The 130,338-nt window shown below is 39.1% G+C and overlaps 2 protein-coding genes, 1 long non-coding RNA gene and 1 pseudogene across 5 annotated transcripts; 2 read left to right on the forward strand and 2 right to left on the reverse strand.

Moving 5' to 3' along the window:
* Positions 1-418: 418 nt before the first annotated feature.
* PPP3R1 (protein phosphatase 3 regulatory subunit B, alpha) lies at positions 419-69,490 on the reverse strand. 2 transcript variants are annotated; one of them, XM_045788135.2, is made up of 6 exons: positions 69,041-69,490; positions 36,690-36,729; positions 15,729-15,905; positions 13,898-13,957; positions 12,836-13,020; positions 419-2,541 (listed from the first exon to the last, which is right to left on the reverse strand). In XM_045788135.2, the coding sequence occupies exons 1-6, from the start codon at positions 69,041-69,043 to the stop codon at positions 2,494-2,496; spliced, it is 513 nt and encodes a 170-aa protein (XP_045644091.1). In that variant the 5' UTR covers positions 69,044-69,490; the 3' UTR covers positions 419-2,493. The 2 variants fall into 2 exon arrangements, with proteins under 2 accessions (XP_045644091.1, XP_045644090.1); XM_045788134.2 differs by lacking the exon at positions 69,041-69,490 and adding an exon at positions 50,181-50,257.
* On the forward strand, positions 62,973-63,580 carry LOC148109666 (small ribosomal subunit protein eS12-like; annotated as a pseudogene).
* A 32,179-nt stretch (positions 69,491-101,669) lies between the features above and the next one.
* On the reverse strand, positions 101,670-117,932 carry CNRIP1 (cannabinoid receptor interacting protein 1). The gene is made up of 3 exons (XM_045788137.2): positions 117,360-117,932; positions 115,193-115,343; positions 101,670-102,685 (listed from the first exon to the last, which is right to left on the reverse strand). Exons 1-3 carry the CDS (start codon positions 117,536-117,538, stop codon positions 102,521-102,523), a joined length of 495 nt encoding a protein of 164 aa, XP_045644093.1. The 5' UTR covers positions 117,539-117,932; the 3' UTR covers positions 101,670-102,520.
* On the forward strand, positions 103,779-110,762 carry LOC148109667 (uncharacterized). 2 transcript variants are annotated; one of them, XR_015725210.1, is made up of 3 exons: positions 103,779-103,914; positions 106,330-106,554; positions 110,258-110,762. It is a non-coding gene; the product is annotated as an uncharacterized LOC148109667 (long non-coding RNA). The 2 variants fall into 2 exon arrangements; XR_015725211.1 differs by having other exon boundaries at positions 103,806-103,914; positions 106,356-106,554.
* Positions 117,933-130,338: the final 12,406 nt, after the last annotated feature.

Raw genomic sequence — 130,338 nt, forward strand, 5'->3', positions numbered from 1 at the left:
AGTAAAGGAGACACAGGTGTAGGAGTATGTTTACATGTGGTGGCCAGGAGCGTCCCTGTGGAGCCAGGACACACCTGAACAGACCTGACGGCATCAACTGTGGGGTCTCTGGTGGGGGCGACAGTACAAAGGCCCACAGCAGAAGCAAGCCCAAAGCTCCAGGAACCACAGGAGGCGAAGGCAGCTGGAAGCAGTAAAGGGTGAGTAGTAAAGCAATGAAGGGAGGGCTTTGTAGGCTGTTGTAATGATTTGTGGTTTTTAACCAGTGATAAAGCAGATTTATCTTTACTTATGGCTTCTAGCCCCAATATCAAACATAATTTATCAGGTTTTTTTTTTTTTAATCCAAAAGAGCGGAAAGACGACAACCTCATGGGGGAAAAAAAGCCCACCAAAGACCATTGTGAACACACTCAAGCAAGTTTCAAATATTTTATTTTCTTATTCATACAGTATGAAGTTTTCTAAAGATCCCACAACATGACATTTCATGCAGAAGAAAACTAAACAGTCAACATAAACCCCTCCCCCACCCACACTAAAAAAAGAAAAAAAGAAAAAAGAAAAAAAAAACCCTCATTCCCCAGTAAGGAAATAACATTTGCACTATTTTTCTGTAACGCCAGCCAAGATATGCACAAGCAAGAGAAATAGAAAGCATTTGCTAAAATATTTGTAACAAATACTTATGTACAAAAAATTCACAAAAGACTAGTTCCCCCTTGAAGCAGAGCACATGGCAGCTGACACTGGAACAGATCAAACCACTGGCTGGGCTTATAAGCCACGGACTGATCCAGAGGAAGAAAGTTACATGTAGTGGAGATTTTCAGTTTGAACATTAACATTTCCAAAGTTTGGCAACGTTATCTTTTAAAATTATGCAAATTATGTAAACAAGAGGTACATTTTAAATTGATCTACATGCAAAACTCCATGTCATGCAAGGACACCAAGCACCGGGATTTTTCTCTCACAGACAGAGCCCATGATGTGCAGCACTCAGTTGAAGGAACAGCGATGGCAGGCAGGTGTGCCCAATTTAAGATTCATTCACCTTGATTCAACCTGCCCTTTTCCACTTACAATCATAAAACCATTCTTCTAGAAAAACCTATACAGGGGAAGACTACTTTCCTAGAAAGCTAACCATAAAATGTTTTCCTCCAGCCAATAGTACCTTTGCAGAAAAGGGAAGGGATAATATCAAGTGGTGGAACATGATACGCTACTTTTATATCACACATTTAGTAAGTTAGCATCCATTACAAATATGGGCAAATCAAGAAAGAAAACCATCATGCACTCTCTATGCCTTGTGGTAAAGAATTCAGGAGGTATAAATTTGGATAAAATTTTGCTCCTCTGTGGCATACCGATCAGTAAGACTTCTTCCATTTAAATCACAAATATATGTGGGCGTTCAGATACATACATGCACATTATCACCAGTTTTTTAGATGAGCTGCAAGTCTTCTGAAACAGAAGGGAAATTTATGGTTCAAAGGTAAGTTTAATGACAAACTTTGTTTACCCACATACTGAAACGAATGAATGGATTTCCTAAGTAGTTCTGTGATTCCTTCCGGTATTACTAAGAAACATCTAAGGAAACTCGTGATTGCCTCAGATGGCTTCTGGCCTTTCCACAACTGATAACTTACACCGACTCAGGGACATTTACTAAATGTAATGGCTCCTGGTTAAAAAATAACCTCGAAGCAGCCACAAGCTCTGTGCAGTTACTATATGAACACAAGAATGAGCTCTTGGCAGGAGCACTGACTACACTTTCTCTTCAAGCAGAGATGTAGTGAAAGCTGCTCAGCAATGAGACATAGTCCCTGGAAATATATTCATAGGTATAAATAAAATTACAAACTCCTTTGTTACAAAAATGTAATTAAGGTAAATAATAGGACGTTAACAAATGCTTTGTCAATCTCTCAAAGGAGAAAGCACAGGAAAAGGAAAATAGCTGGCCTAACACCCGGCTCAAATTGTACAATTTTCTATCTATATATAAAACTGTGTGAAATAAAAGTAAGGATGTTTTATGTTCTGCTTGGCACTTTTGTACTCTATCATTTTGTTTCTGAATCAAGTAGATTAAATTAAAGCCAACCTACTACACATATAGAAAGCTACATATATCTATATATAAATATTTACATATGTATATATAGATACTTTCTTGTTATAAAAGATGAAGAAAAATAAATTAAAAAGCCAACCCCTTCCCTTTCTTCACCACATTGATATGCTCTTTTCATATTGCTGTCCTTCAGACTTTAAAGTGCTACACTGAGTTATTGAGAGAATAAGAGTTCAATAACACTTAGTTGGCTTCATGAGGCTCGTGTTGGAAAATGTGGCTTCACAGAGAAAAATACTTCCATTTAAATACACAGAGAGCATTGCTGGACGTCTTGAGCAGATCTTCAGAGATGGAGAAGAAAGCAAAAGTGTTGGGTGGTACTCTTTAAAAAAGAGTCACACATCTACCACCATCTTTTTGTGGATATCTAGGCCACCTACAACCTGCAACAGATCAGAACAAATCAAGTTGACCACATTTGAAAACTCCTTAACCAAAACTACAATTTAAAAAATACACTGTTTTCAGAAGTTGGCCTTTTTGGGGATTTTGTTTGTTTTTGAACTTTACTGCCTCCAAGTTAGAATTTTCATGGCTTCTTTCTCCCAGGATAACAGGCATTTTCTGGTGTTCTAGGACAACAGCTGGCAAACTTGAATCGCCAGAGCGTATTTTAGGCTTTTGTCGGCCACAGGTAATTTCTCTTACGTTTCCTTCTCCCACTTTTTTTTTTTTTTTTAAGATTTTATTTGAGAACATGAGTGGGGGGAGGGGCTGAGGGAGAAGGAGAAGCCGACTTCCCGCTGAGCAGGGAGCCCAATGCAGGGCTCAATCCTGGGACCTCACGAGATCATGACCTGAGCCAAAGACAGATGTTTAACTGACTCAGCCACTCAGGTGCCCCTTTCCCCCACTTGCTTAACAACACTTTAAAAATGTAAAAGACTGTTCTAAGCTCCAAGACACACAGAACAGGCCATGGGAAGGATCTGACCTACTCACAGTTTGCCAACCCCTCTTTTGTAGTTTAATATTAACAGGAGGTTAGCGTAAAAATTTATCCTCAAAATCCAAATATGGGCTTAACTGTCAGTCTATTCTAGAAGGTATTAAAAAGTACCAAATGAATAAGATTTTCTGCACATTATTCTCCCATGGGCTTGTAGACATGGAGAATTGTTACAGACACCTCAGTGAAAAATGACATGATAATCTGCAAGTATAATTACCTATATTATATTATTATTTGGAGGATAGATTTATGTACATCCTACGTAAAGAAAGTATGTACGTCATAAATGTTCACAGCTTGATGAATTTTCCCAGAGTAAACACCCAAGTAACTAGCACCCAGACCATCACCAGAACTCTTCTGCACCCCTTCCAGTGATCTCCCTCCTGCCCTACCCCCCACCCCACACACACACAGAGCCACTACTGTGACTTCAACAACCTGGATTAGTTTGAGATCTTTTTCATGTCTGACTTGTTTCACCTAATATGTTTTTGATAATCCATGTTGTTGTGTATAACCATCTGTATTATTTTTTAATTTAAACTTATTTTTAAAGTTTATTTGAAAAATAAAGCTGAAACAGCCAATTTGTGTTACAACTTCTGCTATGAAAACATCAGTTTGCTACCCTGTCCTCATTCTCTATGTCTTTTTACATAGAGATGATCATTTGGACTTTTCAGCTAATATGCAGTATTTCCCTGTAGGTCTCCAAATAACATTCCTACATTCCCTTCTCTTGGACTTATAATGCCCACAACACAAGGGAAAGATTTAGCTCTTACACACACACACACACGTCTATCTCCTACCCCATATAAGCCCCCCCTTCCAACAGTTACATCTTCATTTTGATTATGACTAATTCAGCCTTTTAATTATGACATATAAAATACTCTACAGCAAAACAGAATTGCATACTGCACATCTGTTTTGCTACAGTTAATAATTATCTTTTCCTTTACTGGGTATTCTATATATTTCAGTAATTCAGTCTCAAACTTTTGTTCTAAATACGTTCAAATATGTTATGTAATTCTATCAATTTTATTATCTTGAAATCATTCCCAGAGCTTTCCCACCTGCTGCAAGCTAGGCCTGCCATCTCTGGACCTTGCTTTCCTCCTCTCATGTTGGACCCTCTGCTTCCTAGACCCCACATTATCTTTTTTTATTTACAACCTTATAGTGGGAGCACATTTTCCAGTAGTTTCCCAAAAAGGGAAGCCTTGCATTACAGAAAATGTCTTCATTTTTCCATCTAGTTTGAGTTTGTTGAGAATTCTAGTTTGGAAATAACTGTCCCTCAGAATTGCAAAGGCAATGCTGCTCCATTGTCTTCGAGCTTCCTACTTTGCTACTGAGAAGTCAGCTGCCCTGATGATTTCTCAGGCTTTGTATAAAGCCCCTCCCCACCACCCCTCTAACCCTGGTCTTTGGAACTTTGTAGGACTGTATCTTTGTTTCCCATTTTAAAATTTCATGACATTGTGCCTAGGCCCAGAGTATTTTTTTATACTATGCTACTCAGTAATCCTTTCGGTCAGGAAACTACTTTTCGTTCATTACTTTTGTATTCATTTTTAATGACTTCCTTCCCTCCATTTTTCTCTCTGGAAATCCTAGCATTCAGGTGTTAAGACTTCCTAAAATGGATCTCTAAATTTAAATTTCCGGGGCGCCTGGGTAGCACAGCGGTTAAGCATCTGCCTTCGGCTCAGGGCGTGATCCCGGCGTTATGGGATCGAGGCCCACATCAGGCTCCTCTGCTATGAGCCTGCTTCTTTCTCTCCCACTCCCCCTGCTTGTGTTCCCTCTCTCGCTGGCTGTCTCTCTGTCGAATAAATAAATAAAATCTTTAAAAAATAAATAAATAAATAAATTTAAATTTCCAAGAACTGTATTATCCAAGCTTTGTCTTAAGGATTCAGTATATTATATCCCTGAGAATGACAGATTTTTGTTTTACTTTTAGAGGTATCAAAATGGAAATAGGCTCATCTTTATTTAATCTCCCTCCCTTTACCCTACCCTCACTCCCCAATCTATGCCTCCTGTTTCCCAGCCTAGAGACTCTACTTCACCCTCTCCAATCTCCCACCACAGGGCAGGAGAGTCTGAACAGAGTAGGAAAGGAGATCCAGTGTGCTAAATGCTGCTTAAACAGACTAAGCAATTCTGTTTTTAGCCTTGTCTTCATCCCCACTTTCACTTTTGTGCCACCAAGTCCTAAGCCTTTCAGGGATTCTGCATTATAAACCAAGTTGCTTCTCACTGACTTTCCAAGCTGACAGTTTAGAATTAATTTTTTTCTCCTGTTAAGTCAGCTTAGTGTTGAATCTGTTATCTTCCCTACGATCTCTTTGTCCTGTGGGTTCATAAACCTTTACTTTTTAATTTCACTGGAGTTTGGAAAGCAAGCAAAAAAAAAAATACAGTTCACCCTTGAACAGGGCTTGGGTATACCAACCCCCTAACGCAGTAAAAAATCCATGTATAACTTCTGACTCTCCCAAAACTTAACTACTAACAGCCCAGTGTTAACTGAAAGCCTCATCATTAACATAAAACATTCTGTATATGTATTACATACTGTACTACAATAAAGTAAGCTAGAAAAAACATTACTGAAATCATAAGACAAAAAACATGTATAATACTTAAGCGAAAAAAACCTGCACGTAAGTAGGCAAGTGTTCAAGGGTCAACTGTACATGTGTTCAGTTCAACCCCAACTTTAATCCTGTCACCAATCATTTCTATTATCTATGTATGTTAACTATTCTGAAAATTTTAAAGGAGCCAAACAAGCATGTGATCTCTTAAAGTAACTTCCCATCTCCTTTCCCTGCTATAGCTTGAGAAATCAGAATTTTTGTAAAGGACTCCATGAAGCCAGAGTTATGGGCTTGATCCATGTTCAGAAAAATGGGTTTAAACACAATTTAAGTTTCCGACACTCCTGAACTATGCTCCTCACAAACACAAAAGCCATTTATCACAAATGCTGGAAATGAATTCAAAGCGCGCTGTACGTCTTCATTGTAAATAGCATCATTTCTATACCTAAAGATGTATTTTAATTTCCTTCCACCGACAGGTGATTTATATGTAATTTTAATTTACATTTTATAATATACTAAATATAAATGAGTCTTCGTCTCTATACATCTCTTCCACATCACTCTGGGCAAGAGTTTTCCATTTTTATTTTGTTCCCTCAAGGCTTGATTTCTTCTTTCCTTCTTTTAAAAACTGGCTATTACTATCCAGGCTGGTCTTATGTCACACTCAATCTGACGCCAGTCCACAGGAGTCTCTCTGATCTTTGGCTATGAAAAGACAGACAGATGACAAACCCTTGCAGGAGTACCACCAGGCAACAGTTCAAAGTCTCAACTCTCAAGCTTAACTCTCTTCCCTTTTTTCTCTTATTTAAAATCAGTTAATTAACATATAGTGTATTACTTGTTTCAGAGGTACAGGTCAGTGATTCATCAGTCTTTTATAACACCTAGTGCTCATTACATCACGTGCCCTCCTTAATGCCCATCTCCCAGCTGCCCCACCCCCCACCTCTTCCCCTTCAGTAATCCTGTTTGTTTCCTATGATTAAGAGTCTCGTAGGGTTTGTCTCCCTCTCTAATTTTATCTTGTTTTATTTTTCCCTCCCTTCCCCTATCTAAGCTCCTGTTTTGTTTCTTAAATTCCACATATGAGTCAGATCATATGATAATTGTCTTTCTGACTGACTTATTTCACTTAGCATAATACCCTCTAGTTCCATCCACGTCTTTGGAAATGGCAAGACTTCAGGTTTTTTGATGGCTGAGTAGTGTTGCATTGTATATGTAGAACATCTTTATCCATTCATCTGTCAGTGGACATCAGGGCTCTTTCCATAGTTTGGCTATTGTTGACATTGCTGCTATAAACACTGGGGTACCCCCACACTGAAGGTGCCCCTTCATATCACTACATTTGTATCTTTGGGGTAAACACCTAGCAGTGCAATTGCTGAATCGTAGGGTAGCTCTATTTTCAACTTTTTGAGGAGCCTCCATACTGTTTTCCAGAGTGGCTGCACAAGCTTGCATTCCCACCAACAGTGTAGGAGGGTTCTCCTTTCTCAGCATCCTTGCCAGCATCTGTCATTTCCTAACTTGTTAATTTTAGTCATTCTGACCCACGTGAGGTGCATCTCCTTGTGGTTTTGATTCGTATTTCCCTGATGCCCAGTGATGTTGAGCATTTTTTCATGTGTCTTGGCCATTTGTGTGTCTTCTTTGGAGAAATGTCTGTTCATGTCTTCTACCCATTTCTTGATGGGATTATTCTTTGGGTGTTGAGTACAATAAGTTATTTATAGATTCTGGATGCTAGCCCTTTTATCTGATTAAGACATTGGCAACCATCTTCTCCCATTCTGTTGGTTATCTTTTGGTTTTGTCAATGGTTTCCTTTGCTGTGCAAAAGCTTTTTATCTTGATGAAGTCCCAATAATTCATTTTTGCTTTCGTTTCCCTTGCCTTTGGAGACATGTCTAGCAAGAAATTGCTGCGGCTGAGGTCAAAGAGATTGCTGCCTGTGTTCTCCTTCAGGATTTTGTTGTATTCCTGTCTCATATTTAGGTCTTTCATCAGTTTTGAGTCTATTTTTGTGTATGGTGTAAGGAAATGGTCCAGTTTCATTCTTCCGCATGTGGCTGTCCCATTTTCCCAACACCGTTTGTTGAAGAGACTGTCTTTTTTCCATTGGATATTCCTTCCTACTTTGTCAAAGATTAGTTGACCATAGAGTTGAGGGTCCGTTTCTGGGTTCTCTATTCTGATCTGTGTGTCTGTTTTTGTGCCAGTACACTACTGTCTTGATGATTACAGCTTTGTAATAGAGCTTGAAGTCCGGAATTGTGATGCTACTAGCTTTGGTTCTTTTTTTCAATATTCCTTTGCCTTTGCCTATTTGGGGTCTTCTCTGGTTCCATGCAAGTTTTAGGATTATTTATTCCAGCTCTGTGAAAAAAGTTGATGGTATTTTGATAGGGACTGCATAGAATGTATAAATTGCTCTAGGGAGCATAGACATTTTAACAATATTTGTCCTTCTAATCCATGAGCATGGAAAGTTTTTCCAATTCTTTGTGTCTTCCTCAATTTCTTTCATGAGTGTTCTATAGTTTATCCATTCATCCACAGATCCTTTGCCTCTTTAGTTAGATTTATTCCTAGGTATCTTATGGTTTTTGGTGCAATTGTAAATGGAATCAACTCCTTAATTTCTCTTTCTTCTGTCTCATTGTTAGCATATAAAAATGCAACTGAGTTCTGTGCATTGACTTTATATCCTGCCACTTTGCTGAATTCCTGTACGAGTTCTTTCAATTTGGGGGTGGAGTCTTTCAGGTTTTCCATATAGAGTATCACATCATCGGTGAAGAGTGGAGAGTTTGACTTCTTCTTTACCAATTTAGATGCCTTTTATTTCTTTTTGTTGTCTGATTGCTGAGGCTAGGACTTCTAGTACTGTGTTGAACAAGTACTGAGAGTGGGCATCCCTATTGTGTTACTGACCTTAAGGGAAAAGCTCTCATCCCCACTGAGAATGATATTCGCTATGGGCCTCTCATATATGGCTTTTATGATACTGAGGTATGTTCCTTCTATCCCTACACTGTGAAGAGTTTTAATCAAGAAAGGATGCTGTACTTTGTCAAATGCTTTTTCTGCGTCTATTGAGAGGATCATATGGTTCTTCTCCTTTCTTTTATTAATGTGGTGTATCATGTTGATTGATTTGCAGTAGTCGAACCACCCGTGCAGCTCAGGAAAAAATCCCACTTGGTTGTGGTGAATAGTCTTTTTAATGTACTGTTGGATCCTACTGGCTAGTATTTTGGTGAGAATTTTTGCATCCATGTCCATCAGGGATATTTGTAATTCTCCTTTTTGGTGGTGTTTCTGTCTGGTTTGGGGATCAGGGTAATGTTAGCCTCTTAGAGTTTGGAAGTTTTCCATTTCTATTTTTTGAAACAGCTTCAGAGGAACAGTTGTTAATTCTTCTTTAAATATTTGGTAGAATTTCCCTGGGAAGCTGTATGACCCTGGACTCTTGTTTGTTGGGAAGATTTGTGATTACGGCTTCAATTTCCTTGGTGGTTATGGGTCTGTTCAGGTTTTCTATTTCTTCCTGTTTCAGTTTTGTTAGTTTATACATCTCTAGGAATGCATCCATTTCTTTCAGATTGCCTAATTTGTTGGCATATAGGTGCTCTTAATATGTTCTGACAATTGTTTGTATTTCTTTGGTGTTGGCTGTGATCGCTCCTCTTTCATTCGTGATTTTACTTAGCCCTTTCTCTTTTCTTTTTGATAAGTTTGGCCAGGGGTTTATCAATCTTATTAATTCTCTCAAAGGATCAGCTCCTAGTTTTGTAGATCTGTTCTGTTCTTTTCGTTTCTATTTCACGGATTTCTGCTCTAATCTTTATTAATTCTCTTCTCCTGCTGGGTTTAGCCTTTATTTGCTGTTCTTTCTTCAGCTCCTTTAGGTATAAGGTTAGCTCGTGTATTTGAGCCCTTTCTTGTTTCTTGAGAAAGTCTTGTATTTCTATATACTTCCCTCTTAGGACTGCCTTTGCTGCATCCCAAAGGTTTTGAACAGTTATGTTTTTGTTTTCATTTGTTTCCATGAATTTTTTAAATTCTTTAATTTCCTGGTTGACTCATTTATTCTTTAGCAGGATGTGCTTTAGCCTCCACGAATTTGAGTTCCTTCTAAACGTCCTCTTGTGATTGAGTTCAAGTTTCAAAGCACTGTGATCTGAAAACATGCAGGGAATGATCCCAGTCTTCTGGTACTGGTTGAGACCTGATTTGTGACCCAGCATGTGATCTGTTCTGGAGAATGTTCCATGTGCACTAAAGAAGAATGTGTATTGTTACTTAAGGATTGAATGCTCTGAATATATCTGTGAAGTCCATCTGGTTCAGTGTGTCATTCAAAGCCCTTCTTTCCTTGTTGATCTTCTGCTTAGATGACCTGCCCATTGCAGTGAGTGGGGTGTTAAAAGTCCCCTATTATTATTGTATTATTATCAATGTGTTTCTTTAGTTTTGTTATTACTTGATTTATGTAATTGGCTGCTCCCATGTTAGGGCCATAAATATTTACGATTGTTAGATCTTGTTGTTGGATAGACCCTTTAATCATGATACAGTGTCGTTCTTCATCTATTATAGTCTTTGGTTTAAAATCTAACTTCTGATATAAAGATTGCCACCCCAGCTTTCTTTTGATGTCCATTAGCATGATAAATGGTTTTCCACCCCTCACTTTTAATCTGGAGGTGTCTTTGGGTCTAAAATTAGTCTCTTTTGAGAGCATATTGATGGGTCTTGCTTTTTTATCCACTCTTAGATACCCCGTGTCTTTTGATTGTGGCATTTAGCCCATTTACATTCAGAGTAACTACTGAAAGATACGAATTTAGTGCCATTGTAATACCTGTAAAGTCACTGTTTCTGTAGATTGTTTCCATTCCTTTTTGGTCTTTGTTACTTTTGGGCTCTGTCTTTGCTTAAAGGGAATTCTTTAATATTTCCTGTAGGGCTGGTTTAGCAATCACAACTTCTTTTAGTTTCTGTTTGTCCTGGAAGCTTTTTCTTTCTCCTTCTATTTTCAATGACAGCCTAGCTAGATATAGTATTCTTGGATGCATATTTTTCCTGTTTAGTGTCCTGAATATGTATCATGCCAGTCCTTTCTGGCCTGCCAGGTCTCTGTGGATAGGGCTGCTGCCAATCTAATGTTTCTACCATTGTAGGTTACAGACCTCTTGTCCCGAGCTGCTTTCAAGATTTTCTCTTTGTCTCTGAGATTTTTAAGTTTTACTATTAGATGTCAGGGTGTTGATCTATTTTTACTTATTTTGAGGAGGGTTCTCTGTGCCTCCTGGACTTGAATGCCTGTTTCTTTCCCCAAATTAGTTCTCAGCTATAATTTACTCCACTGTACCTTCTGCCCCCACCCACCCCAGCCTCTCTTTTTCCTCTTCTTCTGTGATCCCAAATATTCTAATATTTTTTCACTTTATGGTACCACTTAGCTCTCGAATTCTCCCCTCATGATCCAGTAGTTGTTGATCTCCCTTTATCTCAGCTTCTTTATTCTCCATCATTTGGTCTTCTATATCACTAATTCTCTTTTGCCTCATTTATCCTAGCAGTTAGAGCCTCCATTTCTTCTGGCATCTAATTAATAGCCTTTTTTATTTTGACTTGATTACAGTTTACTTCTTTTATTTCAGAAAGGGATTCTCTAGTGTCTTCTATGCTTTTTTCAAGCCCAGCTAGTATCTTTGTAATTGCTATTCTGAACTCTAGTTCCAATATCTTACTTATATCCATGCTGATTAGGTCCCTGGTAGTCAGTACTGCCTCCTGTTCTCTTTTTTGAGATGAGTTTTTCCGTCCTGTCATTCTTGCAGAAAGTGGTCACTTTTCTACTTGTAGAATTGCAGCAATTCTTTTCTTACATCTTTGGCTGAGTTCACAGGTGTTCAGAATGATTTGATAGCTATCTACCTGAATTCCTGCAACCAGACAAAACTAAGGTCTCCTACTTCTCCACCATCTTAGACTCCTCCCCCTCCTACTCAAGCTTAACTCTTCCAAAAAGACCCAGTCTGTTCTTTAAACTAGAGTACCACTCTAGTTTTTGAAACAACATGCAGACAGCATCCCCTTGAGATGAAGGGAGATACTTAGAGGATAATATGAAATTCTACTTAAATGCCAAAGTAGCAACTTTAGTCCTTACATGACACACAATCACAGTCATTTGTTTGTCCCTGTGTGGTCTAAATAAAAAATGAAAAGGAAGCGAGGAAGGAAATCTTCCTATAGAAGCATCTAGCCATAACTGAAAAATTTCAAAACATTTTTGTTATCTTTGCCTCTCTTTCTGGATTCTCTAGTGTCTCTAGCTTGCAGTTAAAACTCCTTATAATACATCAAAAGCCTAGTATCTTTGCTTTAGGGGCAAAGTAGTGAAAGAAGATGAGTGGTTGTGTTGCTGTTTGGAAACAGTGAGTGGTGACAAAACCCTGGATGTACTGAAGAAAGGCAGTGAACTGGAAGGTAAACTGTGGCCCCAGTTTCCACCTCGAGTTAGTTTCCTTAGGGCTCCCTGTAACCGCAGTCCCTGCACCTGTGGGGCCCTAACCCTACCACACAAAGAGCCAGCCATCAATAGCTTGGGAGAGGGGGAGGGGTGGAATCACCATTTACACTGCCTCACTGATGAGTCTAAGATGCATGCAGACTCCATTTCTGTTGTCCTCACGAAGCCAACCTTCTGGAACCCTGGCTGAAACTCAAGAACACATACCTTCCACAAGGTTTTCAAACATAATTATTTTTAAATAAACCTTAAGAATACACCCTGGTTGTAATTTGGGGGACTACCGACAGTAAGTAAAAGTTATTAGTACCATTCTTGTAGTGTATTATCAGATGATCACTGAGAATATGAATTCCTGAGAATAATAACTGTTAGTTATTAACAATCACAAAGAACATTTAAAAACTTTGAATAGGGGCCAGTAGACAAAATCAAATATATAAATTTCTAGGGCAAAAAATGTATAAGGAATTCTCTAGTAAGTAGTTTTGTAAATGCTTTTAAAACCTAACTGTTGGAAGAACCAGCTCTTTTGTACTTACAGCACAGAATTCTTCAAAGGATATTCTTCCATCTCCATCCTTATCTGCATTTATTATGGTTTTGTCTACAATTTGCTGTAACTGTGTATCTTTCAGATTGTTCCCCACCATCATCTTCAGCACCTGGAAGAGTTCCCCATTGGAAATATAGCCATCTTTATCCATGTCATAGATACGGAAAGCAACTAAAAAAAGAGTAAGGAAAATCAATGACAATTATAAGGCAACCACAAGTCAATACTTGAAATGAGGAAGGAAAAAAGCAACCTATCAAATATCTAGAATTAGAACCATGATGATGGCTCCTTCCCACATTTGATCATGCATCTAGGAGCAGTTAAACACAGCTGGGTAAGAGTGTGGGCTTTGCAGTCAAGAGTGCTTGGCCAAATAGCGTTCTACACATAAAATTGGGACTAGTAACAGTTTCCACCCTCCCAGGTTCTTTAGAGCAGTTTATGATGACACGTAATACATGTGAATTGCTTAGAATAGTGTCTGAAACATGGCAAAAGCTCAATAAATGATAGCAATTGCTATCACTATTATTCTCATTTATATTAAGAGCACTTACAAAGGCTATCTGCATATATCCTGTGCCTCGGAGAACTGTTAACTGAATAAAATGTCTCCAGTTAAGAGCTGAATACCTTAAAAAGGTATCAGATGTTCACTGTCATAGAGGCTGTCTACATAAACCAAAATAGTGGACCTCTGGCTAAATAAGTGTATAAACTAAGTTTACCTAATCACATTTGAACATTTCTTCACACTTTCATCAAAAAATCTTATCCAAGACACATAGTTTACATAGCTGTTTTCAGTAGAAAGAAATTGTTTTGTTTTTATCCAATTAACAAGCAACAGTGACACATTGTTTTTAATAAATACTAGTTGTAATCTCCTAAAAGGATTTTCTCCAGAATATAAAATTGCTGTTACATATATTAAGAATCTAGAATAAAAGACATCTTTTCGAATATGTTAAAAGGAGATTATAATGCAGTATAAGGTAGTAGGGACATAAGAGGGAGAATGAACTCAGTGAAGAAAAATACTTACACCTCAACTTCTGTTCCTTATCTCCTTTGACACTGAACTGAGAGACTCCCTCAATGAATTCTGAATAAGAACAGAAAGTATTTACAAATCAGAAGTTTCTATTTTTTTATGTAGAAAAATACATATCCCCACACACACACACACTCTCATATCCACAAAAGGATGTTTCCTTGCTGCAAAAGAAAATATTACTAAAGCAGTTTTAAACTGGAAATACCAAATTTGAAGCTTCAACAAACAAGGTTCTATATGTATATTTTTAATCTGAACTTGGAAGTTCTCTAAGGTTAAATCAATTTGAACAATATTATAAGGAACTCTGAGCTTACCACTAAGCGACATATTCTTCAGAATGTAACTATAAAAGGGGGGCTTTAAAAAAAAAAAAAAATCAAGCCCCATGTCAGGCTCTCTGCTCAGTGGGGAGTCGGCTTCTCCCTGTCCCTCTGTGCTGTCTCTCGCTCTCTCTCAAGCAAATAAATAAAATCTTTAAAAAATAAAAAGATCATGGGGTACCTGGCTGGCTCAGTAGGTAGCACATGCAACGTTGGTCTCAAGGTTGTAAGTCTGAGCACCCACATTGGGAGTGGAGATTACTTAAAAACAAAATCTTAAAAAAAGAAAGTATTATAAAAAGATTATATATTGTTTTGGGCTTTTTAATTTTTTCAAATTTATTTTAAGTAATCTCTACTTCCAACATGGAAATCAAACTCACAACACCTAGACCATTAGTCTCATGCTCTTCCAACTGAGCCAGCCAAGCTCCCTGATTATACAATGTTTTGCCAGAAAAAAAATAATTTTGAATTTCTGGTTCCAAAATTCAGACCCATTTAATATAAAGCCTTATGAAAATGATCGTTTTTCTACACTGCCTGCTAAACACTCATAAAATCAGCTTTAGATCCCCCTTCGCTTAAAATTCAGTCCCTGGAACACAAAATCTGTTGATGACAAATCACAGAATCAAATATAAAATTTTGTACCATGGCAAAAGCACTATTGTTTTACATAAGAATCTAGATTAACTAGGGGCACCTGGGTGGCACAGCGGTTAAGCGTCTGCCTTCGGCTCAGGGCATGATCCCGGCGTTATGGGATCGAGCCCCACATCGGGCTCCTCCACTAGGAGCCTGCTTCTTCCTCTCCCACTCCCCCTGCTTGTGTTCCCTCTCTCGCTGGCTGTCTCTATCTCTGTCAAATAAATAAATAAAATCTTTAAAAAAAAAATCTAGATTAACTAAAATAACCCTTTGTATAATGCTCACATCCTTACTACTACACTTTAATTTATATTGGTTAGTGATTAAATCTCATTCTTTAAAAAGGGTTTCTAAAAATGCAGTTCTGGGGCACCTACAGTCAGTTAAACATCTGCGTTTGGCTCAGGTCATGATCCAAGAGTCCTGGGATCGAGCCCCATGTTGGGCTCCCTGCTCAGTGGGGAGCCTGCTTCTCCCTCTCCCTCTGCCACTCCCCCTGCTTGTGTTCTCTCACTGTCTTGTTAAATAAATAAAATAAGATAAAATAAAATAATAAATAAAAATGCAGCTCTAATATTGTTTCCCTAGAGGTAAGACTGATTTTTCTAAAAACAAAGGAAAGCCTAAATTTTTTTAAAGCTTACCTTAAAGGACAATTTCATCATTTATGAAACAATAAAAGACCCTAGTTCATTAAGGTTCATATACCACAGATTTTGAGAATTTAACAATTATACAATCACCAATAAACACATTTTTAAAAAACTAAATTTATCAGACATTTTTCATACACAAAAGTGTAAGATTAGTCATAGATTACATAACTTGTTAAACTACTTTCTTACCTTTAAAGTCTACTTCTCCATTCCCATCTGTGTCAAATATATCTATTACTCGCTGTACTAAAGGATTCTGTTGTAACTCAGGCAGAGACATGAACTCTTCCACACTCAAAGATCCCGAATTGTCCAAGTCGAGCTTCTTAAATCTCTTTCCTAGCCTTTTAATTTCATCAGCATCAACTAAAAGCAAACCAAAAAAGACAGCAAGATTTACAAATGATTTTATAAAAATTATAGGGGAAAAAATCCAGCAGTTAATCAATAGTTTAATTTCTAGTTTAATTAAAGGAGTTTCATACACTATTGCTTAATTCCTTATGAGAGAGAAAGTCATAATATTTTTATTTGGTTACCTTTTTGTTTGCCTGCCCCTGCCATAACATACAACCGACTGTATACTGCACCAAGATATTATAGGATTGCAACGCTAAGCTGATCATGGAAGTCAGGTGATTCCTACAAGGCAGGCTAAATCCATCTCTGTTCTGTACCAAAATTATCTTTTCCCTATCTTTTTAAAGTTTAATTTATTTCTAATAGTTCATGGTTTGAACAGGATTCAAAATTCAAGGCCTTCCTCCTGTTCCATCTTGTAGACATCCAATTCCCCTCCTCGGAGGCAATTTCTTGAATACTCTTCCAGAGATATTCTTAGCAAGTGTGAGCAAATAAAACACAGGCCTTTACTTTTTTTAACCAAAAAAACCACAGCTAGCAAAATTCACTTTTCAATGCTTTACAGAAAAACAACTTAAGAAATGTTTGCATTAGTCTGTAATTACTCTATAAAAATTCAGTATCAGGTCTCCTAGCAGCATATATATTCTTGAAAAAGATAATTTTCTTCTAAATTACGTTACTGTTTTCATTTCTTTAAGAAATCAGACTAATTCATACAAATAATTTTAATCACTGAGCAGAATACAAGTATATTAAAAAACATAGCTTCCTAAAAAAAAATTTTTAAAAATCAACAAGTCAAATGTTACGCAGCCCAAGAGTATACACGTATTATAGCCCACAGTATTAAGAGACGGAGACTGCAAACTGTTTTTGAAAATTCAACTATATGGCATCCTCATTATAAGAACTTAAAAGTTAAAGAACAGATTTTTTAAATATAAAAATATTATCTTAAAATGGAATAAAAATTAGAATTATCTGAATGACTGAAGTACAGACTGTACAACTACCACATGCTGCTCTGATACGAAGTAGTTCATATGCAATTGGCAAAGGGAGTCGTGTCACTCAGTACAGCAATGTCACTGGTGGGGCGCCCGGGTCGCTCAGTCGTTAGGCATCTGCCTTTGGCCCAGGGTGTGATCCCAGAGTCCTGGGATCGAGTCCCACATCAGGCTCCTCCGTTGGGAGCCTGCTTCTTCCTCTCCCACTCCCCCTGCTTGTGTTCCTTTTCTCGCTGGCTGCCTCTCTCTCTGTCAAATAAATAAATAAAATCTTTTTAAAAAAATTTTAAAAAAAATGTCACTGGTGTGTAGGGACTTTTCCTAGAATGTTATGAAGGAAGGGAAAAGGACCAAGTTTTCTCAAAGAGCAAGTCTTGATAAAATAAAATCTTAAGAAAAAAGGTGAAAATAACAAATGCCTTACTTTAGAGAGCACAAGAGAAAGTATAGTGGCTTCAAGAACTTCAAGGCTTTCCAACATTGTAACGTGGTGAAAAGTACCAGTAACAAATGAACCAGGTGCAAAGATACTTCCTCATCTTTCCACTCCGCCTCTCCCCACCACCAAACCTCAAAACACAATTAACAAAGGTGACTATACCCTGCCTCATTATTTAATTTTTATAAAATTAGTTTCTGCTGAAGATGATTGTCCTCAAGGACCTTGAGGAAAATCCAAAATAGGAAGCACGAGTCCTAGTTTGAGGCTAATAAATCAATTGCTATGGTGCTTATTAATACAAATGCCAGAGGTTATTTGTGCTAAATTTCAAGATCATAATAGTATTTCTAAGTACTCTGTTACAAAGCTGCATAATGAGTGGTCTATCCAATCCATACTTTTCCCAGACATGTGATTTTTACAACATTTGAGGTGTGCAAAAATACATTTTAATATAACAGAAATGCCTTTCTTAATGATTCATCTAAACACTGCTTCCAACAGCAAAATACACACTTCATAAAAACGTCAACTGCAAAGAGCCTCTATTAAAGAGTATTCCTTCTTTAATGAACAGATGATAAAAGCAAACTGTTCAAATAAACCTTATTTTCTAATGTTCTGTGATGAAACTGGACATCCTTAATCTTGGAGAAAAAACCTTATAAAGTCCCTCAAATGCTTTTCATTTATTTATTTACATGGCTACGTGCCACCTCAGACCAGAGACCACGACTTTTCATTGTTCTTCTGTACACTGTACATAAAAGGTGCTCAATAAGTGTTTTAAATGAGTATTCTAAGAGTTTAAGATTTAAAACTTACTGATCAAAAAATGCCATCAGAATTTAGAGCAAAACTACTTATCTAATCAGATACCAGTAAGCAAATCTTTCAGAACAGTTTCTCCAAGTTCACAGATTTTGCTGAAAGCTACTCTCCTCTCTCTACATACCAAGGATGAGTTAGCTACTTTTTTCTAGTAATCTTTAGTTTTGCCTTAGTTTATAACCACAAACCAGAAAAGGTGATGAGGACGTTGAACATCTGCAAAAGGAAAGACAAGTGTCCACCAGCAGCCTCTCATTTAGCAACAGCTCTAGAGTGTATCATTAACTGCAAAGAGTAAAGGCAGAAATATAGCACCATACTACTTACCCTCAGATTCCGTTTACTAAGGCTGGGACGTAAATATCAGGTTACCGAGTCACAGTATGAAACTGAAACTGAGGTGAAGGATTATTGTTTCAATTACCTGGAAAACCCCACTAATCCAGAAGACAGCATTCCAGTCTTGACAAACGAATAAGAAATTTTAGGAATAATAAAGATAAATCATAAGCCATCAAATAAATCTTTACACTGCCATCAGTGATCTTTCTAAAAGGCACATTCAGCTAAATTGCTAGCTCTTGTGCTTACAGATCTGTAGTGGCTTCCTAATACAATCAGGATAAAAAAATCTAGAGCCCTTGACAATATTTAGCCTCAATTTAAATTTCCCCCCTCTTCCCCCATTATCTTTACCTTTGCTACAATGCTCTCGGCACAGTTGTTCAGAAAGAACGAAATTCATGCCTCCATTTCCTTATATACCCTCTATTGGAATGTCCTGCCCTGAACTCTCCACTGAGGAGACCCCTATCAATTTTTCTCTGATTAAAAAAAGAACTTAAAAGTTAAAAAAAAGGGGGGGGGGATACTAGCTGTATGTCCTGTGGTTACTAAGTATCATTAATTCATTCTCTGGCAAAGCCCTTTAAAGCAACATTTAAAACCATTTTCTGTCTTTTGCTTTAAATATCTTATGAAATACTATAAAACAGTTGATACCTATTCTGGATGAGAAGTTACAACTTTCCTCAAAGGCAAAGCAATGTGCCAGTGATCACACTTCAACAGAACTGGCTTTTTACACAGTCCCTGATGTAAGACCTGGAGGGAATGAGCTCTGTCTAATCTTCTATTCACCACCATTCTCACACATTCCTTGCAGCCAAAACTCACCCTGAGATTCTTTTAGAAACCAGTTTAATTTGAAAGAAGGCATTATCTATTCTCCAACCACCCATTTATTTCCTCCTGTCCCTTCCTTCCTGCTTGCCTAAAAATGGTAAGACACAGGCTACTTACTTAGTACTTACTATCTAGTTGAGACTAGCTGAACTGGAGGACTCTGTACCTAAATAATTACAGTATTCATAAATGGTTAGCCTAGTAGGCAATGCCATAAATATTTTTTAAAGCCAAGATCGAAGAAAGCTAGTCTTCAAAAACAAATGATAAAAATAGTTATTTTAGGTATGGAACAAAGTGATCTATTTGGTCTTTACTGTCACCAGAGAAGCAGTTATTCAGCACTTCCACTTGCCAGCCCTGCAGACCAGATGTGCTGCAGGATTAACCTTACGCTAAATATGAAACAGCATCTCCATTCTTGAAATATGGGCACTTACCAATCGCCTACAAATTAGGCACAGATCTCTGAAATAGATTAAACCCACTGTCGTGGTACCATTATATGTTTCAGATCTGCACTTAGTACAAGTTAAATATTAAAGAACAAATTCCAATTTGGAGTACCAACTTTCATTAAAGATTTTTCCTACCCCTTGGGATCATACTCCCTTAAAACAGATGGACAAGGGGAAAAAAAAACAAACCTCACCCTCTTGACTCATCTTGTGACTCAGAGATACTCGTTTTCATATGTTTTGCCAAGTTAAAACACGTTATTTTTCTACTTTTTGTAAGGATACCTTTGGAAGGACTATCACTTTTAATAGTTGAAAATGCCCACCTATTCAACCTATATTATACAGAGTACTAAAATAAAGAATCTTAGGAAGTCATATACATCACTCTCTAAAATTTAAGCAGGATACTAAAAAGTTGCATCTTTCCATCAGAGTTTATGAAATACAATGTTGTTAATATGGAACTGATGGATTGCTAACACAGAAAACACCAAATTAAACTGCTGAGACCTTACCCACATTAATGCACCCTGACTATACTCAGGGATAAAGGTGAAATCGAGACGGTTACTCATTTTAACAAGTGATTTCAGGGATCTTATTAACACACAAAATAATTAAGAATTTGCTCTAAGAGCTACAGGTAATTTTATTTTTTGCATTGATATGTGTTTTATTTTGGTTTTTCTTTTAGTTTTCAATTCCAGTACAGTTAACATAAAGTGTTTATTAGTTTCAGATGTACAATACAGTGATTCAACAATCCCATACATCACCCAGTACTCATCACAAGTGCCCTCCTTAATCCCCATCACCTATTTCTCCCAGTCCCGTACCCACTTCCCCTCTGGTAACCATCAGTTCTCTAGAGTTAAGTGTCTGTTTCTTGGTTCGGGTCTTTTTTTCCCTTTGCTCGTTTCTTAAATTCCACACGAGTGAAATCGTATGGTATTTGTTTTTCTCCGACTTACTTCTTTTAGCATTATACTCTCTGGCTCCATCCATTTTGCTGCAAATGGAAATTTCATTCTTTTTATATCGGAACAGTATTCCATTGCATATATATACCATCTCTTTATCATCTATTAATGGACACTTGGTCTCCCTTCCATAATTTAGCTATTGCAAATACTGCTGTTATAAACACAGGGGTGCACGTATCCCTTTGGTGTTTTTGTATTTTGGGGGTAGATACCCAGTAGTACGATTACTGGATTGTAGGGTTATCTCTAACCTTCTGAGGAACCTCCATGTTCTCTCACAGCGCCTGTACCAGTTTCCATTCCCCCAATAGTGCAAGAGGGCTCCTTTTTCTCCACATCCTCAATAAGGCTTATTTCTTGGTTGTTGTTGTTTTTTTATTTTAGCCATTCTGACAGATGTGAGGTGATATCTCACTGTAGTTTTGATTTGCATTTCCCTGACAATGAGTGATGTTGAGCATCCTTTCATGTGTCTATTGTCCATTTGTATGTCTTCTTTGGAGAAATGTCTGTTCATGTCTTCTGCCCATTTTTAACTGAATTATTTGTTTTGGGGGCGTTGAGTTCTATCAGTTCTTCATGTATTCTGGATACTAACCCTTTATCCGATATGTCACTTGCAAACATCTTCTCCCATTCCGTAGATTGCCTTTTAGTTTTATTTCCTTTGGTATGCGGAAGCTTTTTATTTTGATGAAGTCCCAAGAGTTTATTTTTGCTTTTGTTTCCCTTGCCTCAGAAGATATATCTAGAAAAATGCTGCTACAGCTCATGTCAGAGAAATTACTGCCTGTGCATTCTCTTCTAGAATGTTTATGGTTTCAGGTCTCACATTTAGGTCTTTAATCCATTTTGAATTTATTCTTATGTATGGTTTAAGAAGGTGGTCTAATTTCATTCTTGCCCATGTAGCTGTCCAGTTTTCCCAACAACATATATTGAAGAGAGCTACAGTAAATTTTAATAAATACTGTCAACTGGACATATTAGTACTAGAGTTAATATACTACTAAGAGAAAGCTGCATATTCATTCATCACTCTCTCAGATAAAGAAACAACCATCTCCCTTCATATTTTTTTCTCATTTAGAAAAAAGGAATAAAAGAGATTCCAAAATAGTATTATATAGAAGGCATGTAGGTGTCTCTAGCTGCTATAGCATTAATATTATTACTACATGCACTCCAAGCTGCTACTCCACTGTTAGGGTTAAAAGAAAAACAACTTTGAAGTCTAAGCTCTTCTAAGTGATTCTGAGATTTCTCAGAATGAAAAGAAATAAGCAGAATGGTAGAAAAATAAACTTTCCATGAACTTCAGGCAATTCCCAATAATTGTGTAGCAGTCAACAGAAACAAGACTATTCCTCCTTAAGGAAACTCTTTCAAATAGCTAATTTATAAATAATTTACTGTTGATCTATTAATCATCTAAGAACAAAAAGTCTTTTCAAATCCTTTTAGCAGTAGTAATATTTTGGAAGAAACAACTAAATGTCATGTGGAATCCTGTTTAGAATCCTGGAAAAGAAAACTTTCAGATGTCACCAGTTTTTTCACTAAAATATGCAGTTTAACAGTATTGTACCAATGCTGATTTCTTGATTTTGGTAACTGTACTATGGTTTAGTAAAACATTAACATTAGAGGAAGCTAGATGAGAGATATCTGGGAACTCTATTATTTTTGAGACTTTTTCATAATTTTTTAAAAATAATTTCTCCTTAGTCTCCTCTAATTTATGACAACTATTATTTTTTCTCTTGTCTTGAAACTTTTAATCCAATATTTTGTAAAATGTCCCTGAGCTTGAGCTTTCATGTTGGTGTTTTCTCACGATTAGAATGAATTTGGACATTTGGGGCAAGAATACCATAGAAATGATGTGTCCTTATCAGCACGCGGTTATCAAAGGATTCACAACGTCAGTGTGTTTTTGCTAGTGATGTTAATATTGATCACTTGACCAAGGTGGTGTCTGTCAGATTTCAACATTATAAATCAACTACCTTTCCCTTGGTATCAAAAAATATCAGGGAAAGGGGGTGGGGGGGCAGTAACTTTGAGACTATGCAAAAATCCTATTCCTCCTAAAACTGTGACCTAATTTTAGCATCCATAGGTGAATCCTGTGTGCAAGACCTTATTACTACGGTATTTTTTCCCCCTCTTCCTACATTGAAATGTTCCTATTTAAGAAAAAATTAAAAACCGTCCCTTCTCCCTATTTATTTCATATAACAGCATGGATTCACAGATATTTATTTTACTCTATAGGTTAAAATCCAATAATGTCATTACTTGTTAATCAAATTTTTCCTGCTTTGTTTAGGTACTTACTATCTCAGGTTGGCTTCTGTGTGACCTATCAACAATCCCCACTTTGAGCACCTCCTTAATTTCTGGCACCATAAAATATTCCAGCCTCATCCACACTATACATGATATTTCCAAGAAGAGATTCCCCTATGTATTTTGTATGGCAGGATATTTAGAACTATATTATAGAATGAAAACTATTAAGAAAGATTACTGTAATAAGGAATCTCAGAATTTCTGTCTTAGACATATTTTGGAAAGAGCCATCAGGCATGACAAAATTTCTTATGAAGAAACATGTACTGAATGACTCTTATAAAGACTATCACAAGAATAAAGCATTACAGTGTTATCAATACAAGGCACTGGGAAGTTTCTCAACATAAAAGTTTGATTTTAAAGTTTTAAAGTCTTCTGTAAAATATATCTCCTACAAAGGTAATGAGTAATGTACTTTCATGTTACCCCAAATAAGATGCAAAAACCACCAGAGGGCGCAGCAGAGATAGTCACAGATAAAACCTCCATAAGCAGTTCCCAAAAAACCCCCAAATTCTGTAATGACCTTGTGTATAGACAGTTTAACATTTATATTCTGCAAGGAACTGTTTGACAACAAATAACCCTACCAATGGGGCGCCTAGGTGGCTCAGTCGTTAAGCATCTGCTTTCGGCTCGGCTCATGATCCCAGCGTCCTGGGATCAAGCCCCCCATCGGGCTCCCTGCTCAGCGGGAAGCCTGCTTCTCCCTCTCCCACTCCCCCTGTTTGTGTTCCCTCTCTCCCTGTGTCTCCCTCTGTCAAATAAATAAAATCTTGGGGGAAAAAAAACCTACCAATATCACAAGAGAAATGAAAAAGTATTTTATGAAATATGAACAACACACAGTCACACAAATTTGTGCTGTCTTTTCTTACAACGAAAAACTTTCATCCATTTAAAAGGTCTAGATTTTAGGGGCATATCACAATTTTCTAATGCAAGACGCAATGTGTACTTTTGGTGTTTCTAGATTGTAATTTTTATATAATTTTAAAACAAAGTAGGGGACGCGTGGTGGCTCAGTTGGTTAAGTAAGCATCTGCCTTCGGCTCAGGTCACGATCCCAGAGTCCTGGAATCAAGTCCCACGTTGGGCACCCTGCTCAGCGGGGAGTCTGCTTCTCCCTCTCCCTCTGACCCTCTCCCCTGCTCACGCTCTCACTCACTCTCTCTCAAATGAATAAAAATCTTTTTAAGAAAATGAATTGTCAAATATGCAAAAAGCTAGACATCAGCACCAAGAATTACCAAGTTGTAAAATACTAATAAGAAATTTTAAGCCAACTTTGAGAAATAACCAATGTTCCAAAAATATATTATTAAAAACATAGTTCTATAGATTTTGACAAATGTAAACAACTCTGTAAGTAAACATCACTACAATCAAGATAAAAGCATATTTCCATCATCCCAAAATGCTCCCCTGAGCCCTTCAGCAATCAATCATGTCCCCACCACCAATTGCAGGTAACCACTGTTTTGCTTTCTATTAACTAATTACGTCTAGAATTTCATATAAATGGGATCATAAAAGATGTACTCTTATATCTACTTTTTCTCATCTAGTTTTTTTACATTAATTCAAGTTGTCTTGTATGTCAATAGTTTGTTCCTTTTTATTGCAGAATAGTACAGTCCACTGTATGGATATACACTTTTTTTAATGCATTCATCAGTTACTAGACATACCTATTGTTTCCTGTTTGGGACTATTAGGAATAAAGCTGCCAAGAACATTCACAAATTCTTTTTGCAAACAAATGTTTTCCCGGACTTGCTATGTCACACGGGGTAAGCATATGTTCAATTTTCAGAAACAGTCAAAAAGTTTTCCAGAGTGGTGTACCATTTTACACTCTCATCACCAGTGCGGGAGAACTACAGGAGCTCCACGTCCTTGTCAACATGCGGCACTGTCAGTCTTTGTAAGTGCGGCCATCCTAGCGGGTGGCAGCAGCGTGCAGTTTGAATCTGCACATCTCTGAGGACTAGTGATCCTGAGCATCTTTTTCATGTGATTACTGTCAAATTCATCTATCTTCGTTTGTGAAGTGACTGTTCAAATCTTTTACCCTTTTAAAAACTGGGTTGTCTCAAAGAGTTGTGAAATTCTGTCTCTATACTGACTGATCCAAGTCCTCTGTCAGGTGCAGGTATTTCAAGTAGTTTCTCCCAGTCTGTAAGCTGCCTTTTCAGAGGTGTCTTTTAAAGACCAAAAATGTGGGGCGCCTGGGTGGCTCAGTTGGTTGAGCATCTGACTCTTGATTTCAGCTCAGATCATGATCCTGGGGTCACGGGACCGGGCCCTGCGTCGGGCTCCACACTCAGCGCAGAGTCTGCTTTAGGATTCTCTCTCTCTCCCTCTCCCGCTGCCCCTCACCCCTGCTTGTGCTCAATAAATAAAATCATACACAGCAAAAATATTCAATTTTGACAAAATCCATTTTTCTTTTATGATTCATGTTTTATGTGTACTAAAAATCTTTGTCTATCCTGGTTGTGAAGATTTTCTCCTATGTTTTCTTCTAGAAGTTCCATAGTTTTAGCTTTTACGTTTAAATCTATGACCCATGTAATTTTTTGTATATGGTATAAGGGTAGAGGCAAATTTTTATTCCATATAAAAATATAGTTATATTTTGTTGAAAAGTATCCCTTACAATGGTATCTTTGACACATTTGTGAAAAATCAACTCTACAGGGGTGCCTGGACGGCTCAGTCAGTTGAGTGTCCAACTCTAGATTTTGGCTCAGGTCATGATCTCAGGGTTCGGAGATAAAGCCTTGGGTCAGGTTCCACGCTCAGCACGGAGTCAGCTTGAGACTCTCTCCCCTCTACCCCTCCCACTTGTGCTCTCTCAAATAAATACACAAATCTTTCAAAAAAATCAGCTATACAAATCAACATATTGTACACCTTAAATTTACATGTTATACTGACACAATGCCAACTATATTTCAATTAAATAAAAATTAGAAACCAAATTACATATTTACCAGTGAAGGTACATATGTGTGTGTGTGTGTGTGTATATGTTTGTATGTATGTATTTATATGGATCTATACCCTCTACTCTGTTACCTTGATTTGTCTATCTTATGCCAATACGTTTTATAGTAAATCTTTAAAACAGGGAGCACTGTCCTCATACTTTGCTCTTTTTCAAAATTGTTCTAAGACTTGTACATTTCCATATGGAACTGACAATTAGTTTGGTAATTTTTACAAAAAGCCTGCTGAGAATCTGCTAACGACTGACTTGAATCTATAAATCAGTCTGAGTAGAAATGATGCCCTAACAGTATCAAGTCTTCCAATCTATGAATGTGGTTATCTCTATTTACTGAGGTCTTTTTAAGTTTCTCTTAGTAATGTTTTATAGTTACGCATACAAATCTTACATATATTAGGCTAAATTTTTACATGAATAGTTCATGTTTTTTATTCTTTATAAATGGTATTTCTGTCAATTTCATTTTAATTATTGTGATTAAACTTCCACTGATTTTTGCATACTGTCCTTGTATCCTACAATATTGCCAAATTCACTTATTTCTAGTAACTCAGGATTTGCTATACACACAATGATATCATCTGAAAATAAAGACTATTTTTTACTCCTTCCTTCCTAATCTGAATGTATTTTATTTCTTTTTCTGGACTTAATGTATTGACCAGGACCTCTACTACAATTTTGACTACATTTGGTCAGAGTGAAAAACTATGCCTTTTTCCCAATCTTAGGTGGGAAGCATTCAGTCTTTCTCATTAAGTATGATGTTCAGTCTTTCATCATTAAGTATGATGAGAGTTTTATAGATGCTTTATCGAAGCTAGGAAGTTCCTTTCTCTTCCTAATTTGCTAAAAGTATTTACCACTGAACTCTGTCAAAGATTTTGCTACCTCTATTGATAAAATCATGGTTTTTTCCTCTTATTCTGTCTGCACAGTAAATTATATTGTTTTTTATTTAAAAATCATACTCTGAGGATAAATTCCATTTGGTCATGTTTTGTTGTCCTTTTTACATATTGCTGGATTTAATTTACAAACATTGAAAGATTTTTGCATTACATTCATGGTGAATGTTGGTCTATAGTTGTCTCTATAATGTCTTTGATACTGCTAATGTGTAATGCTAGCTTCTATTTTCCGAAGTAATCTAGATTTTGATTTTTTTTTCCATTAAATGTTTGCTATAATTTACCAGTAAAGCCATGTGGCTTGGTCTCTTTGTGGAAAGATTTTTAAATAAGAATTCAGTTTCATTAACAAATAAGATTCTATTAAGATTTTCTACTGCTTTTGTGTCAGTTCTTTTGTTTTTGAAGAAATTTTTCCATTTATTTTAAGGTGTAGAATTTACTGGCATAAAATTCTTCGTAATATTCCCTTGTTATCTTTTACATATGGGATCTGTAATGATTTCAGTTCTTTTATTACTGATATTGGTAATTGTGTTTTCTTTCTTCTAGAATGTTCCTTCAAAATGTGAATGCTGTATGTTCCACTGACTTCTTCCTACCTTATATAAAAGGCATGGCCAAAAATGATCCATCACACCGGAACTCATTCATTTTTGGATGTTGTCCAAAAATGTCAAAATAAGCTGCACAGTTGCAGTAATCTTAAAATTCTTTCTTAAAATTGTTTTCAGAGCTAACTGAGCATCAGAAGAAAATTTGTCGTAGAAAAGCCATGTAATGTAAACTGTTCAAAGAAACCTTGGAGATGAGAAAATTAAGATGAGGAAACAGGCCCAGTGAGTTAAGTAAGTTGCTTAATGCTATAAAACTTGATGGCAAAGCTGAATGACAGGACTTCTTGAAATGCTTTCTGATCTAATTTCTCTTCCTGTGTTAGTTCCATGTGAACAGTTAGTATAAAAGCTTAGGCTAAGAGATATTGGACACTGCTGTTCCTCAAACTGCATTTTTGGGCTAAGTGTGGAGAGAAGGGAATAATAAGAATGTTCTCACTCCAGACACAGAAAAATCAAACACCTAATTCTGAGGCGTTCCCCAACTTATACATTACTGGTTTTTCTACTGACGGTGTTTGTATTGATGTTGTTTTTCTCCTTTGGGTTTATCTACATTGTGGTTCTAATCAAAATAGGCAATAAGCTACTGAAAAAGCATATATTTATAAGACATAATATTTATAAGATCATAAAAACACGAGTTTCCTCAATGTTATTAATAACAATGGCTTAAAAGCCACACTTTTTTTTTTAAACCTAAGTGTACACGGTGTAGGTAACATATCTTATTCAAAAGATACAGCTCTTAAAGATTTCCATTGTTTTGTAAGTCAAATCCAACCCCATCCCATTACACATCATATTCTCCAGGTTTTCCTCTTATTTTTATCTGTTGCTATGTTCTGTTGCATTTAAACACTTAGCTGCACTTTTCTTTAGTTCTATACCACTCCCCATCCCAAACTCACCCCCAAGATACGGTATTTTCACAAAAGAACGCATATTTAAGAGCCTTCTTTTACTTTCAACACCAATTATTCAAGACTTACTTGTGGCTATTCCAGAGTTCAATCTGGTTTATCAATAATGTGACACTACATATGCAGGGTTTGTTTGTTTTTTTCTTATTGACTTGCCTTTTACGTTAAGAAATTCTGGAAGGGAGGAAGGGAAGGAAGGAGAGGAAGGTAGGTGCTAGCACACAACTTATATATAATGGCTTTTCTTTCTTCTTGAAGACATTCTTCACAGATAATTCTAGCTTCTTGCTCTAATTTGTACCAATTGTTTTCTAGGCCACTGCCATAGCTGTTAGCCTTTTCTCTAAGACACCTTTTCACTGGTGTCTTAGAGATTTGGTTTCTTGGATCTCACTTCATCTTCTTTAACTTCTATTTCATTTTTCTGGGTACATATTCAAGAACTTAAGAACGGTAAATTTCCCAAGTCCTTAAATTTCTGAAAATGTCTTTAATTTGATCTCATACGTGAATAATCATTTAAACTGGTATCAAATTCTGGGTTTAGGAATTCAGAACTTTGAATAAATTGCTCCACAGCTTTCTAATATCTACTGCTGGAGCTAAGAAATCCAATGCCAACAGACTCTATTCTTTTTAGGCAATTTTTTTCCCTGTCTAGCAGCTTTTAGGACTTTCTTTCTACTCTTGCAATTTTAAAATTACAAAAGAAGTTGAAACTAAATGTTGATCTTTTTTCATCTAAACTTCTTGATTATCAGAATGCTCTTTCAATCAGAAGATTTGATTTTACAGGTGAGGAAAATTATCTACTATTTCACTGATTAGCTTTGCTTCTATTTTATCTATTACATTTCTTGAAATTTACTCTAGGCAGATATTACTTGCTGTATTTGTGCCCCAAATCTCTTTTTTTGTACATTTTTCCTTACCCTTTGCTCTAACATTCTGAAGGAGATCCAAGAATTCATCATACTTTTCCTACCTGGTTGGCTAAGCTTTTTCACCAGCTAAAGTAACTGATTTCTGCATACCAGCTACAAAATTATTCAGATTCTGGTAGACCATCACATTACTACATGTCACGTACCTCACTGTTAAAACCTCAAATTTGTAAGTGCTACCATACCAAAACTGGATAGTCTAGCACCTCACTTTTTCTTCAGACTACCTGCCCCCCCCAAAAAAAAATTTAGAACCTAGAGGACAATCCACAATTTTTTAAAAAAGTTATCTGTAACACAAAACAAGGTAACAACTCAAAACCCAGTTGTTCAAGCCATACACTATACTTTAGAAAACTTTTCATCCTTCTCTCCATTATTCAGCTCTAAAGTTTTACTCAAAGAAAGCAGAATATAAGTAATTCTCAGTGGACTAGGTAAAATAGAGTTCAGGATCACTAAATTACTAAGTAAATGGTAAATCATGGCTGGTAGATTAAGAAACATGAACTATGTGATATATTTACGAATATTTTAATCAAAGTAACAAATGTAAAAGTCAATTTCAAAGTTAATGACAAAAGTTTTTTTAATGCTAAATAGTATTGTAGAAATAAAATGTTTTTTTTTTTTAAAAAAAAAAAAGATTTTATTTGAGAGACAGAGTATGTGTGTGAGAGAGGGGGAGCGCAAGCTTGAGCAGAAGGGGGAGAAGCAGACCACCCGGCACGACGCAGGGCTCAATTCCAGGACCCTGGGATCATGAGCTGAGCCAAAGGCAGACGCTTATCCGACTGAGCCACCCAGGCACCCCTACAGGAATAAAATGTTTTGAAACATTTTGACCTGTACACATTCAAACTACATTTTTGTTGATATTAAAAAGGTTTCCTCTGAAGATTTCTGAGATGATGAATAAAGGTTTGGGAGTCAACCAGAAATCACTCTTTAGAACACAATATTTAAAAATCGAATGGGGGGGAGGCGCCTGGGTGACTCAGTCAGTTAGGCACCCAACTTTTGATTTCAGCTCAGGTCATGATCTCAGGGTCATGAGATTGAACCCTGCGTCAGGCTCTGTGCTTAGCAGGCAGTCTGCTTGAGATTGTCTCTCCCTCCTCTGTCCCTCCCCCCACTCATGGGTACGCTCTCTCTAAAATAAATAAAATCTTCAAAATAAATGAATCCTGAATGGAATTAAGCTAGTCCATATAAGAAAGGGAAAAGAGGAATGCAGAAATAAAAGAGGAAATTAAATTCACCTTAGATTAACTTCTTCTCTGGAAGTTTGTTTTCATAACAAAAAAAACCCTAGATCTAAAGAATATGAATACGTAAACTTCCCTGAGTCTGATTGAGAGCAGAAATTAACAGCACAAAGTAAAGTCTCTACACTTTCAAGTCACCTGTAAATACTCAAACCAGAAACAAATTGCCTGAATACGAGACTGTTTACTCACAATGAGAGCACTGTCCTAAAGGCTAATTAGGTCTTCAGGGTTTCTACAGATAGTTCTTTATGCAAAACGACATGCCTTCAGGGTCTGCCAAGCTCTTCTTAAGTCACCTTCTAGTGAAGCAAAATTGAGAAATAAAGATTTCTTGGGGTGCCTGGGTGGCTCAGTCGGTTGGGCATCTGACTCTTGATTTTGGCTCAGGTCATAATCTTGGGGTTGTGGGATAGAGCCCCACATCAGACTTCGCTCCATGCAGAGTCTGTTTGGGATTCTCTCTCCCTCTCCCTTTGCCCCTCTCCCCTGCTCATGTTCTCTACCTCTAAAATAAATAGGGGCACCTGGGTAGCACAGTCATTAAGCATCTGCCTTCGGCTCAGGGCGTGATCCCAGCATTCTGGGATCAAGTCCCACATCAGGCTCCTCCGCTAGGAGCCTGCTTCTTCCTCTCCCACTCCCCCTGCTTGTGATCCCTCTCTCGCTGGCTGTCTCTCTGTGTCAAATAAATAAATAAAATCTTTTAAAAAATAAATAAATAAATAAAACTTAGGGAAAAAAATAAAATTAATTAATTTAAAAAAAAAAAAAGATCTGTCTTTCATCTACATTCAGTCTACAAAATAAGCCAGACCTAAGTTTACCAATTTTATCAGAAACATTCAGAATTATACTGGTTTTATCAACAGTAAAAATTAGCTGAATCTGAGCTTTCACTCAAACTTCCAACTATTCCCCCATTTAGTCCTCTGCTTAAACTACCTAAAGTAGTATCTTGCACTAGCCACTTTTCCAAGTTATCATGCCAACTTATAACTAAATTCTCAACTTTGAGCAAATCACCCCAACAGAGTATATATACATTTCCTAGTCCAGCCAGGTTAGCCAACAGACAACAAAGTCACAATGGCCTAGAATACTTTAACACAGTAAGAAGTGAACATGGAATTGAGAGACAAAAATGAGGAGGAGGAGGAAGAGTAGGATGGGAAAAGAATACCTATCTATGTATTGGACAAGCCCAGTTTTACCTAAAATCATTCTATAAACATAAATGTAACATTAACCTTGTAAAACCTACGTAAGAAAGGCAATTAAAAACATGACTCTCAAGCATGACTACTTGAGATCAACTCATGGTTTTGTTGCTTTACCTGCTGCTGTGTGGCCTTAAGCCTATGTTACTGAAGGTCCCTCTACCTCCTGTTTTCTCATCTATACAACAGGGAAAGTAAACCTCTTTCATGAGGCTATTGTAAGGATTAAAAAGATTAATGTATGTGAAGTGCTTAGAATGGTGCCTGGCACATGTTAAATGCCATGTAAGTATTTGTTGTGATTATTTATGAAAATAAATGGAGTGACTGGTAACTACTGAGTTTTACCAAAGGTAAAGCCTTTAAAATTATCCAAGTAGTTGTCTATTACTCCAGCTATGAGCTCCTAATAGCTTTTTCAGTCAACAACTATTTATTCAGCATTTGCTTTATGCCAGGCATTGCACTTATGCTTCTACTGTCAATGCCTTAACTCCTTTATTGGTGAAAATGTCCTTAAACAGCCTCTTGTTATTATTAAAGCTTGCTGTGTTGCATACCATACTTAGCTATAAATCAAGTATTTATCCTTGATACTATTCTTAGTTATTTCCCTCTCCTTTTTCCCATTCATTAAAAAAAACCTGTTAGTAATGGAAAATTTCAGACACATACAATAGTTTAATGAATCAAATAGTTTAATGAATTCCATATACCTATCATCCAGCTTCAACCAGCTTCAATTAACACATGAGAAATCTTATTTTATTTACACACCCATTTCAATTATTTTACACCAAATCCCAGACATACCATTTCCTTGTAATTGACCAGTATTTCTCTCTAAAATAATTCTTTTTAAAACATCACAATATTACTTGAAAAAAATATTAATAAATTAATAATTAACTCCTTGATATTAAATAATCGTGCTCCAATTTCCCCAAGCAGCACAAATGACTTTACAGGTTTTCTGAATCCTGCCTGATTTGGCAAAGAGGCAATGTGTCAATAAACTGAAGGTGACCTTAAGAGTAACAGCTTCATTACAGTAGTAAGAGATGAAAGCCAGAATGCTAGCAGACCAAGAGATTAGCAGAAATAAGGAAACAGAGATAACTATATATGCTCTTTTTTTTGAGAAGCTCAAGCATGAGAAAAAGTGAAAGGTACGTGCAGGATCAGAATCACAGCATAGGTGGTTATATGTGTAAACTGAAGAGAGATGAAGAGGCTGAAGACATAGAAGACACAGGACAAAAACAGAGAAACAAAATAAGGTCCTAGAAATGAAGTTAAAAGCACAAGAGGCTGACCCTGAACAGAGAGCTATAACACAAATTCTGACACTGATGGAAGGAGTTCGTGAAGTATGAATGGGACTGGGAAAATCAGCAGGCAGGGGTGGAAGGTGCAAGTGGAGGCATGTGAAGGCTAACACAAAATGTTTCCAGTTTTCTTAAGAATCAGGAGAGAAAGCACTAATTAAAAGCAGAGTACTGGAAGGATTATGTAGGGGATTTGGATAGAATGTTGAAGAACTGGATGGAATTTAAGGAGATTTGGGGGAAAAAAACCCACAACAAATGGACCAGACAGGTAAAGAATTAATTAGCATTCAAATCTTATTCAGTTTTCAAAGCCATTTTCAAGCATCACCCCTTCCACGAAGTTTTGTTTTCTTTTCTTTTTTTTTTGAAAGAGAGAGGGAGAGAGAGAATCTTAAGCAGGTTCCACACCCAGAACGGAGCCAGGCAAAGGGCTTGATCTCACTATCAGGACCCTGAGATCATGACCTGAGTGGAAAGAGTTAGATGCTTAACTGACTGAGTCACCCAGGCGCCCCTCCATGAAGTTTTTCTTAATGTCCTTAACCAAAAGTAATTGTCCCTCCTTAGACCCTTTGTTTTTATTTCTCATAATGGTTTACTTGTACTGTAATAATTTCTCCCCATAGCCAGGCTGTAAGCACTTTGTGGGTGCTTATCTGTTTATCACAGAGCCAAAGACAATACCTTACAGGATATAATTTAGATTCTTCTTACCTTTTTAAAAAGCACGCTTTTAAATACTAAAACAACAAAACAGAAACTACTTGAAGAGTTAAGAAGACCACTCAAGGCAAAGACAATTCCATAAGGCCTCAGTAAGAACATAGAATTGAGGTGCGTCTTGGAGGGAAGAGAAGGCATGACATCATTTTACCTGAACAGGGAAGTATAAATAGTGAAGTGCCTCAAGGATTAGTTGTAACATCTTATCTATAATAGTAGCTATTCACAGACAACAATAAGCTCTTCCAATAGTGAAGAGGTGTCTTAAACGAGCAAAAAAAAGTTTACTGCAACATGTGGGTAGGGGCAAAGTAGTGGTTTTAATGTGGACAGGTTCACTTTGGGGAAATGCATCCAAATCGTGTATAAAATTGATAAAAGCACATTTTATTATAGTGAACCAAAGAGGGAACAGAAAAATCCAGATAAGATTCATAGCTGGTTGAACAATCACTGACAAGTACAGATCTTTAGTGACAAGGCTCAACAGCTTCAAAGAAGCATAAATGAAGTCCTCAGAAAGAAGACTGAGTTCTGATGATAAAACTGAAAGGGGCAGCTTTAAGAGTGTATGAAATCTACTTCAGATACTTACCACCCATTTTTTAAAAACAGAATGGCCTTTGCCATTCTGGATATGCGTACCCTTAGGGACCTCTTTCCTTGGCAAAGAAACAAAAACTAACTTTCTAAGACCTCTTTCCTGTTGTAATCCCAACAGCCAATCCCAACTCTATTTGCAGTCTGAAGCCCAGCTAATTACAGATTTCCAGACCTCCTTTTTGCCCACTAGCAACTGGAGAAATAATTGTGTCACATGTTCAAACTAAACACTAAGTGGCAAGGCACGATTTTGAGCAGAATCCTTTCAATTCTAAAGCAACTGACACAGTAACTGCGCCAGAGACAAGAATTATAGATCTAGATTAACACCCGGGCACCAGTATGGAACTACTCTCATCTTGATCATATTTCAGAGGTAGGTCAGACACTGACAGAAGTGACAGTTCTCCAATCCAGAAGACCACAACAGTCTGTAACAGGGTTCAGTATACTTTTTCTGTAACGGGCTAGGTAGTAAATATTTTAGCTTTGTGTCCCATATGGTCTCTGTTACAACTATTCAATTCTGCCACTGTCACATGAAAACAGCCACAGGCACTATGTAAGCAAATGGGCACAGCTGTATTCCAACAAAAATTTATTAACAGAAACTAACGGCAGGCAGTAGTTTACCAACCCCTATGTTTACCAAAACATAGGGAAATAGGCCAATAAGCCAAATAAGTCATAATTAGGTTTGGCTTTGATCAATATGCTGATGTAACAATTTATCCCCATGTTTAAAATAGAAACATACATACACCTACATATGATCATAATTACACAAGAAATTCATTTTAAAAAGCCTGGGAGGAAAGAGTGAAATAAAATGTAAACAGGAGTTGGGATGGCAGAATTACAGGTAACTGGTCTTAGAGCATGACCATTTAAAAATTTTTTTTAATTACAGAAGTCACAAAATGTAAGATAAAATAATAATTTCAGCTTATTATAACAGCTATAAAGAAAATAAACAGGGTACTTACTATTCATGATAGAGAGAAATCTAAGCAGCAGAGAGAGAGAGAACATCTCCCAACAGGTGATATTTATGCTGACACCCGAATAACAACAAAGTCAGTCAAATAAAGAGCTGACAGAACAGCATTCTACCCAGAGCTCATAAGCAAGCAAAGATGCTGAGGAGAATGAAACGGACACGCGTTTTGGGAAAAGAAAGGAGACCAACGAAACATAAAGAGCAACTGGGAAAATGGTTTTAGCAAGACACAAAGGAAGTGACACTTCATTGCAAGGTAAGATGTCTCCGAACAAGGAAGAACCAGCTGCATCAAACAGGGACAGAAAGGGCAAGGAAGATTCAGAATGGTTTAGGGATTCTGGGATCTCATGATGGCATCTAAATTTATCAAAGGTCCCTATTCCAATTCTAAAGATCTCTCCCTTACCCAATCATAGCCCTTCCACACAAGAGACTTTATGATTTTTATTTAATCTCCCTGGTCCTCTGACTGATCCTTAAATCAAGAATTTCTAAAACTGTCATTTTCTTTCCTTATGTTCTCCAGTACAGTCAGAAATAACCAGACCAACCACACTTTTTACACTCTTCATTCCCCTGAGAAACATATTTTGCAATAGCTACTTGGTCTATGGAAGGTTTGCCTTCAACAAACATTTTTTGTTACCAAAGGATAAATAAATCAGCTGTTTACTTGAAACTCTGTTCATCTGAAAGACTTCTGTTGGGTTGCTCCACTGAGATTCGAGGGTTGATTTGTAACTACAGCATAGTGCAGATAATATAGAGCAGCTCTATTAAAAAAAACTTCCCTACTCTGATAACTTAAAAAGACTTTAAGTCAAATTCATTACCCACTTTAAATAGTTAAGGACTAACTTTGCTATCCACAGAGAGATATATAGAGGGGTACGATTTATATACATACATAGGTATGTGTAAATAAAGAAATTCTTGATAACAAGAATATCTGACTTACAGTGTGAGCACATTTCCAAAGGATAACTTGCCTCATTTCCCTGGAGAAAAGAAATAAATAATAATTAGTCACAAAATTGGCACAAATTTCTTTAAAAGGTTAAATACTTTGAGTCACAAAACATAGGGAAATAAGTAAAAAACCAAAGTAGCTAAATTAGTTTTTTGATATGAAAAAAATTATACAATATGACAGAAAGAGCTCTTGAATCAAACAGGCCTGAGCCATGTGACTTACACAAACATTTGAGTAAAATTTATTTTAAATATTTTTAATGCCCTAAATATGTTGTATACCAGATTGTAACACACTGGAGACTATCAAGGCTCTAACTGAATTCAATTTGGGACAGAGCTCAGAAAAAGCTTCTCCTGCCACCTCTATTTAAATGAACAGTTTCCTGAGACTGTAAAGCTCTTTAAAAAGAAAAAACCAAAAACATTTATAACTGCGCTGATGATGAGGGAAGAGAAGGCAAGCTGAGGACAAAGCAGAAACTGACACCCCGTAACCCCCCCCCAACCATGGGATGTACCTGACATTCCTCAGGCACTCCTGGCTGCCCTAAAGGACAAAGAAATAGTTAACCTATAGATACCACAATCCTGCAAGACTTAAGTCTCCCTCAGTTTACGAAAGTCTTAGCAGTTTACAAGAACAAAGCATTTCTACCAATAACCTAGCTTCCGGAAGGGAATGTAGATACAATTAAATGTCCTTATAATCTGCAGCCTCCATGAAGTTCCCAACTATCTTCATGTTAATGCCTTACTAGAGGGGTAAACAACCTTAACTTGACAATGGCAAGGCCTCCGGTATCCTGTTAAGTCTTCTTTAACATATGAAAGACCTTTCTCAACCTCCCTTTTTCCTTACCTTCCCCCAACCCCATAGTATATAATCAGCCACCCCTCACAACCCGGAGCAGCAGCTCTTTCTGCCCACGGGTCCTGTCCCCGTGTTTTAATAAACCACCAATTTTGCACCAAAGACGCCTCAAGAATTCTCTCCTGGTCGTCGGCTCCGGACTCCACCCCACTGAACCTCACGTATATTCCCCGACCTCATCACTGATAGGCCAATTCAAGTTTTTTTCTTGAGAAGTTTTATTTCATGTATAAACTCCACATTGATATAATTTATCCGAATTCCTGATTTATAAAATATATAAAACAACCCATCTGTTTTCTATACAGGATTCCATTTGAATCTATTTAAGGAAAAAAGAGCTCTAGAAAAACTACAGACCTGGCCCAAAGCCTACATTTAATAATTCTTAATGAACTGAGCCCAGGGAGGTCAAGTACCTGGTGGATGATCACACCATTTGATTAGTAATAAAACCAGGAGTAGTTCTAAATCTAAAACGGTAAAAACTCCAAGTACAACAGACTCACATGAGGTAAAAATCACGAAGATCTTTTAAAAAGTCTACAGAATTTAGGGGCACCTGGGTGGCTCAATCGGTTAAGCATCCAAATCTTGATTTCAGCTCAGGTCATGATCTCAGGGTTGTGGAGTCAAGCCCTGCATCCGGCTCAATGTAGAGTCTCCTTGTCCCTCTCTCCCTGCTACTCCCCACTCCCATCTCTAAAATAAATACATAAAATCTTAAAAAAAAAAAAAAAGTCTACAGAATCTAAAATAATGTAAATTGAGCTTTTAAAATTTAGTGATAAAATCAGAATAGCATGCATCCTATGTTCATTCCATTTACCTAATCTTGACCCCATCTAGCAATGTGTACAATAGGATTAACATATGACTATACTTAAAAGAGCCTAAGAAATTTTTGATTACAGCCTGAAAAAAACATTTTAATCTGGCTCTTTAGCTTTTAAACTCCTAAAAGTATCTTATACTATGTAAATTTGAGGTTTAACAAAGGTTACCAGTAAATTAGCATCGTCAATTCTTATGTCACCAATAATTAGTCTTTCCCTTGAAAATTATAGCAAATAACTGCAATTTTCCAGAACTGGTTAATTCTAGGCTACTTTAAATTTCAAATATATATTAAAATAGAAGAAATAGCAAAAATTAATAAAACTGGATAGTAATGACCAGAGATGGAGTTCTTGCTTATTCCGCCCCTTACTTGAGTCAAGATTCTTACCATGATTATCTTTTACCGCCTCACATATTTCATGCCTAAATTCTTAAAATACGCTTTTTAAAATTATTTTTTATTTTTTAAGATTTTATCTATTTATTTGACAGAGAGCAAGCGAGCAAGCACCAGCAGGGGGAGCGGCAGGCAGAGGGAGAGGGAAAGGGAGAAGCAGACTCCCTGCCACGCAGAGAGCCCAGTGCGGGTCCAATCCCAGGACCCCAGGATCATGACCTGAGCCAAGGTAGACGCTTAAACGACTAAGCCACCCAGGCGCCCCTTAAAATACATTAAAAAAAAAAAATCTCACTCTACCCCAAGAATAAGTATGTTTCTTGAGAGGCTCTCAAAAGAATACAATAATACTTTGGATTGTCATTCTGAGTTGGGTTGGGTGTTTCTGTTTGGTTTGTTTTGGTTTGGGTTTTTTTGACAATAATGATTATAATTGTCTTAAAAATGAGGGCACAGGGCACCCGGCTGGTTCAATCAGTAAAACATGTGACTCTTGATCTCAGGGTCCTGAGTTCAAGCCCTACAATGGGTGTAGAGATTACTTAAGTAAATAAATAAAACTTGAGGGCAAAAAGGTTATACAGTATTTCAGGGAGAACTCTGAAACTAGGTCCTTGTTTCTTCAACCCACTGACCTTTATAATGTTATCAATTCTTCATAAATGATACCATCCATCCTCTATCTATATCATTCCCAGCTAGCCAGCATCCACAAAACCCAAGGACCAGGCCAGCTGGAGCCCTTCGGTGCTTATCCACTAACAATGAATGCCTCATCTGTCTTCCTTACAACCCATATATCCAAAAGATTACTTCAACCTCAACCTGTCTAATCTTGTGCCCAGCAAAAATATCTTTCAAATATTAAGGCAAAATGCTTTCCCCAGATAACCAAAAACTAAAAGAATTAAGCTCCAATACACATGCACTATAAGAAATGTCACAAGAAAATTCTTTGGGCAAAAGAAAAATTATAATAAATGGAAATTTGGATCTAGACCAAGATATGAAGATCACCAGAAATGGTAAACATGTTATGTAAATAGAAAACACTTTTTTCTCATTTTTAATTGTCTTTAAAATATAACTAACACAAACATAATAAAAATGTATTCTGGGGTGTGTAACGTGTACTACAGAAGTAAAATGTATGACAAGAGCAGCACAAATGTAAGACAGAAAAATGATGTATGTTGTCAAGATCATACACTATGAGGGAAACATTATAATGTTACTTGAAAGTAGAGCATAATGTCAAAAATGTATATTATAAACCCTAGAGCAATCACTTTCTAATAAAAAGATAAATAAAATGGTATCATAAAGAATACTCAATCCAAAAGGAGGCAGATAAATAGGAAAAAAAGAAACAAATACCAAATGTGGAAAAAATTTGAAGTAAAATAGCAGGATGGCGGATTTAAATCCAAACATTCTGAGAAGGATACAATGTTAAGTTTATCACTTTAACAACTACAGTTAAAAAGATGCAACTGTAGGGGCGCCTGGATGGCTCAACTGGTTGAGCATCCAACTCTTGATTTTGGCTCAGGTCACAATCTCGGGGTCCTGGGACTGAGCCCCACGTCAGGATCCCCGCTCAGCAGGAAGTCTGCTTCTCTCTCCCGCTCCCTCTGCCCCTGCCCCTTGCTCACACACGCACGCAGGAGGTCTCTCTCTCTAAAATAAATATTGAAAAAAAGAAGATGCAACCGTATGCTATCTACAAGAAGCCTACTTTAAAAAGAGGTTAGAGCTAGGTGAGCCCTTCACCCTTCACTGGAATCTGATGCTATCTCTAGGTAGATGGTGTCAGAATTGAGCTGAATTATAGGATGTCCAGCTGATGTCCAGAAATTGGTGGATATGTGAGGAACTACCACCACCACACTATAATTAGGTCTACAAACACACACACAGGAACACAGTTTCAAGATAAATGAAATCAAACACTTAAAGAAGGGAAAGGCAAACAATCATTTTGGAGATTTTAATATTTCCTTCACAGTAAGTAATAGAAAACAAGAACAACAACAAAAAATCAACAACATGCTATCAACCAACATGTCCTAAACCAGCAGAATATTCTTTTCCAATGCACGTGGAACAATCACAGAGACATTATTCTGAGCCTTAAAAAGTCTCAATAAACTCGAAAGGTCTAAAATCATACGGAATATATCCTCTCATTAGGATGTAATTAAACTAGAAAGGTATTTGGGAATATTCAAATCTGGAAACAAAGCACAATTCTAAATAATAACCCATGAGTCACAGAGGAAATGACAAGAGAAATCAGAAAATATTTGAATAAAATGAAAACAGAACCTATCAGAATTGACGGGATACAGGTTAAGCAGTGTTTTTGAGGAAAATGCTGTTACAAGAGAAGGTCCAAAACACAATGATCTGTTCCCCAAGTAAAAAGCTAGAAAAAGAGTAAGTTAAACCTAAAGCAAGAAAAAACAAGAAAAAAACTGAGAAATTAATAAAATAGAAGTGGATAAACAGAAGAAAAATAAATAAAGACAAAAACCCATTTTTTGAAAAGGTCAATAAGTAAAACCCCAGGCAAATCAACACAAATTCTATGGACATCAAAAGAAAAATAAAGGAATTTTCTAAACAAAGTTATAAAAACAAATTTTATAATTCAGATGAACGGACAAGTTTCTTGTAAGACAGTATATGACAAGACAGACTCAAGATAAAAGAGAAAAGCTGAACACCTCTACAGCTGTTACAATACACTGAATTTGAGTTTAAAACTTTCCTAGAAAGAAAACTACAGACCTGGATGGCTTCACTGGTTGATTTGATCATATATTCGAAGTAAAAAACATACCAACCCTACACAAATTCTTTCAGAAAGCAGAGGGGAAAGGAATATAGTTCTTAACTCAGTCAATGAGGCCAATACTACCCTCATACCAAAATCAGGCAGTAACTTTATAAAAAAGAAAACTGTATGCCCATACTTCATGACAATGGATGCAAAAAGCTGTAACATTTGAGCAAATCCAGAATCAAATTTTAAAAAAATAAAATTTCATGACCAACTGAGGACCTATCCCAGCAATGTAAGGTTGGCTTAATATTCCAAATCAATGTGATTCACTACACTAACTGACTAAAAAAGAAAAAACATACGATCATCTCAAAAAATACAATAAAAGCATCTGACAAATTTCAACACCTACTCACGAAAATAAGAACCACAATCCAGCAAGCAAAGGTTCTTCCTCAATCTATAAAGGCTATCTACAAAAAACCTAGAGCTAACGTCATACTTAACCTGGTGAAAGACTAAATGCCTTCTCCCTCAGATCAGGAACAAGATAAGATATCTGCACCAGCGCAATCAGGCAAGAGAGAAGAAATAAAAGGCATAGCATACAGATTGGAAAGAGGAAGTTAAACTGCCTTTACTTGCAGATAACATGACTATGTATGAACATAAATGCTAAACAAACTACAAGACTATCAGAACTAATAAATTAATGAAGCAAAGTCCCCCAATACCAGGTGTATACAAAAACCAAATGCATTTCCACATAGCTCTAACTCAGCAGCCACACAATCTGAAAAAGAAGGAACAATGTTGAAGGAGTTACACTACCTGACTTAAAGAATTATTATAAAGCTAGAGTTGTTAACAGAGTGATCCTGGTGTAAGACTAGACATAAAGATCAATGCAGCAGATAAAATGTAAAGCACACATACACAAAGTTCAGTGTTTTTGACAAAGGTGTCCAGGTAGTTCAATAGGGGAAAAAAAACAACAAATGATGCTAAAACAAATGAGTATCAACATTAAAAAAAGGAAAAGACAAAACACTTGAGTAGATATTTTATAACAAAAGATACAGACACAGCAAATAAGATGAAAAGATACTTCACATCATTAGACATCAGCAAAATGCAAATTAAAACTACAATTAGATACCACAATACTTGCAACTAGTATATATATGCCTACAATTTAAAAACTGACATACCAAATGTTGCTGAAAATGTAGAACAAATCGTTATGTGCTGGGCAGATTCTAAGACGGCCCCCTCTGAAACTCCCAGTCCTAGGTACACAAACGTCCGTTACCAGTTATTCAAATACGGTTCTAGGTACCGGCTCAACAGGATTTTGCACCGTAATTAAGGTTCCACATCAGCTGACCTCAGGATAACATTATTAGGGTGGGTCTGTTCTAATCATAAGCGCCTTTTAAAAGCAAAGAGGGGAAGTCAGAGATTCAACCCATGAGAAGAATTCAAGATTAGGGAGCGCACCACATGCCACTGAGTGCAGGCAGCTTCTAAGGGCTGAGTGTAGGCTCCAGCTGGCAGTGAACAAGGAAACAGAGATCTCAAGCCTACAACAGCAAGAAACTGAATTTGGCCAACAACCTAAATGAGCCTGGGAACAGATTCTCCCCCAAAACCTCCAGACAAGAGCTCACTCTGGCCAACACCTGGATTTCAGTCTTTTGATTCCCTCAAGAGAGACCCCATTTGAACTTCTGACTTACAGAAATAACTATGTGCTGTTTTAAGCCACTAAGTTAGAGGTAATTTGTAACACAGCAACAGAAATTAACACGCAGACATATAGTATATGTGGCTAAAAGTAAAAATGTTGACATAATGTGTTGGTGAAGATATGGAGCAAATGAAATTTTTATACGTTGCTGGTGTGAACCCCAAATGACACAGCCATTCTGGAAGAGTTTGACGGATTCTTAATATAAGTTTAATAGAACATCCAGAAATGAAAACATGTCCATGCAAAGATTTGTACACATGTCCACAGAAACTCTGTTAACAGCCCAAATAAGAAACAATCTAAATGTCCATCAACTGTCAAATGGATAAACTGTGGTATATATCCAGACAATGGAGTACTACTCAAGGAAAAGACAACTGATACACCCAACAACAGAAATGAATCTCAAAAGCAGTAAGTGAAAGAGGCCAGATACAAAAGGTTACACGCTGCATGATTCCACTTATAAGTACTAGAAGAGGCAAACTAGAGTTACCAAAAGATCAGGGGTTGCCAAGGGTTAAGAGGGTCAATGAAAAGGGGTACCAGTAACATTTTAGGGTGACAGAAATGTTCTACACATCTTGATTGCGGTGGTGCTTACAAAACTATACATTTGTCAAGACACATTAACTATACACTTAAAATTGGTTAATTTTATTATATGTAAGTTACACCTCAATAAAGCTGATTTTTTTTTCAATTTGTGTGAGAGCATGCGTGCATGCATGCACAATCAGGTGGGGGGGGAGGGAGCGAGAGGGAGAGAGAGAGAGACAGAGAGACAGAGACAGAGAGACAGAGAGAGAGAGAATCTCAAGCAGATTCCCCACTGAGTGTGGAGCCCCACACAGGGCTTAATCTCACAGCTCATGAGATCACAACCTGAGCCGAAACCAAGAGTTGGACGCCCAACTAACTGTGCAACCCAGGTGCCCCTAAAGCTTATTTTCATTTTTTTTTTTTAAGATTTTATTTACTTATTTGACAGAGATAGAGACAGCCAGCGAGAGAGGGAACACAAGCAGGGGGAGTGGGAGAGGAAGAAGCAGGCTTCCAACGGAGGAGCCTGATGTGGGGGCTTGATCCCAGAACTCTGGGATCACGCCCCGAGCCGAAGGCAGACGCTTAACGACTGAGCCACCCAGGCGCCCCTAAAGCTTATTTTTTTAAAAAACTCAGCAGGAGTCTCAAATAAAATGGAACTGCTTCATAAATCCCCTTTTTTTATTTGAAATATCTCATCAATTTCTTTAAAATAATAAATTTCCTGTCATACTATTATTCACAGTTCAAGTATATGGACTTTTGTTTTTATAACCCACATACTCATTTCAAGGTAGCAAATTACGTATTTTTTAGATTAATTTTACAATATCCTGAGAAACCAGAAACTTACAGTAATCTTGATCCTTATAATTTTTTCATTCTTTACTTAATCCACTCCTCAGATCTTAAATTCCATGAAGGCAGTAACTGTTTTATTATCTTTTGATATCTCTCGCCAGATTTAACATTGTCCTAAATTTATGCAAGGAAGTATTTTATAGGTGCATGTAAAAATCCAGATAGCCTTAAGGAACTTGGTTTAAGTGGCATGTTAAGCATCAATGTATTACACAATATACTGAGATTAAGGACATATTAAGAGATTCGATAAAGGGGGCGCCTGGGTGGCACAGCGGTTGAGCGTCTGCCTTCGGCTCAGGGCGTGATCCCGGTGTTATGGGATCGAGCCCCACATCAGGCTCCTCCGCTATGAGCCTGCTTCTTCCTCTCCCACTCCCCCTGCTTGTGTTCCCTCTCTCGCTGGCTGTCTCTCTCTCTCTCTGTTGAATAAATAAATTTAAAAAAAAAAAGATTCGATAAAGAACTTTAGATTTCTGCTTTCCTTAATGCTCACTTTTCATGAGTATCTATTAAGCATCTGGATCTCTATACACTTTAAATAAGCAAGCAGTACTCTAATACGTAAGTAACATTTATAGTTCCCAAGAAGAGCCTATAACCAAATAAGACAATGTTGTCACCTCTTAATGTCTCCTAAAGATAAATGTCTACATATTCTGACAGCAGGCCCTTTGAAAATAGCCTAAACTTTATAGTATGCATTTATAAAATTTATTTTTATTCTCTCACATCCAGACCTTTCAAGATCAAAGTAACTCTAAACAAAACGAGATAAAAGAGCTCCAAAAATACTTTCATTTCTTTGCCAGAAAATTTCTTTAGAAAGTATATTCCTGTTCCTCCTGATTTAATGTATAGTATATCAAAATTGATAATCATAAAAGGTAACCTTTAAAAATACCAAATAATATGGATTTGAAAAAAAAGTTAGAATCCAAATGTCTTCATCTGCTGAAAGACAAAGTTTGCCAACTTCCCACAGTTAATGTTAATTTTCATAAGGAAATCAATTTCTACAGTGAAATCACTGACCATCTTAATAACTGTTCTAGGACAGAAATCCCTACTCTCGGAAGTATAAAACAAGATGTGAAACTGTGGATGGGTAAATCTGGGTGAAAGGAAGTGAAAAGATCAAAGGACAGAAGTAGACTTTGGAGGACAAGTCTCTGTATAAAGCTGAGTTCACAAGTACCCCTACCTCTAGACACTGACTTCTCCATACAGGAAATAAGAAAGGTTGACTAGATGATTTCAAGGGGTCCTTCCAGCTGTATTGTTTGTTTGTTTGTTTTACTACTAATGAAGATGCTAGACATATTTAAACATAGAAGGGGAGGGAGGGAGAAAGGGAAAGAGAACACAGGGATGGAATGTCAAGAAACTCCTTAAAGCAAAGCATACTGTTGGTCCCGGAGACAAAAGTTTCCCAAATAGAGTACACTTAACTTTGTATTTTGTTTTTTTGTAGGCCAGCACAACAATCAGTATGAGAAAAGAAAAGGCAAAGGCACCTGGGTGGCTCAGTTAAGCATCTGCCTTTGGCTCAGGTCATGCATGATCCCAGGGTCCTGGTTCAAGCCCCCCACAACAGGTTCCCTGCTCAGAGGGGAGCCTGCTTCTCCCTCTCCCTCCGGATCCCCTGCAAATAGGGAGGGTTTTTTTTCTCGCCTTATTCCAGGGGGTAGAACTTCCATCACTATGTTGAAAGAGTGGTGAGAGCAGATCATTACCTTAATGATCTTATAGGAAAAGCATTCAGTCTTTGCCATTAAGTATAATGTCACCTATCAGTTTTTATAGATATTCCTTACCCAACTGAGTTAGTTCCTCCTATATATTTTTATTTTTTTAAAGAAACTACCAATGGGTCCTGAATTTTAATTAAATGCCTTTTTCCATCAATTTATGTGATAATGTGATTTTTCTTTAGCTGTTAATACAGTGGATTGTTTATATTGAATTTCAAAGAGTGAACCAGCTGTGAATCCCTGCAGTGAGACATATTTGGTAATGGTATTCAATTTTTTTTCCCATACTGCTTAACTCTTTTTACTATTTTCTTAAAATTTTTGCATTACACTGACATGAGAAATTTGATAGTTTTTGTACTGTTTTTGGGGGTGTATCAAGGTAATGGGGCCTATTCAAATTATCTATTTCAGATTGGGTGAAGGGTGGTAGTATGTATTTTTCAAGGAACTGGTCCATTACATCAAAGTTGTCAAAATTATGTATGAGCTGTTCATTGTATCTCCATATTATCTTTTCCATGTTTGATGGGTCTATGGTGATTCTCTACACATCATTCCTGATAATTTGTTTCTTCTTGTAATCCTCCCAGTTTTGCCAGAGGTTTGTCAATCTATGGATCTTTCTGAAGAACCAGCTCTTTATTTCATTGACTTTCTGGTTTTTGTCTTCAATTCCACTGATTTCTGCTTTTATCTTTATTTCCTTCTTCTTTGCTTTGGGTAGATTTTGCTTCTTTTTTTTTTTTTAAAGATTTTATTTACTTACTTGAGAGGGAGCAAGAGTCATAGTGAGAGACCACAGAGGGAGAGGGAGAAGCAGACTCCCTGCTGAGCTGTAAGCCCAACGTGGGGCTAGATCCCAGGACCCCAGGATCATGACCTGAGCCGAAGGCAGACGCTAAACCAACTGAGCCACCCAGGCACCCCTTGATTTTGCTTTTTTTCTTCTTCAGGTTCTTAAGATGGGAGCTCAAGATTATTTACACTTTTTTTTTCTCTTTTCTAATATGTGCACTTAGTGCTATAAGTTTCCTTCTCAGCACTGCTTTACCTACATCCCAATGGGTTGTATTCTTTTTTTTTTTTTTTAAGATTTATTTATTTGAGAGAGAGAGAGACAGCACAAGCAGGGGCAGGTGCGGAGGGAGAAATAGGCTCCCCACTGACGAAGGAGCCCAATGTGGGACTCAATACCAGGACCCCAAGATCATGACCTGAGCCGAAGGCAGATAACTTAACCAACTGAGCCACCCAGACGCCCTCAATGGATTGTATTCTTAATGTTTTTTCTCTACAGTTAATTCTCCAGTGTGTGAAACAGATAAAATACTTATTAATAAATATTTTTGAATTATCACTGAAATATATATGCTTTTATTATTTATAAAATCCCTTTTTGTAATTTCTTTGAAAAAATGTACTAAGTTCCAAACAACTGTTATATGAACTTTAAACACAGCCCATTTGCCAATTCATCTTCCTCTTTATGCCAACCCAAAATTCTTCCAGGACTGAAACTGAGTACATGTCCAAAAAGTTAAGAATGGTATCTTACAAAGTGTTTGACACACTGTAAGCAATTAATGAAAAGAAGGATTTAAGAATAAGATTTCAGGGGCGCCTGGGTAGCGCAGTCGTTAAAGCGTCTGCCTTCAGCTCAGGGCGTGATCCCAGCGTTATGGGATCGAGTCCCACATCAGGCTCCTCCGCTGTGAGCCTGCTTCTTCCTCTCCCACTCCCCCTGCTGTGTTCCCTCTCTCGCTGCCTGTCTGTCACATAAATAAATAAAAAAATCTTAAAAAAAAAAATAAAAGAATAAGATTTCATTCCCAAAGGTGTAAGACACCTCTCAAGAAACAGATATGCGAAAAAAGCTTTATTAAAGCAGAGATCTTTCTCAAAGTATAGGTTTGCAAAAACAAAAACCTGCTGGCTCTTTTCATCTGGTTTTCCTTCTAACAAAGACATTTTCATCAAATTAAGGCAATTCTTTACATAAAGGCCCAATATCCTCAGACACTTCAGATGCACCAACTTAAATTTCAATAACTACCTTAGTTCAAACTAGACATGCAATACACTAAGTGTTACTGTCTAGTTCTTACGGATTTTTTTAAAGGCAAAAGCTGAGAAAGAAATCTTTAATGAAAGTTTTGTAAATATAGACATGTATGGAAAAAAGGAACGTTCACTGAATACAAAAAAAAAAAATGATTCAGATTTATGTGCTGAGCACTCTTTTAGAGACTTTACATACATTATCTCTCACCTTCCAAACAATCTTCTGGGTAAATAGGGGTGTCAAGGTTAAGCAACTTGCACAAGGTCACACAGCTGGTAGTGGCAGAGACAAATTTGAACTCACGCTAATATAATTCCCATAATATTCTCACCAATATATGACAAGGCTACATCCTTTCTGTATTATAAGAAAAGTGGTAAATTACCGAAACGATTTTCCTCTCATCTTGGAACACATTAGTTTAAGTGACTTGTCACTGCCAACTTACACTGGCACAGTGTTGTTCATGTATCTAACATTGCAGTCTCAATCATAAAATTATGACAACAGCGTGTGAGATAGGTGGGGACAACTGAGAAGAGGAGTAAAGGGATGGAAAATATAAAACACTATTACATGGAAATTGTCCAAAAACCTGGAAGGAACAATATTAATTTGGTACTGTATTTTAATTTAAAAACATGTATTATCCCTAACAAAAGAGAAAACTCTAAAAGCATAGCATTTTCAGTAATTAAGAAAATAATCTCAGAACAGAGGTAATAAAATCCTAGTAGCGGCACACTCCTGAATGATGTCTTTGAGACCACCCTGACTATGGCCAAAGTAAATAGCTGAAATATAAAGTACAGGTTAGTCAAATGAAAGGTCAAGAAACACTAAAGCAAAGATGTACATAAACACCTGAAGTGATGGGAGACCCTAGAGGGAAAATCTGACATAGGTACTAAATTTTAAACAAAAAACTGGAGTACCCAGAGAGATGTTAGGTGATAACAATTCAAAGATATAAAGGAAGATAGTCAGAAGAAAATGAGTTTGCATGAGAATTAAGAACGATCAGGGGTCAGCAAACTATGGTCCCAGGCCATATCAGGCCTACCATCTCTTGGGGTTTGGTTTTTGGTTTTTTTAGTGACATCTTTTTTTTTAATTGAGACATCACTGACATGTATTAGTTTCAGCTGTATGTGATTCAATATTTGTATATATTGTGAAATGGTCACCACAGTAAGTCTAGTTCACATCAGTAACCATAACACAATCACAAAATTTGTGTGTGATGACAACTTCTAACATCTACTCTTACCAACCTTCAAATAGGCAAAACAACTATAGTCACCATGCTGTATTATCTCATGACTTACTTTATAACTAAAGTTTGTACCTTTTGACCACCTTCACCCATTTCACCCACCCATCATCTCTCGCCTCTGGCAACTACCAATCTATTCTCTGTATCTATGAATTCAGTTTTTAGTTTTGTTTTTAAGATTCCAGAAGTGAGACCATATAGTATTTGTCTTTCTCTTAATTTCACTTAGCATAATGCCCTCAAGACCTAACCCCATTGTTGCAGATGGCAATATTTCCTTCTTTTTTTATGACTGAATAATATTCCATTGTATATATACATACCATATTTTCTTCATTCATTCACTCATCCATTGATGGACATTTAGGCTGCTTCCATGTCTTGGCTACTGTAAATAAGGCTACAATGAACATAAGAGTGCATACATCTTTTAGTGTTTTAATTTCCTTCAGATAAATACCCAGAAGTAGAAATTGCTGGATTATATAGTTCTATTTCTAATTTTCTGAAGAAACTTCATGCTGTTTTCTACAATGGCTGCACCAATTTATATTCCCACCAACAGTGCGCAAGGGTTCCCTTTTCTCCACATCCTTGCCAACCCTTGTTATCTGACTTTTTGATAACAGCCATTCTAACAGGAATGAGGTGACAGCTATGGTTTTAATTTGCATTTCCCTGATCATTAGTGATATTACAGATCTTTTCATATACATGTTTGGCTACCTGTATGTCTTCTTTGGAAAAATAACTATACAGATCCTCTATTTTTTAAAACTGGATTGTCGTTTTGCTATTGAGCTGTAGGGCTCTTTATATATTGTAGGTAATAATCCCTTATCAGATATATGATTTATAAATATTTTTCCCATTCAGTAGGTTTCTTTTTCATTTTGTTGATGGTTTCCTCTGCTTTGCAGGCGCTTTTTAGTTTGATGTAGTCCTACTTGTTTATTTTTGCTTTTGTTGCCTTTGCTTTTGGTGTTAAATCCAAAAAATCATCACCGAGACAGATGTTAAGGATCTTACTGCCTAAATTTTCTTCCATTTTATGATTTTAGGTCTTACGTTCAAGTCTTCAATCCATTTTGAGTTGATTTTCTGTATGGTATAAGACAGTGGTCCAGTTTCCCAAACATCATTTATTGAAGAGACCATCCTCACCTCACTATACTTTGTTCCTTTGTCATAAATTAATTGCCCACATATATGTGTGGGTTTATTTCTGGGCTCTCTATTCTATTCCACTGATCTATGTGTTTGCTGTTATGCCAATGCCATACTGTTTTGATTACTATAGCTTTGTAAGGGTTTGGTTTTTTAAAATAGTTAGCTTTATATTGAAATATAATTCACATCCCATACAATTAATCCATCAGAAGTGGATGGTTTTTAGTACATTCAGAGTTTGGCCGCTATTACCACAATCAAATTCCTCACAGCCACTCCCCATCTCCCTGGCTCACCCACCGTTCTACCTTCTATTTCTACTATTTGTTTATTCTGGATGTCACATATAAATGCAATCAGACAGTATGTGTTCCTCTGTAACTGGTTTCTTTTACTTAAAATATTTTCAAGGTTCATCCACACAGTATAGCAAGAATCAGTAATTTTTTAATTGCCAAATGATATTTTGTTGTATGGATATACCACATTTTATTTAATCTGTGCACATTTGGACTGTTTCCTCTTTTTCTGGCTATTATAAATAATGCCATATAAACATTCATTGTCAAGTTCTTCATTTCATTTCTTATAAGTATATAGTTAGGAATGGGTATATAGATTAGGTTATATAACTTAAATTATATAGCAACTCTGTGTTTAACATGCTGAAGAACTGTTTCCTAAAGCAGCTACAACATTTACATACCCACCAGCAATGTTACAAGGATTCTGATCTCTCCTTATCTTCAACAACACTCATCTGGTCTTTCTGGTTATAGCTATGCTAGTGAGTATGAAGTGGTAGCTCTCTGTGGTTTTGATTTGCATTTCCCTAATGATATTGAGCCTCTTTTCATGTGCTTATTGGATATTTGTTTATCTTCTCTGGAGAAATGTCTGCTCATATCTTTTGCTCATTTTTCACTGGATTGTTTTTTATTGCTGAATTTTAAGAATTCTTTATATACTCTAGAAAGAAGTCTCTAATCTATGATTTGTACAAATTTTATCCCATTCTGTGGGCTGTCTTTTCATTTCCTTGGTATGCTTTGAAGCATAAAAGTTAATTTGTATGATGTTCAATTTATCTTTTTCTTTTGATGTTTGTGCTTTCAGAAATAATTCATCACCTGCACTTATACACTAAGGTTTTTCTGCAACACGACCATGCTCATCTGTTTGTGTATTATCTATAGCTGCTTCAAGCGACAACGAAAGAGTTTAGTAGTTGCAAAAGACAGTAGGTCCACAAAGCTTAAAATATTTACTGCCTGGCCTTTTACAGAAATAGTTTTCCAACTCCTTCCTTCACCTGAAGGGATTGCAAGGCAAATGATATCCTTTGGAAGGAAGCAGAGACTTTTGGTTATGGTAAACTAGGTACAGAAAACATTTCTGTGAAAAGGCTGACAACACAGGGTTATAGCTACATACTGGTGAGGCAAGAAATACAGTGTAACATCAAAAACCAGATATAATTTTCACTGCCTACAATCCCATCAGTAATCACTGACTTCTGTTCAGAATACCAAATAAATTACTGAAGTGGTTTTTACTACATAAGGCCTAGCCTCTGGTCACAGAAGGTAAGCTAGGGACAGTTTATAAAAACTGCCTTAAGGGAAGGTGGTCAAAAGGTACAAACTTCCAGTAATAAGAGAAATAAGTATTAGGGATGTAATGTACAACACTGAGGACTAGAGCGAACACTGCTATTTGATACACAGGAAAATTATTAAGAGTTCCCATCACAAGGAGAAAAAAATGTTTCTTCTCCTCTTTTTATTGTATTTCTATGAGACGATGGATGTTAAATAAACCTATTATTGTGTCAGTCATTTCACAATATACGTGAATCAAACCATTATGTTGTATGGCTTAAACTTATACTGATATATGTCAATTCTTTCTCAATAAAAAGGGGGGCTTGTGCAGGGGTAGGATGCACTTAACTGCCAGAGTAAGAAATTTGGTCTTTCTCTGGTATGCAAGAAACATGGAAAGACAATGGACCTTAAGAAATAACCTGTAATGAGACTTGCAATCTAATAAAAAGAGACACTTGAGTTGGTGCTCCCCACTTTTCTTCAGGTAGGTGCTGGTGTCTGAAATTGTGGCGGCCCTCTTCAGACAAGTGCAGCTTTAATATAAACTGGACCTATGTCCCTGAGGAAACCAGATGAACTGTGAACCACTCTGTGACTCTCTGATTCTAGGCTTCTCATTTTATGAACTAATTTCCTTATTATTTAGGCCACGTTTAGTTGGGTGGGTATTCTGTAACTTAAAGCCCAACACTCAGATACATTTTCCACTTTGTTAATGAGTTTATTACTGCACAGAGAGCTACACAGAAATCAGAATGAAATGATTATGAAACCCAGATCTGCCAAAAAAAAAAATGGCACACTAGTTTTTCATACACTGATTTTTAAAAATTTAAACAGCGGGGCAGCTGGGTGGCTCAGTTAAGCATCCAACTCTTGGTTTCAGTTCAGGTCATGATCTCAGAGTCCAAATTCAGCCCCGAGCTGGGTTGTGCACTGGGCGTGGAGCCTGCTTACAATTCTCTCTCTCTCCCTCTCCCCCTCCACCACTCCCCTGCATTCTCTAAAATTAAATTAAATTAAATTAAATTAAAAAATAAAAATTTAAACAGCATTTTGCATTTTATCAAGCATCTTCGGTAATTACCTTACTCAATACCCAGAAGAACTCTGAATCAGTCAGTCTGGTGGCCATTTTACAAATACGTATTTGTGTGGGTGTGTGTATACATTCAGCAAACTCCATTATAGGTCTTCCAATTCTCTAACCCATGCATGTTCCCACCACATCATATTCTATCTCACAGCATCAAGCAAAATTCACTGAAAGCAACATAACAAAATGATTACAGTATTCTCTCAGCACTTAACTGTTTGACATTATCTAATAGTAACGTGACCCAAATGAATAATAAAATGTCCAAATAGCTGCTACATGTCAAGTTCAAACTGGGCAAGCAGAGTGATCAGAAGAAATCTAGCACCTCATAATAGCTCTATTGAAACATATATTAGTGTGTATATATGTACATGTACATATATATTATATATGCTTTATTGTATTTTAATTTTATATATATATACATATGCATACACATACACACCCACACTATATTATAATTTTTTCTTCCATATGCCTAATTCAGTCTATTCTGTGAAGTCTCTGGGAGTCTTTTTTTCTTTCATCTTTGTACCTAAGTTTGACATGTGTAGTAGGCAAACATAAATGTTTGTTAAATTAAGAAATCAAAGATTTAGAATAACAGTCTCACTTTATCAGCTGTTCTAGAATATAGTACAAAAATATTATGATAAATCAGCTTAAGTAAATAAAAATGTTATTTACAATTTCTGAGTTCCCTTTATTTATGAAAAAGTCTACTTAACCACTTAACAAATGAAATAACATTCTCACATGCAACTGACAACTTACTCAGATATGTTTAAAAAAATCCTGAAGCATAAAAGAAGTCCTATGACTTTTAGAATCAATAGTTTCCTTTCCAGTAGCTTTCCCATTGTGCTAATGCACTTGAGCTTTCTAATTGCTTATTCATAGGACTTTCAGACACCTCCCTAGCCCTAGAAGATAAATATAACCCAGCTGCACCTTTGCTGACTTCCCAAGCCAGCAGGAAAGTATCTACTTATACCTATCCATCATTTACATTTATATTCCATGAGAGATACGATGGGAACTGGCTTTACAAAGATGAATGAAAATGCATCCCCTGCTTTAGAGGGGCCCACAAGTTAGGGAGGAAATTAAACACAATGAAATATGGTATGTATATTATGAAAGTTATTTCCAGGGGCGCCTGGGTGGCACAGCGGTTAAGCATCTGCCTTCGGCTCAGGGCATGATCCCGGCGATCTGGGATCAAGTCCCACATCAGGCTCTTCTGCTATGAGCCTGCTTCTTCCTCTCCCACTCCCCTTGCTTGTGTTCCCTCTCTCGCTGGCTGTCTCCATCTCTGTCAAATAAATAAAATCTTAAAAAAAAAAAAAAAGAAAGTTATTTCCAAATAGCCATTAATTGGGAGGGAGTTGGGAAAGTTTTCACAGAATGCCACCGGAACAGGATCTTGATGTTTGCCAGACAAAGGAGAAGCACAGTGCAGATGGAAGAAAAACTAAAAACAAAAGCACCAATAAGTTAAAAAAAAGAAAAAGAATGAGGCACTTGAGAACCAAGTAGTCTGACTTGGTTACAGCATAAAGATAGCTAGAAATAAGGATCAGAACATGAGAGTCATGCGAAGGAATTTAAATTTTTTTAAGTTTTTTTTTTAAGATTTTATTTATTTATTTGACACAGAGGGAGAGAGTACAAGCAGGGGAAGCGGCAGGGAAAGGGAGAAGCAGGCTCCCCGCTGAGCAGGGAGCTTGATGTGAGGCTTGATCCCAGGACCCTGAGATCATGACCTGAGCCAAAGGCAGATGCTTAACTGACTGAGCCACCCAGGCGCCCCAGCGATGTAAATTTTTAATATAAGATGTAGCACTGACTTTCAAGTAAGGCAGTGACATGGGTTTCCTGTTCAGAAGAAAAACTCTAGCAGCAATATGAAAGACAGAAGGAAGAAACGGGAGGCAAAAAGAGCAAAGCATTAAGGAGGCTATGGAAATGGTCCGCAGGAGATCTAAATGAAACTTTAACAATGCCAGGGGCAATACGGATAAAGCAGCAAGAGGTACTAGGGGATCTAAAAGGGAAGACCGTTTGCTATAACATGGTATTTATGTTCCTGAAAAAACTTCATGCTCTTAAAACTACACATTAAAAATAACATGGCTTGGGGCGCCTGGCTGGCTGTTGGTTGAGCATGATACTCTTGATCTCCTTATCTCGGAGTCCTGAGTTCAAGCCCCACACTGGGCATAAACCTTACTTTAAAAATAAATAAATAAATAACATGACTTAGGGAAAACAGAGTTGGAAGCAGACACTATAAACCTATGCAGAGTACTAACACCACCAACAAAAATCCTATTAAGTATAGTTAAAGATGTGCTAACTAATAAGTATGGGACTTTTTAAAGGTACAGATGAAAGTAACAGAAAAAAGGGATATTTGGAACTAAAGCTATAGAAACAAAAGAAATGTGCACAAAAATCTGAGGGAATTATGCAATAAATTCCTGAGTCAAGAGGAAGAATGGGTTATAGGGATAGTACACAGTACTGCTGTTCCTCAGTAGCTCCCCACTTTGAGCTGCTAGTGGTTTTGGATTCAGCTGCCACCACTTAACAGCAAGCAGCATTAATATGCTGGGAACATTGTAAATACATTATCCTCTTTACCAGTAGTACATGAACCAAAATGGAATTCCTCAAAAGCCCCTCTATTAGTGAGCCTCCCACCCCCACACCAGGTCAGGCCACGTATTCCTACGCTACACTCTTTCAGTACAGGATGCAACTGATGACTGCTTAAGATGTACACAGTAGTAAAGGGGAGAAAAAGGCATACCTGGTTTCCAGATAGGAGTGAATGAATAGACACTTTCTAGGAAGAAAAATTAGGGAATAATGGAAGCATGAATAGGAAGACAATAATGAAGGTGGTTTTAGTTATGATGAGTTGAGGTGACTGACAGACACCCTCATTTAGACAAATATCCTGTAAGCGGTCAGATCCATGGACTGGAGCAGAAAAGAATGATGCCAGCTGGAAGTATGAATCATCAGAACATAGGAGATGATGAAACTCGGGGAATAAACAAAGAATTTATGCATTCACTCAATTCACTCATTCAACAAATGTTTATTAAATTCCTGGATTATGGAGGGGTCTATGCTGGCAGCTGGCATAACACAGGAACACTGTCTGACCTGGCATGGGGGTGGGAGGCTCAGTTACTTCCTTGAGGGACTTTTGAACCATTCCCAACATAGCCTATGCAAAAGGCTCTAATGGTAGCATAAACAGATGGCAGAATAAACCTAGCATACAATACTGAATAAAACGCTAACAAGACCAAGTTGCTAGAGTATAGAGAAAAAGCAGGAAGATGGTGAAAGAAGCTAAAGTAAACAACGAGAAGAACCTACAGAGTCCATGCATTATGTTAAGGTGATGTTAATCCTGTAACATATAGGATTTTAAATGGGAAAGTGATACAATCAATATTTAAGAGGGCCTTGGACCAAACCCAGATGAGAAGCTAGCAACAAAGATTAAAAATGGTCAGCGATGCGGAACAGCGACTAGCAGAAAATGTCACAGAAGCCAAAAAAGGAAAGAACTCTAAGGGTTTCCAACAAGTTCCAACATTACAAAGAAGTCAAGTAAGAAGAATGAAGAACCAAATACATTTAATGAGTACCAACTGGATTTCTGGACACTCTCTACCGTCACCACAATCTGAGGTGTTCTTATTCCCACTTTACACTACTAAATATGGTCAAGAGTTTATTGTATTTGTTCAAGGTCACATAGCTAATGAATGGCAGAACCAAAATCTAAATTCAAATCTTTACGACTCCAAAGCTCCTGCTGGTATCAAGATTACTGCCAACACAATAACTTTCAGTGAATTGCAGATACAATAATCATTCTGGACCAGTGCTATCTAATAACAATGTCTGCTCTGTACTGACAGAAATGTTCTGTATTTGCACGAATGCAGGAACCACTAAACACGAGGAGCCACGAAGCACTTGTAATGTAGCTACTGTGGCTGAAAAACTGAATTTATAATTTTATTTAATTTTAATTCATTTTAATTAAAATTTAAACAATCACATGTGGCTACTGAATTGTACACCACAGATCTAGACTGTAGTGGACTGAAAACAAGAAAATGAGTAAATAAAGAGTCAAGAAGTTTGATGGTAGGGGCGCCTGGGTGGCTCAGTCGTTAAGCGTCTGCCTTCGGCTCAGGGCGTGATCCCAGGGTCCTGGGATCAAGCCCCGCATCAGGCTCCCTGCTCTGCTGGGAGCCTGCTTCTTCCTCTCCCACTCCCCCTGCTTGTGTTCCCTCTCTCACTGGCTCTCTCTGTCAAATAAATAAATAAAATCTTCAAAAAAAAAAAAAAAAAGAAGTTTGATGGGAAAGATAGAATGACAGCCAGACAAGAAGGCAGAGTTTAAGCAATCTGCTTGTTCATAAATTCATTTTTTACTTGAAAAAGATTACTATGAGTTAGTTTGTAATTCATAAAGTTATATTTGTTAGGAAAACAGCTGCAACACAAATAGATATAAAATCACGACTTCCCTTATTACCTCCTAGCACTTGTTTTTCCTGATATTCCAATTTCTATTAAAGATTGCCTTACAAGTAAATAATACGACAGGATGCCAGCTTACTGCACGCCTATAATAGAAGATTCCTTCTGGCATCACACTCAGGCAAATATGATAAAAAAATGAGCCCTGAAACTAGACAGATTAAGGATTAATAAAACTGCTAACAGCTCCATTAAGGCCAAGAGTAAAGATTTGATCTTTTCTGTAAATTGCTATGCTTCACTGTCTTGTACTTAGGTTTTAAATTGCGTATCTAATTCTCACACACAAATAAAAATGAAAATACTCTGTATTATTTACAAAGGACAAAAGAGAACTGGTTAAGAGTACGGGTAAGTTTAATAATGCTACCAAGCAAGTCAAAGTGTCATCTCACTTACAGAAATGTTTTTTGGGATAGCAACAGATTATTACATGGCCCTCCCTATGATACCCCTAATAAAGGGCTTTAACTAACAAAACAAAATTCTGAGGAAGGAACTAATCTGTAAGAACCTACGAACTTTTGAATTTTCAGTGCTAAATTTTAAAAGATTTCCTATAGAAATCTTCAAATGTCTAAAAAATTTTTATAATACAAGATTTAAAAAATCAAAGACAAACACAGAAACATATCTTAGTCTTAGCTCATTTCAAAATTTATTCCTGTGCCAGATCTATGCATTAGCTGTCAACTCATGACCACAAAAAAGGATATGGGAATTCAAGGAGAAAATTCAGAAAAGGAGAGTAGATGTGAGCTGTTGAATAAAAGGTTTATTTGGAAGTATAAAAGTGAGGAAGTAATTTTAATCTGACAACCCTGAAACAGAATAGATGCTTTATAGACCACACTTTGGAGATCATTTTCTCTTTTTAAGAAATTGTTATCCACTTAGTTAATGCTTAATAAGGTGATAAAAGGAAAAAATAAGTACAAAAAAATGCTGTAATAAAATATTTTCTTGGGGGCCCGGCTGGCTCAGTCAGTAAAGCATGAGGCTCTTGATCTCAGGGTTATGAACTCAAGCCCCACACTGGATGGAGAAATTACTTAAAAAATTTTTTTTCTCTTAAAAGTAACTTTGTAAAATACTGTCATAGTTAGAACCTTGTTAAAATACCAAACTCAATCATTACAAAATCGCTACCTGATTAAAAAATTATGCTGAACTGTTGAGTCATGCTTATAATGAAATACAGTTAAAAACCTTGGAATAAAACTAATTGTAATGAGTCAACTAGAGCATGGTATTGTTAAAATCTCTTTAAATTTGACCTTTGTAATCTTTCAAATAAATTACTTAAAGAATAAATCCATACACTGCCACACGTTTTTAAAAAAGGAAAAAAAAGGAAGAAAAAATACACGAACACCAAAAAAACCTCCCTTTTGTTAAAAGTACACAAGAGACTCAACAGTGATCAACACAAGAAAAAGGGGTGCCCTGAAAAGGCTCACTTGCCATTTTATACCTTTTGGTACAATCTGAATTTTTAAGCAAATGTATCAATAGTGTCTTCAGAACTTTAAAAAAAAATTAAGAATATCAATCTACAACTAGATGTTCCCCTTACATAAAACCCGAACTCAGAAAATGGGTTTTTTTAGACCTATGTAACTTCATCAGAAGTTATTAAAACAAAGACTGACAAAGTATTAACCTCTTTTCTTGTTAATACTCCTGTTTCTTAGGATTCATTCCCTAGGTCACTGACCCACTGGTGCTCTCTCCTGGGTCCACTTACTATTTAATAACATTTACCTAATACCCTATTAACTGCAATATCAAATACCCCAAAATCAGTATTATAATTCTTTTCCATACTCCTCACCCTCAATCTCACCCCATTTGCCTCAGCCTTTAATCTCAACTTCAGATGATCTTGCCTCAAGCTATCTCGAATTACTGAGAGAATTTAGGCCACCTTGCAAGAACTCCATTAAAACGTATCTGTTGCCATGGCCTACTCACCTCAGTGATTTTTTCCCCTCTCTTTGGATGTCCCTTCTTTCCCTTTATCCATCTTCTTTCTGCCACTTCTAGGACTCATTCCATTAATTATCCTTTCTTACAGCTCCCTCGCCTGGCTTCTCTTCTAATTCTAAATAATACCAATATCTAGGTGCCTGAGAGGCTTGTTTGGTTAGGTGTCTGCCTTTGGCTCGGGTCGTGGTCCTGTGATTGAGCCCCGGGTCTCAGGCTCCCTGCTCAGCAGGGAGTCTGCTTCTCCCTGTCTCTCCTTTCGGGCTTGTGCTCTCTCACTCACTCACTCTCTGAAATAAATGAAATGAAAAGAATACCAACATTTGCCATCCTAAATAGAACTCATCCCAACTGTAAACCACTGAAGTTAACTTTTCTCTGTGCTTTTCTTCATAAATGTCTCAGAAAAGGAACCGACACTCATTGCCTACACTGTCTCACCAGCACTCCTTTATTCCACTTACTCATTCACAGATTTCTTCTTCAAACACAAGTACTTAATATCTGGTATATCCCACCTATTTGTAATAGAACAATGAAAAGACAAAGACAAGGCCTCTGCATTCTCAGAGTTTACACTCCCTTGCAATCTTATTTTCATTACCTAGGATTTAAGTGAAATTACTGTTTTAAAGATTACGACCTCTATAACAGATTTCATTTTTATCTCCTTCCCTCTCATGTTAATGGATGAAAAAAAAAAATCTTATTGCTTAGGGAGAGTCATATTTCCTCCTACCTCCTTGGGGAACCTCAAACTATTAATAATTCCATCTTTTCCCTTTGAATCCTCAACCACACTCCCTCTTTCCAGGCTATGACTTTTACCCCAAAATAAATTCTTCCTCAAACCTAAACTCCATAGCTTTTGTCTTGTCTCCTTCTACTCAAAGCTTTAAAGAACAGTCTATACTCAATGTCTGGCCACCCGTTTATCCTTCAACTCACTGCATCCTGGCTTTCCTTGTTACCAGTACAAAATCGTGTTTTCTTGTACTGTTGCCAGGGTCACCAGAACTCTCCTGATGCCTCTAAGATACTTTTAAGGTCTTCCCTTTCCTGATCTCTGCAATATCTAGGCACTGCTGACTCCTTCAAATCTGACATCACTCTACTAATTTTCCAACTCTCTGTGGCAATTTATTCTCAAACAACCTTCACAGATTCCTCATCCTCTATCTACCTCTTAAATGCAGTGCTTAGGGTTTACCCTCTTCTCATTTTATATTCTTTCTCCATAGGATTTCATCTAGTTTCATGGCTTCAACTACTACCTAATAGACCTGCACAGACAATGCTCAAATCTTTAATCCCAGCCCAGATTTCTCTTCTGAGCTCCAGATATAGAAAGCCAATTACTTGTTGACCACTGCCACCTAGATGACACATGATTACTTTTTTTTTTTTAACATTTTATTTATTTACTCCAAAGAGAGAGTGGGGCAGGGTGGGGCAGGAAGGGCAGAGGGCAAGGAAAAGAAAGAAGCAGGCTCCCAGTTGAGCTGGGAGCCCCACACAGGGCTTCATCCCAGGACCCTGGGATCACGACCTGAGTCAAAGGCAGACATTTAACCAACTGAGTCACCCAGGCACTCTGGCCCACAACTACTTTAAATTCAACATGTCCAAAACAGAAATCAACATTACTCCCTCATATCTCCTTTTCCTATACCTCCTAGACAGAGAAAGTGCATTTCTGAAAAGATCCCAGATGATGCTGATGCAGCCAGTTCGGGATTCACATACTGAGAATCACTGCTCTAATATATTGCCTCTTCCTACCTTCAGGCTATCAGGTCTCTTCTATTCTAGGCCACGATATCTATGCAGCAAGCAGCGTTAATACTTCACAGTATTATCCTACTGAACTTACAGAATCTTGCAACATAGCATTCCAAGTATTAATTACCAAATGATGAGAGAATGCTAGAGATAATACAACAGTCATCCCAGCAAACTGGAAGTTTCTTGAGGACAGGACATTTCTTATATCCCTAGAACTGAATCTTACCCAAGTAGGTGCTCAATAAGTATCTGCTGAATGGATGGCACAATCATCTGTCCAGTCACCCAAGCCAGAAGCCACACAGGGTGGCTTTTCTTCCCCACAATCCAACAATCACCAAGTCCTATCTTCTAACTCCCAGAATGTGTCTCATACCTGGTCTCTCCTATTCATTTGCACTGTTCCTACGGTCTTTTAAGTCCTTACTGCTCACATGAATTACTGTAGCGATTTCTCAGTTGGCCCCCATACCTATATTCATTTATCCTATTTTATTATCCAGATGGCCACCAGACTGATCTCTCTAAATAAGTAAATGAGACACTGTCATTCTCCTGCTTAAAAATAATAGTTTCCCACTGGTTTAGGAAGAAAAAATGTTAACTCCTGCATATGATATGCAAACTCCTCTATGATCTTGCCTCATTTAACTGACCACCCTCTTTCTTCTTTCCACCCTAACCCTCTATCCTCCAGGTATGCTGAACAGGCTTGTGTATCTTATGCCTCTATGGCTTTAAACATAAAGCTCTCTATCTAGACCACCTTTCTCATTGGCTAAATACTCATCCTTTTAAAACTCAGCTCAGCCCCTTCCCTGCCACCGCCAGAGTTGTACAGAGGCAGAGGCTTGGGTGCAGTCAAGATTTGGCTATACTCGTCATCCACCGCCATCGCCGAGGAAGGCACTGCTGCTGAAGGTGTAATGGACGTTAATACTGCTTTAGAGGTGCTGAAGACTGCCCTCACCTGCAATGGCCCAGCACATGGAACGTGCAAAACTACCAAAGCCTTAGACAACCACCAAGCCCATCTTTGTGTGCTTGCATCCAACTGTGATGAGCCTGTGTATGTCAGGTTGGTGGAGCCCTTTGTGCTGAACACCAAATCAACTTCATCAAGGTTGATGACAAGAAATTAGGTGAATGGGTAGGCCTCTGTAAAACTGACAGAGATGGAAAACCCTGTAGGGACGCCTGGGTGGCTCAGTCGTGGAGCGTCTGCCTTCGGCTCAGGGCGTGATCCCAGGGCCCTGGGATCAAGCCCCGCATCAGGCTCCTCCGCTGGGAGCCTGCTTCTTCCTCTCCCACTCCCCCTGCCTGTGTTCCCTTTCTCGCCGGCTGTCTCTATCCCTGTCAAATCAATCAATCAATCAATCAATCAATAAAAGGAAAACCCTGTAAAGTGGCTGGTTGCAGTTGTGTGGTGGTTAAGGGATATGGCAAAGAATCTCAGGCAAAGGATGTCATCGAGGAATACTTCAAATGCAAGAAATGAATAAAAAATTTGGTTCTTGTTTAAAAGACAAAAAAGGACTCAGCTCAGATACCATCTATCTCTTCACGAAGCTTTCTCGGAGTGACAATCGTCTCCCTGCCCCATCCTCACCCCAGTTTGGATTAAGCCTCTCCCCTACCATGTACCTTTTTCTTTTCTTTTTTTTAAGATTTTAAAGTATTCTCTACACCCAACATGGGGCTTGAACCCACAACCCCAAGATCAAGAGTCACGTGCTCCGATGACTGAACCAGCCAGGCACCCCTCCCCTGCTAAGTACTCTTAAGCACCCCACGTTCAGTTTGTGAATAGCACACATCACAATGCATAGTTGTCCTGTTCACTTGATTAAGTTCCTTGGAAATTATAAATGTGTCTTATGTTTGTACAATGTGAGGTATGTTAACAGATACTCAACTAAGATTTAAATAAATACATTCCTTGCTAGTCTCTAAATAGTGGCTCTCAAAATATACTCAAAATTTAGCATGTATCAGCATTACATGGAGAAGTTATAAAATCTAGACTGCATGCCCCATCGCTAGAGTCCTGGATTCAGCTGGTCCAGGGTAGGACCTGACCAGTTCCCAAGTGATGCTGACACTGTTGGTTCAAGTTATCAGCGCTCCAAATATGTTTTCTCATCCTATCTCCAGGATTTAAAAAGTCTTTTCCTAGATGCCTCCAACTCTGCTTTCTACAATCCTAATAACCTTTTCAGACCCAACTCAATTTTCACCTCCTTCATAAAACTTTCCCTAATCCCAGATGAAACTGATCGTGCTCTTTGCTCAATTTCTATCAGGCTTTGGATGCATTATTCATATAACTCGGACTAACGTTTTTCATACCTACTAGCATTTGTCTAATGTTCTAAACTTAAATGAAGATAGGAAATTTGCCTTAATCATTTTAATATCCTCAACAAACAAGCACAGTAACTAACCAGTGAACAGCAGACAAAATCTACCAGTATTTGTGATATGAATGAATCCCTGTTGCTTGACCAGACTCTGGGTCCACGGTCTGACTCACTTAATCCTCCTGGCCCGAGCTGACTTCCTTATACTGCCTTGTCCTTTTGCGTGCCTTACTATCTATTACAGATGCCTGATCTACCCACGGTTACCTGTCCCTCACATTGCTTGCCTTGCTGACTGACCCTCAGTCAGCTTCTCTACCTCGCATCTATGCCTTTTTAATTTTCTCATCCACTATGGGACATAATGAGCAGAGAAATTTTCTCCTCATGACTAATGTGAATTTTAATTCTGCTGGCCATAAGAGAGGTTGCTTACTTTGTTGTTGCTATACAGCCTTTGTCACAGAATCTGAACTAAAATACATTCTGTGTAACTCCCGAGTGCAGGTATCACGGACAGCAACAAATGTTTTAAGTTATATTTACAGATTGTAAAAATAATTTTTTTTAAAGATTGTGTTATTTACTTAAGAGAGAGAGATGGAGCACACGCACAAGCAGGGGGAGGGGCAGAGGTACAGGGAAAAGCAGGCTCCCCACTGAGCAGGGAGCCCAACCGACTGAGCCACCCAGGCGCCCCAGATTGTAGAAATAATTTTAATAAAAAGTCTAAAAACACAAAGACATGAAAAGGTCATTTATAAAATTAAAGGTTTTCCTAAGAACAAATTTAAAAGAAAAGCCAGTGGGGTGCCTGGGTAGCGCAGTCGTTAAAGCGTCTGCCTTCGGCTCAGGGCGTGATCCCAGCGTACTGGGATCGAGTCCCACATCAGGCTCCTCCGCTGTGAGCCTGCTTCTTCCTCTCCCACTCCCTCTGCTGTGTTCCCTCTCTCGCTGGCTGTCTCTCTGTCACATAAATAAATAAAATCTTTAAAAAAATAAATAAAAAATAAAAAAAAATAGGGGCGCCTGGGTGGCACAGCGGTTAAGCGTCTGCCTTCGGCTCAGGGCGTGATCCCGGCGTTATGGGATCAAGCCCCACATCAGGCTCCTCCGCTATGAGCCTGCTTCTTCCTCTCCCACTCCCCCTGCTTGTGTTCCCTCTCTCGCTGGCTCTCTCTCTCTCTCTCTCTCTCTGCCGAATAAATAAATAAAATCTTTAAAAATAAATAAATAAATACATACATAAATAAATAAATAAATAGAAAAGAAAAGCCAGTTACTTACACACTGTATTCATATACTCATCCAATATAAAATCCTATCTTTAAATTACCCTAAGTACATGTTAAAAACTATTTCTAATGCATGAAAAGTTAACTAAGTTTCCTGGGGCACCTGCATGGCTCAGTCGGTTAAGTGTCTGCCTTTGGCTCGGGTCCTGATCTCAGGGTCCTAGGATCCAGCCCCGCACTGGGCTCCCTGCCCAGCAGGGAGTCTGCTTCTCCCTCTTCCTCTGCCCCTCCCCTCCCCTCATATTCTCTCTCTAATAAATAAACAAATAAATAAAATCTTAAAAAAAAAAGTTTACTAAGTTTCTAAAAATGCCCCTACAGGGGTGACTGGGTGGTTCAGTCAGTTAAGCATCTGCCTTTGGCTCAGGTCATGATTCCAACTGGGATCCAGCCCCACATAGGGCTTCCTGCTCAGCAGGGAGTCTGCTGCTGCTTCTCACTCTCCCTCTGCGTTCTCTATCTCTCTGTCTCAAATAGTCTTTAAAAATAAATCAATAAATAAAATTTTTAAAAAATAAAATAAAAATACCCCTACAAAATTTACTCCTCCAAAAATGACTGAGACTTTTCAATCACACAGACCTACAAAAACACTCTTCTGTTTGATCATTTTATTCTTTTTCTGCATGTCAATAACACTGAACTACTCTAAAACACAGATGCCTACCTAGAGGGAAAAAAAAATATGAAGAAATCTATTTATTCACTTTAGTAAACATACACTATTTTATCAGACAACTGACCATGGGCGGGCAGGCATTTCTAGAAGCTCAGTACTCAGGTGTGTGTGTATGTAGTATCTTCATCCCACCTGGATGCTCAGCAGTTTAAAATTCAAAAAGAGGTGAAGGGAAGGAAAGACTTAACTCTCAGGAAAAAAAAAAAAAAACTACTTTTAACATGGCAACTAAAATAAATAGCTGTCAGAAAAGATTGTTAGTAATTTCAATCCCATCTTTTTGCTTTCCCCTTACTTGAATTAATCAGTGATATTCACAATTCATAAATTACAACCCAGTGACAAAATTGTCAATATGGTCATGATAGTTATAAAGTTTTCTAAAAGGGAGTGAAAATTTTCAGAATTTCATGCTCAATTAACTAGAAATATGAACCAGATCACTTCAAAGCCCAAATTATTTAAGTTAATATCTTATATAGCAGAGTTGACCAATAGGTATGGTCTTGATACTTTCAAATCAGTGCTGCATTCAACAGACCAAAATAATTCTAAAGCTGGAGAGTCACTGTCACAACAAATTAACCAGGTCCTGAAATGGTATTGAGAGAATGATAGAAAAAGAACCGAGAGTAAATTAGAAAATAACTGGGGAAAAAAAAAAAAAATGGAAAGAGGGAAATAACCAAGAAGGGAACAGTATCAAAAGGTAAATCTTACAGTATTTTTTTAAGATAAGAAAACACTGAGTACCAGGAAGGTAAATTTAAGAGCTAAAACAGCATTTCCCAAATTCAATCTGTTGGTCAAAAAACAGGGGGAGAGGAAGGTCCTGAGGGGACACAGTACAGGAAAGGAAAAAAAACAACAACAACACTTGGAAACCAGCTCATTCTGACATATAACACATAAGCAACAAAAGGCTGGATCATTACTCCTCACAACGTGTTGTTTACAAATGCTGGAAAAAACATTCACTGCACTGATCAAAGATCTTCAAGATTCTGACCTTCAAGTAAAATACATGTATAAGGAAGTGGCATTAAAGCACTAAAGTGCAATTCATAACTCCAAAACACTAGGCCAACAAAAAGACTGCACTATGAATGGCCTTGATCTAAGCTGTTAGCCTGGAAAAACCTAAGTTTTGTAACTTGGGGGCCAAAGTTGTCTTTGAGCTGCCTCCCCAGTTGGGAGGGAAAAACTTCCTCTATATATCAAACTCACTAATCATTTAACTCTGCTCCTAATTTGGATTTTAAGTACACTGATAAGTGCACTTAATCATTTGTCCTGTATTTTAAATAAAAGCTGACTGACTTACTTGAATTTTCTAGTTTAATTTTGTTCTTAATTGAACAATTTGTTCCGAATTGATTTTAAGTTGCAGTCAACAGACTTTCTCTCTTCGCTAATCCACCACTCTATTTTGAAACACTTAAATTCTACATACAGGATGAAATACAATCCAAGAAATTACCCAACGTCAAACAATCGGTCTAAAAATCTTCTGACGACTGTTGGAAGACTTCTAGAAAAAGCCTAACAACCAAATCATATGCCTGAGTATTTGATACATATGGAAAAGCACTGCAAACTTTTTCTACTACGTATACAATTCGTGACTGCAAAGAGGAAACTGCAGAGGCTACCCAGAGCGAGAGAACCGGTAAGGTAACAGGCTAAAAGGGCGTCGTTGATTTCTTGGCTACAGCGACAGAGGCGGGAGACACACCCCTAGCGTCGGTTTGAAACACTACAGCAATGAATTCTACCTAGGGATTAATGTGAGGGTAAGGAAAGACAAATTTAAATCGCCATGATTCAAAAACAACCACAAGAGACAGACACTTACGAAGGTAACAAAGAAAACGAAAAGCCCTTGACAGTAAGGAAGCATTGAAAACAAGTATCCCCATTTATCAAAGACCGAGTTAGACTACGTTTTCAGGAATATACACCTTGGAGCTTTCCGGTTCGCCAATGCAAAGAGAAAAGCAGCAGCGAAAGGAACCCCATAAGGTTGCAAACAGCACCAAAATATTAACAGGAGAGGGAGAAGTAAGTGGCAGGATTCCTGGGAGGGCTCACTGCTTGAAAATGGAGTGGGAAAAGAACAGCTCTGGAGAGAAAGTGAGTCTTATATAAAAAGCCATTTACCACGTATTATTTCCCCCCAGGATTCTGGAATATGCCTGAACTTGAAGTAGAGTCTGGGGGTGAAAGGGGGGCTCCACGTGGAGGAGGGTCCGGAAAGAAGTAATGCAGAGCGACGAGCGGCCAGGACCAGGACGACGGCCGGGGAGGAGGGGGTCGAGGCCTGGGCGGACTCCCGGCGGGCGCGGGGGGAGGGAGCGGAGGGGCGCCCCGCAGAGGCCCGGGGGCTGGCGCGGGGGCCCAGCCGTCCTGTCAAGCAGTCGGCCCACCGCCTCCGCCCGCCGCCAACGCACCCGGGCAGCTGAGGGCTCTCTCGGACCCGCCGCTGCCCCAGCCCGGCCGGGTCTCTCGAATTTTCCGCTGGGGGAAGCCGGCCGGGGGCAGTGGGGCTCGCCCCCGCCTCCGCCCCCGCCCCTGGAAGCGGCAGGAGGAGGAGGGATGGTGCATTGGGGAAGCAAAGGTCTCACCATTTTGCTCGGCGGTCGGCGGCTCGCGCGGGAGGAGGAGAGTGTCGGCGTTCAGAAGGGTTCCCGCAGGAAGCGGCGGCGGCGGCGGCGGCCCAGCTACGCCGGGCTGGGGCGGCTGCGGCCCTCGGGACGCCCGCGGGGGAGGGGGTGCAGACTGGGGGAGGGGAGGCGGTGCTTCAGGGCCCGCGCCGGCCGGGTGACTGGGCACACGGGAGCGGGCGGGGAAGAAGAGAAATTAAGGTCGAGATTCGGAGACAGAGCGGGAGGAGAGACGTCGAGAAAGGGAAAAGACAGAGAGGAAAGGGAGAAGGGGGAGAGGGGGCCAGGCGGCTCGGGAGCTGCAGACTAGCGCTCGCGCCGAAGCCGTGACGGACTCACTGCAGTGGCTCCCGCTGACCCGCAACCTCAAGGCACGAAAAAGGGGGAGGGCGAGAGAGGGAGGGGAAAGCGGAGCGCAGCGGGGCGGAGGGCGGGGGCGCGCGCGGAGCCGGCGGGGGGCGGGGCTTCCGCGAGCGGCGCACATCCGGGAACCCGAGCGCCGGCTCCGAGGCGGCAGCCGGGGTGCTCTGGCGAGCTCTGGTTGGGGATCGCGTAGCGCGCGACCACGTTCTCCCCACCGTGGGCCGCCCCTTGCGTGCGGTGCGCGGAGGGTGGGAGAGCGGCGACAGGGACGGGGGCGCGGACGTCGGTGACGTCGCGTGGCGGAGCCCTTCCTGTCATGTGGCTGGAGGCGGGCAGGTGGGGGGGGAAGGCTGGGTTGGGAGGAGGAGAGGAAATGCGAGGGTGCAGTGAGAGGGAGGAAATGCGAGGGGTGCCCGAGCTCCGGGCGAAGGCGTACTTGGATCCAGGAGTAGGGGGAGGAGCAGCAGATGAGCGGCATTAAGGTGTCAGAGCCACCCAGACAGTGCACCAAAAAAACAAAAACAAAAAAAGAGGAAGATCCAAGCCCTGGAGCTAGAAGGGAATCCGTTTACTCTGGAGGTTTGGTATCTTTGCATCAGTGTACCGAGTTGGACCCACTACAGAATTGCTCGGCGCATCTAGACTGTTGTCACCCCGGTGCAGCACCGGCAGGCCCACACCCCAGTATGAGCTGGCAGGGTCAGGAGACAGTTTGGAAAGACAGGGAAGAAGAGCCAAAGCTGGTTACAGCTTGAGGCTTGAGCCACAAAACAGCTGAGTGGAAGGACTGCTTCCCACTCCCGCAAAGACTTCCTCACCCAGTTCTGTATTTTCCTTAAACCCTCCAAGCTGCCGTTTGACGGGGTGCCCAGTGTTTGTTTTTGAAACACATTCGAAGATGATTGCCCACTTATCCCTTTAGTAGGGCTATATCTACTTTGGTGGCAATTACCATTCGCAGAAAATTTAGACTGTAATGGGAAATGGAATACAGAAGAGCTTGAGGAAAGTAATGGGGAGGGGGGAGCCGAGGGGAGAGGTGTGATAAGAATAGTGAAGAAAATATTTTGCAACTATTTTAACCACTTATTCCTTTTCAAATTCTTGATAATCTTGAGGTTTATGTGTATGAAAGAGAGGCAGAAAATGTTTTCTGAGTGGTCAGAAACTCCTTTTTGACAAATAGTAGTTTTATAAAAAAAACCATAGTGTTTTTAAAGGCAGTCTTGACACTTCTCACGCAAGAGTGTTATTCTTTGTTGTAATTATTTTTCCATGGTAAGCGTGCATCTTTTCTAAGAGGCTCGATGACATGCCCTAGGTCTTTCTCTCCCTCTCTCTGTTTTTCTAAGAACTTTGTGTGTCCAGATGAATAAAGAGAAGTAACTAAAACATAAGAAATTGTCTCATACAGTGAATGCATCAAGAAAAGGCCAAGAAATGACACTTCTTCTTCCACTATTTAAGTTTCTTTTATATGTTGCTATTTAGATACTAATATGTTTTAAAACAGGGAAAAGTCCCTAAGCTAAATGTGTGTCATTTATGGTTTTTAGGCATATTATTTTTAGTTTATCATAAAATTAAGATATGCTCATTTTTTTTAAGTAGTATATAAAAAAAAATTCCTCCGCCTTAACTCCACTTTTTAATCACTGTAACTGCATTCGCGTGTGTGTTCTTTGGACACACTCAATGCAAATCAAATTATCATTTTGACTGAGGATTAAATACCAAGAAAGAATTTGACTTACATGGGATGCATTGATTTAAAGTAATCCATAGTTTTCTGAAAATTTGAACCAATTTAGACTACCATCATTCAACAAGTATGTACTGTGAACGTGAATCAGAAATTCAAAAGCTAGGCTGTGAAAGATTGGTTAGCCTCTGTTACTGACCAAAACGAGATACAAGGGCGAAGTCTATTTGGTCCTTATCCTACCAATCTCCCAAATACACCATTTACATTCTCTCAGCCTTGTGTATACTGCATAAAATACAGGCATGTAGCAGGTTGCATCTCTGACACTGAAACTAATTAGTCTATTCTGAATCCATTGAGAGAGGTAAACCTAAAATGCACCTTTAATACACAGGTTTTTGCCCTAAGGTTCAAAAAAGAAAGTATGATAGTCATTCCCCTGGTCTCTTCCATTAAGTTTTGGTGTAAAGCTTAGTATGGGAGGGGCAGGTACCAAATAGTCCTGCAGCAAGTATACATGTTTTTAGATAATTTAGATAAGCGAAAGACAAAGGACATAGCTAAAAAGTAGATCTTTTTCCTGGAAAACTTAGCAACCAAAAGAGGATTGTTGGGGAGTTTTATGTCAGGTAAGGGAGGGAGACACACTTAAGACATCCCAGTTACAAGAACAGTAACAGCTATGCATGAGGTAATGAGAAGTACTAATGGCAGAGGAAGGGGTAAATGTGAAAGACAGGAAGCAAAAATGCACTGACTATGCAACTTAGGGGATGCAGGGAACAAGGAAAGGAAGAAGTAAAAGATGACCCATTTTAGTTTGGATGACAGAAAATAATGATGTCTTTGAAAGAAACAAATCAGGACAAGTTTGGGTGCTGAGTGGAGAAAGATGAGTTTGGATTTAAGAATGCTGAATTGCTGATGAGAAATCCCAGTGGAAGCATCTGGGTAGGAGTTGGAAGTGGAGGTTAGGAGGGAGTAGAGATGTGGAAATCAACTTCAAAACAGGATGAAAGTAAAATCTTTAAATTTTCTCTTATTTAGAGAAAGAAAGAAAGGATGCAACGATAGTAACTAAACTGCTAAGCAGAAAGCAAATTAAAGAGAAAGAAAGTTATGGGGCGCCTGGGTAGCGCAGTCGTTGAAGCGTCTGCCTTCGGCTCAGGGCGTGATCTCGGCGTACCGGGATCGAGTCCCACATCGGGCTCCTCTGCTATGAGCCTGCTTCTTCCTCTCCCTCTCCCCCTGCTGTGTTCCCTCTCTCGCTGGCTGTCTCTCTGTCACATAAATAAATAAAATCTTTAAAAAAAAAAATAAAATAAAGAGAAAGAAAGTTTTAAGATAGAGTAAGGTTTATAGTCCCATTCGACCACAGACAGCCTTAGGCTTCAGTGTCTCCACAATTATCTTTAAGAAGTTAGAAATGTCACAGGAAATCTTATGTGTAGACCCTCCAGATCATTGTGATATCCAGAAATCCGCCTTATTCTTAAAGGACTGGTCACTGTCACTTATTCATATATAAGATTTAAAAGTGACAGAAGAAACCAATTACCACTCCTGTAGTTGTTTAAGATATTCCAGTGTAGTATTACCCCGAAGTGTCCACACTTTTATTCATGATTATACTGACTAATGTCAACTAGAGACCATGTTTAATTTTATGCTCTTATACATAGTAAGAAAATGCCAATAAAAAAAGAGAGTCAATTAAAACTACTTGAAAGTAATGTCTGTTCCTTTGTAGTACATGTTTATTGTTAATGCAGATTTAGAGGAAATGTCCCCCTCCTCTCCTCCTAGATAAAACATATATGTCCCAGTTCAAGAATCCCAGACTTAAGAATATTTTGTACCTTTTTGCCACCTCGCTTCATACCACAAAATTCTCTTTCGATGGGCATGAGGTTGCCTGGAGAATAGATCACGTTCTTTCCCAGAATCCTCTTTTGTACCAAGGAAAGAGCAGGGTTGCCAGCTCACCCCTTGCCCAAGGGTGTGGTTGAGGAAAGGTTCCTCAGCACCTGAGATAGCAGGGAAGTGGTTCCTTCCCTTCTTGCTAAGCAGCAGAGATTTGAGCCAAGGATTCTGAATTCCATTTTGGAAACTCATTTCTCCATAGAAACCATTTTACAAAGAGTTTTGTAAACAATGGCCTTTCTGCAAAAGCCTATTTAAATTATACTGTAGCTGAAACTCTGTATTTGCTATTAAAAACATAAGGGTAGAAGAACAATGCTCTTCAAAAGATATAGCTTTATGAATTAATGAGTTTGGGGAAAATGTATACCAATTACTAGATGGCATTTTTAAAATTTTAAGCGTAAGTACTTTAAATTATGGATTGTGTGCAACTTTTCTAATTCTCCCAAGAATCAATAACACTGCATTTGTTCACAATAATATCCTCTGCCATTTTGTCTTCAGATGAAACACAAATCAGAAATATTTTAAAATTTGGACAGGTTTCCCAAAATTATGTGATTAATTGGTTGTATGAGTTATTTTTATATTATATACTGAGCCAAAAAGAACAGGGGAAAAAAGTCTTTGTGAAATGTATTCCTAAAGCTCTCGAATCCACATCTAAATCTGTGTGTGTTGGAGGAATATCGTACAGTGCTGTTAGAGGCAGTCTGTTAACACTCTTTATATAATGAGCAATTCTTTTTCTGTGCTGATAATTTTTCCATATGATCAGTACATTACAATTGGGTAGTTATCTGCATAAAGATGAATGTTGAAGCATGAGCTAAAGGACAGAAATCAGAGAGCATAGAAGCAATAGAGCAGAACCAAAGGCAGAACCAAAGGTAGCATCTGCTTTTAAGTGCTGGAAGGAGAAAGAAGTGACAGAAAAGATAATGGACTAGGCTCAGGACAGGAGATCCAGCAAGGATGCCCAACAAGATGAAGGAGAGGAGTTCAAGATGAAAAGGATAGTCCCGCAACTGTGAAAGAGGACCAAAACAGTTGGAAAAGTTTGGGCACTTGGTATACACCTGAACGTTTCCATTGAGATGTCCTAGATTATGTCTTGAAATAGTGTTTCTGAATTAGAAGTCGCATTTGTTTCTTTGGTCTCTCACACTTCAAAGTGAGTACCAAGAAAAAGCTGTATATTTTAATTTTGGTAGTATTTCCACTTTACACATTTTAAAAGTATTTACTGTATAGCATTAACCTGAACGGTATTTACCTAAGCATAACAGAAAATAGGATTTAAATATAAAATGGACATATTGGGGCGCCTGGGTGGCTCAGTCGGTTAAGTGTCCACCTTTGGCTCAAGTCATGATCTCGGGTCCTGGGATTAAGCTTCTCCCTCTGCCTGCGGCTCCCCCTGCTTGTGCTCAATCTCTCTCTCTGTCAAGTAAATAAATAAAATCTTTAAAAAAATAAAAATTTAAATAAATAAAAGGGACATATTGTGACACTAAAGAAGACCTGTTTTTCATACTTATTAACACATTTATGTACTTACACATTCACAAATATCTACATGTGCTCCACACATGAGATAGCGTGTAAAGTCCAGAGTAAGACCCTAGTTCTAATCCCACCTCTGGGTCCAGTCCATTTCTGTATGAGTTTTGGATAGTTCATTTAAGTCTAAGTCTGCACTGTCTAATATGGTAACCACTAGCCACTTGTGGCCATTTAAATTTAAATTAATTAAAATTGAATAAAATTTGACTTCAGTTTTTCTGTCTTATTAGCTACATCTAAAATGCTTGATAACTGCATACCTGGTGGCTGCCATATTGGACATCATAAAAAGTTCTCTTGGACAGCACTCATCTAAATCCTTTACCTGAAATTGTTCATCACTGACCACAAATATAATATTTGTTTATTATGAGGGTAAGAAAATGTTAAATGTAACAAACTAACTGAAACTATATTATGTGTCATTAGTATTTGACATATAATTGACACTAAAAATAAACCAGAAAAGTATATTTGAACAAATAAAAATAGGCTGATGCCAGAAAAAAAAAATTGTGTATGTGTGTATGTTAGAGAGACTGAAAAATGATAAATTCAAAGTACTGTCAATACTTTTACTGACAAAATGTATATATTCTGTACTAAAATATTTAATCTAGTGTTTTAAGCATCAAACAATATATTACAACAAACAAAAAATTTTAATTTATAAAAATATTATTAGCAACTGCATAGAATTAATAATTTATTTTGTTTTCACTAATGATTTTTTCTTACTATAATTCAAATTCCACATTTTATCCATGCCATTAATAAAAATTTCAAGTACCAATCAGTACAATTCTAAAATGCAGAGAATGTAGTAAAGGATAAAGTATTAATCCTGCCATCTTACAAAGATTCTTAAGAGATCTTTAATAAATAAAGAATTAAGGTTTCAGTTTTATGGTCCATCTAAAAATAACAATCCTTACTGCCGATCACACCTTGAGCATGCAACATATTGAATCTAGTTCTTTCAATTGTCAGGGTTTTTCTCAGGGAATTTTCATGGTAGACTGTGACTTCCAAAGTAAAGGAAATGAATAAACTGGCAAAAGAAGGTTGGTTTGGCATTCAATAGCCATTCGTTAATTTAACTCATGGGATATTTGAAAAGCTATACACTCAGAATCCAGCTAACCCCTAGCAAAGGAAACAATGTTTTACAGATTATAACCCATGGGTACTAGGGATTAGTTGGTTTTAGATGGTAAACCTCAGAGGTCCCCACTGACTTCTCTTGTGAGTGAGGAGGCAATGCAATGCCATTACATTGCCATTAAATTGTGGTTAAACCCTAACTAGGGCATAACTTAGAATGGCATTTTCTAGGGGCGCCTGGGTGGCACAGCGGTTGAGCGTCTGCCTTCGGCTCAGGGCGTGATCCCGGCGTTGTGGGATCGGGCCCCATATCGGGCTCCTCCGCTGGGGGCCTGCTTCTTCCTCTCCCACTCCCCTGCTTGTGTTCCCTCTCTCGCTGGCTGTCTCTATCTCTGTTGAATAAATAAATAAAATCTTAAAAAAAAAAAAAAAAAAGAATGGCATTTTCTAGATGGGGGTGTGGAGAGAGTGGGGAACACTGAGGCTAAATATTAGGCATTAGTAACTGGTCCTTTACATCCATTGTTTCCATTAGAGGGAACTACTCTGAACATTCCACTTTTGAACAAGCCTTTTCTATCTTTTGCCTGGCTCTGAGCACTGGGTAATTTTTAGTGACATAAATGCTTAACTCTAAGGGACTCTTGGGGGAAAACCACTGGATCATTAACATGGTTATTATAGAAAATGTTTTAAATACAGAAAAGTACAAAGAAAGGAAAATCATCTGTAATCATACCACCAAGAGATAATCATTGCTTATATTTGGATGTCTATCCAATCTTTTTTGTGTATATATACAGAAAAAATTTTTTATATATATTTATGTATATTATTTACATAATTAGGATCTACTGTTTCATAAGGTACTTTTTCACTTTATAGTTGGTAATGTTTCCCACATCTGTAAATATTCTTCAAGAATATGATTTTTAGTTTTTATATATTCAATAATATTAATGTATCCCATAGTTTATTTAACAAATCTCCTATGACTTAATTTTGAATATGGTTGTTTTCAGTTTTTTCCTATTATAGACAATAGCATATTAAACATCTTTGCAAATCTTTGGGCAAATCTCTGATTTAAAAAAAAATACATTCATTGTAGTGAAATTATAAAAGCAAAGAATATGAAAATGGTAAAGATCTTTAAAATATATATATTGTGAGATTACTCTCAAGAAAGTTTGTACCATTATAGACTTCCACCGGCCTTGCACATTTCCCAACAGCTGTACAAACTATGTGTTGACATTTCTTTTAAATGTAGATTTTTTTTAAAAACTGGCACCTCATTGTAATTTGCATTTTTTGGTTTACTGGTAATATTGAACATTTTTCTTAAGTTTTGACCTTTCAACTCAAATAATATGTTCCCCTGACTTACCTGTTCATTGCCCACTTTTGAGGGGAGGATTTATTATTTTTAGTGATTTATAACAACTCTTCGTATATGAAGAATATGATCCCCTTCTCATGTGTTATGATGATTTCCTCCAAGCTTGTAGTTTGATTTTTGATTCTGCTTGTACTTTCAAAGTTTATCTTCCTGTTCTGTATTTGGAAGAAAATATAACGTAAAGATGGTAACAAGAGAGTTCATATCCTTACTATATAAATATCCTTCTAGGTAATTATGAACTATTTTTTCATATTGTTAATCTATCTCTTCTATGTCGAACATTAAGTGTGTGTGTATAAGTATACATACATACATATTTATATATATTCAGTGATTAGATTTGAAGGTAAAATATCTAGGAAATTACCACCCACTTTTTCCATACAAAGTATGAGTTAATTAAGCCTGTCTTGACAGTGGCTATACTCCTTTTTATTGAATAGCTAGTCCAACTCATTCAAAACTTCGTTTGACTTAAAAAATAAGCAAAACTGGGGCACCTGGGTGGCTCAGTTGTTTGAGCATCCAACTCTTGGTTTCTGCTCTGGTCATGATCTCGGGGTTGTGAGATCAGTGAGATCAAGGCCCTTGTTGGGCTCTGCGCTCATCAGGGAGTCTGCTTCTGCTCTCCCTCTCCCTCTGCTCCCCCTCTCCATGCACCCTCTCCAAAATAATGGACAAGTCTTAAAAAAAAAAAAAAAAAAAAGCAAAACTGATCTGTCAGTCATATTCTTTAATGAAGAGGCAAGTAATGTATGCAAATCCTGCATTAAGACCGTATAATGAACTACATATACAACTCAAAAATCTTCAGAGCTGAAAATACTATTTTCTGAAAATGTCATATGAGCTAGGATCTACTCCTAGATTATTGTATTATTTTGTTGTAATTTTTATATGGTTATAATTTCGTATTATATTGTTATGATTTTGTTTACTTTATAATTTTGTACCAATTGCATGCATAGCCCATATAATGTAGATAGTTATAAAATGTTCTGTGTGATAACATTGCTTTACAATTATTCTCCATCAGAGTTTCTACACTACTCACAAAATTTTATATCATATCATTCTTTCTCTCCATGGTATCTTAACTGATAGAAAATTAAGCTAGCCCATTATTTGTACATAAAAGTTACTATAGCATAGTTCTTCTACATCTATATTTTATGAGTATATTAAAACAATTTGCTTCAACAAAAATAACATCATAGCTATTTTGGATAGTTAATCTTCATTCTGTTTTTTTGCTGGAATGAGCTCTTTCTCATGTGATATTTTAAATTAGAAATATCTTTTTTAAAAATTGCCTGGTTATATCAAGTTTTCCTTGTAATGATTAAAATTATCATAGGAAATTTGGTTTTTTCAGGGCAAACTTGTTAGAATCAATTTTAAAATACTCACTAGCATATTCTCTATAATGGTCTTCTTCCAGGAAATATAAGAGTAACCAAAAAGGCATATTTTGAAGAAAAATACTTGTGGAAATAAATATATACAGTACAATGTTGTAAATTGTGAATATTCAGTAAATGAGCCATGACTGCATATTCAAGACTGTATCACTAAAATTAATCAGTATGCTTTTTAAAATAATTTGCTCTTCTGAAAAGAGTTTATAAACATGTAGAAGATATGCAAAATTTATAATGTTGTAAATAGAACTTGTTAGTTCTGCATAATTGGCAAATTGCGCTAGTGCTAAAATTCTCAAGGCCACAGCTGGAAATTGCAATGTAGACATATTTTATGCCTTTTATTAGAATGAGGAAGGTTATTGGATTTCTAAGAAAATATTTTACTTACAAATTGTATGTTTTTGACTAAGGATGAAATGTTTCGTAAATGTTTTCCTCAGTGAATTCTATATGTTCTAACATTTAAACCTGGTTTTGGAGGCCCAGAACCATGATCTCCTGGTGCTCCAAGGGTGTGGATTTGAGAGTAAGAACTTCAGAGTAAGGGGTTGAGATCATCAGAACAGTCTCAGAGATTCAGATCAGCTAGTGGTTGAGATCCGCGCGTTCTTGTGACAGAGTAAACAGGCTTTGGACAGCCAGGGGCTGCAGGATGTTTCGATGGTGGTGGGGGAAAGATTGAGGCACTGTAAACAGTTGAGTTTAAGAACTTTGAACCCCAGGAGAGCCGTTCAGTACCAGCATTGGTGGAGAAGTGTTGAGGAACCTGAGCTTGGCTGGTTAGCAGGTCATGAAGAATCGTAGGTATGGCTGAAAGAGCATGAGAGTGAGTATGAATAGTTATAAAGACATAATTTTAAGCACTTTGAACCTGTACCATATTTTTAATTCCTCTCAGTTGACTGAAAATCATTTTGTGGATCTAAGAAGAGAGGACATTAAGTGTTGGGCCTGGAAGTAGAACTCAGGTCTGTGTGACTCCAGAGCTTGAGCTTTTCATCAACATGTTATACTGCTATTTGGTGCATAACTGTGGTGTGTGTGTGCGTATGTGTGCACGCACGTGTGCACACTCTCCCTTATATTTTTAATTTTCTTTTTAAAATAAACATAGGATGTTGACACTGTTTTGTAACTGTTTCCCTCATCGACTATTGTATTCATGTAACACTTTAGGCTTTGGAGAGCTCTGGTAACAATGGTTCCAGGTGTATAACCTTAAGCCTGAGAATCATATTTAAATAAAAACCGATTCTCTCCATAAAGAACGGTCCCAGAAGGCCATACTAAATCTACCAATGACTCGCACCATTCATCTGTCAGATAGCGAGCCCAGAAGCAGTGATGAGAAAAAAGGCAATGACTTTGTAAAATTTTTCTGACTTTGTAAAAACAATCAAATCATGGAGACATCCATGACAACAGACTCACCAACTTTTTCTCGCTCGGAATGTTTTGGGCTAGTGTGTAAAAATAGCAGAAATGTAATCTTCTCCACCATTTTCTCAATTAGTGTTTCTACTCATTAGCTAATAATTGTAACAGTAAACTTTTAAAACACTACAACTTTGTTTATACAGTAAATAAATGTGTTTCCAAGATACACAGGAAGCAGATATGTGAAGTAAGAAAGTTCATTTTTAAACTACCTTTTAAAAATACCAATTATGTTCCACTATGGAGAAACATGTAGTCCTCCACAATAATGTTTTATTATTCTTTTTAAGATTTTATTTATTTATTTGAGAGAGAAAGGGAGAGAGAGAGAGTGCCGGGGGTGGGGGTGGGGGAGACAATCCCAGGACCTGGAGATCATGACCTGAGCAGACACTCAACTGACTGAGCCACCCAGGCGCCCCGATATTTTATTATTCTATTTCATAGTTGAAGTTTGTGATTATATTAAATCAGATAGTTGGTGTTACTAACAGGGAGGCTGGCAAATCACATCCAGGTCCTTAAGTTTTGTCCAGTGTTTTGCTCTGTATTTTCTCAGTCCTTTAACAGGAGCAAACTAGCCTTTCCGTCTAATTCCTCTACTGTATGAACAGAGCAATCCAATTTGGGGGTACCTGTCCATTAGTAGGGCATAAATATCGTTAATATGAACTTGAATTAAAAATGGCTTTTTAAAAAAGAATAAAAATAGAAAGTGTGCCTCTCAAGATCACAGTCCTTGTGTGGGATGCATTTCCTCATCTCTGGCATGAGGGATTTTAGAATAGATGAAGGCGAAGCACCATCCCTTTCAGCTCTACAGATCTATGCTTCTATTGTTTCTAACAGACATTATGAAACTTGCCGGAGCAAAACCAGGCAAGCTGCCATGACGGTCTCTGAGAGGCACACAGAGGCGCCTCTTCATTTCTTGGGTTCAGCAGCTAATTCCCTTCAGAATCTCCTTTCAATCTGCTGGTTCCAGAACTGGGGTCTGCCACCTTCAACCTGGATCACGTGGATCAAGGTCAGAGAGAATAGGGCTTTCTTATTCAAAATATACACGTGAAAATAAATTTTAAAAATTAAGCTAGGGAATACACTAATGTAAAAAAGTTCCCAGGACAACATGTATTTCCAAGGGAAGGAGCAAACATCATATAAAGACATTATCAAAGGGGCACCTGGGTGGCTCAGTCAGTTAAGCGTCTGCCTTCGGCTCAGATCTTGATCTCAGGGTCCTGAGATCGAGCCTGGTGTAGGGCTCCCTGCTCAGCGGGAAGCCTGCTTCTCCTTCTCCCTCCGCCTGTCGTCCTCTGCTCTTGCTCTCTCTCACTCTCTCTCTTTCTCAAATAAATAAATAAAATCTTAAATAAAAAAGAAAAATCATCAAATATTGCTTCAACACAAATCAATTCACACTCCTGGGACAAAGACCAAATCGCCAAACACTGTTCAAAGACGTCTTTTGCCATTTTAAAAGATCCTTATTTCTGCCCTGTTGCAGCTAATAAAATACTTTCAGGGGCCTTTTTAAAAGAAGGAAGTCCACAAGTAGACAGTAATGTTCCAAGAGATTCTTTGGCATAGAAATAACTTACACTGCCCAGAATTGTAGAAGAAAAAGTGATAAGTGGAAAAGAAAATGGTTTTAAAAATACTTAGGAAGAAAGGTCTTCCAAAATAGCAAGCACAAAAGAAGAATTGCTTAACATTTCATAATCACTGAATGTATTTAAAGACTCTGTTGTCTGTCCTTACTTAAGACCACATTTCTATTTTTTAAAAACTCCAAATACCTAATTTATTCATATTTATTTTTCCTGCATTAAATTATTATGTAACGAAACTGTTTCCTGAAGATTCCGTCAGCAACACAAAGTGCCAGTAAGTGCATGGTACAACACACTATAGTATAAATTGTATTTCATCTACACTATCGAAAATAAATCAAATCCACCACGTAATACCCAATCTGGAATCTAACTTCTCTGTGGTGGAATTAGGTGTGTTTCGATTCCGGGTAATTGATTAGGTCTAATCACCAGAATAGAAAGCGTCTAATTTGCCAGCAGTCAATATTATAATGGGGGCACACCAGTGAAAGGTAGCACTGGAATTAAAGCACAGACTGGAATGTTAATTCACCCACATTCTGCCTACTAGCCTGGTTCTCCTCCTGAGCTCTCCCCCATGGATCTTTTGCATGAAGAGCTCTCTTTGAAGCTGTGAGAGTTTCATGCGTGGGAAATCAGGAGAATCAAAGCTGCTTTCCACAAAAGCATATGGTTGGGAGTCCAGAGGATGCAGAAAAATACTACATATTAGTAGTCTCCCTGTGGGGAGCTCATCTGAGTTATGAGACCCTCACATTTTGCATTCCTTGTGCCTCGGGTATTTAAATTGCTGGCCTCAGTCCTATAGCCCCAGGGTTTGTTTTCACATTCAGTTCCCTTGGATTTTTTTTTTTTAACCTACTTTGACAAAAAAAGAGGGAGCAAAATAGGAAAAGAAGGCAGGGGCGGGGAAAGAATAAATCATTATGCAGCTCTCAACCTCCACAGGGAAACAGCAGTACAAACCCACAGATCCAGAATTGTCAAGCAATGGGGCTGTTTGTTTACAAGTCACAGAATCAGTTATGTAACTAGAAGTTAAGGAAATCGAGTGAGCATTTGAAGAGGAGCAAAGACTGATACTTTTTGAATCAGTCAAGAGACTCCTCTCTGAAATAGATTCATATAGACTTTCTGTCTACGTATTTTTAGTCACTTTATGAATTTAGTTTTTGAGTTTTATTGTATCAGAAGTATGGTGTGTCTATGTAGATAATGACCACTCATTTTTATCATTAATTGTAGATACCTAGAAATACTTTCTCACCATGGCAGTTGCTAAAGCATTTATAAGGGAAATTGGAATAGCTTTTTACCTGCTGATCTCAAATTCCTCTGTCTGATTTAGTAGGAGAATGTGTTATATGACAATAGATCAGTTCTAATTTCTTTCCACTCCTCACTCCATAATTTTTTTTAATTGGTTGGTTGCTTTATTTATTTATTTATTGCTTAAGTTCTGGGACCATATAATGTTTATAAAATGAAGACCTTTAATATATTCCCATGTAAATAATATTTTTTTTGATCTGAAACTTTGTAAAAATTTTAACTCTAAGGAAAAATGTTAGAAAATGAAATTATTCAAGTAGGCGATTTTATTGGGCTCTAATAAATTTTATAAATGATTTAAATTACTCTCAACAAATCTCTTAAGAAAGTTTTTATGATTTTTTTAATACCTGCATTTATATTTAATATATTCTTTTTTTAAAAGATTTTATTTATGTATTTGTCAGAAAGAGAGAGAGCACATAAGCAGGGGGAGCAGCAGGCAGAGGCAGAGGAAGAAGCAGACTCCCCACTGAGCAGGGAGCCCCATCCCAGGACCCGATCCCAGGACCCCGTGATCATGACCTGAGCTGAAGGCAGATGCTTCACCAACTGAACAACCCAGGCGTCCCAATATTTAATTTTCTAGAAATATGTATTTCCCTGACAATGTATAGCCAGATTTCAGTGCTAAAAGAGAATATAGTCTGATAGCAAACTAAACTCAAACTGAAGTTTCGGTCAATATGTTGATGGGACATTGTTTTCTTTCTCATTTAGCTAACTTGTTCTTCAAATTGGGTCAGTTTAGTGTTATATGTTACTCCCTACGGAAAATCCTAGGGGAATTGTTGGAGAAGAATTATGTTTTTCACCAGGCAGACAAAAGCTGAATTCATCCCCTTAGGGAACCTTCTCAGGGTGTTTTCTGCTAATGGTGCCAGAGCCCCATGACCAGAGGGAGCTGCACAGCTGAGACGTGGTACCCAGAGGGCTGCTCAGCTCTTGCACCTGTCGTAATAGACACCGAGAATAGGGACTATGTCCAAGTTCATCTTTTAAGGTGTATGTATTTTGTTTGTGTCTAATGTGAGTCTTGGCATAGAGCAGGATATTTGGTGACCTATATCCTTCTACTTAAGGTAGAAGTAGGGCTGACCCGACTCACTGTCTAGAGATGAGAAGAGTGCAACCAAGGACAATAGAAGCCCTATGCTCATTGGTGATGTTCCCATAAATATGTGTTCTTAGCCCAGGAGCATCACGAAGCCTCTGTAGTTGGGGGTTAGATACTTACCAGCTTAGAACAATGATGTGAGTTTGAAAAGGTCACTCCGTCTATTTACGTATCAGTGAATATTAAACAGAGGAATATGAGTCCAAATGGAAGGACGAAGATGGATATCAACTTAAGACTGACTTCTCTCAATTGCTATTCAAGTTTTTAGGTATTTCTGGACCTTAAGACCATATCATTCCACTAAAAAGCAACAAAGATGATTTATGCAACCTGTGTGGAGGTAAATTGTATGAACAAAATTTTGTACATATTCATACTTGTATGGGTTACTAATCACTGTTCACAGATAGTGGTAGTGTGCAGATGTGCCTACGATTTTTAAAATTATCTTTATCTTGGGGCACCTGGGTGGCTCTATTGGTTAAGTGTCCAACTCTTGATTTCAGCTCAGGTAGTGATCTCAGGGTTGTGGGATCGAGCCCGGTGTCAGGCTCTGCGCTTCACACAGTTTGCCTGGGATTCTTTCCGTCTCTCCCTCTGCCCCTCCCCCTGCTCATGCTCTCTCTTCTCTCTCTAAATAAATAAATAAAATCTTTTAAAAAATAAATAAATAAAATAAAACTATCTTTATCTTGTCTTGCCTGCTGTCCAAAGGCATAAGAAAATACAGCATTATCATTTAAAATAACCACAATTATAATAATACTTTACCAATAATACCGTAATTTAAATAATGAGCTTAACCTTTCAGAGCACCCTTAAGTATATGAGGAAATTTATACATTATTAGAGTTCATTATTACTTACATACATTTCCCTGAGATGTGAAATGGCATCATGTCTCATAAGATGAAGATGGAATGGGTTTTAGACCTTTACTTTATTTAGACAGTATACTTCATTTCTGTATGTATATTATACTTCAGTACAAAGCTTAAAAGGCTCTGAAAATATAACATGCATTTTAATTGGTATAAAAAATTACTGGAACTGAGTGAACTAAGAAAGGATATATATAGCTACTGTTTTTTCAATATGCATTTATAAAAGCGGGGGGCCCTGGGTGGTTCAGTTGGTTGGGCAGCTGCCTGCAGCTCAGGTCATGATCCCAGAGTCCTGGGATCGAGCCCCACATCAGGCTTCCTGCTCACCAGGGAGCCTCCTTCTCCATCACCCTCTGCCTTTCCTCGTTGCTCATGTTCTTTCTCTCTCTCTCAAATAAATAAATAAAATCTAAAAAATAAATTTATCAAAGTGTCTTTTTAAAGGGATTGTAAAGTACCTATCCTTCGAAAACAACTTCAAAAATAACTGCTGATTTGGGCTTTCTGGGATTGGGACTGAAGATCCATTAGAATGTCTTAGTTTAAGTTTTAAGTTCAGAGAAAGGATGGGGACAGAAAGAAGAAGAAATGCCTGTTTGCACAGGGTAGGGCAGCTTTCGGTATTTCTTGGAGATGGTTGTTTGAGGTAGTGGAAAGAGAATGGGCTGTGTCGTCCGATGATGCGGGTTCCAACCCCCCACTCTGTTACCTAAACTCACCAAGCCATCGCTTCCTTATCTATAAAACGAGAGTGTTGTTTTGCAGAACAGGTGCTCAATGCTATTACTGCAGGCAGAGGACATCAACCAAATGACTTCTTGAGGTTCTTTTAAGTGCTACAATTAAATAATTGTAAAATAGATGAACCCATTCCCCTCGAAGAGTGAATGGTTGAAAACACAAGCCAAGATGGCAGGATAGGCTATTAAAATGGCCTTTGTAAAACCTCCTTCCTTTGGCTTTTATCAGCTCTAAATGAAAGCTACTCTATTCATAGCCTAAAGCAATATTTTCACCTCAGGAAAATAATTGTTCCTAGGAAAGCCAAAATGTTCCTATGCTTAATCCTACTGTTTGAAGTATAAAGATTTGTTACATTTTTTTTGCCTGAATTGAAAAACCAAGAACTGTTTTAAATACTTTAAGCAACGATCAAGTGCTTATAAATTATAAGTTATGAATCACTTGAGGACCTTAATGTAGCACATTATAAATATTAATTAATTCTTACCAACACCTCTGCAGTAAAAGCATTATTATCCCTCTTCCCCTTTTACCAGGCAGGAAGATGAAATGTCCATGAGACAAAGCAATTCACCCTGGGGATGTGTGGAAGAAGTTGCCAAGCCAGAAAAGGGAACCAAGGAGGTTGGAATTGGAGCCCTATGTGTTTACAATGTAAGAAGAGACTCATTCCAGGACACCTGGCAGGCTCCGATGGTAGAACATGTAACTCTTGATTTCGGGCTTGTGAGTTCGAGCCCCATGTTGGGTATAGAGATGACTTAAACGAAAAAAATCTTAAAAGAAAAAAAAAAGGCGAGAAAAAAGAAGAGACTCGTTCCTCACATATAAAAACCTTTCTACTTCTCTTTAGATTGATATAGTTGTGGGGGTGGGGTGGTTTGTGTGTCCTACTGAGACCTTCAAAAATGTTAGCTCTTTGTTTCCAGGCACTGTTATCACAAATTATTTGTTGATAATGCTAACACCTCAATCTTTTAGATCTAAACTTACCTAGCAAGCTTCAAATTGTTACTGTAAGTGGATTAAAAATGGAATTTAATAACGATGAAGACCAAAAGCAAAAAGGGAAATGAAAGATTTTCCTCTTTAGCAGATAAATTACTTACTTGTTTATTGTGGTTTTACTTTCACATTTTTGTCTGAACAAATGTAACTTGTAAGGTAATCTAGAAATTATTTTGTGATCTCTTTCCCTGTGCCAATCCTTTGATGTATAGAAGGCACTCAATAAAAGCTTATTGGCTGAAATACAATTCCTAATTATAAATTGACCAGTGGGGGCACCTGGGTAGCACAGCAGTTAAGCATCTGCCTTCGGCTCAGGGCGTGATCCCGGCGTTATGGGATCGAGCCCCACATCAGGCTCCTCCGCTATGAGCCTGCTTCTTCCTCTCCCACTCCCCCTGCTTGTGTTCCCTCTCTCGCTGGCTGTCTCTATCTCTGTCGAATAAATAAATAAAATCTTTAAAAAAATAAAAATAAAAAATAAATTGACCAGTGACTAGTATAGAATATTGCCTAATAGGTAACACAATGTATAAACAACTTCACTCACTCAAACATTCAGTTAGTATAGCACATTTACTCCTTTAACCAACTTATGTGTGATTAGAAGAATCTCAGGAATGAGCTAGAATTAGCTATCATTGACTTCAACTCTTTTAGCTTTGGTAAATAAACACCTAGTGCTATTTCTTCCTCAAAAGCTAAAAGTTTGACAACAGGAGTATGATTTATGATTTAAAAAAAAAAACAGAAAAAGATTGAATTGACGAGCCAGCATAACATAGATTTGTCCAAATTTTATTTTCCAAAAAATCACTTATCCTAGCCAAGAATAAATGCTAGAGGCTGCTTGACTTTCAGAACTGGGTAGTATGAAAAATAGAATTCTCCATCATGGAGTAGTTTTTTTTTTTTTCCCATCATAAACTGAAATATTGGTTTATATTGCATCCATATAACTCTTTTTTGTCATTCTTTTGGAGTTGTGATGTTTAAAATAACACCTTGAAACTGTCGACTATAATGTAGAAAAATAGAATTGAATTTAGTCTTATGGGGTTGGTCTCAACTTCGAGGTACCGCAGCGTAGTTATGAAAATGAACCTTGCAAATGTTTTCCACTAGAATATTTATGGATATAGTAATTTAGTTAGTCATTCCCCAGAGTAGATTAAGACATGCCAGTAGCAGTGTCCAGTTGCAACTAGAGAAAAACATTTCTAAAAAAAACATTTAAAAAAACGTAACGAAAACCCCACTTCTGTTTTGTTTCACTTTCTGTCAAAGATTGGTACTAAGTTAAAAAGGTCCACACATTTGAGAAACTGTCTTTATGACTTTTTCTGATAGACTGCTTCCTTTCCTGTTTCTGGGTTAAAATAAGTAACTCCTGAGATTTTAATTTTAGTTTCTCATACAAGACAAAACCAATTGCACTGCTTTATATTATGTCCTGAGCCAGGAATTGAGGCCAACAGTCATGAAAAGATAACCACAGGTTGACTTTGTGTCCTTTGTAGGTTAATACCAGCAAAGAAGAGAATGAGTTGTTTACATCTTTAAAAAATAATTTCGGAAGAAAAGAGTTTTCATCTTAGCATTAACCATATTATTTCCCACTCTTTTTCTGATGAAGAATTTGGAAATATCAGTTAAGCTCTCACTGGCAGAAAAGACTGAGTTTAAGTTCATGCTAATGCCACTACTGCCATTGTTAGCTGTATATCCAACAAGATTAAAGCCCTTCACATACATTTTAAGAACCCTAGCAGAATGGGGTTCTTACAACCGGTGCATTTTAGAGGCCTTTCTAAATCATCAGTTCCATGAAATAGAGAGCAAAGAACCTAAGGAAAAAAAATTAGGCAAGATTGTTTCATTGAGCCGTCTCTTTTCCCTCTGGGGCCTATTAAGTACGATACAAACAAGGCTGCCTCTTATTTTGGTTTATTTGATGTTGCTATACACCTCTCGGGCAAGTGGAGCCAGCCCTCTAGAACTGTCTGTCTCATCTCTAACAGCTTGTTATTCATATTTTAGTTGGTTTTTTTTTTCAGTGCCTGTTTTTCAGTTCATGATGTCAGAGTATCCGATACTGATAAAATCAGCCAAAGGTAGACTGGGAATCAAGCATTTCAAAATAGGACATTAACACAGTACTGAGTATATCTCCTTCACTGGCACAATTTATGGGACATCTGGGCAGAAAAAAAAAGAAAGAAAAAAAACAACAACCCAAAAACCCAACCCTGTTCAGAAATGCCCCCTCGCCTCCCTCGCACAGTCACAATGGCCAAGAGTTACACAGAGAAGCCATTTTCCAAGCCCACGTCCTTGAGATGATGCAGGCAGAAGCCACCTGTGTCGAGATATCATCACTTGGAGTTTCTTAGTCAGGTATCACCATTTGTCTGAACACAGAGGAGGATGAAGCCAATGAGTAAAACCGTGTTTAGTTTGGCCTCATGAAATTCACGCTTGGGAAAATCTTAGGGGTAAAGAGTCTTCCTCATGTTCACACTTAACAGCCACTGTTCATAAGGGATAACCACATACATTGAAAAGAAAACACGCCTTTTAGAATTGAACTTGGACCTTGGGGATGAAGAGATCTCCCCAGCTAATAGCTGATGGGCATTGCACAGTCTTGAATTGCTCCCTGCTGACCTGACATCATTGAATTTGGAGAGGCAGAGCCAGGTTCATCCAGGGGTAGCGAGAAGAAAACTGTTTTGAAGAAGAAAGAAAGAAAGAAAGGAAGAAAGAAAAGGAAAGAAAAGAAAAGAAAAGAGAAGAAAAGAAAAGAAAGAAAGAAAGAAAGAAGGAAAGATTATAATTCAGGCTTTTAAATTAAGTCACAGAAGTCCCTACCTAATTATATCATGAAAACAAGCTCTGGCTCCAAGTTCCTAGGAAAGAGAAGGTTGTGGCAGATCTATTCTTGTTTACTACTTTCAAACAACCACATCATGCTTGATCCGTTTCTTTTTTTTTTCTTAAAATAATATAATTAGACCCACCTAAAAAAACTAGATGAAATATTTCAATTTGGAAACCAATTTTCATTTAATTCTTAAGGATTCATGGAAAAGGGAAACAGATGGTAAAAGTTATCTTGGCCCATAGAGAATTACAAACCTTGAGTTATATCCCATCGCTAACCTTCTTGACTCCAAATGTGAACCAGAGGCCAGCCAGGCACTGAAACATCAAAGTATTGAGAAACCTTTGTGGGTAGACCATCATAGAAAGTGCTGAGGGGAGACAAAAAGCAACTGAAAAACATAATTCTTGCCTTTAAAAATGTATAAGGCAAGATGTCAGTACAAATCACGTGGACAACTTTACATTTACTTTCTTGCCTTGAACTTTTCTCTCCCCTTTGCCGAAGATAGTGAACTAAGGGGTAAGAGGAGGGGGGATAGTTGAGATCCTCGGTAATCTACCAAATGGGGCTGTAAACAGATCTCTGAACAATCAGTGCCCTTAACTATTTTCAGAAAAGGTTAGGGATTAAGAGGACAAACTTTGAAGATTGATAAATCTGAGCCTGCCACTTGAACCTTCCCAACTCTCTGTTTTCGTATCTGTAAAATGGGAGCAATGGTGCTATTTTACAGTGTGGTTGAGGAAATCAAGATAAAGTACATGAAGGATTTAGCACAGGGCTTGGCAAATAGCAAGAGCTCAAACGAACAGTAGTCTTTATTATTATTAATAACGGATAGTGGCTAATATCTATTTGATATATAATGCTGTTGGTATGGAATGTTCCTGACTTCCCCTCTGGTATTTATCAGTGGCTCAACTGGGTAAGCAGGGAGTGTCAAGTACAACTGCATAACCTTGGTCACTTTCTTCTTGGGCTTGAGCCAAAGGCTGGCTGAGCATACTGTCCCTGCTGGAAGGGTCCAGTAGGGGTTGGGAGTAAGAAGGTGGAAGAATCACAGCTGGTCTAGTGAGGATGACAACCAGGAGTATGCTGCCTCAGCCAAGACAGAGCTGCTGCAGACACCTCTTGGCTTTGCAACCTTTGAGACTGAGTCGCTTTGCGCCAGCTTGGTCTCACTGGTATTCTGAAGACAGCACATGAGTGTTTTCACTGCGTCCTGCCAAGCTATGGTAACTCCAGGACTGGGAGTCTCAGGTGCTTGTTTGGGGGATGAAACACTGTTTCAGAGCAAAGGACAACAAATTCAGAACACTCCATGATACGAGAGGAGATATGCCCTGCTTACAAGGGGGAAAAGCCCCCATAAACCGAAATCACAATTACTGCATTATCGTGGGACATAGAATAAGCAGCAGCATTTCTGTCTCCTGCCCACATCAGTTGAGGCAGTGGAGGATGTGACTGCGCGGGAGAACTAAGGGTAAGTGGATGAAAAGAAAGGCCTACTTCTCGGAATTAGGAAGCCTCAGGTCAAGGGTGACATCACAGAAAAGAGTTAAATTATTTTTATGCCTCTGATTAAAATTTGGCTTGGGAATATTGTTAGAGTGGAGAGCTTGAGATAAATCTGCATATATGTGAACCAAACTGTGTACAACTTACGCTGATGCAGGAAGGACATTTTTTTACTTGAAAATATTTGGATGCAAAGGAAATAGAAAATCTTTTACCTCATCTCCAAAGGGGGACTAAAAGGGAAGTTGGGGACCCTTGAGCCCTAAGTTCTGAGAATATATGCTAATTATAATGGGTGAAGTAATTTGTCTCACTCTTTACTGTGAAGAAGTTAGACCCCGGGGCGCCTGGGTGGTTCAGTCAATAAGCGGCTGCCTTCACTCAGGGCGTGATCCTGGGGTCCTGGGATCGAGCCCCGCATCAGGCTCCTCCACTGGGAGCCTGCTAATTCCTCTCCCATTCCCCCTGCTTGTATTCCCTCTCTCGCTGGCTGTCTCTCTCTCTGTCCAATAAATAAATATAAAAATCTTAAAAAAAAAAAAAAAAAGTCAGACCCCTGTGGTGTGCGGGTGTCATGGACGAGCGCAGGAAGCGGCCAGGCCGTCCAGTCTGTCCTGCCGCTAGTACCACCTAGTGGCCACCAAGAAGATGTGTCAGCATCTTGGATCTTGCAACAAATGGCTTGGAAAAGTCACAAAAGCATACATCTACAAAACTCATTGTCGAAAACAACTTGAAAATGCACGGGAATTCAGAACAAATTGTCAAGGTTCCCTCCGTTCCCTCTCCCAGTCCCACTTGTCTTCCTTATTAATAGTAACCTGCTATGCACTTCTTCAAATCCCAACCTCTGTCGGTCTTTCTCCTTCTTTTTGTCTGTCTTCCTGACTCTCTCTTTGTCTTACTCCCTGCATTTAGTTTTAAAAAATACAGAAATGGAGGGGCGCCTGGGTGGCTCCGTCATTTGGGAGGCTGCCTTCGGCTCAGGTCATGATTTCAGGGTTCTGGGATGGAGTCCCGTGTCTGTTGGGCTCTCTGCTCAGCAGGGAGTCCGCTTCTCCCGCTATGCTCTCCCTCCTTCCCCCCCTCTCGCGCTCTCTCTTAAGTAAATAAATAAATAAATAAACAAACAAATAAATAAATAAAATCTTGAAAGAAAATAAACTGGCAATGGGCAGGCTGCCTCCCCGCAGCCTCCTCTCCTTCATTCTCATAGTCCGTTAACCCCACCTCAGAAACCTCCCGGTCTGCACGGGCCAGTGTCCCGGTTTACCTTCCTCCCTCCTCAGCACTGCAGATGCTTCCTTCTGTAGTCCTCTCCCTGCCTCCAAGCTGCCAAACAGGGAGATCACTCTGTAACACACATGTCATCCTGTCATTTTCCACTTAGAAAAATTGCTGCAGCTCTCATTTTCTGCAGAGCAAAGCCTAAACCGTTTGCATGTATGCAAGGCTCCTCACAGCCTGGTCCCAACCTGTGCCTCTTTTCTCCTCCACTATTCCCTACACTCTAGCCACACAGAATCCCTTGGTCCAGAGTGGATCACCGGCCTTTATATGCAAATACCCTGCAATTCCTTCTCTATGCCTGAAACGTGCTTTTTCTCCTGTCTTCCTGATTAGAGTCTACTAATTTGTCAAGAGGCATCTCAAATACCGCCCATGAAGTTGCCTTCAACTCCTGCAGGCTCCTCCCCTATCCTTTCGTGTGTTTTATATCCCCTTCAGTAAAGCATTTTACATTATGTTGCAATTACCTGGCGATGAGCACTTTGAGTACTTATTGTAGTACCCTCACCATTTCCTATCCCACAGAGTAGCTGGTAACACGAATGTTTGTCCAATGGGTAAATGAACATTAAAGAGAAGAGTGAATAGACCCAGTGGTTTCTAAACTTTACTGTGATAAGGATCGTCTAAGGTGCTTACTAAAATGCAGATGCTTTGGATTTACTCTCAGAGAATCTACCTTAGTTGACAGGTCTGCAGAAGGTAGGGTTCAGGAATCTACATTTTAACAAGCACCCCAGATAGTTCTGATGGCCTGTGAGAAGAAGCCCTCCCTTAGATTGCAAAGCAAATAATCTGAAAAAGCAAAGAAAAAGCAAAGCACATTTGTTCCTCGAGATGGCATACGCTGAAGAATGTGCTTACGCCCATAAGAGATCCCTTGAGGTGACTATTCTCCCGAGGTGTTTGCACTCCTGGAATAAATAGATAGCAGTCTCAGTTTGAGAAAACCACAGTGCAGTGAATTCTGTGAAGACCCGAAAGAAGCATCAAGCTTTACGTACAAGGGCTGGACTGTTTCTTTCCCAGAACAATTGTCAGGTCCCATATGTTTGTTTTGTTAGAATAGTCACTATTTAGCCAGACCCAAGCTGTTTTCATTAATATATTGCATTTGTATTAAGCTTCTCTGTGGATGTTCTCCAAGCATTTTAGCAGCTTTAAGCCTGTCTTCCCTCATTCCCTGAGGGAGGAACAAGCACAAGTTCACGCCAACTCGTTAGAGCCATTGCTCAAGAACAGCTCCTGGGGCACCAGATGCGGGCAAGAGGGAGAGAGTGGGATAATCCTCACCCCACCCTCTGCTCGCTCTCATTTCCCCCACCCACCCTTCCAAATGCTCACTGGCGTCTTCAGCAGGTGGCTCCCACCCCTGCCTTCAAGTCTGCTCGGAAATTTCCCTCCCCAGATAGATAAGCTGCAAAAAGATTCCCAGGTTCTAGATACTGCAGGACTGCCAAAGAACACATGCACCAAAGTGAAGACTTCCTACAACTAAATGCCAGGATTTTGTAGAGATGGCCGCAGATGTCCCTCGGAAGCAGAGCACCACTTCTCCCAGCGGTCCCGGGGCTCCAACGTCGCCACAGGGCTCTGCCTGGACTTGCCCTGACTCCTCATTCCCGTGACTTTCCTTCTGGTGAACCCCTCTCAGCGCTACAGATTCTTGATTTCCTCAGATCCAATGAAGCTAAACACATCGAATCAACCCAGTTTCTGATTTAGGTACTTTCCTGATTCCATATTTGCTAGGTTCTGTCTTCTCGACCATTACCTTCTTGGCATGCCCACTTTTTTTTTTTTTTTAAGATTTATATATTTATTTTAGAGAAAAAGAGAGAGAGAGCAGGAGGGGAGGGGCAGAGGGAGAGAGAAACTCAAGCACAGATGTGGGGCTCTCTCTCACGACCCTGAGATGACAACCTGAGCTGAAACCAAGAGTCGGCTGTTCAGTGTTTGAAGACTTGTCATTCAGGGTTGGATTACATCTACAGGGTGAGGATAAATTCCTGTAATCCCAAGTGCTGAATGGGTTCTTGGGTGGTCTTCCCAGGCAGCCTGGCTGAGCTATTCCCTTTTACCCTGGCAAACAAGAGCTACTCAGCTTCAGGAAAACATCCCTACCCTGAATGGAAACCTGATGATGATTTAAAGTTACGTCCATCACACCCATTACTTTGGATATAACTTATATGAATCCGAAGTCATCAGGCTGCAGCCATGCAAATTCTAAAATGTCTCAGTGTGGTCTTTTCATTAAAGTTCAAGGTGTAATTATCTAGATTTGGGAAAATAAGTGCCCAGTGTGCATGCATGTGAGCGCGCACACACACACACACACACACACACACACACACACACACACATCTACTCCACAACAAAATAAAAGCCTAAAGAATAAACTGAGAAAAATCAAGATTCTGACTGGGTTTTGAGCTGAAGAAATGGGAAAAAAGTATTTTAGAATTTTTTTTTTAATCAGAGAAAGTGACTGATAAAGGCAGGGAAAAACCCAGCTCTTTCAGCTTTGAAAAATTCACAGAGCTCCTATGTTTGATGGGCTTATTGAATTTTTGGAACATTCAAAAAATATTTTTCTCAAATAATTTGACATTTAAAATTCTGCTTCAGGCAATGAGGAAGGGTGCCACTAACACCGTTGTTACCTCATGGGCAATGTCCTTTCTAGGAATGACTTTCTCAGTATGAGGGAAACAGGTTCTGGGGCTGTCAGACAGCAACAGTTTGCGGACTTCCAGAGGAGGGTGTGTGAGCTGGAGTCATTGGGTTTTCATTCTGCCTCTTCCATTCACACTAGCTATGTGACCTTGGGCAGGCAGCCTAACTTCTCTGAGCTTAATATCCTCATTTTAACAATGGAAATCATATACACTTTATAGGGTAGTTGGGGGATTTAATGAGATAGTATATAAAAAATGTCTGCCCTACAACAAACACTTCATGATTGCGATATTTGCCTTTCCTTTCCCCATTTAATCCATCCCACTACCTCCAGAGCCCCACCTAAACTAGCTCAGAGTTTATCTTATTTTTTTAAGTCCATGAGAGAAAAAAAGAGGGTTTAATCAGTTTCCTAATTCATTCCATGACTTCAAATTTTCCCTGGCAGGAAATGACATTTTAGAACTACTTTAAAACAATTACCTTTCTTTTTGGAGTAGTTTCACTTTAGGATCCTCAGTAGAAAAGGAGAGTGGCTGGTCAGGGCTCCTCAGCTGTAGATGAGAAGTCTAAATTACACTGTCATAATATTCAACCCCAGATCCTAGTAGTGTCTTATGATAGTTTCTCATTCATCCAAATCAAAGGAAAAAAGATGGATTCATACAGCATGGAAGGGTGGATGAATGGAAGGATGGATAGACAAGTGATAAAGCAAATATCGCCAATTGTTAACTGTGAAATCGAGGTGGTGGGTATGTGGCTGTTTGTTGTACAGTTCTCTCAACTGTTCTGTGTATGTCAACATTTTCACATTAAAAGGTTGGAGAGAAAAGTTTATTTCTTACTTATGCTACAGGTCCAAGAAAGGTTGCCTAGGATTTTACTCCATATCTTCTCATGCTAGGATGCAGGATGATGGATCATCTTGAACGTGGCTGGTTGCCATGGCAAAGGGAAAGAGAGCGCTGTTGGGTATCACACAGACAGCTGGATATTTTGGGTTGCAAACGACAGAGTCACTTCTGCTCACAATTTACTGGTCTGAGCAACACTCACATGGCTTTAGGCAGCCACGGAGGTGCACTGCTATCATGTGCTTAAACAGGGGAAGGCTGGAAACCTCTGGTGGGCAGCACACATGATCACCCTGCCATAAATAAACTCCTTAAAAGAGCTACCCATCTTAGTACCACCATCACTAGCAATACTAACATTAAAAGGCATATTCAGGGGCGCCTGGGTAGCGCAGTCGTTAAAGCGTCTGCCTTCGGCTCGGGCCGTGATCCTGGCGTACCGGGATCGAGTCCCACATCAGGCTCCTCTGCTGTGAGCCTGCTTCTTCCTCTCCCACTCCCCCTGCTGTGTTCCCTCTCTCGCTGGCTGTCTCTCTCTGTCAAATAAATAAATAAAATCTTAAAAAAAAAAAAAAGGCATATTCACTTAAATCAATGTCAGTACAAGAATTCAGAAGCTTTTTTCTTTCTCATCAGCTTTCCTTCTTTTAGAGGGAGCAGAATTAACCCCCTAAGTGTTAATACATTCCAAACTTCTCACTGGCTGGTTTTTCAGCCAGTCAGCCAGCCAGCCAGCTAGCTCTTTCTAGAATCTCATCACCTTTTTATTGAAGCAGCTCATTTTCACTGAGTCAGTAAGAATACATGGAAGCCGTCCAGAGAACTTAAGAAAAGCAGAAGTTGGATGACGCTTTGCAGAAATGGAGTAAAAAAAAAAAAGGGTAAAATATTTGAGTAAACAAGATTTCAAAAGTATTCTTGACTCAACATTTTAGAGGAGTCAGGAACAACTTCATAGCGGGGGTGACATTTAAACTGGCACTTGAGGGCATTGCTAGGTAGAAAATGGAGTGGAGCATTCCAAGCAGAGGGAACAGGCTGTACAGTGGCAAGGAAACTGTTCTGACTTGGTATATCTGAAGGAGAAGCAGAAGAATCTAGAATGCCTGGGTGGGACCAAAAGTATTGTCCGATTTTTCACCCGTTAGCAAATGGGAATGGAACACCGTACTTATTGAGGAAGAATTGTCGTGTCCTCTCTAGTGCACTTATAGTACTTAGTATAACTTTAAAGAGAAAAGGTCATCTCTAAGACATTTGCTGTATGGAGTGCCATAGATCGCTTTTTTTCTTTTTTAAAATTTTACTTATTTATTTGAGAGAGAGAAAGAGCACACAAGCAGGGGGAGGGGCAGAGGGAGACTGACACGGGGCTGGATCTTGTAGGACTGCAAGATCATGACCTGAGCCAAAGGCAGCCACTTAACCGACTGAGCCACCAGGTGCCCCAAGTGCCATAGATTTCTATACTGAGTACTGAGTTTCGAGAAATTGCATACTTCTATTTCTTGGCAGTAATTTTTAAGTCTCATACATATTATGAGATATAGAAGATATATTATATAATATATATTTAAGAGAGTCATAGTTATTTTCTTTGTGAAAAGGGATTGATTTAATAGGCTGCAAACAAATTTAGGCAAAACCACCAAGTTAAAAAAACAAACACTGTAAGAGTGTGGGCACATAACAAAATCATTTTGAATGAAATGTGTCAGGAGGAAGGAGATGGGGAGAAGAGAAAGAGGCTTTGCATGTGATGTGTTATTCAATCCTAACACACTCTTTTTCTTTTTTTTTTTTTAAGGGGTGCCTGGGTGGCTCAGTCGTTAAGTGTCTGCCTTTGGCTCAGGGCCTGATCCCAGGATCCTGGGATCGAGCCCCGCATCCGGCTCCCTGCTCCGTGGGAAGCCTGCTTCTCTCTCTCACACTCCCCTTGCTCGTGTTCCCTCTCTCGCTGGCTATCTCGCTCTGTCAAATAAATAAATAAAAACGACTGAGCCACCCAGGCGTCCCCTAACACACTTTGTGATGGGGGTATTATTGTCACCATTTCATAAACGAGAAACTGAGGATCAAAGAAAGGAGATCACTATAAAATTAGCTGATTAAGTTTGCGCCTTAATTTTCAGCAGCTGACACAAAATTTTCCTCTGTAAAATGGAGATATGACAAGCGCTGCCTACCTCGCGGAATGTTAGAAGGAGTAAAAGAAATAACAAGTAGAACTTGAGACATCATTCTTGAACTTTACCAGATTTTAAGTTATCTGATGCTGTCCTAAGTTTCCATGTTATTCAAAACTGGGTCTTCCTGGGGTGTCTGGGTGGCTCAGTCCGTTAAGTGGCTGTCTTCAGCTCAGGTCATGATCCCAGAGTCCTGGGGCTCCCTGCTTGGCCGGGAGCCTGCTTCTCCCTCTCTCTGCCTGCCACTCTGCCTACTTGTGCTGTCAAATAAATAAATAAAATCTTAAAATAACAACAACAACAACTGGGTCTTCCTAAAAGAAACTTTATGAAGCCTGTTTGTGGAGAATTTCTTTTCCTGGCTTATCTTAAAATACACTACTAAGCTATTGACTTTTAAATAATTACAATATTGTCTATACATGTGGGTTTTTTTTTTGTTTGTTTGTTTTTGTTTTTTTGGTAAAAAATAGAGCACAAACTTTGGCCACTACTCCACATCCATGTCAGGAATATCCTAGAAGATGGAATTTTATCCCTTAAATACCTTCAGGTTTTCTTTTGACATTTTTAATGATTTTGTTTGAAAATGTATTTTGCCCTTTTAAACAAGATGTACTGAATAATGCCGTGTGCCAGTCAATGACACTATAATAGCGATGTAATGGGACAGATTTGGCTACACTTGTGGTGAATGTAGCCTAATGTATAAACTGCCAGATCACCAAGTCTTACGTCTGAAACTCATGTAACATTTGTGTGCCAACTATACTAGATAAAAAAAGGGTAATAAATTAGGAAAATAAGGTTATGTGTCAGACACCATTTTAAGGATTTTACATGATTTATTTAATCCTCACAACCATGCCATAAGGTAAACACTGTTTTTAACTCCATTTTCTAAATGAGAAAAATGGAGCCAAGAGATATTAAGTGACTTGCCTAAGGTCTTACAGTTGAGCCAGGATTTGATGTAGGGGATTGGGCTTCAGAATCTGAACTCTTAAACACAGAGTCATGATGCTACATTTCTGAAGATAACGGGTCATCTTTCTAAATAAATCAGGGTAATGATTGTGTATACCAATTTTAATTTGATGTCTACAGAAACTACTGCAGTCTAGCACAGGGTTGTAGCCCTATGCTGTAGGGATGTCCCTATCTATATACTTTTTTTTTTAAGATTTTATTTATTTGACACAGAGAGAGACCACAAGCAGGCAGAGTGAGAAGCAGGAGAAGCAGACTCCCCCGCTGAGCAGGGAGCCCAATGTGGGGCTCGATCCCAGGTCCCTGGGATCCTGACCTGAGCCGAAGGCAGATACTTAACCAACTGAGCCTCTCAGGTGCCCCTCCATTATACTTTTTGACATTCTCTAAGTGCTTTTTTCTTCGTCCTCTCTGTGAAAGAAAGATTATTTGCAGCGTATCTACTCCTACAAATTGCCCTCTTTCCTCCAATTATCCTGCTGCTGATTTCCTAAAAGTCAGACACCAGATCACCGTATTTGTTAGAACTGTCTCTGAAGTAGGAGTTGTGAGGTCTTGAGAGAAGACCCAACCAAGCCTTTAGTGAATGGGCTTTGTGACATCTGTGACAGGGATCTTTATTTTTTGGCGTGTTTCTGTTCTCAACCGTGATCCAGATAGTTTGGTTGGCTGGGTAAGTGACCTCTCGGTAAGTGAGGTGTCACAAAATATAAATTCAAGGCATTTCTACTCTTCCACCTGTTCAAAAGTGTTTTTAGTCATCATCATAATTAGAAGGATGGCCTAGTTCCCCAAGCTTCTGGGTAGCCATCTGATGCTTAGAAGTACAGAGACGTGGCTACAACTTGTATAAAAATAGCCCTTCCAGATGGCTGAGGGGCAAAGTTACGACTCAGCAGCTTGATAGAGCTGAGCACTCACATTTTGGAGTAGGAGGAGAGCTATGCGAGAAGTAGCCAGAGAGGCTGGGCTGGAGTCCAATCATAAGTAGAACAGTAGATGCCAGGAGAGATCACTTAACGTGGTAGATTAGCTGTTAAGATTTCCTGTTTACTTCAGCTCCGTCTCGTCCCCACCTCCCTTGATTCAACCTTACCTCTTAGCCCAAGGAAAATACACACACTTAAAAAAAAAAAAAAAAAAGGAGTGAGGAGTAGAGGTATAAACCTTCAATCTTAAAAGGCTTTAGAATTCTGTTAGCCTGACTCCTTGTTTTAGACGCAAGCAACCCAGGACAGACAAAGGTGGTGACCGCTTAGGCTGGACCAGCATGTCTGTGGGACTGAGAGGCTCCAGCTTCTGTCTGGAGCTCATCTGTCCGCTCTTTGGGGGGACGCTGGGTGCAGTTACATCATGCCACGTTTCCCCAGCTCTGCTTTGAGTCAGTCCAAACTCAAAAATTAAAGCCTCTAATTAAAAAAAAAAAAAAAAAAGGGAAACTGCCGAAGCTGATATTGCTTCCATCCCTCGGAACAAATACTAAAACTGACAGATGACTCACTAGCTTGAAACCTCGTTTCACAAATGAAAATATTTACTAACCAGATGCTTCAAGAGATTAAAATATATAGTTTTCATATTTTGCCACCATCTAATAAGCCTGCCTAGCTATTCGATATTCTGGAAGAAAACTCAAGCCTCTGTCTGTAGTAAATCCATTGCTTATGTCAATGTCGGTAGCATTCATTGAATATTGGTTTTTAAAATACAGTAATTAGGAGTGGATTCATGCTTATATTTAGCAGCCGTTGTAATAGACACTATTATTTTTGACAAACAGAGGAATTGAGAAATGGACTGTTCTCTTTCAACACTGCAGGATGAGCCCAAATCCAAGGCATTGCTGTGCCCTGCTGGCAGTTCGGCCTCATTACAGGTAAGGGGCTCAGGGGGCACAGGGTTTGCCCCCGGCCTTGTGAAGGCGGTCCTCCAGGAAACTCTTTACAACACTCGCCCTCACCCAGCATGTACGCACATGAAGCTGCTTCGCACGTAGCGGAAAAGCAAATTCCCAACTAACTTCTCCCGACGCAACAGGGTCTGTGCTTTCCAAGTGAACGCAACAACACCACTGCAGGGTCGTATGCTACTTTTCCAGAGAAAAGGTCTTTCCTTCCTAGGGAATGTGTCCTCAGACTGCACGGAGTAAGGGATTCGTGCCACATGACTTGCCGTGCTCCAGGAGGAGGCAAGGAGCTCTCCATCCCAGTGTCCAGTCCCTGTTACGACAGCATGTCCTCAGGCGGCTCAGCCACATAGCCCGCTGATGGGAGCGGTCGTCTCGGGAGGAGGCACAGAGAGAAGTAGGGGCAAGCAGTTTTTGATTGTCCACCAAGTGCCCGGGTCTCTGCTGGCCTTGTGAGAGCTGGCTGGAGTGCGCCTGTGAAATGGTCGAAGCCGATCTCTGATGGCGTGTGCCGGTTCTCCTACAGGTCTATCCTCTGCGCCCTGCAATGTTCCTGGAGACCTGAATGCGGCTGGCCTGGAGCAGAGGTCCACAGGCTCGACAGATATTGCCCAAATGAAGAAGAGGAGTCAGGGCATGATTTTCCATACCTTTATTAAGAAATATCAAAAGTTCATTACAGTTCCATACACAGTTTTACAAAGTTCAAGTGAAGGGGAGCGTAGGGGTGCCATCATACGCGCGTTGGAACACTACCGTAGCTTGCCAAAAAGGTAGCCCTACAACTTCTGTCACTTGTTTAACAGTGGACCCCAACCGTGCCTTTTCCCATTTCTACTAGGCCACAACATGATACCTTACGTTACTTGAAAGAGTTTTAACGTGTTATAAATACTTCTTAAATATTTGCCCTTTTATTTTGTCATTACTGTTCCCTGAAGAAGCTGAGCTGCTTATACCAAGCACAACGTCTGATCCCACTCACTGCTGCGAGGCTTACATTTTCGCCAAGCCCGCCTTGAGCGCTGGGTAACGCTGCAAGTCACATGTTACCATACTACACTCGGGAGAGAACCCACACACGTTGTAATTTTGTTTTATTTAGCATTTAACAAGAAAAAGGGGGAATCACTCAACGTGGAAACAAAACACCACAGTCATTCAGTGGAATGGTTAAGAATGGGATATGTCTGCCAATTCCACTGAGCTCCTCACAAGCGGTCAACGGCATGACCAGGAACAAGTGGATGCAGGAACACCAACACGGAACACAGCAAGGGGTCTTCTCGGGGATGGTACATCACAATCTTTTATGTCAGGGACATGGCATCAGAAGGGAATTACACTGTCCAAATAATCGGGGCCAGTGGGTCATCGGCACCCGATGGGAAAGAGCAACGGTGTCGTGTGCCTTGTGAAGGCTTGTGCTGGGTTATCTGAAAGTAGGTTTTTGAAGAGATTGTCCAGCAACATCAGAAAGAGCCAACCTCAGAGGAAGGACTCCTTGTTCACCCACATGAGGCTGCGTGTCTCATTGGGCTTGCATTCATACTCGATGACAGAGAAGGGGCTTCCCCACTGGCAGTGATCTCGCTTGTGGTAATTGTAGAACTTGACTTGCCATACCGTCTCGAAGGTCCCAATGTCAGTGAACTGAAGGAAGAGAAACACACACCATAAAACCTCCTTCTGCCACGAACAACAGATAAGAGCTCAGGTTAGGGAAAGAGATCCTGCATAATCCAGGGTCAACAGTCAAGACTCTTTTCGTCTGCAAGGTTTAGGCCTTTAACTTTAATGAACTATGTCCCTTTATTATGTGAGCTATTTTCCTGAAAAGCTGTCCGTAAGCCATTTTTTTTCTCCATAAAATCTGATTCCCATTGTACAAGTGGCATTTGCTGTCATACTGTCTTTAATAAACATAACTCCCCAAATTTATCTGTTCTCCAAATTTAATTATTGGAAATCTCAGACTTTCAGAGCTTGCCATGAAGGGGGAGTTAGGAACAGAAGAGAAGGAATAGTGTTTGAGGATTATCTTTTGGTGTCTATTTCAAAAGACCGTTGTACAAAATAACATATGCACAGAATCACTAAACATAAGACACAATTGCCCTTTCGTCAATAATTTCACTTCCAGGGAAAAATATTTTCTTAGAAGCATTTGATTGTTAAAGTCCCTACTATAACTTTTAAAAATACTGTTGAGCGTTTATAAGTCAGGAATCCATGTCCCTGTCTCAGGCTTCGATTGTACGTTATCCAGAACCCTATTTAAGTACCTACCATGTGCTTTGCACACATAAAAATTTGTATGAGGTATGATTCTTGCCCTCAAGAAGTTTGCATTCTACTTCCAGAAAGTAGGCCTTGCGGATCACTGCATAGAACTCTCCTGAGCCCTAAGCTCGCAATTCCCATGTAGCTGAGAAGAGGGCATAGAATACCCTAGGGGCCCCTTGGGCAGGTGCTCAAGTGGCCTGCAGGGTAGCCTGACCCTGCTACTGCCTCCTGGAGCTATTTAGGGGATCTGGCATTAAACAGCATGATGCCTGTCGTTATTTTCTCCTCTGACCCTCTCCTGTCATGGGAGGGGACAGGGACTGACTTGGCAGCATTCTTAGACTTGTCAGGAGCCAGAAGACATGGAGGGGGGCAGGGCAGTGAGCAACAGGAGCCCAGTGTTTGAGGCTGCTACGGGGGGGGGGGGTGATCAGGTGCTTCCCAGATGGCTTTCCAAGATGCTCTCAAAATTATATCCTGCACCATTGCCTCATCCTGCTAATTTGATCCCAAAACAAGGTTTGGCTTTCCTTTGGGAAATGTGCCTGACTCGAAACACTGGGTGATATACCTAGAGTCCCCAACTCTTTCCCCAGGTAAGAAAAGAAAATATCCTTTTCTAGAGTCGCATGGCTTAAGAGTCTAGAGACCTATATAAGTAGACAGTAGCTTTATTCACTATAGCTTCAGACTGGGATTAAACCAATGTTTCAGTGCTCGCTTGGTGATAGACAAGTGTTAGTACGCCTGACGTTATGGCATTTTACTCAACAATGAAAAGAAACGTACCGATCCAGGCAGCAACAAGGATGGATCTCAAAGATGTGCTGAGCAAAATAATCCAGACCGCAAAGAACACATACACTGTATGATTCCATTTAAATAAAACTCACACATCCATCTATTCATCTATCTATCTATCTATCTATCTATCTATCTATCTATCTATCTATCTATGCTGACAGGAAGCAGGAAGCGTCTATGGTTACTTAGAGCCTGGGGTGGGAGGAAGGGATTAATGATGGATGAAAATGTGGAAGAGGAACTTTTTTGGGGGAAATGTTTTACATCTTGACCAGGGTGGTGGTTACATGAAAAGGAAAAAAAAAAAAAAAGGCTAACATCTGAACAATCTTCAGATGTAGTATTATTAGTAATTAAAGAAATACAACCTTTGAGAGAGGTATTATTCATCTACCACCGTGGCAAAAATGTCTAAATACCAGAAGCAATTTAAGCATCCAACTTCAGGAAAACAGAATGAAAATGGTGGCATATCTATATGATGGGTCTATATAACCATTACACAGGAATTTAGGGTTTTAAATGATGAGAGAAAATGCTTCGAACAATGTCAACAAGAGGGATTAAAACAATTTAGATACAGTGTGAGTGTAAGGTTATAAAATAAGACAAATAGAAAAATTGAGAATGAAAAAATATTAACAATAAAGCTTCAAAGCAAAGGAATTGAGTGTTTTTCTATCTTTTCTACTTGGATTTTCTGCAATAAATGTTACTTTTATAATCCCAAATAATGTTTTAAATGGTGAAATGGATTTATCGTCCCTAAACAACTAACACAGATATGTCTCTAATCCTAGGGATTTTATTAATTCTATCAAGGATACACATATGCTAATGAAAAGATTACAATTTTGTTGACAGTAGGGTAGTGGTGGGAAGAATAAACCGAAAACTCATTTTATAAATCAGCAAGATTTTTGAAGAGGGCTGCTGCTACTGCTGATTTGACCAGCACAGCGCACTGCATATTTTAAGAGCAACTGAATTACATTAAGCTATAAAAATATTTTACAAACACTGGTTAATTTTTGCAGAAAGCACCTTGGGACTATGCTAGGTAAGTGGGGGATCAAGGCCTTTCTTGAAATAGTTATAAATAAAAGTTGGTTGTAAAAACAAAGATGATTAGGACCACAGGCAAGGAAAACCTTAAGACACGACACTGTGTCTGAATAACCTTAAAATTAAGAAAGTCTCAATGTCATAGTGACGTAGCAAACAAAAGCAGAAGAAAAATTATTAAATTTCCTTACTACTCACAGCCCATTGACAAGTCCTTGAAACAGGCAGAGTGACATTCCCCTAGGAAATCAGCTGCCTCAATGTTAATACTTTGCTAAGGGCAAAAGGCAATCTTACGCTGGACCCCCAGGATCCTGTAAGTCTACTTTAACATGTAAAAATTTCTTGGGGCGCCTGGGTGGCATAGCGGTTGGGCGTCTGCCTTCGGCTCAGGGCGTGATCCCGGCGTTGTGGGATCGAGCCCCACATCAGGCTCCTCCGCTAGGAGCCTGCTTCTTCCTCTCCCACTCCCCCTGCTTGTGTTCCCTCTCTCGCTGGCTGTCTCTATGTCTGTCAAATAAAAAAACAAAAACAAAAACAAAAAAAACCAAAATATTAAAAATTGCTTAGGAAACTTTCTTTATCTCTATCCCCCAAGATACATGTTGGCAATTATCTTCTAAGCCACCCACCGATACATATCTGAAGAGCCTCATGACTGAGTTTTTACTAAACAGTAATAAATGACCCTTTCTTAAAAATCGCTAACCCCCTAGATCCTGGAAACCTTGTTTCCAAAATACCTGGGAGGCTCCCACTATCCCTAACCCCTCCCAACTTGAGAGTATATAATGGGTCACGTCTCATGACCCCAGTGTAAGTCTTTCTGCCCATGGATCCTGCCCCCATGCTTTAATACCCCCCCCTTTTTTTTTTTTACCAAAGACGTCTCAAGAATTCTTTCTTGGCCTTCAGTTTCGAACCCTAACATCTTTCCTCCATCGACAGTTCTCAGTGACACAGGAGACCAGTGTAGAAATCTGCTGACAGCCAACAGTCAGAGCTAAAGATATGGAACGTTCAGGTGCTTCTATTTTAGTTTTTTTTCTCTTTTACTAATGTTGGGTCCAAGGTCATGCTGTAGTTCACTGCTGCTAACTATGCGTATATTTTCCCATGCCTTAGTTCTAACTTCCCATTAGCCTTCTTCCTGTTCTTTCTTCTGGAGTTCTATTTCCAGGATGCCTCACCACCTAGCTCAGAATTTCTTCTTCGCTGATGGAGGAGCAGATGGGGTCTTGAAAGCTGACATTCTTCTTAAAGAACAGAAGCAACTACACAGGCTCTCTGCTCCCTCCCAACCCATCTGTGCCTTCCAAGGAAAACTTAGCCAGGCAGGCTCCCTGGGTGATGCAATTCACACACAGGTAGGATTCTGTGCATTTGCATAGCATCTTTATTTTATACAGTACCTTACATATGCCATTCTACTTTGGAGTTTTGACTAGTTTTAGCTTCTCCATTTCACAGATGGAAGAACTAAGATTCAGAGAGGTTAAGTGACGGCCCTAGGTCTAGACCATGCAGCTAGCTAATGATGGGAGGTCAAGAACTTAGGTTTCCTGGTGCGCCTGGGTGGTGCAGTCGTTAAGCGCCTGCCCTTCGGCTCAGGGTGTGATCCCAGCGTTCTGGGATGGAGCCCCACATCAGGCTCCCCCGCTAGGAGCCTGCTTCTTCCTCTCCCACTCCCCCTGCTTGTGTTCCCTCTCTCGCTGGCTGGCTGTCTCTGTCAAATAAATAAAATCTTAAAAAAAAAAAAAAAAGAACTTAGGTTTCCTAATTCCTATCCAAAAACTATTATCACCATACCAAACTGCTTCTAGAAGCAAATGAGTTCAGGGTTAATGAACAGTTTTTCTGTTTTTCTCCGAGTGAGAACATATATGGATTGTCTCGTGAATACTTTAGGACACTACTATGCACTGAATGTGTGTATCTCCCCAAAATTCATATGTTGAAGCCTAAATCCCCAATGTCATGGTATTTGGGGGTGGGGCCTTTCAGAAGAAATTACATCAAGAGGGTGGAGCCCTCACGAATGGGACTGGTGTCCTTGTAAAAACAGAGGGGAGAGGGATGATCTCTATGCTCTTTTTCATGTGAGGATACAGCCAAGAAGGCAGCTGTTTGAACCAGCAAAAGGGCTCTCATCAGACACTGAATCTGCTAGAACCTTGGTCTTGGACTTCTAGGCTCCAGAACTGTGAAGAATAAATGTTTGTTGTTTAAGCCAGTCTATGGTTTTCTAAAATTGAGGCTCCACTATAGACCTGGACATATTGTTCCCCAGAGTGTCTGTACAAGTTGCAAACTTAGGGATGTTTTTATTTTACAACGGATATGGAAGAGAATCATCCGATTTCAAAGAGAGGGGATTCATCCATCGTCTTCAGTAACAGGGAATCTGAGAAGTTTGTGTTAAATAAATTCTATGGTTGGGCCACCTGGGTGGCTCAGTTGGTTAAATATCTGCCTTCAGCTCCGGTCATGATCTCAGGGTCCTGGGATCGAGCCCCACATTGGGCTCACTGTTCAGCGGGGAGTCTGCCTCTCCCCCCCACTCCGCTCATGCTCTCTCTCTCTCTCACAAATAAATAAAATATTTTTAAAAATAATTTATTTCTGGGGCGCCTGGGTGGCACAGCAGTTAAGCGTCTGCCTTCGGCTCAGGGCGTGATCCCAGCGTTATGGGATCGAGCCCCACATCAGGCTCCTCCGCTATGAGCCTGCTTCTTCCTCTCCCACTCCCCCTGCTTGTGTTCCCTCTCTCACTGGCTGTCTCTATCTCTGTCAAATAAATAAATAAAATCTTTAAAAAATAAATAAATAAATAAATAAATAAATAAATAAATAAATAATTTCTATGGTCTTACAACCGGTTGTCCTAGAATCACTAGAGAACTTCTCACCACTCACCATGCCACTAGAGACATAGGAAATTCACCAAGAATAAGGTCACTGAGAATTCCATTGACTTAAGAGCTCAGAACGACCTTATTATACTGATAGAAACACAATGTTACTTCATTGGTAAACAAATTCAGTATAATAACCATCTGTGACTTTTAGTGTGGCATGACCCAGGAATTCCTACCAGATTCCAAGCCTCTCTTACTCCTCTACTGCTTCAAGTTTTTTTAGTAAATACATGTTTTCCATTTCTCTTAGTTGAATAGTTAGGACCAAAAGTTCTGGAAGTTATAAAGTATATTTAACTTTACAAGAAACTGTCCAACTTTTCCTAAGGGATTGCACCATTTTACATTCCCACCAGCAACGAGAATTTTAGCTGCTCTCTGTCCTCGCCAACACTTGGCACTGCCAGCCCAGTCTAGTGGTAAAGAAGAAAAAAGATAATAAAGAGCAGAAATCAATAGAATAGAAAGAAAAAAACCATAAGGAAAGAATCTAGAGAAAAAAATAATGTAAAGAAAATTTTAAAAGTAATGAAACCCAGATCTGGCTTTTTGAAAAGTTCTTAAAAATTGATAAACCCCGGCGGCACCTATTTGGCTCAGTCAGTACAGCACGCAACTCTTAATGTCAGGGTCATGAGTTAGCCGCACAGTGGGTGTGGAGCGTACTTAAAAAAAATTTTAAAAAAATTGATAAACCCCTAGAAAAACTGAGCAAGAAAAAGAAGACAAATTACCAATATCAGGAATGAAAGAGATGCTATCACTATGGATCCCAAAGACCTGAAATTGGGAACTTTATACCAATACAGTTAATGAAATGGACTAATTCCTTGAAAGATACAAACTATTGGTAGACCTCCATCTACTAAGGAAATCGTATTCATAGTTAAAAATCCTCCCCGAAAGAAAATTTCAGGCCCAAATGGCTTCACTGATAAATTCAGACATTTAAGGGAAAAATACCAATTCAACATAAATTCTTTCAGGCAATGGAGGAAGGAACACTTCTCAATTCATTTTATGAAGCCAATGTCAACATCAAGACTTGGCAAAGATATTAGAAGTCAAGGAAAATTGCAGACAAAAATCCCTCATGGGCTTATGCATAAAATTTGCTTTTAATTTTTTTTAAAAGATTTTATTTATTTATTTTGACAGAGAGAGACAGCCAGCGAGAGAGGGAACACAAACAGGGGGAGTGGGAGAGGAAGAAGCAGGCTCCTAGCAGAGAAGCCTGATGTGGGGCTCGATCCCAGAATGCCGGGATCACGCCCTGAGCCGAAGGCAGACGCTTAACGACTGTGCCACCCAGGCGCCCCTGCTTTTAATTTTTATTTGCTTGAATTAGTAAATCAAATCCGACAATAGGCTTCTACAACAGTACCAAGAGAGTTTTATCCTTGGAACTCAAGGATGGTTTAAGATTTTAAAAATCCTTGTCATTCACCATATTAACAAAAATAAAGGAGAAAAGCCATTATCATCATATCCATGGATGCAGAAAAAGCATTTGGTAATTCAGCATCCATTCAGGATAAAAACTCTCAGCAAACTAGGAACAGAAAGAAAGTCCTTCAATCTGATTAAGGAGCATCAAGAAAAAACCTATAGTTAGCATCGCCCTTAATGATAAGACTGAGTTCTTTCCCTATAAGATGGGAAATAAGGCCAGAACATCAGCTCTTCCTATTCCTTCAGCACTGTGTTGAAGGTCCTAGCTAGTACCTTAAGGTAAAAGAGAAGTAAAGGGAAAGTAAAGCTATTTCTATTTACAGATGAACAACTGTTTGCAGAAAATACTAAGCAATCTAATAAAAAGCTACTGAAATTAAAGCAAACTTAGCAAGTTTGTAAGATACAATATCAATTTATAAAAATTACTGTATTTCATAAAGAAATACACTAGCACAGAACAGCTGGTATTATTTTTTAATATTTTACCAATTTTGTAGGTGAAAATTGGCATTGCACTATTTGCATTTTTTTTTTTTTACCAGTAGTGACATTAAGCCATTTAAAGATATATTTATTGGTTATTTGTATTTCTTCTTCTGTGAATTGCCTATTTATTTTTACTTATTTTCCCATTTCCCACAACCTATTGTTATTTTTTCCTCATTGGTTTCTAAGACTTCTTTGTATATTGTTACAGATCTTGCCAAATGATTCCATAGAACTGACACAAAGGCACACCTTTTCTATTTGGGAGGACACACACATGAGGCTACCTACCTCTGCACACGCAGCCCCCTAACAAGCTCGCGTAGCTCCCTACCTTATTCCGCCTAACTCCCACCAGTCTCCCCCTGAAGACGGCTGACATAAGGCGAACCACGGAATGAGTCGTGCAGACAGAATCTCCACCTGGACTCTCTCTTCCGAGGGACTGAATGGGACATCAGTCACATTAAGGTACCAGTCAACATTGCTTCTGAAATGGGGGTTGCGAGCTTTTAGAGCTAGGGAATTCACTCCTGCCACCAGGCCCTCTGGAATTATCTGAATAAAGAGATCACTGCCATCAACCTATGTCAGATATCATTGGACAACTGCCTGACTTCAGCTTCGGTGGGCAGTAAAGGTTTGTGGAATGTCACTGCAGTCAGCAAGCCAAGGCCACACGGGCAGTGGCTGAAAATCAAGGAAACATAGCCTAGGAGACTGTGCACGTTACGAATAAGTTTTTCATCAATTGTTACTTGCCTTTTAATTAAAATTCTCTTAATGAAAATTTATTTTTATTTATTTATTTATTTTTTTAAAGATTTTTTAAATTTATTTATTCGACAGAGATAGAGACAGCCAGCGAGAGAGGGAACACAAGCAGGGGGAGTGGGAGAGGAAGAAGCAGGCTCATAGCAGAAGAGCCTGATGTGGGGCTCGATCCCACAACGCCGGGACCACGCCCTGAGCCGAAGGCAGACGCTTAACCGCTGTGCCACCCAGGCGCCCCTCTTAATGAAAATTTATTTTAACTTTATGCTGTTTGACAGAAATTTTATAGTGCATGTAAGCAAAGCTTTCAATTTGTAGCTTTGGATATCTTCTATTTTAGGTTTAATTCTTTTCATTTCAATTTTTTATTTTTTTAAAAAATTTTATTATTTTTTTTAGAGAGAGAGAGAGTGCATGCGCATGAGTGGGGAGGGGGAAGAAGGGAGAAGCAGGCTGAGCAGGGAGCCTGATGTGGGGCTTGATCCCAGGACCCTGGGATTATGACCTGAGCTGAAGGCAGACACTTAACCAACTGAACCACCCAGGCGCCCCTTCATTTCAATTTTTTAAAAAGTTGACTTTTTAAAGTTAACCCCTTGATCCATCTGAAATATATTTTAGAGTATGGTATCAGGAAAGAATAACACTGACATTTCCCCCCAGTAGCCAATAATCCCACCATTATTTATCCAATGATTTAAAAATAAAAAGAAATCCTTTGAAGTAACTTTACACTCCTAAGAAACTGCTCTTGTATACCCTTAATTCAGCTTCCCTTACTGGATTCCCTTACTTAATTGGATTACTTGGACATTTCAAGACTTCCTTGTTGTCTCAAACTGTGGTTGTGTCTGTAATTCACAAAAGTCATAAAATCGGTTAAAGGCTATATGAGGCTTTCATTACTAGAATGAAATTTGAATTTAACATTAGAACTGCTGACTTGATCAGGAAACCTTCTCTAACTTCTATTGTCTTCCTTCGAATCAGCCTGTACAGATAAGATAAAAATACATGGCTAATGCTCATACCAAAAGCCATGTGATCGTTGTTGGAAAAATCAACTATCAATCACTTGCTTCTTTCAGATGTGTACATTATATGTAAGAATCTAGGCTTTACTATGGGGACTCATAAAATGCTAATACCATCTTAAATCCTTTGTAAGATGATGTACAGTATAAATATACAAATCAAGTTTGAATGAGGGGAAGTTAACAAAATCTAAAATTACAGAAAAAAAATCAAAATAGACTGTTAACTCTATGGAAAAAATAACTTTCTCAAATTTAAATATAAGAAATCTGGGGCGCCTGTGTGGCTCAGTTGTTAAGCATCTGCCTTCGGCTCGGGGCATGATCCTGGGGTCCTGGGATCAAGCCCCACATCAGGCTCCTCCGCTGGGAGCCTGCTTCTCCCTCTCGCACTCCCCTGCCTGTGTTCCCTCCCTCACTGGCTGTCTCTGTGTCAAATAAATAAAATCTTTTAAAAAAAAATTTAAATATAAGAAATCATAAAGGAAAGTGAAAGATTTAAATGTAATTAGGTTTCTACACAATGGAAAATGTAAGCAAAGCAATACTGAAAGAAATAGGACAGATATGAGAGATTTTTAAAAAATCTTTACTAGGGCTCTGATTTTTTAAAATTTTATTTATTTGAGAGAGAGAGGAAAAGAGTGCATCAGTTTATGCACACAAGTGGGGGGGAGGGGCAGAGGATGAGGGGGAGAGAGAATCTCAAGCAGGCTCCGCCGCTGAGTGCTGAGACAGGCGTGGGGCTCAATCCCAGGACCCAGAGATCATGACCTGCGCCGAAATTAGGAGTTGGAGGCTTAACCAACTGAGCCACCCAGGCGCCCCTAGGACTGATTTTTAAAAAATCATCTTTGATAGAAATATTAACATGAAAGAACCAGTTTACACACACAAAAATAAAATTAAATTGTTGAAATGTCCATTCTTGTAAATGATAGTGAAAAGTAAACTAGGACATTTATTTTTTAAAGTGATTCTCAATGATGTCATAATTATAGCAAAGCCACCAGACTTCTATATTGCTGGTAACATTGTAAAATGGTACATACAACACTTAAAAAAAAAAAAAAAACCTGAAATGGCTGAATGTGGGAACAGCCATAAAATTCATTCCTATTTGGAGCCCCCGGGTGGCTCAGTCAGTTAAGCATCTGTCTTCAGCTCAGGTCATGATCACAGGGTCCTAGATCGAGCCCCGTGTCGGGCTCCCTGCTCAGCAGAGAGCCGGCTTCTCCTGCTCCCTCTGTCCCTCCCCTCTCACGTGTGCTTGTGCTCACTCTCTAATAAATAAAATCTTTAAAAAAATTCATTCCTCTGACCAAATAATTTTACTCCTGTTGAAGTAGTAGCACAGAATTACTCATTACAGCACTTTCCATCATGAGAACAATTGACATATCTAATATCTGGGGAGTACTCTAATCATTATGATACAGCACAATAGTCTTATGTTGCTATTAAAACAAGGAATATGTACAATGTTGGACAATTACATAATCAAATGGTTGCAACTATAAAATATATATGTAGAATGTAATCTGAAAATGAACTGAGTCAAAATGTAGGGATAACTGTTGCTTCAAAAATTTGCTCAAATTTCTGAAACTTGTGTTATTTCACATTTTTTTTAAAGATCACGCAAATCCCTTGAGATGCTGGAATGTACTCCCAGTCCTCCTCTCTGTATCTGTGCCCAATAAAAATGAATCCTACAAGGACTTGTTGGCCTTCAGTCCTATTTGGTGTGTTCCTAAATGACAGTATTTGAGAATCTGACTTTCTTCGTCACATAACTGGTGTCATTCCCTTAAGGGTAAATCTGTCATCCTTATACCGTGTTAGAGCTGAAAGGGGCCTCGAGATCAGGTAGGGCGTGGAATACACCCGTGCTGCTCCAGCTTTACCTTGAGCCAGTCTCCGTCTCACTCTCTGCTCCACCCACATTGGGCTTCTCTCCTTCATTACAACGCATTACTCTCTCCCCCAGCTCTTGACCTCTGTAACTCCTCTTTCCTCAAGTGTTCCCTCTTCTCCCAATGCTCATTTATAGTTTATTGTTTTCTCAAGAAAACCATCCTCAAAATCTTGGATTAGAAGAACACCCTTGGTATATGCTACAAGGGCACCCCTATTTTTTTTTTTTACTACACTTTGTATAATAGTAATTATTTACTTTATTATTGATAATCACATATAAAGTATGTTTTCCTTCTCTGGATTAGAAGCCCCGTGAAGCCAGGAATATCTATTTTGTTCATTAATCCTCTTCCAGTGCCTGATAGGTAAGAAATCCCCATATATTTGTTGATGAATCAAGCAAATAAAAAAATTAATAAAATAGAAATCGAAAAATCCTAAATAAAATATTAGCATATTGAATTTAGTGATATGTTTTAAAAAATACATAACATTTAAGTAGAGTTTATTTTAGGAAATAAAGATTAGTGTATTATATGATTATTACATTAATGTATCAAAAGAGATCAATTATCTCCACAGATAGGAAAAGGAATTAGATAAAATTCAACACATCTCCCAATTTAAAAAAATGTCTCGGGGCACCTGGGTGGCTCAGTCAGTTAAGCGTCTGCCTTAGGCTCAGGTCATGATCTCGGGGTCCTGGAATCAAGCCCCACATTGGGCTCCCTCCTCGACAGGGAGTCTTCTTCTCCCTTTCCCCCTCCCCACCGTTAGTGCTTGCTTGCTCTCTCTCAAATAAATAAAATCTTTAAAAAAAAAAAAGTCTCTTAGTGAGCTAGAGAAAGGAGGTTTTAACATGATAAATATTTAAAACTAACATTGTATCTAACAGTGAAACCCTGAAGACAAGGATACCGCTTACCACCATTAGTGAGCAACATTATTCTAGAAACATTAGCCAATACAGTAAGGCTAGAAAGAAGATTCAGAAAATGATAATTGTATGTAGGTAATGACTGCCAATCTGAAAAACTTAAGATTAAATGAAAAATTTTAGTAAGAAAGTTCAGTAAGGTGACCAGTTACAAAATCCATGAACACACTGTAAAAGCAATACGTTTAAACAATGCAGTATTAGTATAATAGATCAATGGAATAGATTAGAAAGCATAGAAAGAGATTCCGTTTTCTTGCCATATAAGAAATTACTTTGAAACTGACCATTGAAGAAGCATGGATTATATGTATATATGTGTAATTAACATATTATGGACAAATAGATTCCAATATGAAACTATGGATTAAAATAATATTTCATAATTTCATGATATTTCCTTTTATTTTTTAAGGGGAGATACTGATTGTTTTCTTTTCCATGATTTCCATCTGCCCCGATGTCCCCATGCAGGTCTTACCGGCATCGTGATCTGGATGGGTTGCCGTTCTCCACTCTTGGTTGGGGCCACACCTTCTGTGTCATATGTGCCCGTATAAACAATTCTGTCCCCATCAGGCTCTTTAGACTTCAGCTCCAGTGGAACAACCACACCACCAATGGAAATGTTCCTGCAATGGACTGGAGTTGGCTATATAGGATAGGAATTAACTTAGGTACCCTGTCCTGGTCGGGACCATAACCCTAGGCAGGAATCCTACAAGGTTTGGCTAAAGGAGACATCTGGTAGGGTAGAAAGTTCTGAAAAGTCAGGAAGCTTGAGTTGTCCAACTTACCAGTCATGTGACCCTCCACCATCTACTTAATCTGTCTCTGGACTGCCGTTAGTATTCTCATCCAGAACACCTGTACAAGCCTGAGATGAATTCTCTCAGTCCTCCTCTATGGTTTCTTATAGAAACTAGTTACCCATACCCAGCCTCATCCCAAATTTAGAATTTAGAATTCAATGTGGTCAGGTATGGTGTGGGCACTGGTAAATTTTAAGGTTCTCTAGGTGATTCTAATGTGCAGGTAGGGTTGAGAACCACTGAATTAGTTCTTTAATGATTTTTTTTTTCTGTTCCAACAATCAGAGATCCCATGATTTGGGGTACACAAAGCCAACCACACAACCAGAAATTCTCACCGGCATCATTCCTTTTGTGTTAAGGTAGTGATTCTCAAGGGATAGTCCCTGGACCAGCCGTGTCAGTATCACCTGCTCAAATATTAGAAAACAAATTTTTAAGCCCTACCCCAGGCATAGTAAACTGGAAACTAGAGTGTGGGGCTCAGCCATCTGTGTTTTAACAAGCGTTTTAGGTGATTCTGACAGACACATTTAGGAACTACTGGGTTAGGGCAATGAAAAACCCTTGATAAAATTAAAGCGTAAATAGAAAAAATAGTTCTGTCATTAACACAAATTCATTTTAGATTAGTTAAAAAAAAATAGAGAACCACCTTGAAGAAAATGGGATCTGGAACAGATAACTTGGGAGAAGAGGTTGCCAGGAAAGAAGGGAAAAGTCTGGATTATATGGAGATGCACAGAACGCTGGGAAATGTGAAGGTAACCAGGGCATGGAGCTGTGGGGGTCGGCGACAAGCAGGTGGACCAGGAGCAGTAGAAACCACCCCGTGTGGTTCTAGGTCCTTGAATTAGGGCCTGACACCTAGAAGGCCAACACAAGTTTATTGAATTAATGACTACAGATGGAGACTGCAGCTATAAAATGTATCTGGTGGACTCAAAGCCCTTCCACGCCCCGCTTGCACATTAGACTTCACACAATGCTTAGGTGGAAGCTGAGAGATTAAGGACTCCATCCCTAGAAACTTCTCTATCAGCTATGGCACCCTTCCGCCCTGACTTTCTAGCCAGAAGTCCAGTGGGTGCAGCAAACTGTGGTAGCAGGGAAGAGATAATCTCTGCCACAAATAAACCATGAAACATCCTTTTGTTGCAAGGATGTGGTGAATCCCAGGCACCATCACCAGGATGAACAAACAATTCATGAGAAAATGAAAAACACCCGGCGAGGAAAACGGTGAGGCTAGGCCTAAGCAGGGGAGGCTGTGCTCCGACTGGTGGCTGCTCCTCCAGCCCCCGGGTCTCCAGCCACGTCAGGGTGGATGGATGCTCGAGCATCCCTTAGGGAGCCCCAATAAACTACCTCACCCCCGCCTTTACACCTCATTCCTCAGCCTTTCTCCCTCCTTTGGCCTCGCGGTTGGCAGAACCCCGCGGGACGCCAGGACTGGGGAGAGGAGGGCGGGATTGCGGCAGGTGAACCACCCGGGTCGCCTGGGGATACGCCGAGGGCTGGGCAGAAGGGATGAAAAATTTACAGGAAAACAACCCCCCGCACCCCTCTCCCCGCCAACCCTGGCTTCCAGACGCTGTTTTAAACACCCCTCCGCGAGATGGGTGGAAGGAACCGTGAATAGGGCAAGACAAGCGTAAAACAGAGGAGGGGACCAAAAGGAGCAGGGAACTGCCCTCTTCCCCCCCATCCCTGGGCGGCTGGGCACGACGCGAGGCCAGAGGGGCCGGGGAGAGGCTCAGGCTGTCCCGGGGGCCTTGGTCCTCCGCGCGGACCCCAAGGTGGGGCTGGGCAGCCCCGGAGCGCGCGCTTACTCACTCGACCTGCAGCGTGGTGGGCTTAATCTTCACCTCCACCTTGTAGGAGGAGCCGGTGAGCAGCTTGATGGTACGGTTCTGGCCGAAGCGCTGCCCGTCCACCTTGAAGAAGACCGGGCCGTCGTTGGGCTGGATGCGCAGCGCGATGGAGAGGCGCACGAGACCCGGCAGGTCCCCCATGGCTGGGCGCGGAGCTAGCAGAGCAGCTCCGCGGGGCGGAGGACTGCGCGGTCTGCGACCGAGCGGCTGGAGCGCGGTGGGCGGAGAGGAAGCGCGGGGCGGGAGAGGGAGGTGGCGGAGGGGAGGCTGCAGCTAGGAGCCCGCGCCGTCACGGCCGTTCGCCCAGGCTTTTGAGGACCAGCTGGGGAGGCCGTGGCCTTCCGCCCCACTCGGCAGGGAAGCGCGCCCGGGAGATGGCTCCGAGGCCCCAAGCTTCTCCATCCCCCGCCCCCGTGCTGCGCCCTCCGCGCCCTGATGGGTTTGCTCCGGCCCGCAGGCCCGGGGCAGATCCGCGCAGCTGGGGGCGAGAGAGTTAATCCTGCTTACGCACCACAATCCCCTTCAGCTGGGGAAGAGGACAGTTAGGCTCCTCCTAGAGCCGCGCGGGGCGGGCGGAGGAGAGGATTGGGAGGTAGGAGGTACTGGGGTACTGGGGTTAAGCGACACTACACCAAGGACCCATATCTCGCAATCTAGATACTAAGGGATGTGGACACCATTGCTCGAGAATCGGGCCCCAGCCAGGCAGGAGGCTGAGAGGCGAAAGGGAGACGGGAAACGGGGCAGGAAACCGCTAGCCAGTGATTTAAATTTCAGGAAATAAGAGTCTTTCCAAAGCTTGGGGGAAATGGCCGAGGGAAGGCGCAATTCCATCTAGTGTGACCTGAAAGCTACACTGGATTAGAAACGTGTGCAAGAAAAAGAAAAAGAAAATAACCAATACATATTCAAGGAACTGCCCCTTCTTGTAGGTGTGCGTTTCTATTATGCATATTCCTGTCTCAAGAATGGCACGGCGTAATGAGTCACGTATATTTACACAGATCTTGAAAGGTGAGCTATTAACCCTGTGAAAGGTAACTGGCTTGTGTCTAAGGCATAGCTGGTGGACAACGGCCAAGAGGAGGGATTGGTCACAAGATTATTGGCAGGGTACCCTTTGAGACACGGCAGAATTTAGATTTGCATAATAGCGTGATTAGAGCGTCTCCACGGGAGAAGTCGGTTGACAGCTCGTGATTTCGGAAGCAAGAGGAGACCATGGCTGTTAGGGTTCTACTGGGAACGGCTTCACAAAGTGGAGTGAACACCTGCTTCAGCACCTCCTAGGTGGATAGTATTCAGAGTCAGTGAGCACACCTGGGGAGTGGAGAAGCTGGTTAGTGAGGACAAATGGGTGGGGAGGGGTCTGGATGGCAGTTTTTATTCAATTAGATTAGTATTGCTTTTCTTCAGCAATACCATCAACTCGAAAACGATGTTTCCTACATGATTCTACAAAAATACATCAGATTTAACTCTCATTTCTGAATTGTTTTCAGTATCCCCTATACTACTCTTTGAATAAATACTGCAGGCTGCAGAGTTTTGTGTAATTGTTTGCTTCTCTACATTGATAAATTTGCAGACCACACCATAGTCGTTAACATTAAATAAAATCCCTTTAAAAAACCTGATATATATATTCCTTACATAAAATGTATTTTGGCTCCCCAGTAAGATTTGGGGGCAGGAGCTCTTCTTTAGATCACCCAATAATGTCTACCATAGTGTCTTCTGCAAAGGGACCCATCCAATATTTGTGTTTATCCAAGTTGTTCAGACTTCACGAGAAGGGAGGGAATAAGGCTGGAGGGAATGACTTGAAAATGTTCCTTGGCACAGAGGAAGTAGTTTGTGTAGTATTTAAGCCCAGAAGCCTTACATTCAGACTTGTAAAAATCCTCACTCTATCACCTTGCCAGTTGTGTGACCTTGGGCAAATTTCATAACCTCTTGGAAACAGTTTTCTCATCTGTAAAAGAGGTGGAGGAAAGCAGATGCTATACCTCTGATAAGGTTGTTGGGATAGTCAAATGAGATGATGCACTTTCCAGTGCCTGACTCTGATATTAGCTATTATTATTAAGTGGGGGAAAATACAAATGGTCAATAAACATATGTCAGGATGCTCAACCATCTCTAGTAGGAAACCCAGAGGAATGTAAGACCAAGACAGGAATATCAAACTTTTTTTTTGTCTATCAGCTTGGTAGAATTTTCAAAAACTTAAAATTCAGTATTGGTAAAGATGTAGGGAAATCCGCACTGTCATAAGTTGGTGGAAGAATATAATTGCTACAACCTTTTAATAGAAAGAATGTAATGAATTTATTAAGAGTTAAACCATAAATGGGGTGCTTGGCTGGCTCAGGTAGAGCATGCAACTTGATCTCGGGGTTGTGAGTTCAAGCCCCATGTTGGGTGTAGAGATTACTTAAAAAATAAATTAAAATTTTTTAAAAATTAAAAAAATTAAACCATATATGTATACACATATTTTTTGTACTGCTGAGTCAACAATCCTACTTTTAAAACCAATCCTTCAGAAAAAATAAAGGCATTATTACATTGGATATATGTAATTTGGGTGTTAATTGCAGCATTGATGGTAAAAATCAAAACAAAACATAAACTGAATTTCAACCAATAAATACATGGCTGAATAAATTCTTATATACCCATGGTATCAGATTTATGCCACTGTTAATATAATAAATTATATGTTGTATTGGCAAACACATGCTAAAGCTGTTAATGATAAAAGCAGGGGGGCTACGAAGCAGCAGACTGTGGCAGGCTGAGGGCAAGCACTTTGTTTTATGTGTTGCTGTATCCCAGCCTGCACAGAACAGTGTGTGCACATAGTAGGTGTGCCATAAATATTTGTTGAATTGAATTTCTGTCCTTGTTTTAAACGTGTTCATATATAAATTCTCCCATATCATGAAATGTAATGAGATCCATGTGATTTATCTGGAGTAATGTAAACTGAAAAAAAATCTAATTGCAGATAATAGCTATAGTATGATGGTATTTCAAAACACTAAAAATTTTAAAACCATATGTATACATGTGTATATGTTTTCATTAGCCCTTTTTTAAAAAATTAGAAGGTACATAGCAAACGTAATTTTGGTTACTCTGGTGGATAGGGAATGGAAAGAGGGTGATTCTCTTTTGAAATTATTTTAAAGTCTTTTTGGAAATTTTACTTTTTTCCTCCACTTTTTGTTCAGCAATCCCAGTCTCAAGTCAGCTTCCATCTGTGTATTGAAAAGAGTGTTGGATGTGGGATAAGATGACTTCAGTTTGAACGCTGGCTCAGCCACTAATTGGTTTCTTTATGCAAAGCACTTAAAATCTTTGCATTTCAATTTTCATTATGTGTAAAATGGGAAATAAAATACATCCTTCCCAATGCTGTGAGAATTAAACAAGAAGATGGAAAGCATTTGAAAAAATAAATTACTTTTCAAATATGAGGTGTGATGGATGCTGGGCAACATGCATTAGGGATAACATTTTGAGAATGATAAAATGCAACTTCTTAAAATGGAATTAAGTAAAAGTAATTGGAAATTTCCCTATACTGATACTAATGTGTAAAGAATATGGGGATGCAGTATAATGGATCTGTGTTTGTATCCCAGTTCCGCTGATTATGGGCTGGTGACCTTGAACATGCCAAGCTGCTTCTGAGACCCCCAGGTTTTTCACTTGTTCAGTGATAATAGTAACATATATGATGCTCCTAGGGCCCAATGAGATTATATAAAACATGCAAGAATATCAGTCACATATAGATAATAAATTATAGATATTTTTGTTTGTTTGAAAATCTATTAGTGTATTTTTAAGGTCTCTAGTGTTATTATCTCAAATTGGTGTCCTAAAACATTGTCTATCAACAGGGCAACTGTTATTACTATTCTTTTGGAAACTGGTAAATTTAGCCCAAGTGAATGGTGCGCACAGTAGAGGAATCAAGCCAACAACTTTCCATGTTCACTGTCCATTCTCTGTGCTGAATTCATATTACAGACTTCAGAAAGCAATCAGCGTATGACACAAGACGTAGCTCTGTGTGTGTGTGTGTGTATGTGCGTGTGTATAAACACGTAAGTACCTATAACATCCAATCTCAGTGCTCTTAGCTACTTGCTTTTCCATTTAATCTACATTCAGGTACAGTTTAACATCTGCAGGAGCTCTTTCTCTCTTTTTAAAAAAATCAGTGTCAGTAATTTATGATGTTCCAGACGCCTCTTCTCCTGCCTCAGATTGACTTCGCATCGGAGATCTCAACTAGTTTACTGTCCATTTTATTGGGATTTCCTCTCCTAGTTTCATTTGCTAGACTTGAAGGCAAAGCCATTCTCCTAGACCAGTTCTGAAGAATCCAGGTCCTACGTGAGACCCGAAGGATTTTGTAGCCATGGTGATGAGCAGCGGCCTACTGTTTGCTAGACTCTTGGGGGAATCTGGTTACTTTCTTACGCAGTTGCTGTGCAGACTCGCTCAGTGATGGTCTTGCTCGCATTTGTTCTGGACCAGTATAGCATAAGAATTTACATCCAAATAAAACTTTTGTTATTCCTGCCATGGATGTTATCTGGGAACAACCAGAACAATGGTACTTACTTTTCTTCACAAATATAAATAAATATTCGATTAAAACTAGATTTCATAGAGATGGCTTTCTATTTTTTCTATACAGACTTTAAAAAAACAATTGTGGTTAAAATAGGCATAATGTAAAATTGACCATTTTAGCCAGTTATAAAAGTGTACGGTTCAGGGGCGCCTGGGTGGCACAGCGGTTAAGCATCTGCCATCTGCTCAGAGCGTGATCCCTGCGTTGTGGGATCGAGCCCCACATCAGGCTCCTCCGCTATGAGCCTGTTTCTTCCTCTTCCACTCCCCCTGCTTGTGTTCCCTCTCTCGCTGGCTGTTTCTATCTCTGTCAAATAAATAAATAAAATCTTAAAAAAAAAAGTGTACGGTTCTGTGGCATTAAGTACCTTCATCATTGTGCAACCATCACCAACATCCATCTCCAGAAGGTTTTTATCTTCCCCATTCAAACTCTGCGCTGGTGAAACACTAAGTTCTTATCCTCCCCTCCCCCAAGCCCCTGGAATGTTATTCCTTTGCATCTCTGCATTCCTTGTTCTTTCTCTCCATTCAGGCCCCTGATCAAATGTTTGCTCATTAGAGAGTCCTGAATTTAGCCCCCATGCTGTCCCCTACTTTACTATTTTTTTTCAGAACATTTGTCAGCACCTGGAATTCTAAAATATACATTTACTTGTCTACTTGTACGCTGTTTCCTCCACCAGCATATAAATACCTTTAGCGCAAGGATTCTATCCTATTTACAACCTTATTCCCAGTACCTAGAACTGAGCCCAGCAAGTAATATGTGCTTAATGTTTGTTGAATGAATATTCGTGAATGAATCAGTGAATGAATTAATTTTTCAGAATTATTAGTAATGAACCCACCCAGCGAGGCCCAAGTCAAGTCTTGCCTTCTCCTTAAAGCTGTTACTGACTAGCCCAGTCCTCACCAATACTCACTTCCTTTGAAGTCTTAGAGCAATCACAATATCGTCAGCTAACAACTAACTGGAATATTGGGAGCAAAGGCAGACTGCAAGAGGAGAAGATGAAATTCATAAAATAGAATTAGTCAAAATCTAATACAAGATGAATATGATATTTAGAGTACATCCAATATTTTTTAATTTATTTACTTATTTATTAAATAGAATCCACGCCCCGCGTGGAGTCCAACGCAAAACTTGAACTCACGACGCTGAGATCAAGACCTGATTGAGGATCAAGAGTTGGAAGCTTAACTGACTGAGGCACCCAGGCGCCCCAAGAGTACATCTATTATTTTACAGCAATATTTTTTGATTTACAGATTCCTTCCAAAAGTGAAGGTTATGCAACTACTTTTAGGGTCACAGAATGTTATATACATTGTTTGACCAAGAAATGGTCCAACATTCTTCTGTGTTCTCAAATAACACAACAAAGCCCATGAAATAGGAGTTTATCGTTGAGCAAACTGTCTTTTTAGGGATCTACACTTTCTACCCATAGTCTGAAGTATTGGTCACAATTTTATTTTTGCTCTCTGCTTCCCTCCCCCACCATTCTCCATCCTCACACTGAACCACCTCACATAGCTCTCATTTCCATGTTCACAAACAAGGTTTCCACGTACTATATTCAAGCCATTGTTCCTTTCCATTTTCTTCAATATACTCTCTGAAAAACTCTTGGCATTGTAACAATACAATACCCAACAAAAAGACAGTGAAGCTGTCTTCTGTCCCTAGACTGCAAAAAAATTTAGTTCAATGCAGAACAAACCAGAGCAGGGCATTCACTGAGTCTCCTGTGATGGGCTCAAATTATCACCATATATTCCCTACCAGTGGGAGCACTTTTTAAAAATGGCCCCTCCCTTTTTATCAGTCTGTTTAATGCAAGTGACAAGGATGGAAATTGCTTAATCTTTTCCCCTCTTCCCATTTTTCCATTTGTTCAAATATATTGAAATTTTCTTCAATGTTAGGATGCTGAGATTTTGATTACTAAGGTTATTGAATAATACTTAAACTTGTAGATGTTCAGCAAGAGAGTGTAGCTCAGATTTTCGTAGAACAATGGCAGAATGTCTGGCTATGTCACAATATTATGGATTGTATCTGATTGGAGAGGGGTTTAATGCTTACCCTATGATTATAATTAATAGATGTCTTTTAACATGCAAGTATTTGGACAATTCTAATAATTTTTTTCACAAATGGAATATTGCTTTTTATTTTCTTATTTATTTATTTTTAAAATCTTTAAAATTTTTTATTATTTTTAAATTTTTAAATAAATAGAATATTGCTTTTTATTTTCTTATTTATTTTTAAATTTTAAACTTAAATTTAAATTATATTTTTTTTAGGCTCCATGGCCAGTGTGGAACCTTACATTGGGCTTGAACTCACAACCATGAGATCAAGACCTGACCGGAGATCAAGAATCGACACTTAACCAATTGAGTCACTCAGGTGCCCCAGAATATTGCTTTTTACATGCTCTTTAGCTAAAGTCCACTTAATACATGACCAGTAACTGATTACTGTAATAATTATGTTTTTATGCTCTCTTACATAATCCTCTAATTTTTTTTTACATGTCTTGTGTTTCAGGCAGACTGTAATTGCCTATTCTTTTATTTACACCATGACACGTAGCACAGTTGAATTAGGATTAATTTGCAAGTGATCACAAGTAAAGGAACCCAATTCTAACCGGCTTAGGTAAAGACCGACTGGGTATTTTATGAAACAAAAGGAAGAGTATGGAGCAGCACATAGACGAGGGAGAGTATCAGCTGGACCTCAGAAATAACTAGAAATAGAACCTTTAGAGCCAAATGGTTGGAGAGAGAGAGACAGAAAATCATTATCCAAAAGAAGCAGTGCTGTTTCCTAAAGAAGGACCAGTGAAGGTACTGGTCAGACAAAAGAACAAATAAAAACAAAAATAAATGCTGGAGGAGGAATTCGAGCTGAGATGGTCCAAGTCTGGTGCCTGAACTCTGAGGACAATGCCCGGCAAGCCCATCACCACTGAAAGCCCTCATCAGCCCTTGTCACTAGACCCTGTCTAATTCTGTAGAAGACATAGCTATGGAGTTCAAAGACCAGACGGGAATTTTTAATGGTCTCTTGAAGTTTATTCTACATTTAGATTCTCTGATTAATTAAGAAACAACTTGAATAAGGGAAGTTAGAACAACTGGGTATTTCACACTTCTCGAACCCCACCTTCCTTCCCCTTATGCGTTCCCATGACCACATGCTCAGATGCCTGAAACCCCCTCACACCGAAACAGAAGGTAGAGAAGGGATCCGCGGACATTAAGAAATTTCCATGCCCTGAAGTCACAAAATACAATGAGATGATTTCTTGCTAATGCTGACTGGCCTAGCACCAAGCTTCTGTGAGGATCATGTGATTGTCTTGGCAGAGGGAGCATTATTATTATTTTTTTGCTTTTCCTGCCTTATGTTCTATAAAATGTCATCTTGAATAATACAGGACCTTTAATACTGAGGAGTGAGAGCGGAAGAGACTGCATTATACGGAAAATCAGGTGACCGAAAAGCAGCACAATTCTCAAAGACAGAACTGTCACTTAAAGTGCAATATACTGTCTGAAAAGAAACTGGAATATGTGAGAAGGAGAAACGAGGAGTCCTAGAAGTAGGTTAGGGAGCAGCAAATTAACTTTTATTTATTTATTTTTTTATTGAGAGGGAAAAATGCTATTAAACTACTAGATTCAGAAAATCCAACCAGTATTTTAGGGAAAAGAATGAGCAGGGAACTGTTCCTCTCTTTTTACTATTTCCATATGTGACACACAGACATTCCAAAGGCTAGAGTTAAGTCTCAGTTTCAGGGAGTGTCTGAGTGCAGCAGGGTTCATGGACTGGGCACCCAGACAAGGGGTTGGGTTTTGAATCAGAGCAGAGGGGGCCTGAGAGCAGCACTACAGGAGGGGTTAGTGTCAGGAACCCAACAGATCTTGGTCATGTAGACCCTGTTTACTTATCTATGGGTGCATAAAAAATGACCCCAAAACCCGGCAGCTGAAAACAATACACATTTATTATCTTACAGTTTCTGGGGGGTCGGGAGTTCAGGAGGGTTATGCTGGATGATTTTGGTGCAGAGTCTCTCATGAGGTTCCATTCAAGCCATTAGGCAAGGTTGCAGGGTGTGCTTCTAAATTCACTCCCATGGGTGGGGTCAGGAGCCCTCAGTTCCTCTCTGACTGTTGGCTGGAGGCTTCGGTTCCTTGCCGTGTGAGCCTCACCACACAACATGGCAGATTCCCAGAGAGAGAGTGAGAGTGAGCGAGAAAGCATCCAAGACAGAAATCACAGTCTTTAGAACTTCATCTTGAACGTGACATACTGTCACTTATACCGTATGCTCTTGTCACACAGGAGGGGGAACCACAAGGGGTCACTACCAGGAGGTGAATACCACTGGGGGCCAACTTGGAGCTAGGTACCACAGATACAAAAGTATTTATTAAGTCTGGTCTCCCTGGGAAATGTCAGGTTAAATCTGAAATCTTCCTAATAAGGAAGCCCAAAAGCATATACATGTTTTTGTTTGAACAAATAGCATTTTTTGGGGGGCAGTCACTATGCTACAAATATTTAAAACATGGATCAGCAAACAATAGCCTTGGGCCAAATTTGAGTCTGCCTATTTTTGTATAGCTTGTGAACTAAGAATGGCTTTACATTTTTAAGTGGTTGGGAAAAAAAGAAAAAAAAATAATTGTATTTAATGATGTGAAAATTGCATGATTCAAATTTCAGTGTCCATAAATGAAGTTCTATTGGAATACATAGATGGATGTGTGTGTGTGTGTGTGTGTGTGTGTGTGTGTGTGTGTGTGTGTGTATGGGGGGAGGCAACTACCTAGAAGGTAGTTTGATATAGTGCATTTTGCCTATCCAAAAATATAATATAGTAGACAAGGTTTCCCAAATGTATTTTGACTGCCATAACCCTTTCCTCAAAACTAGTATACTCTACGATACTAATACTATGGGTGTTCCCAGAAGTATTGAGAAATACTGCATCAGATACACGTCTGAGGATAGTGCCTCTTAGGTCTCATGTGTTGAGGGTATAGAACAGATTCACACCATCTACCATTAATTTTTAAAAGAAGCAGAATCAACCTTCGTTTTGCTCTAATTGTGTGTAATGTACTTTGGGAGATTCTGGCCTCCTGCCCTGTGTGGACTGCCTCTTCTCTCTCCTCCAGATGGCCCAGCCGTCTCTGGTGGGGCAAGGGGCAGGAAGAGCATGGAGGCAGCAGACAGCCACATTCCTTAGCAGCTGATGCCTGCTCGGGAAATCCACTAGGAGAATGAGAATCAGGCCGTGATTTCTTTCTCACAGCCGTGGCATTAGGTGTGGGAGCAACACAAATCCATTAACACTTGGCTGTGACGACAGAGGAGAGAGAGAGAGAGAAAACAACAGGTGGTGCAGTGGTTTGAACACTTCCTTCTATTCGCCCTGCTTTTACGTTACCAGAACCACCCTGTACTCATTTTTACTGTCTATTTGGCTCTGCCCCAGTCCGTGCAACCTTAGCGCAATCGCTGAATACAGTGCTTCATGCTGGCCGACACCCAGGAAAAAAAGTAGTTTGGGGATGAGTCAGGCAATGGCCACGTCCTGAGGAGACTGTGATTTCTATTGCTGGGGGCTGACAGCCACCAAGGTTACCGTCGTTCTGAGGCCTGGGTGTTCTGCTTGAATTATGGGAGCTCTCTAGTATCCTTCTAACAAATAGTTTTTACTGTTTAAGTAAGTGAACGGTAGCACAATTTGCCACCCCAAAATATGCCACAACATTTTGGCATAATGATTAATTTCAGCCGGAAGCAACAGAGAAGAGCCCATACAAGGAAAGCTCTCTGTCCTCTCCCCATTTGCCTAACACAGCAGGACATACATTTGTAAAGATGAAACCTCTTCCTCTCTCTACAGGGTAGGTCAGGAGTTAATTACTGAGACCACTCTAGGAACTTAGCAACCAAGAGATGGCACCCAAGGAATCCACACAACAAACCAAACTGAAAATTGTTCTCTTCTAAGGTACTATGATAAACCCAAGCTCTAACCCCATCTTTGAGCTGCTCACCACTGGGTACTCCATGGGGTAAGTGTGATGTACATGTTAATAAACCTCTATTTTTCTCTTGTCTATGTGTCTTTTGTCAGTCTATTTTGCAAGGCTCTAGCCAACGAACATAGGATGGGTAGAAGAAAAAGAAAAATTTCCTACCCCACATAAGTCAGAGTCGGTTTTCCTTCCCGGTGGGAGGGGAGACAGTATAGTCAGAGGATGTACACTAAGGTTTTAATAGTAATTGGATTTTAAAAAATGTTTCTTGCCTATATTTCCTATAATGAATCATGAATATGTATTACTTCTATGATAGAAGTGGAAGGATAATCAAGTTATTTTTGCAAACAGGATCAGAGATAGAAGTGGGTCCTGGGATGTACTGCTTACCACAACTGAGCCCTTAGCATAGATCTGATTTTTCTGGAAGTTAAGGAAAAAAGTTGAGACAGGAAACATATGGGTTATTTAGTTTGATAAAAAGAAGCAAACATATTTTTCTAAAGAGACAAGGTTTTTCCTGGCAGTGAATATAGGGAGAAATTTTTTAAGTGTGTGGGTTCTTGTGTAAGGTACACTGAGTAATTTAATAGATATCATGAAATGCGGTTTTGCAGAAGACAGAATGTTCTTCAAGTACATTTTTTTATATTACTATGCACTATAAACTAAGAGGCTAACCTCAAATCTTAACACAGTGAAGACATTTCTGCAACAGGGCAAAATAATAAGATCGAGATAAGTTTAATTGTCCAGATACTACTTGATGGAGGTAATAGACCCTGGCTCTCACTCTCACCTACCTCCAAGTCACGTTTAGAATTTCATTACCTTGGGGCGCCTGGGTGGCACAGTGGTTAAGCATCTGCCTTTGGCTCAGGGCGTGATCCCGGCGTTATGGGATCAAGCCCCACATCAGGCTCTTCCGCTATGAGCCTGCTTCTTCTCCCACTCCCCCTGCTTGTGTTCCCTCTCTCGCTGGCTGTCTCTATCTCTGTCGAATAAATAAATAAAATCTTAAAAAAAAAAAAAGAAGAAGAATGGGATTTGGATCTACTTTGGATGTGGTAATGAAATTCTTTTTTTTTTTTTTTAAGATTTTATTTATTTATTCGACAGAGATAGAGACAGCCAGCGAGAGAGGGAACACAAGCAGGGGGAGTGGGGGAGGAAGAAGCAGGCTTCCATCAGAGGAGCCTGATGTGGGGCTCGATCCCAGAACGCCGGGATCACGCCCTGAGCCAAAGGCAAACGCCTAACGACTGAGCCACCCAGGGGCCCCCAAATCACATTATTCTTAACAATGGATATGTTTATGGTTAGTTTCTCACATTTCTCACCAAACAGGGAAACTTAATAAAACTCATTCAGTCGAGTTTGTTCCTCTTCCCCAGTTACCCTTTTCTCTTCTCCAAATCCCTGTAATTCCTCTGTGAGGTCCAGGTACAGCTTTTGTTCTCAGCTGAGGACAATCTAATTCCTGCCTATCTTATTCAATAAAGCAAAAGCCTGGTTGGTTCATGGAATAACTGCCGTTTATTATTCTCAAACAGGACCCTTACTGCCTTACCAACCTACCACAAAATAACATCTGAAGGACTTCTGCTTTTGATATGATGTTGGACCAGATAGTTTTGAGAGAGTCTTCCTCTTACAAAACACCTAGAACTCACATAAAGCACAACTTTTATTACATTGCTTTTATCACAGCAAGTAGGGAATTTTCCGAAGGAAAAAAAACAACGAAAATCCAATGAATCTCAGTGCCTCAGAGAAGGTAGAGTTGAACAGGACCAAATGAAATTGCACTATCAGCCCTGCAATCCAGAAACTAAGTTCTTAGGCCAGTGGCAAGATGGAGGGGGGAGGACGGAGGAGTGAGCCTGGGCCTCCTCCTGCTCCAAATATGGGCTAAAAGCAGTTGTGGATTTGTAGCAGTCCCTGGCTCCTGGAAGAAGTGAATAGAAATCATATCCGGAGGAAGCATGCTCAACTTGGCCCACACACGTTTCACCAGATGAATATCAACCAAATATCTGACAATCAAAGATCAACAAAACCCCATAGATTTAAAGAATGAGATTCCACACAAACCATAAACAGCCAGCTTAGACCATGAACTTCAACTATTAGAATATCAGATAGGAAATAAAAAATGGCTATGGATGAAATGTTTAAAAACTCAAAAAATGAAATCA

The sequence above is a fragment of the Ursus americanus genome, chromosome 7 (genome assembly GCF_024610735.1).
Source record: "Ursus americanus isolate L20-20 chromosome 7, mUrsAme1.1.p, whole genome shotgun sequence".
Taxonomy (NCBI): domain Eukaryota; kingdom Metazoa; phylum Chordata; class Mammalia; order Carnivora; family Ursidae; genus Ursus; species Ursus americanus.

Bases quoted from the DNA above. Each gene is read 5' to 3' on its own strand.
- PPP3R1 (XM_045788134.2), bottom strand. The intron at 15,906-36,689 runs GTAAGTCAGATA...GTTTGCTTTTAG, and splicing joins TTTGGAAATGTGCTCACACT to TTGATGCTGATGAAATTAAA. The intron at 2,542-12,835 runs GTAAGTACAAAA...GATCTGTTGCAG, and splicing joins CCTTTGAAGAATTCTGTGCT to GTTGTAGGTGGCCTAGATAT.
- CNRIP1 (XM_045788137.2), bottom strand. From the start codon at position 117,538: ATGGGGGACCTGCCGGGTCTCGTGCGCCTCTCCATCGCGCTGCGCATC. The intron at 115,344-117,359 runs GTGAGTAAGCGC...AGTCCATTGCAG, and splicing joins CCCACCACGCTGCAGGTCGA to GAACATTTCCATTGGTGGTG. The intron at 102,686-115,192 runs GTAAGACCTGCA...CTCTTCCTTCAG, and splicing joins CCATCCAGATCACGATGCCG to TTCACTGACATTGGGACCTT.